This window comes from Podarcis muralis, chromosome Z (assembly GCF_964188315.1).
Source record: "Podarcis muralis chromosome Z, rPodMur119.hap1.1, whole genome shotgun sequence".
Lineage (NCBI taxonomy): Eukaryota > Metazoa > Chordata > Lepidosauria > Squamata > Lacertidae > Podarcis > Podarcis muralis.
In genome coordinates this window covers 28,474,174-28,600,718 of record NC_135673.1, presented here as the reverse complement: position 1 = coordinate 28,600,718, position 126,545 = coordinate 28,474,174, and the positions used below count along the sequence as shown (strand labels likewise).

The window sequence follows — 126,545 nt, the reverse complement described above, 5'->3', positions numbered from 1 at the left end:
AGGTAGCAGCCATTCAAATGTGGCTCTGTTAGGTGCTATGCAGGCTCCAGGTCGCACCAAAATCTCTTGGGGGGGGGGGAGGAACAAACAAGGGTTCATCCTCTGGGAGACCAAAGGGGAACTGAAGTTCAATTTCTGTTGGGCTCCAGGGAGAGTCTTAGAAGCCTTCTCAAGCTACTGAAAATTAAGGCTGCATGCCACTGTACTTATTAAAGCAACCCACATTTTCACCCAGAAAAATAACAACAACAACAACAAATTATGTGACTGAAATTAATAATTAAATATATGGATCTATTGGATTCCCTTGCCCTCCCTGGCTATGAGTTAGGCAGTGGCTACACTGCAGGGGTGGAAGGTGGTAGTATGAAGGCGGTAGGATTAAACTCTCAAGGAGGCAAGCTCTGTTTTGCAGTATGCTTGCAATAGTACAGGAAAGTGCCTTTGATTTGAAAAAAAAAGTAAGTAATTTTAGAGGAGAAACATAGATGCCCAAGTGTCATGGGAGTGGCCAGGCACATTTTTGGTGGGTGTTGTGGATATCTTTTGTGCTGGGTCTTTTTGTGCTTGCCCCTTCCTTCTTTATTACTTTTTTTAAAAGGAAAGTTGTTATTATATTTAACTCTGCTTGCAATTATCCATATGTCCCACCCGAGGGAGGTACAGATGATGGTAACATGAGAACGGCCTTTTCACCAGTGATCTCCTGTCTGTGAAATGATCAACCCAGGGAAACATACCGGGTGCCATTTTGTAAGCTTTTAGGCACCAAGCTAACAGCTTTTTGTTCACCCAGGCCTTTGTAATTAATAGGGTTGCACATGCACTGTGGCTCCAATTAAGTGGGGACATCTGGTTGACAGTGACTCATCCTGGGTTGACTTGGGGACCACTTTCTACCCTGGATCTGGTCCTGAGTAAGTTTAAGGTTGGAACAAATGTTTAATTAGCATTTTAAAATGCAATTAAACAGATAGCTAGGAGAGGTGTGTGGGAAGGAGATCTGGTGTTTTAAGGTTTTCTAGTTTAAAATTGATGAGATGGGACGGCAGAGGATGAGATGGTTGGACAGTGTTCTCGAAGCTACCAGCATGAGTTTGACCAAACTGCGGGAGGCAGTGGAAGACAGGAGTGCCTGGCGTGCTCTGGTCCATGGGGTCACGAAGAGTCAGACACGACTAAACGACTAAACAACAACAACAAAATTTAAAATTTGTTGGAAGTTTGGGTGCAACTCACCTTGCAGAAGAGGAGTCAGCATATGGTTAAGGCCGATAGAGTGAAGGACATTCACATTCCCAGACTAGCCTTGTACCTTTAACATATCAGTTTACTTCTCTATCTCTTTGTTGTTTAGGCTGATATATACTGCATTAGATTACATCCTGTTTACAGCTTCCTCCTCACGCTTCTCTCTCAGATCTCAAGATGAGAGTTTACCTTGGAATTAACTTCAGAGAACAAAGGAGAAAGCATGGCTGCCTTGTTCTTCTCTAGGCTAGTTACTTAGGCTAGAAATGAAAACTTTTCTATGCAAGTGTTTTTTTTTAAAAGTGCCTCAAACGACTTTATTATTTTCTTACCTACAAGCATCTCTCTCTGTGTGTGACTGCAACAAGTAAATTCTACTGTCTAACCAAGACTCAAAAGCTTAAAGGCTGCTCATTCTACATACCAAAAGGATTTCAATAGGTAATTAACCCTGCTACCCCATTAAAATTGCTCTTATTTGTTGTATTTTACCTTGGCAAGTCACTTTGAGACCTCTTCTTTTGTATAAATTATCATATTAGTAGTAGTTGTAAAGGTTGACTGAGCAAGTTACAAAGTGCAATGTTGGTGGGACCTTAGCCACTAGCACTGTAGTTTTCACATATGCAGTTGTTTATGTTTTACTAGGCATTAAACAGCAATTCTCACCAATAGATTGCAGTTTGAAAGGTGGGGGGAGCGAATCTTGCTGGACACAGAAAACCCTTTTGGCACTCCTGAACTCAGATAAAGCCCTAACAGCCACAATTCATTTCCTCATCCGCTTCCCATGTCAGTCTAAATGTGCATTTCTTCCTCTCTGTAAATTTACCTATACACATTTGAGTCATGGGCCTGTCCTCATTATGACTTAAGAAGCGGCATTGCTAGGAGAGAGCTTTGGGGCAGAAGTCCAGGGCCCCACTCAGCAGAATGAACAGGAGGCTGCCCCAAACATAGCAACCTGGCTATATTTGAAGTTAATAATGTAATAGGACAGTGATGGCTGGTGCCCAATGAAACTGGCAGGGCAGAAGGAAGGGAGGCTAACAGTAGGTGGAGGCAGAGTCAATGAAGACCGGTCCAGCTACTGTAATTCCAGTTTTGTCCACATCCTTCTCCCTGCTGAGTTCTACAAGGGCAGCATTGATAAGGAGGAGAAGGAAGTTGAGAGGCAATGCTTCTACCCCCTGAACTAGATGTAAGCAAGAAGGCAGGCACTTAGGGGCTGGCTGGGGATAGATAGCCTGTGTTGGTGGGATAGTGCCCCATTCACCCTAATGGATTAGCCTCCACTGATAATAGATTTCACTGAGCTCCCCAGCCGTACCACATAAGACCATTAAGTCACAGTCTAAATTTACTTAACTGCACTACCTGGGAATGATAAGGAGTGCTGGAGCCCTTCACACAATGAAATTCCTGTTCAAACCTCCTCTGCCTCCTGAGATTTACTGGTGTGCTTTCAAATGTATCAATTTAATCCATAAGGACTAGCAACTTGACTTTGAAAAGAAGTACCACCAAGATTCTCAGGATGCCAAGCAGTGTTGCCAAATTCTGTGATACAATCACAGATGGAATTTGCATCACTCTGCCATAAGGTTTTTGTTTTGATTGTTTTGTTTCCAGGTCTATGTGTTTTAGTTTTAAAATGTAGGAAATGTGGTCATAGGGATTTTTTTGGAGTTGGGTTTTTTTGTGTGGTTTTTTTGTGTGATGATGGAGTATTACAATTCAAGGATGAAATGTGGGTTTTTAAAGAGTGTACACACTTGTTTTTCCCCTTTGTTCTCTTATCGACTTTAATTGGAGCCAGCTGAGAGTATTATGAAGAAACTGTTATCTCTGCTGAGATGACATGTTATTTAAAAAAACTATTTCAAGTAATCTTTTATTTCCTTCACACTGCAACACATTTGAAAAAAAAGGAAAAGAAAACCAAAGAAACTTGGCCAGGGATCAACCAAACTTTTTAAATTTCCTATGGTGAAGAATTAAAGAAAAGCAAAACATGATTGAGGATGATATAATCAGGAATGGTTTGGAAGCTTAGGTCATATTAATGCAGTATTATCCTTTTTTTTCTAAAGAAAAGAAATGCAACGAATATGGAAAGCCTTAATCTTCACAGACAGATGCTGAGCCCCTTTCTGTGATCTATTGTCATTTGCAAATTATTTGACCTCACGCCCTGCTCTCCTGTCATCAAGAAATAGAGAAATCATCTCATGGTGATGTTTCGAAGATTCTCTTTCTTTGACTTCTTGTCCAAAGGTTCAATTTCTGAATTACCTAGACTTTCCCCCCCCAAAAAGTGAAACCAATGTATTAAGGGATTGTCTAGCATTCATTCGAGAACAAGTGCTGTTCTTTATATACTCAAAACAGCACCATCCACACACACAAGAGGGAGCTATCAGAAGACTCCAGGAAACTCCAAGGTTTGCAGAATTGTTCAAAAATCATTAGGAGCCCCCTCCCCTCCAAGAAGTGTAGGAACACAAGAGCAGCCTGCTGGATCAAGCCAATGGTCAGTAAAGCATCCTCTTCTCACAGGTGGCCAACAAGATGCCTGGGAAAGCCTGAAAGCAGGACACCCTACCCACCTGCAATTCCTAGCAAGTGGTATTCAGAGGTGCATTGCCTCTGACAGTGGAGGTGGAGCATAGCCATCCTAGCTAGTAGCCATTGATTGCCTTGTCCAAAATAGTCTAGTCCTGTTTTGAAGACATTCATTTTTGTGGCCATCGTCACCACCTACAACATACAGGTTCCCTTAATATTTCCAGGTTCTAGCATTATGGGAGAAGGAGGAAAACTTACCTCTATCATTATCAGGTCTTGCTTTCCTTTTCTCTAAACTAAAAGGCATCAAATGCTGTAACCTTTCCTCGTAGGGGAGTGGCTTCTCCACTCCTTGAACATTTTTGTTGCCCCTTTCTGAACTTTCCCCAAGCCTACAATATCCTTTTTGAGTTGAGGCAACCAGAACTGTACACACCAATCCGAATGCAGCTGCACCATAAAAACTCCTCAAACAACCCAATGAGGACTGTGCATGCATCTGTAAGAGGCTGGTATTGGACAACTGGGTGGGTGGGTGGGGGCAGAATGGAGTGTCTTGCAGGTGGGCTTTGTCTGCTTGAAACACTGAAAATGAACACTCCATGCTGCAATATTTTGTTGCAGGTCATGCTTCTTGTTTCATTCCTGGACTCTGCACAAAACACTTGTGCATGCAAGTTTGCTGCAGTCACTTCCCCTTCCTCTACATCCCACATGCACACATATACATTGAGAAGAGGCAGTGCAGTATACTTCAGTAATTTGCACATTCAGCAACAGTTAATTGGAGTACTTGGCTCAGGGCCAATGCACCTGTAGTAGTAGTAGTAGTAGTAGTAGTAGTAGTAGTAGTAGTAGTAAAAAAAGAATAATTTTATTATTTATTTATCATTTATACCTTGCCCATTTGGCTGGGTTTTCCCAGCCACTCTGGGTGGCTTACAGCACATGTCTAAGGTTCAAGGACATTGGGAGCTGAGGCAATTTGCTCTCACTTTGTAGCAGGCAGTTGCATTTTGCACTCTGAAGTGAGACGTACAGGCATTTGAGATTCCAGGACGAGCTTGCAATCTGCAGTGAGAGAACGGCAAGGTGGTGAGAAGAACAAAGCGAAAGGATTCTGCTTTTGTAAATAGTTTGCCTATCTTTCAATAAACGCTATCAGTATTCAACCGCAGGTGCTTCTGTTACTGTGCGCGACCTGCTCAACAGTCAGCAGTATAGTGGTTACAGTGTTGGATTAGGATCTGGGAGACCATGGGTTCAAACTCCCACTCAGCCATTAAGCCCACTGAGTGACCTTGGGCCGCTCATTGTCTTTCAACCTAACCTACCTCACAAGGGTATTGTGGGGATGAAATGAGGAGAGGGAGAGCAATGGAAGCCATTGTAAGCTCCTTAGAGGAAACACAGGATGTAAAGGTAACAAACAAACAAAACAGCACAATGGACCAACACTTTAAAACATTTATTTTTTGTGGTTGCATCAGGACTACATTAACAACACCCACACCCCACACCTTTATGCATAACAATTGTGTTGCCAATGCATAGAAGGAAATATGTAAAGGTTTTAGCAAAAGGCAAGCTGAATTGATTTTAGAAATTCTGCCAGCTGAACAAAAAATTTGGGAAGAGGGGCAGATCAAGCCAAAGAAATAGCAACGGAAAGAAATTCAGTGGGTGGGCTGGAAGAGAACCCAATGTTTCTTATGGGATGTTCTCAAAATTCTTCCCATCTGAATTCCTTAGTTTTGGAGTTCCAAATTAGCTTCTAAAGCTGGTCTAGCTTCTAAAGTAGAACCAATGCACCACACATTCAGTTCCATCCCACATGCCCACCTCACAACCTCCACTTCATGGGGCATGCTCCCATTGGCCGGAAATCCTGTGGTTTAGAGGTGTCCACATTCCCTTCTGGGCATTCATGAAACTCTGCAATAAAAAGCAATACTGATGCATTTGTACTTTCCATGATTGTATCATGAGTCAGGGAGGCCACAGGGGAATGCCGTTGATTGCTTAGAATGGAACTACCTATAAGCAGTACTAACCAACATGAAGTTTGGCCCTAACTTCCTACAAACCCTCTGACACATATATTTCCAAGCCTCCACAAAATGCAGAATTCACAACACGGACTCTAATACCCTAGCACTCCAAAGAGGCACAAAACAAGGACGCTTCCTATTCATCCTGGTCCTGGAACCCCTAGCAATCCTAACCCGGGCAGTCCCTGACATCAAGGGAGTGGAAATATAAGGCAAAACCTATAAATTAGGGCTCTTTTCAGATGACCTGATGGTCATGACACTAGATCCCCCCCCAGCAACTACCTTAACCAAAGAACCCAACACATTTGCAATGGTATCGAGCCTACAAGTAAACTTTGCAAAATCTGAGGCTATGTGCTTCAACACTCCCCTCCCCCATATCCAAAAAGAATTCACCAACATCACAAAGAGAAAACTCTGCCACACCAAGTTCAAATACCTAGGGGTACAAATAACCAGAAACCTCAACAATTATAAACCCCTATGGCGACAAATTAACAAAGACCTGAAGAGATGGAGCAATACAAACTTCACTCTCTCAGATAAAATAGGCATGATCAAAATGACCACCCTTCCAAAATTAACCTACCTATTCCAAACCCTTCCAATCTGGATTCCACCAACGCAACTCCACAAATGGCAGAAAAAACAACACTCATTTATCTTCTCACACGAAAAGCCAAGAATAAGCCCCAAATACCTGCACCTCCCCTATTCAGGATGTGAAATCCCCAACACAGAACTATACTACATTGCCAACCAAGTGTGCTACATAATCCATACTTTCTAGAAGATGAGACAAAACAATGGGTATACTTGGAGAGAGACATAAACGAAAACACTCCCACCCCAGCATACACTTTCCTCCAAAACAAACTAAGGAAAATCCCCACAACACTAAACAGGTTCACACAGATCATGCTTAAAGCATGGAAGGAAGAAGTAGGCAAACTGTCCCCAACCCCATCCCCACTAATCTCTCTGGCTCACCACCCACTATTCCACCATGCAGCACAAAATCTCCAGATAAAAACCTGGCAAACCAAAGGCCTATATCACCTAGCAGACTTCTAAAAATAGCAAACCCATATCAAAACAAGAAATACAAAACAAGCTAGGGGACACCCAAATACCTTGACTAAAACACCACCAACTACATGCCTTCTTAAACATCCCAGTGGTAAAATCAACAGCCACTAGGCCCTTGACCACCTTTGAAAACCTTCTCCTAACAACAACAGGATGTGGCAAGGGGATGGTATCCACAATATATAAAACATGGCTGTGAAACACCCCCACCAAACCCCTTGACGCAATCAAAAAACAATGGGAGGATGACATAGGCTATGAAAATAACCCCACCAATTGAATTAGAATGTGGTCTAAACCTCCCTTAAAATCCATATCAGCGAAAAGAAAAGAACTCATTCTGAAACTCACTTACAGATTATACCTAACACCATGGAAAGTGGTGCTGATACACCCAGGAACCTCACCAAAATGCTGGCAAGGCTGCACCTTCACAGGCTCATACCTCCGCATGTGATGGGAATGCCCCCAAACCCAACTCTTCTGGACAACAGTCATATAAGAAATAAGCAAAATAACTAAACAGGTACTAGAAGTCACCCCAGAACTGGCCCTACTGAACATCTTCCAAGATAAAAATGCCCACTCACCCTATAAAGAGCTCATAACCCACTTCTCTCAGCAGCCAGAAACAGCATAGCCAGACACTGGAAGAACTTGTCAGGAATAAACATGGAACACTGGTATCAAGTAGTATGGGAAACAGCCTTACTAACCAGTAGACTGAAACTGACACGGGGAGAAATAGATGAGGATGTCTTCACTCCAGCATGGCTCCCCTTTATCACATACACAGCCCAACAAGACAACAGTGTTATGTACTGAAGTTCTCACCCTGGGCCAGCAGGGGGATACTGTAGATAGTTTTCACTCAGGTCCACATATGCAAATAAGGGATCGAAAGTGACATTCAGTGATTGGATAGTTACAGAAAATGGTTACTGTTGTGTTCTAGTGGAGCTCTATATAAGCAGGCTGGCTGAACCCTTCAGTTCAGTTCTGTTCTGGCTTGTGAATAAACAAGAGCTGTTTGAAGAATCGCTGTGTCGTCTGATATGTTCACCCACAACTTAACAAACAGCATGAACCCACTGACAGCATACAATTCAGTATGGCTAACTTAACCCAACAACCCCCCCCCCCCCACGCACAAACAAATCCCACTGCAGCCAACCAAAGACAATCAACCACACTCCAGGCCACCCCAACCTCTCTTACCACCAAGGAAACATAACTAGTGAATAGAAAGACAACCTACCCAAGTGACACTGACACAAAACCCGCATATATATGCTAAGTAAAAGAACATAAGCTTCACCACCCCACTCCCTCTCTCCCATCCCCCCTCTTTCCTTCCCAACCCTATACTGCATATAATACCAATGTCTCACAACAAATGTAACCGATCCATAGAAAACACAACCTGAAGAAAGAGACAATGCATGTGCTTTTGTAAATGAGGAAAATCTTTAATATACATTATTTAAAAATAAAAATAAAATAACGGAACAGAAGGGGTGGGGAGGGAGATCCATTAATCTTAAATTGCCTACTGCAGAAACCAATTGCACCATACAGACCTGGCAGAACCCAGTGAAGGTTGTTGTATAGCAACTGCATTTGGCAGATTGCACCTTTGATTTTGATGGAGGAACATTTGGCTTGCTAATGCTACTTTTTCCCACTGAACAAGAACAAAAGAGAGAGAGAGAGGCAAGAATTGACATATGACTTTCAGTTTATAGTACAGAGTTACTGGTCACCTGCACTTCATCAGGCGCCTGATACCTTTATCTTCTATATCTCCATCTGACATAATGCCCTGGATGTATACAGCGCTGCAGTTATAAATCTGATACTAACTTGCCTTCAGTTCCAACATGGAGCTTTCATAAATTGTTCCTTCCAGTTTGAGGAACTCTTAGCAGGGAAACATTTCAGATCTGTTTTTACCATTTGGGGGCGGGAATGGTGGTTGGTTTCATTGCGGCACAATTCATTGTCACATGTAATTACTGTTGTTTATGGGAGATTTGAGCCTTAGCTCGTTGCCCACGGATGAGGTAGCAAACCCCACTGAAATCAACAGGACTTGCTTCTGAGCAGAGGCATATGCCTGAGCTGTAAGCAATATTAGCTTCATTGATTAGGAAAAATGTAAACTGAATTTCAGGCTATGAGTCAAAATACAAACTGATATATGTCTAATGATCTCTTGTGTGTGTCTCTCCCATCATGTGGTTCTCTGAATTCTGGGCTCGCTTTAATTTCTTTTTAAAGGTAGTAAAAACTTGGCAGTAACCATCCCTAGTAGTCCAGTCTCAGTCATGCCCAAGTTATTTTTCCTTTATGTGCTCAAATGTCAAGTCCCACAGGATAGCTATAATTTCATCCTCCAATTTAACTGGCTCATAATGAACTTTAATAAGCCCCTGCTCCATAAATTCACGAGCACTGTAATTAAGGTTATGCCATAACTATTTAGTATTTTGGGGAAAACATTTGGGCAGTGTTGAAAAAAACACCCCCTTGTCCCCACTTCCTATTCATCTACATTGCCCTCATTTCTTTCTCCCTTCCCTTAATCTGGCCTCAGTGATACGGACACATAGCCAAACCTGGCTAAATAGTATAATGAAAACATCCCATTCATTGCAATGATCCTTGACTCATTGGGGCTCTGTGTGTGACTATTCCAGGAAGCAATACATTCACTCTCAGTTAATGTTGTTTGTCCTCACTGATGGTTTTATGTTGCATAGCCAAACACGGTTGGCTGAAGACCTGCACGATGTCATCCACTTCATTCTGTGATCCCCAGTTGGTTAGAATTTCCTATGTGGCAAACCAAGGAAGAGGAAAGGAAAAGGGTGGGAGGTGGGGTGGATGTTGCAGAAGCAACAGCATGTAGGGGTAACAGAACAAAAAGGGGAGTAATTTTCACTGATAGGTTCTCAGGAAATGTTTCTTCTGACCATGCACCCCTCACCAGTATATTATACCCATGAATAAAAATGGAAATCCTAATTATAATCTGTTATTTGGTGCTATTCAGAAAAGTAAGCAAATAATGAGCACTGGATGAAACCATGAGCAGGATTATTAAGCATTCGTCCAACCATTGATGGATCTAATGCTGCAATCCTATGCACCTGGAAGTAAGTCCTACTGAACTACCACTGAGTAGACTGCAATAGGATGCACTTTAAATTTAGCCATTCATGTTAAAATTCCAGGATTTCCTCTTCCATCCCTAAAACTGTTTTTAGATACGAGCTCTTTCCAGATAAAGAGGAATTAGTAGCTGGGTGGGTACATTTTTCAGTTTGTTTTTATCACAACACAACATAGCATTGGTCCCACGGCTAGATCTGATAGGTATTGGGTCCCCATGCAAGAGCTTGAGCCCAGAAGCCATGCCAACTGTTGATTCCAGGTCCGTATGAATATGGACTGATTTTAACCAAAGGGATCTCAAGCAGATGTTTCAGTGTTTCCTTAACTCCTAACAGGAGCACTCTAACCAGCCAGATGTGTTGGTCATGGGTTCCATCCCCCGTGTCACAATTATTAATTTTTTGCTTTTGGCTCCAGTCCCACCAATATTTTGCACTTGGCTTCTCCATGTGACAAACTACAAAGTAGATGCCACAAACCTGAAATTTGCCCACAGCTGCTCTAAAGTGGCAGACCACATAATGTAAATTTTACCAGCTGTTTTGAGTATCCATTTTGGGGATGAAAAAGCAAGAAAGAAATATGTTTTTTTTTTTATTATTATTATTATTATTATTATTATTATTATTATTAATGCTAATACTAATACTAATAATACTCCACCATCTGGTTGGGTTTCCTAAATGCAAAATAAGTATTAATGGTGGAGCAGGGATCCTCAAAATTATTACTGCTTTAGGGCCTCAACTAACTTTAATCAAATAATGGAAAAGAATGGGACATACTTTTAAAAACAGCATGTTTGGTGGAGTATGCAATTTTATTTTGCTTTTTAAACAAAAGTTGCAAGCATTTCTGGACTCTTTCTTGATGTACCACTTCAGAGAGCAAACACAAATCATTTTCCTGTTACCCTGCTGACCTTTGCCATGAGATGTTTTGCAATCCCCAATGAAAGACCCTTTCTCTTGAACCCCTCCCTCTGAAACATTGCAAAAAGAGACCTAACAGCCTCCCTTTCTCCCATTAATTGAAGGTGGAAATCCTCAACATGTGTTGAATCTCCTCATAATACTTAAAAAAATACTTAAAGAATGTGTAATAATAGGGGAATTAGAGAGAGGGTAAAATTAACCCATATGGTTAAAACTGAGTGGAAAAAAGAGGGGGGTTTGAGTGACATTTAAATGTACTCTGTCCAATTTTACCCTGGGGAGGAGTACTGGAATGGAGAATGATAGAATGTGCTCTTGCTTCCAGGACAGAGTGTGTGTGTGTAAGTGAACTTAGGCTCTCTCTTGTGCAAATGAAAAAATATTCTGAAGGCCACTTGATTGGGGTGGGGTGGGGGGTTACCTGTCACATGTAATGAGGGAAAATCTATCAGCTGTCTAGGTTAGCGTCCAGGAAAATCAAATGGTATTTTTTGTATTTAAAAGGGGGAAAAACACAGAGAGATTTAAGGGAAACCACCTCAAAGAAATTTGCCTAGGCATTTAACAAAGAGAGAGAGAGGGGGGGGAGAGGGAGAGAGAAAATGATTTTGACTCATTTCCTTTGCTCAAATATAAATCCATGCTTCCTTCACCAACCAAAATTGGGTCATTATAGATTGACACCATTGCATATCAGGTTAGGGCTTTGTCCTTTAGGCATAATTTCACCTGGGGTGTCCCTTCACCTTCATGTAATGGGTGAAAATGAACTTCTACATGCACAGCAATCAAACCTGGTAGGAAAAGGCTATGTTTAGATAGGAAATTTATACCTTTCCCTGGCTTGTGCATTGATTTGGTCCATTTTAATCAATAGCTAGAAGGGATGGGTGAACTTGTCAATTTTTGTTTCTCTTAAGTTTCTCATTTTTCAGTTCTTTTGTTCTCAACAATTCCACATTTTTATTTATTTAAAGAATCCTCCTGAAAGGGAAAGAGCTTGACCACCAACAAGATGGTGGCGTAGGCTGATAGCTCCGTTGTCTATGAAAATCATCCCCGAATCTTGTCTATAGAACGGGGTATGCTGTAGGGACCAAGCAAATCTAAGAAGCATAACATTTGAGTCCATTTTGCGATGATATACAAAGAACGTCACTCGGGGCCTGAGGGTGATGCCGCAGCATCTAAAATGGCGTCAGAAAAACCCAGCTGGATCAGCCACAAGAAATGAATGAGGACACGCCAGTAACCTCAGTGGCCTTGAAATCAGCTATGAAGGAGGAGATGGCACAGAAGTTTAAGACTTTCAAACAAGAATTAATAGACTGCTGTGCCACCTTATCAAAAATGAAGCTGGGGGGAGGGGGTAAAACCAAAATAGGGAAAAACCTGAAACTGCCCCAGACATAGCCCCAGAAACATTACAGGTGTCTATTACTTTAAAGCTCCAGGAAGTGGGGTACTGATATTGCTAGGGATTTCTCTTTCATTTAGTGGTGCCCCACAAAGGTGCCACTCACACAGCAACCAAGTATAGATTCTGCACTCGGAACTACCTGAAGGAATAAGGGCTGGGGGCCTAGGCAAAGAAGACAATGATGGTGATTTGGAGGAGGAAGAAGGCTGATAAGTAGTAAGCCCTCCAACAGCTAGGATTAGGGGGGAAATGGAATTTCGAGTCTCAGAGCTCTTCCAAATAGATATGACTGGCATCGAAAAACATTGGATGCTTAGAGTTTAAACATTCCACAGATACAGTACAGACATGCAGCAAGGCTTAAAGTGATAAAGACTCGGAAATAGACCAAATAGTTAGAGATGTTTATTAAAGAATGAACATCTTAAATAACATCTTTACTAACAAAAGAATTGGTAAATATTGTCCTTGCCTCAAATACAATATGGGTGTGGCAATACTAATAGGTGCAGATTTAGACTTGGGGGGCGGGGGGGGGGGATTATTGAGATAAAAATGGCCAACGCCTATTTGTTGAAGAAGTCCTGGAAAAACACACAATGGTCACGTTACTGTCGCTATAGGCACCGAGTGAAGAGACAGCTCAATTTTCTTCATAAAGGGCTTAAGAAATAGGGGAAGTTTACTTAAGCAGAGATTATACTTGGGGGAGATGTAAATTGGAATTGAATTTAATGGAAAATTAAAATCAGCAAGGCAGCAAATTTCACATATGGCCCGTTTTATGCAGCTATTACAAAAATATGACCTTCATTAAATATGGGCAGAAGGAAATTCAGGATGTTTTGTTTCTCAGATAATTTCAGAAAGTGTGAAGTAGGTACATTTGCCAGTCAGTGCAAATTTAACTGAATTTATCTCCCATTCCTAGCAGCTAGATAATCTGGTAAATCTACAAGAAACTGTTTTAAACATCCATTTATCATTAGGTTTACCAGTCTTGCTCAACCTGGAATCCTCCAGATCTTTGGGACTTCAACTCCCATCAGCCCAGCTAGCATGTTCTTTTACTTCTGACTTTGCTGCCTGCCACACCACTGGTAATACCATCAGCTGATGTAGCCATGATGTCTGGCCACCATTGGCTCAGCTGTTGTGACATCACAGAAGGCCTGGGTAGCAGAGACTCAGGAAGCTAAGTGCTTAAGTTAGCCTTCTTCATGGAAACAACTGAATATAAATTTATTCCAATAGGCTTTTCCAGCTAGATAAATGAATATTTACAACAAATGTCTAGTTTGCATGGTTTTAAAAGTGTTTGCTTGCTTGCTTTTGGTTATTGTATATCAACCTGAGACAAAAAAAATCATATAAAAAGCAATACAGTGGTACCTCGGGTTACATACGCTTCAGGTTACATACGCTTCAGGTTACTTACGCTTCAGGTTACAGACTCCGCTAACCCAGAAATATTACCTTGGGTTAAGAACTTTGCTTCAGGATGAGAACAGAAATCATGCAGCAGCGGCGCAGCGGCAGCAGGAGGCCCCATTAGCTAAAGTAGTACCTCAGGTTAAGAACCGTTTCAAGTTAAGAACAGACCTCCAGAACAAATTAAGTTCTTAAACCAAGGTACCACTGTAAATGATAATAATTAGTGCTTTTTTTCAGGGGGGTACTTTAATTGTTAAAAAGTGTGGCACTTACTGTAACAACTTCACGGCGAGGGTACCTATTTTTTTCTAGAAAAAAAGCACTGATAATAATACTGCAGTAATTTTATGGAGCCTTTTACCAGAAAGAGACCAGCAACAATTGTAGATCATGTTGCAGAGTTGAGCCTCAGCTATTTCATAAAAAATGATGTATGCAGTCATCATTGCTAAGAAATTAATAATGGTGTTTCTTGAGGCCATAAGGGGCTGCTAGTTGCTTTAATTGTTTGGTAGCCCTGGAGATATAATGGTGTTACATTGTTTAAGTGATGGCTTACTTTTTTTCCTAAGGGACTATTCTGAGGGTTGCTGGAAATATTCAAACGATATGAGCATCATTTAACTATGATATTGACTTTTTTCTTTTTACACAGTCAGTACACCCATTATTCCTCCTCCTTGATGCTGAAGCAAAAGAAAAACATATAGTTCCGAAGCATCCTTAGCAAAAACAGCAACAGCTAAACGACCAAAGTCAATGTGGTGCCCTCCAGATGTTGTGGACTACAACTCCCACAATCCCTGACTACTGGCCATTCTGGCTGGGGCTGATGGGGGATGTAGTCTGTAGCGAATCCAAATTGGCTAGTCCTAAAGTCTGCAATGTAGCTACTTGGACATAGCTGATGCTCATAAATTGATTGTCTGATTTAATGAATTCCATAGGAATATATTCCCTCTCCACTCAGGCCCCTGACTGGATCATTCCCCCCCTCTGGGACAGTGGTGATGATGACTCTACTATGCACGCCATTCTTTCTTACCTATGAAGCCAGATGTAGAAGGTAGAGAACAGCTGCAGAAAGTGCTGGAGTTACGATATATCTCCTAATACCCACAGGGACAATCAATTGTGTTTTATAGAGGGGCTGTTTGTGTCTTTCATTTTGTGTGTGTGTATTAAGATCTTGATGAAACCTTTTCTTTCCAAAGGCCCAACATTTCTCTTTTGCTCAACAGCTCAAACAAGTTGCAGCTGGGTCCATCTCCCTGGAGGAATCTTGTAACTTTCATATGGTGAAAGAATTACCATTGGTCCAAGTGAGGAAGACTTTCAGGTCCCCTCCACTGCTGACCATTATAGCTGGCAACACATTGAAGCATTCCAAATCCATCTGATTCAGCTGTGTATTGGAGAAGTACAAAAGCCCATGTAAATATATCATGCTATTACTGGTTGGCACAATTCATCTGCCATGGATAGACTCCACACGCCTGGATATTAAGACTCCCTATTAATTTTCATTACTCAACTTTATTTTGTTATTGGATCCTGGCTTGTTCCAATGAATGAAAAGTGGGAAAAGTAACATTATGAGGAGAGGGGAAAGCAAAAAATAGGGAAGGTCATAGCCTCTTACTTAAAGAACAATAGAATCTGTAGTTAATGAAGCTTTTCCATTGTACTCAGAACCTCCATCTTCATTTTCATGTTAATTTGCTAAGCATTTTATTCAAAGCAACTTTTTGGAAATGCAGCCAGAATGATCATTTGCACTGCATGAGATCTGCCAATGCAAACATCTGACAACAGGATAAAATAATAATATCTTATTGAAACAAAGGGGGGGGGGGGAGAGAACCACCAAGCAACTTTCTGTGGAAAGTGATGTCAACCATGAAGCGAGCTATATATTCTTTGTATTGGAAATTAGAACCGCATGAACCCTCTGTATGAAAACATGAGTGAAAGCATGCTTTTTAAGATAATCCCCTGAGGGGTTCTGGTTATTATTTCCTGGTTTTAATTTTAAAGTAATAAATAAGTGCAAGTGATGGACCAGACACCTAGAAACACCAGCTTATTTAGACAAACGTAGATCAGCGTAGTTTTTTAATACAAATGAGGATGTTGGTAGTTTTAAAATGTATTTCTTCTTTTTATAACATGGATTAATAGAGATGTTATCCTGAAACAGAAAAACCAACTAGAGCTTCAGTGATCAGCAAGCTGTACATTTTCATGAGTCAGTTTGATCACTGGACAGAAAAATCTGTCCCTAAAGTATTATCTCAGTTGCCTCCGGCTGTGCAGATGATCAGACAATGGGCTGTAAATTATCCTGCAAATAATCTTTTGCAATAAGGCAAACACACAATGATTTAATATACGAGCCCCTTAAACTTATGGCCCTTTCAGCTTGCAAAATGGGACAGTTTTGCTCAGATTCAAAAAACATTCCAAATAACCCCCAAATTAGTAAGTAACCATCTGTTCTGGTGGCTCAACACCTTCCATGACCATAAATTTCAATCTCAGCAACATTAACAAGGGATTTACTTGGCAGAAAGAAGCTCCACCTTTGGATCACGGGGAGTCAAGGTCAGTACAAAAAGGTCCTTAGGTGGTTTTTATTACTAGATGTAGCTGATTTTGACAGGCAAACTCAAGAGGCCAAGTTTAACTAGTGCCTGAATTTTAAATCCCCTCTCTACTGTATTGCAAATTCAGCTCCCCCCAACCCTGCAACTTTACTGATTACAAATGAGATCCTATATTTGTCAGCTTAGGAGAAGTGTAAATAAGGGTCCCACTTCTGATGGTGCTCTGCACTACTGCAGAACACAATGTTTTACACGTTGCTATAAGATGGCAGAGTGAAGGCTGAAAGTTTAAACAAATCAAAGCAGTGATGGGGGAACTGTGATCCTCTGTATATTTTATTGGTCTGCAACTCACATCAGCCCCAGGCAGCAGGGCCAATTATCAGGGACTCATAGTCCAACAATCTGGAGGACCACAAGTTTCCTATCCCTGAATTAAACACCACACATACATCCATAAACAGAGGAACATAGAAAACTGCCTTATACTGAGTCAGACCAATTGGTCCATCTAGTTCAGTTTTGTCTATTCCGAGTGGCAGAGGCTCTCCAGGGTTTTGAGCAGGAGCTTTTCCCATCCCAACCCGGAGACAACAGGGAATGAACCTGGGGTCTTCTGTGCCTTTTTTTCACCTCTCCATAGTCATTTTTAAAAAGCCTAAAACTAAAATGTCCCAAACATTTTAGCCTTATCCCATGGGAAATGTGTACTCTATCATTTGGGTTGACATAAGAATGCAAGAAGAGCCTGCTGGGTCAGGCCAATGGTCCAGCCAGTCCCCCATCCTGTTTTCACAGTGGCCAACCATATGCCTGTTGGGAATCTGCTAGCAGGGGCCAAGCACCAGAGCACTCTCTCCTCCTGTGGTTTCCAGCAACTCGTATTCAGAAAGCGTTGCTGCCGCCGACTGTGGCGGCAGAGCATAGCCATCATGGCTAGTAGCCATAGATGCGGTCAGAGGCAGTGGTGATTCCTGCTGGGTCAGTGATGATTCCTGCATTGTGGGAGGGAAGAGTTAGGTCCCTTACAACTCTACAGTTCTGGATTCTATGAATACCAGTTGCTTATGTTCTTATAGAAGGTGCACTCTTATCATTTGGGTTGGCATTTTCCTTCATCTTCCCCATCTCTGCAATGTCCCTTTTTGAGATGGGGAGTGGCTGAAATTGTACACACCGTTGCTTATTTAAAAGGCTTCTAGAAATCTTTTCAGGCGGGTCACCCCTTAAACCATAAAACTGAACAATAAACAACGAAAACACAGGGAAATCTAATTATGTTCAAAAAGTACACAAACCAGCACAATGATAAAAGCAAAGTAGTGCAATCTAACTCCAAATGAGGCCGTGCCACAAATTCATACAAAGGCCCAATGCTAGTGGCTCAGTCTCTTTTCTGACAATCCTGAATATGATTAATCATCATTTATATAAAAAGGAATAACTGAGTCTACAGGTGTTGTTGGGCTCCAACTCCCATCAGTTCCAGACAGCAAGGCCAGGGGACAGGGATGGTGGGAGCTGGAGTTTAGAGGGCCGCAGGGTCCCTGTCTTGGATTTATATGAATGCTTTTTAAAGGCATAATTTCATCAAGACTCTGTTACAAACAGGAAACTGTCTGTAAACAAATTTCTCTACATGGATGGCCAGTTGCCATCACCATCATCATTATTTAACTCTCATTACCCTTTACTACGCTGTTCCTACAAAACAGCATCTACACAAATACTCATTTTGAGCTTCAAACTACCTTGTGAAGTAGGTCAAGCTTAGAAATGGGGGATAAATTTGATTCAGTTAGTATTTAAAGGTGAACCTAACAAGTTTTCCAAAACAATATACGGACTGAAACACAGACACGTTTTGAAATCAGCACCATTCTAGATTTTGCAATGTTGTTTTCCAAAGAAGTAATGCGTACCAAAAATGCATATATCAGTTAAAAATAACATACAAAAATTCATTAGGGATAATTGCTGAGCATAAAAGTACAAAATTCCATTAAAATGCTGATTAAAAAATGTGATGTGGAAATTTGGAAAACTGAATTTAAGATTGTAAAAATGAGAGAAACTGACACTAACAGATGTACCCATTTCTATTAAGGCTAGATTGGCCCAAGGTCATTCATTGAGCTTCAGGGATAACTGAGGATCAGAACTCTGCTTCAACTACTATACTATGCAACAGTAGTTCCTCCTTCTCTCTGTCACCTGATGGCATTTCTCTGTCTTCTTCATAAAGAGGACTTCCTACTTGGTTGTTCTTCCTTTTGCTTCTAATATAGTCAAAGAAACCTTAAAAACATATTTTTAACCTCTCTTGCAAGCCTGGGCTTGTTCTGAGCTTTGGCCTGCCTAACCTTGGCTTCTCATGTATTCCCTTTCTTCATGATTTCCCCTTTATTCCATTTGTTATACATGCCCTTCTTAAATCTCAGCCCATCTGTAAGTTGCTTAGGTAGCCATGCCAGTTTTTTTAGAGGCCCCCCTTTCCTTTCTTGTTGGAATTGCCTGCATTTGTGCCTTCAGTATTTCACCTATAAGAAACATCCATCCATCTTGGCCTGCCTTCTGTTTGAGTAGTTCTGACCATGGAATCTTACCCAGTAGTTCCTTAAGTTTTTTGACATCAGTCCAGTGTGCATGTCTGACTATACTCAGATTTCCCTTGCCTGCTTATAACAAAATCCAAAAGGGCATGAGCACTTCCTCCCAAGGTTCCCAGTACTTCCACTTCATCAATCAGTTCTTCCTTGTTGGTTTGGATTTGGATTTGATATCCCGCTTTATCACTACCCTAAGGTCTCAAAGCAGCTAACATTCTCCTTTCCCTTCCTCCCCCACAACAAACACTCTGTGAGGTGAATGAGGCTGAGCGACTTCAGAGAAGTGTGACTAGCCCAAGGTCACCCAGCAGCTGCATGTGGAGGAGCGGGGAATCGAACCCAGTTCACCAGATTATGAGTCCACCGCTCTTAACCACTACACCACGCTGTTGGTGAGAACCAGGTCCAAGAGAGATGACCCCCTTGCCGCTTCTTCCACCTTCTGGGAAATGAATTTGTCAGTGAAGCAATGAAGGAATTTGTTGAACTTTACATTCTTGGCAGAGTTTGAGTTCCAACAGATATTGGGGAAATTGAAGTCTCCCATGACTATTCTATCTCTCCTTTTTGAATGTTTGACAATCTGCTCTAGGAAGGCATCGCCCAAGTATTCAGTCTGGCTTAGAGGTCTACAGCAGACACCCACAGTAAGGTCACTGTTGTTTCTGTCTCCTACATGTTTTACCCATATACTCTCAATCTACCTTCCATACTCCATACTCATCTCTTCATGAGTGTGCACTTGTGAACTCACCACTCAGTTCTGCCTCTGGTTTTCTCCTCAGTCCCCGACGACTGACTTGCACCATGGATTCTGATTCAAAATGCAAAAATGCTCAAAGAGGGTATGAAGCAAAGCTGGTAAAGGGTGTGGCTGGTGAGAGAGTTTGGTCGAGTGCTAAGGGCCAGATGGACAGGTATGGAGGGCTGTATTTGGCTCCTGGGCTTGAGCTTCCTCACTTGTGGGCTTTGAGATTGAAGGTCACGATAACTCTTGTGCTTTGGAGAAAACCCAAAAGCCAGTGTCTAAAAAGTTCTTGTTCATTTAACAACAACAACACTTTACATCCACCCCAAGGCTGGAGGGAATGGCTATTCTTAAATCAACAACATCTTAATTATGGAACTGTTAATTTTATTTTATTTGCATTTATATCCAGCCAATGGGTCCTCTATGTCGCAGCAGAGTCAAAGTTAAGAAAGCAAACCATCCAAAATTCAAGCAATTTAAGATAAGCGTTCTGCTTTTGTGTGAGAGGCTGTGTGATCCTGCCAAGGTTCAAGGAGATACAAAGGGGCACACAGTCAATCTGCCAAAACCTCTGGCAACTGCATGCAAAACGGTTGCAAGGTCTCTGCATTTGAGAACTGATCTAAGCCTGATATGAATGGATGTGAATGGGAAAATTTCTCAATTGATTTTTGTTTGCTTTGGCTAAAGCTTTTGGGCATTCATCCAGCAAAACAGTAACAAGGGCCTTTTCAAAGTGTTTCAACGAAACAATCTATGCTGAGTGGAAGGGTGATTTGAGGATCAAATTCCCACTTATATTCTACTTCATTCATGTATTGCCCTAGTTAGTAGTAGCAGCAGCAGCAGCAGCAGCAGCAGCAGCAGCAGCAGCAAATTATAAATGGAATCATACCAGCATGGAGTGCTCATGGTAGCCCATATAATCTCAGTCATGTTTACTATACTTACCAAGTAGTTTAGTAGTTTTATTCCCATATTCAGGGAAGGGACAAAGCTTAGTGACAAAGCAACGGCACTGTGTGTGGAAAGTTCCAAGTTCATTCCCCAACATCTCCAGGTTGCACTGCCAGAGAACCCTGCCTGAAACACAGGACAGCCACTGTCAGTCAGTATAGACAACACTGAACTGCATGGACTGATGAGTCTGACTCGGTATGAAGCAACCTTCTATGTTCATATCCTGGTGAGATGCTACTAGCCAGTGTACCCTAGAAGTAGGGAACATTTTCTGGCCAGAGAGCCAGATCTTCATCTCCTCCACCCCATAGGCCATCATAGTGACATCAGGTGCTTTCCTTTGTTTGAGGTCTTGGTACTTCAAAGCAAGCGAACTGTGGGACTGCTTACAAAGGGCTTTAAAGCTACCCCACTCCAACTTCTCCTTCAAACCTCTGTAGCTTGAATGAAAAGTGTGTGTTTGTGTGTGTGTGTGTGTGTGTGTGTGTGTGTGTGAGAGAGAGAGAGAGAGAGAGAGAAGGTGTGCTTTAATCCACCTATCATCTTTACCCTAATAAATGCATTTTTGTACACATGACTTGGATGGAGAACTGCATTTCAAAATTCAGAGAAATGTGAATTTAGGGTGGCTGCATTTTTTATTGCATAGTGTTTTGGAAAATCAAAATTAGGTAGGTTTGCCTTTAGAAAGGAAAATAATAATAAAAATTATCCCCAGTATCCAGGCAGATCTTGGTGCAGTCATTCCTGCTTGCATGTTACTTTTGCATGCAAGCAGAGTGCCTGAAGAGGGCCACGGTTTTAGCCCAAACAGAACGTCCCTTTTATCTCTTCCTTCCTTCAAGGGCTGCAGAGGCTAAACATGGTAGGTGAAGCCAATCAAGAACCTAAGAATATTTTACTGCCCAAGAGGATGTCATAGTCTGATGCTCTGCTGAAGCACCACACAGAATAGCTGCTAGTCCCAGTGGGAACATCCCTGTGTCAGGAGACAGGAACCCCTGGAGCTAGAAATGATATATTATCCTGGCTTGGGCCTGACTTGAGGCATGATGTATTATGTTACCTGGTGCTAAGCTGTTTAGGGCTTGAAAGGCTCAAACCAGCCCTTTTAATTGAGGCAGATGCAAATATGAAGCCAGCTGAGCTGGTGTAAAAATAGAGATGTATGTCTGGCCCTATGACCACCAGAAAAGTTGGCAGCTGCCTTCTGCACTATTGAAGCTTTCAGACTGGCTTCAAAAGGCACTTCCATGTAAAACTGCACTACAACAATCCAGCATGGAAGTACCCAAAGCATGGGTGGCTGAAGCCAAGTCTTCTCTAGGAAAGACCCTGGCTGCCTTATGAGCCAAATGTGATAGAAGGCACTCCTAGCAACCACTGCCAATTGGGCATCCAGGGATGGCAAAGGTTTAGGGAATACCACCAAACCAAGGAACCACTGAAGACCAGTATCATATTTCTCCATCCTTATCATTTAGCTCAGAAGGATGTCATGCCTGGTGGTCTCAAAAGCTGCTAAGAGTTCCAGGAGAACCAACAAGGCAGAGAACTCCCCCAATCTATCCTTCACTGCAGGTGACCCATCGAAGAAATCAAAGCAGTTTCTTTTCAAATACCAGTCTTAAAGCCAGATAGGAATGGATCTAAGCAACTGGTTTAATTCAGAAAACCTTGAAACAGAGGCAAATGGGAAGGCAGATTTTCTCCACTGTTTCAGATGTGTACTTCTCTCCCATACCATCAGGCTATTCTTGTTATTTTTTTCATTCTTTAGACTTCAGAGCCTTTCCACATATGGGGTAATGGATTTACTCTAATTTCCCTGGAAAACAAAAAAACAGAAATATCAAATCCCTGATTTTATGAATAGTGAATACATATGGCCCAGGGCTGTGTTTCAAACTTTTCCTTTAAACTGTGGCCTTTGGGATATGCCTGCTGGAAATTAAACAAATAACTCAAAATGCTGACGAGGTTTGCAGTTGTACAATGCTATCCCGGAACTGGGGACAGAGAACAATTTAGTGGTTATGCATGTATAAATTCATAGACGTAATCACTTGACCCTGCATGTTTATTCTGCAGAATTCAGGGTCACGAAGGAAGCAGTCCAGTGTCTATCAAATCTGAAAATAATCACAAGATTTACAGACTTCAGGTTAGTCATCCTAGAATCAATGTTTTTATAGGGAAAGTTTTGTATCCCCCCCTCCTCTACCCCCTTAATGCTTAAATTATTACTCCAGTTTTATTCCAGTTTCCTAGAACCCAGAAGAATGTTTGCAAATGGAAAACCATTGAGCGTTTGCAAAATCAAAAGAAGGTGTAGTTCTCCATCTAGAGGCACTATGTCATATTCCCAGCCTGCAGGGATTCCAAGTTTTTGTGCACCCATAAGCAAAATACCTGGCTGGAGGCATCCTAGGTGTCATGCAAAAAGATGGCATCCATCTCCAGAAGAGAGGAGAAAAGAGGCCACTAATTTGGATAAACTGTGTATGTGCTCACTTATATGTATAGACAAACATTTAGAAATTGTTACTGTTACAACATGAACCAGCCTACAGCCTGCAGTCTTCATCAGAGGGTCCACTCTACGTGCCTCATCCAAGGGTGGTACATGAGAATGGGCTTTTGCAGCGGTGGCCCCAATTTTGTGGAATACTCTCCCCAGGGAATGTAAGAAAAAAGCCATGGTTTCAAGGGCACTTCCCAGCCAATAAAGCACAAAGCAAAGCAGTAACTCTTTACTTCTGCAGCTCTGGAGGCCTATGCACACCAATCTAGCATATAGGCAGCTATTCCCAGGTCTGGTCTCTATGGAGCAGTTGCAGCAACTGGAGACCACTCCTAGTTTATGTACCTTCTCCTGATGAGCTGTGCATATGTAGTCAGAGACTACATCTGCATGAAAGCTGCTTCAGCTCCTCTCACTTCAATTCTCTATTGGTTCTGGAAGACAGTGGTGCAGAAGAGGCTGGGGAAGAACCTGGCCCTGCACTTACTTGGCATGCCTCTTCCTCCAGTTGTGAAGCTTTGTCTGCCTCTGATTCTTGCTTCCTGGCTGGGACAGGTCCCCACAGACCACTGCCCCCCTCTTCCGTGTCAGACGCCAGCCTCCCTTCCCTTGGTGCAGAAACCAAGGGGGATGTATGAGGCCCCCACAGTGCCCATGGGCTCCACATTGGGGATCCAAGCTCAGAAGAGTCAGAAGGGAAGCTGGGGTAGAGCCAGTGTATGGATCCTTTTCATCCTGAAGGCCACATTCTCTTCTGTGCAACCTTTTGGAGGTTACATGTCAGGGCAGGGCAATATAAATTTCAGCTTTGTACAAATGGCTTGTTTCTACACACTTACACACCCTTCTCTGTCCTTCATCCAGGTAAGCAAGACTCATTCGGAGAGTTCAAGGGCACATTCAAGCTGGGCAAGGTCACTAAAGCAATATCTGAAACAATGCCAGCAAGGTGTGGCCTGGGGAAAGATGGTGTGGCTCAAGAGTATGTGTGAACTGCGGAGAGTCCCACAAGGGCCACACAGAGATACTTTGAAGGTTGCATTTGGCCCCTGGACCTGATGGTCCTGACCCCACTGTGTGGCAAGCAGCGCAAGTTGGTCTGTTAAAGAAAACAGGGCACTGCCACACCAACCTCAGTCTGCCACCACCTGCTCACCTTCTTACTTAAAACGAATCCAGGAGGTGGCATTGGTTGTCAGCTTCCTCCTCCTCCTCCTGCTTAGTCTCAGTGTTGCCCTTGTAGATTTCAGTAGGGAGAAGGGGGCCTATAATTAGTCCCCATCTCCACTATACGTTGTGATGAACCAACAGAGATGCAGATAGGAATACCTTCCTACAAATTAAGTAATTTCAGGCTCTGAACTGATACCCACAGGGCTCCGTTGGACCAGAAGGTCTCTAAAGGCCTTCCTCTTTGGGCTGAGCAGGAGTGATCTTCTTGGCTCCGACTTCCTGATTCATTTCTGAAAGCTGTCTATCACTCAGCCTTGACAAAGAGAAGGTGATCCTTCAGATATGTCAGCCTTCTCCAATTTGATGCTATCCAGTCATGCTGGCTGGGACTCATGGGAGTTGTAGTCCAAAACACGTTGACAACCCCATGTGCCTATCTTTTGGTTTCTTCAAAACAGCTGAGTGAATACACAAAGTAAATAAGTGTAAGGAGAAAACAGCTTGAAATGAAGTAGCCCCAAATAGTTGCACAATTCCTTGTCAATGTCCTGTGACAGTGCCCTGGACGTTGACCTTGGAAAACTGTTCTCTTGTTGCCTATGGATTGAGCTGCAAACTTTATTATGTACATCTCATTTGTTTTTCTTTCTAAAAAGGAAAGCACACAGATGAGTAAACTCAATTTAGAAGGAATACTGGTAAGCCGTCCAATGTAATTTGATTTAAAAGTACTGGATTATACTAGCATTGTAAGAGTAACCTGATCCCTTTAATTTTTTTTTTTTAAAGTGAACTTGGTCATTCTTTCTCAAAACCTTTGTATGAAACAACTTTTATCAACTTGTGACCAAAAAAAAAGTTGGGTTTTTTGCTCATAGCTTGGAAGTAGTTAAATAAATTAAATGGCTTATTATTCAGTTGCTTAATTTTTTCATACACAAAGGCCTGGTTGTTTTGCTCATGTGGGATGGATTCCATCAATAACCTTTCTGTCAAAGCCCCATGGAATTGAATGGGAATTAAATGCTTCCCACTGACAAATACTTTATACTGTATACAGTGGTACCCCGGGTTACAGACACTTCAGGTTACAGACGCTTCAGGTTACAGACTCCGCTAACCCAGAAATAGTACTTCAGGTTAAGAACTTTGCTTCAGGATGAGAACAGAAATCGTGCAGTGGCAGCGGGAGGCCCTATTAGCTAAAGTGGTACCTCAGGTTAAGAACAGTTTCAGGTTAAGAACAGACCTCCAGAACAAATTAAGTTCTTAACCTGAGGTACCACTGTACTTTTTTTCTGCTCCACTGCCAATATCTTAGCAATGACAGGAGATGGAAGCTCTTACAGCAGTGATGGCTAATGCCCATGAATCTACTAAATCTCATTTTAAAGTGGGGATGGGGAACCTGTGGTCCTTGGGTTCCAGCTCCTACTAGCCCCACCCAGCATGGCCAGTGGTCAGGGATGATTGGAGTTGGGCATCCAGTAACATCTGGAGGGCCACAGGTTACTGACTCCTATTTTAATTTAAGCAAAAGGCTATCCCTCCATCTTGTGGCAGTGAACTCCATGAATTAAGTATGCATTGTGCAAAGAAGGAAGTGCATTGGTTTGCCTTTTCTGAATCTACTGCTCATCAATCTGACTGGGTGACCCCCAAGTTCACAGGGCATTTCTGCACTAGGCTTATGTTCACATCTGTGAATTGAAATGCTGGAAGGTCATTTCCCCCTGCTGTGTTTCCAAGTCGCTTTCTCCCATTGCTGTTAGCATCAGAGTAAGGGCAAGGATACCTTCACCTGATGACTTCTTTTTGCATGCCAAGCAAAGCTTTCATGTGCACATGTGCAAAAGTCTCCTCTTTGCAGCACAATTCCTTGTGGTTTTCGAATCACAAGGAAGCTGGGCTGAGGGAAGGCACATCAAAGAGTATTCTTCTAAAAGCAACAGGATACAGATGGCTTATCATCACTATCATTATAGAATTTATTGCTCACCAGTCACCTGAAGATCCCAGGGCAGGTTACAACAATCAAAGCACAAGATTATACAATAATAAAAACAGTTTAAAACAACTTAAAATTACAAGAATGGGGAAGCAGGTGCTTCAGTAGGTGCTGAAAAGACAGCAGAGATGGTGCCTGTCTATGCTTTAATGGGAAGGGATTCCAGAAGGCAGATGCCACAACACTGACAGCCCAATTCCTATATTGTGCATCCAATCATTGGTGCTGCCCAAAAGCCCAGGAAAATGCAAACACTAAAAATGAAGGCTAGGATCAGGATCATTCCATAGATCAGGAGCAGAAAAATCCAATTCTCTTGTTGCCAGCCTTCAGGCTTCCCTTGCATGTGGCACACAGAGGATGGCCTCAGGTGATGATCTAAGGGTCCAGGCGGGTCAATACAGAGAGAGGTGGTCCTTAAGTATCCTGATACCTGTTCCTTTTAAACTGGAAATGACAAGGGTTGGACCTGGGGCCTTCTGCATGCACTCTGGTACTCAGCTATGGAGGCCACACTCTCTTCAGGCCCAGCAACAGCATTCCTACTTTGGGGAAGAGGCTGTCCTGTCCCTGTCACATAATCAGACCACAGCGAAAGGTAATGCAGATGCAGCCTCCCTCATATTGTTCCTCCACTAGTATAATTATCTCTTCTCCTACCAAACTCTCACATTATCCTGTGTGGGATATGGGGGACAGCAAAGGGACCATAGGGAAGAGGAGGGCAGAGGAGTCCACAGCTGCATCCTCTATCACAGCTGGAGACCTTGTTAAAGAGACACAGTGCTCCTCTGTGTTATGACCTGGCAACTCTGCAAGGAAGAACAGGACATGTATAAGGTTAGAAAGAAGTGTGTGTATTTCTCTGTCCTGGAGCTTAGACAGTTGCTTCCTTTCATGAGTGCAGATGGAACACTTAATCTGGTTCGGCAAGTTTCAGCGGCATTGCTAGATGATGTGGCAAAATGTCATCTTCGATTATGGTAGAGATCTAGAAGGGGCTAGTTTATGCAGCTCCTAAATCTCTGCCATCATCAAAAGACATCCTTGACCTGTGTCATCTGGCAATTCTAGGGAACTCTGCTGAACCAGATTAAGCGTTCCATCTGCCCCAGCACTGTCAGTCATGAATGGAAGCAACTCTCCAAGGTATAGATGAATCTGTCTATCCTTGGTCTGTGTTGCATATGCAGGTGTTCACTCATAAGTCCTTTTCAATCTGTTTATGAGATAGCCTGCAATGAAAGAAACAACAGATCCACATTAAAGCACACATTTGAATGAACATCTAGTCACATATTTTTAAAGACCTTTCTTTGCAAAATACACATTTCTACAAGTATTTTTGTTAATATCTGGTTATTGGAGATATAAGGAAAAGTATCTATACACAGTGTACCACCCAATTGCTTAGTAGGAAGTAAACCTGCTCTTGCCTTCCAGTGACCTGACCAATGAGTGCAAAAGCATTGGGATGACTGACAAATGTTGAACTTTTCTTTATTTCTTATTTTATATGGCCAAGGCTGGATTAAGACATGCTGAATCCCAAAGCTATGCCAAGTTTAAGAAATCCCATAGCATTATAAAAAATGTCTAGTATTCTAACAGAAATGACAATGAAAATAGAAATGGATACTTGAACTAATTATTTTTGTAATATAAATTATAGTCATTTCTGCACATACTAATAAGCAAAATATGAGAAAAGAAATCACTTAGCCATTGAGTATATTTTTGCCATGTCTGAATGATACTGTTTGCTTCTGACTCTGTTTTCGCTGTTGAGTTTTTTAACCATTTAGGTAAAAGTTGCAATTCGGTGATTTTTTGCCAGTTAGATGTGCCTCATAAGGCTCATCCACATTTCAAGAGGTTTTTCTTTCAGCCCGCCACTTTCTCGAGGAAAATCCGTCTTTTACTGCTGAATCAGAACAAATGCCAATCTACAGAAAACCCGATTGATATTTGCTCTAAATCAATAATAAACCATGGGTATTCTGAGTGGTATCTGGTTAGGGGGGGGGGACCCCTTTTGAATTCATGCCTAGAAATCACTGCACAGATGGAAGTGTGGACAAGCCCATAATCTGAGGCTCTAAACTGTGTGTAAATGTGGCACCATATACAGTGGTACCTCAGGTTAAGAACTTATTTCATTCTGGAGGTCTGTTCTTAACCTGAAACTGTTCTTAACCTGAAGCACCACTTTAGCTAATGAGGCCTCCTGCTGCCGCTGCGCCTCCGCTGCACAATTTCTGTTCTCATGCTGAAGCAAAGTTCTTAACCCGAGGTAATATTTCTGGGTTAGTGGAGTCTGTAACCTGAAGCATATGTAACCTGAAGCATATGTAACCCGAGGTACCACTGTACAGAGCTCTCTCTCATTATTGCCTCATGACCAAGTATTTGTAGCTCAGAGGAATACTGCTCTTGAACATGGAGCTTTCATTTAACTGTGTGACAAATAGCTATTGGGAGGCTCCATCGCCTCAATGAATTTGTCTAATCTCCCTTTAAAGCAGGAGATGCAGTTTTGTCCCATCACTGCATCTTGTGACAGCAAGTTCCATATGAATTGCATGTTGCCTAAATAATTTCCCTCTCTCCTGGATCAACTGCCTGTCAACTTCATGAAGTGGTCGTGACTTCTAATATTATGGGAGAAGGAAGGTTACATAGAAACTGTCTCACAACCACTTTATCTACACCATTTAAAACTCTATAGGTCCACCATAAAGGAATACTGAGAAGGATGTGCACAAGAAAGCCCATTGGAGATTTTTGTTGTTATTGGGGTTTTTTAACTGGAAAACTTTAAGTTTTATATGAATGCATGAAATGGACGTAGGCAGAGATGGAGGAGAAATTTGATTCTATTTGCATTAATTATTATTGTTGTTGTTGTTTAGTCATGTCCGACTCTTCATGACCCCATGGACCAGAGCACGCCAGGCACTCCTGTCTTCCACTGCCTCCCGCAGTTTGGTCAAACTCATGTTGGTAGCTTCGAGAACACTGTCCAACCATATCATCCTCTGTCATCCCGTTCTCCTTGTGCCCTCAATCTTTCCCAACATCAGGGTCTTTTCCAGGGAGTCTTCTCTTCTCATGAGGTGGCCAAAGTATTGGAGCCTAAGCTTCAGGATCTGTCCTTCCAGTGAGCACTCGGAGCTGATTTCCTTAAGAATAGATAGGTTTAATCTTCTTGCAGTCCATGGAACTCTCAAGAGTCTTCTCCAGCACCATAATTCAAAAGCATCAATTCTTCAGCGATCAGCCTTCTTTATGGTCCAGCTCTCACTTCCATACATCACTACTGGGAAAACCATAGCTTTAACTATACGGACCTTTGTTGGCAAGGTGATCCCTCTGCTTTTTAAGATGCTGTCTAGGTTTGTCATTGCTTTTCTCCCAAGAAGCAGGCGTCTTTTAATTTCGTGGCTGCTCTCACCATCTGCAGTGATCATGGAGCCCAAGAAAGTAAAATCTCTCACTGCCTCCATTTCTTCCCCTTCTATTTGACAGGAGGTGATGGGACCAGTGGCCATGATCTTCGTTTTTTTGATGTTGAGCTTCAAACCATATTTTGCGCTCTCCTCTTTCACCTTCATTAAAAGGTTCTTTAATTCCTCCTCACTTTCTGCCATTAATGTTGTGTCATCTGCATATCTGAGGTTGTTGATATTTCTTCCAGCAATCTTAATTCTGGTTTGGGATTCATCCAGTCCATCATTGCTTGATGAATTCTGCATGTAAGTTAAATAAGCAGGGAGACAATATACAGCCTTGTCATATTCCTTTCCCAATTTTGAACCAATCAGTTGTTCCATATCCAGTTCTAACTGTAGCTTCTTGTCCCACATAGCGATTTCTCAGGAGACAGATGAGGTGATCAGGCACTCCCATTTCTTTAAGAACTTGCCATAGTTTGCTGTGGTCGACACAGTCAAAGGCTTTTGCTTCGTCAATGAATTATTATTATTATTATTATTATTATTATTATTATTATTATTACTATTATTATTATTAATATAAAGGTGAACCTATCTAATTTGCATTTTCCAAAGAAATGTGTGAACCAAAACACAACCATCCTTCTAAAAACTGCACTTCACTGAATTTTGCAGTGCAGTTTTTCAGTCAAGTAATCTGCACAAAAATGCATATAGTGTGCATAAAATGCACATATTCGTGAAAATAACATAGAAATGCATCATATTAGGAGAACTGCTTTGCAAAAAATTGTGGATAGTAAGCAAGAGGTGATGTGGAAATGTGGAGAACTGAATTTAAGATTGGAAGAATGAGAAACTGAGAGAACGAAAAAAATGACAGATTTACCCACCCGTAAGAGTAGCACCAGTTGCACTAAAGATCAGACTATGTTAATGACACATTGGATAGACCTACATCACAACAGGATTAGCTTGAAGTCCTTCTCAGAGGAGAAACTCCTAACGCCTCCTCCCCAAATTTGAGTGTGCTCCTGTCTCCAGCTGTGCGAAATGTTAAGCGGCATGAAAACCCATCCAAGCAAATTAGCAGAACTTTGGAACGGCTAAACAGGCCCCCAAAGGTCGCCTACAGTATAGTGCAGCTGAAAAGAGGAAGAGGCTGACAGCGGTGTGCAAACTGCCACTGAAATTCGTTTTGGAACTTGAGGGTTATGATCCTCTTAATGAAAATTTGACAAGATCCCATCAAGACAGACAGCTGTCACTGCTTTTAATTTTCTTTTTCTTTTCTTTTTTTTAAAAAAGTTAACAATATATCAGTTATAACATTCATTCCCCCAGCTAGAAAGGTTATGCATCTGGGCCTGGAAAAAAAATGTTTAAAAAGAAATGGTCACCCCTAGAGACTCCACGGCCTGGAAATGATTTCACTGAACTGCTATGCAGATGGATTAATTCCAGTACTGTAAAGTCAACATGGCCGAACACTAGCTATATCACAGTCTTCATTACTGTGGTCTGGATCAGGTTTGATGAAGTAATTTCCCTTGGGTTTAGCACTTAGGAAGCATATAGGGCGTCCTTCTCGAATTTGATTTGAGAGTTGTCCTCCCCCCACTCTCCTCCCCACCTTTCCAGCTAAATTGGGCTTTATCAGTTGCACATGGACCTCTATGGTTTGGAGGAGTTTCAAACGAGGGCCATATGTTTTGTGGCATACAATGCCCAAACAATTGGATGCATGAAATGAGATTCATTTCTTGCTTTTCTCCCTCTCCCTCTCCCTCTCCCCCTCCCGTCTCAGTCATAGATGATAGAATTAATAACAAATGATACAACACTCCACTGAAGCATGTTCATATAGAGAGAGCCAGCTCTGTGGGGTCCTTGCTTCTTTGAGGTGGATCCTACCTCCACAAAGAAAAGGGAGCACTTCGTTGCTAAAAACTCACAATCACCTAGGGCTTTGAATTCTGATCCACCTGTTCTTTATAGTAATGATCAATGGCAGTAGTGCCTCTGGGGCAGGACTTTGGGACAGGAGCTCAGGGCCCCATTCAGCAGACTGAGCAGGAGTGCTGCCGAACACAGCACATTTTGAAGTGTGTAAAGTAATACACAAGATCATTTTAAGAGATCTCCACCACCAACACCCGCCACACCATTAAGTTCAGAGTCTAGGGTTACTTAACTGCACTGCTTTGTCAAAGCAACACAAAACAGAGTGAAATTGTATCTATATATTTTTATTGGGTCAGTAAGGGCAAATGCATGACACAGAAGTGAATGTCCTTTAAAACCTAAATCTACGGTCCAGATCAGTGATGTAGAACAGCTCCACAGAAGGCAGAAGAACAGACTATTTGCACTCAGCTAAGAAAGTAAAACTGTCTGAAAAATTACTCTTGTGGTCATCAGTATCAGGCCTCAAGCCATAGACAGACAGACAGATAATGATGATAGATGATAGATGATAGATGATAGATAGATGATAGATAGATAGATAGATGATAGATAGATAGATAGATTGATAGATGATAGATGATAGATGATAGATGATAGATAGATGATAGATGATAGATGATAGATAGATGATAGATAGATAGATAGATAGATGATAGATAGATAGATAGATATAGATGATAGATAGATAGATAGATAGATATAGAGACAGATAGATATAGATGCATAGATATGTGTCCCCTGCTTCATCCCCCATCCAACCATTTAAGGTGAGGAACCTCCAACCCTTGGACTTAATTAGGGCCACCAGGCCTCTCCATTTTGCCAAACCAAGCCCATCTGCTCTACACCTGATGTCTCATGTGGATGTGGATCAGATGTGGATCAGGTAAAAGCAGAACTGGGCCAAAGGCATTTTGCAAGCACCTGCAAAGTGCTTCTGCACGGTGCTTTGCAAGCACTGATAATCAGCTGGCTGCTGGAGCTAGCAGCCACAGAGCCTGCAACCATGAGCAGAATAGACTTTTCACCTCTTGTTGTTTCCTCACTCAGCATTGCCCCCTCCAGCTGACTTTCCATCCACAGGGAGCAAATATAGTTGCCTACCTCTTTTCTCTTTCAGGGCATGTTGTGCTGATTCTGAGCAGGAAACAGTCTTGGGGTGGGGGTGGGTTTAGCAGCGTTTTCACCCTCCAGTTTGCTGTCTGGTTGCTAAAACTTGAAGTCTCCTATGACTGCTTTGTAAGAAAGAGGGAAATGAGGCCAGGAGAAGGGAATTCATGTCATTTGAGGGTCACAATCAGTTTGGCCCTGAATCTCTTCTATTTAGTGAGATCATACAAATGAGACTTCAAGTAAAGCAAAGTGCTAGCAGGGAGAATAGTGTCAGATGACCATGCTACTGTCTCCTGCACTGTCTATGAGCTTGAGGGTAAACTTCTTCTTTTTTTTTTAAAGCGTTTACTAATTTTCCAATAAGAACATCCAATTAACATATCAAATCAAATCCAATAAAAATAAATAAATAAAATAAAAAGTCCAATTGTCTTCCAAAGAGAGTAAACTTCTAAAGTGGGGAGTTTCCTGTCCCTGTAGAAGCTCCCCACATTGTTTAGGCTGTGCCTAGATCATATGGGGGAGCCTCCCACATGACACAATTTTAAGAAATTGCATGGATCAAAGAATTGTGAGAACTGTGGTTTATTTCCTGAGAGCTGTTGGAGGATGCCATAATAATAATAATAATAATAATAATAATAATAATAATAATAATAATATAATTTTATTTATACCCCGCCCTCCCCAGCCAAGACCGGGCTCAGGGCGACTAACACCAGGTACAAAAACAATTGATTGAAATACAACTTTAAAAACAAGATTAAAAAACAAGATTAAAATACAGCCTCCTTTCAGTAGAAACTCAAATCAAAAACTTTTGGGGGGATGAAAATAGTTTTTTACATAAATGTGTCACAGGATGGAAATAATAAGAAACATTAAAATAGAAGAACAATAACCTAAAATGCTCACCCACAGATTTAAAAAACAAACAAAAAACAGGTCCACCCTGCCCCATTAAAAGGATGACTACAGAATGGGCTATAGGCACACTCGATTGTTCTCCAAAGCAAGGACCAAAAGCCTGGGTAGATAAGCATGTTTTTGTCCGTGCCAAAAAACAGACTATGATGGCACAAGGCATGCCTCCCTGAGGAACCACCATTGATAAGGCCTGTTCAATGTGTAGCCATCCTCTGTACCTCCCTTGGAGTGGCACATAAAGAAGGGTCTCAGATGGCCAACACATGGTCCGTGTTGGTACATGTGGAGATAGGTGGTCCCTGAGGGATTGGAGTCTTGAGTCACATTTTAAGGCCAGCGATGCCATGTGACACTGTGAAAAATATGCATGCTTGAGGAGCACTGATCCCTCAATGAACACCAGTGGTGGTGCCTATAGGGGATGGTAGACCAGAAAGCAGAGAGGCCAATGGCCAATGGAGCCAGAGTCAGTGGTGGGCAGAGGCAACTAATTCTAGTTTTGCCCCCATCTTCTTCTCTGCTGTGTTGTACAAAGGAAATGCTGAAACAGAGGAAGAGGAAGCTGACAGCCAGGGCCACCCCATGGACTAGATGTAAGTAGGAAGACAGGCAGCTGGGGGCTGGCTGAGAGCAGACTGTGCCCTACAAACTCCAATGGGTCAGCCTCCCCCTGAAAACTCCATTCTTGGAAGCAAGCTACTTACTCTCCACTGGAGCATATCCTAGTAACCTACAAATCCTTCAGCAAGCAGGTATGTGCATATAAGTGTTGGAGCCTTCCCCTACTAGTCATGATTTAAGGATGCCTTAGTGTTACTTTATTATATTTGCTTTGGTTTTATTTTTATAGCCACTCCTGCTTCTTCTAACTGAGAAAAGCATTTCTCCATTTTTATATTGTTCCTCTTTTCAAACCTCTGGGAGGTAATCAGTCAGTTCAGGAGTACTGAGTCAGGCTGAGAGATAGGGCTGTTTCCCCAAGGGCCCATCTGAGAAGACACAGAAGTTCCTGGTGAACAAGGAACAAAACAGATCTCTTGCAAACAGAAATAACCGTCCAGCGGGTGAGCTGGGAAGGTGTAATGGGAACATATGATGGAGCATCTGTGATTTATTAGCTGCACAGAAAATGCATCTTTCCTGCACCAATTATTTTGCTTTCATCACTAATGAGAAAGAGGCTCAGGGGTCTGTTGCTCATGGCAAATTCAAACAGCCTCCCACGCATACTATGCATGCACATTTCTCATGCGCTATTGCGCATTACATTAAACAACAAATAATACATACAAGGACAATTCATTAGGACAGCAGCAAAATGCTCAAAAATAGGGCTGGAACTAATTTGAAGGGAAGGAGGCAGAAACAATCTCAAAGCAAAACTTCCTTACTCAAATTTGCCTGTAAGAATTCAAACTTATATTGTCCCAATATATGTCTCTCTGTGTGCATATATAGGCTTACTTTTCTTCTTCAACAGCATCAGCAGCTTATTTTCCCAGAACACCTCCCAACACAGGTATAAGCTGTCTTGACACACGTGCAACGTGTGTGAAAGAATGTACATTTGCACAGCTCATTGATCTGTGCACACAGGTGCACAGGTGCAGTAAGTGCTCATAAGGGTCTCTGTATTTCCTTTTCTACAAATGCACTAGAGTCTAACTGTAGATCACCATTTTAGATTTAGCAGCCTATAACGTAGGGCTGCCATATTTCAAAAGGTGAAAATCCAGACACAAAAGCTGTTGAGCAAAATCTCAAAACCAAAATACCTTTTAAGGAAATTCGCCAAAATTGACATTACCGACATGGGTTGTCTTATGTCCAGATTTCCCTGGACATTTCAGGGATTTCGGCCCGGATACAGTTTCTGACGGCCCAATTCTGGCTATGCCCTGGAAATTCCAGCTGTATGGCAACTCTAAGATAATGATGCAAAATCTAGGGCCACCATGAGGATTGATGATGGTATCAAACCAAAATGAAATGAAGAAATGAGTGTAGCAACATCAAAACACAAACTCCACCAGTGATAAACATCCCTTATTTTGATAAAAGATAAACACACTTCATCAAATCACTGTAATTAATGTGATCTACAAGCAGTACTGTTATACATTTCCCCCCTTCTGGTGCAAATATGAATGAAACCATATAATCATTATATAATGACACACATATTTGATTTCCCAAATTCCAGAATGCTATAAACAGGTAGTTTCCAAAATTTGCCTTTTGATGGGCTTGAAACTTTTATGCCAAAAAAGGGCATCTTTCAGAGATGTCAACTCATAAAGATAACTTTCTAAGACATGGTTGGGTTTTGATGAAATAGAAATCTAGTGAAAATGTTGCCTCAGATGCACCATATCTAAGCTGACAAGATGAAACTAAAACAGTTCTTTGGATCCCACAGTCCCCTTAAACTCAGTGAGACTTACTTCTAAGCAGGCATGTCTAGGATGGCACTTAACATTTTTTGAAAGTTCCTTTCAAATTCTAATCTCAAAATCAGCATTTGAACATATTCAGAGTTCAAACAGTTGTAAGCAGATTGCCTAATATACACATTTTTGCAAATCAATTTAATTTTTATAATGCATTTGTATACACAATTTTCACTAATATGTCCATTTCCATACATTATTTGGCTAGAAAACTGCATGGCAAAATTCAGAGAAGCGTGGTTTTGAATGAGGGCTCTGTTTCAGTTTGCATATGAAACAGTGAGAACTGAACTGAATCTCTCTCTCACCCCTAAATCTAAACGAGCACTATCCCTCCTATCAAGCAGAAACTCTCCTAAATTTCAGACACCATTGTCCATCATTCACTGGCTGCTCTAAATTTAAGTAGGAACTGGAGAAATACTTAATACATCATCCATACTTCTTCAGAAGAACAGATTTTTTACTCTATAAGACACACCAGACCACAAGACACACCTGGTTTTTGGAGGAGGAAAACAAGAAAAAAAATATTCTGAAGCCCAGAAGCCAGAACAGCAAGAGGGATCGCTGCGCAGCGAAAGCAGCGATCCCTCTTGCTGTTCTGGCTTTCTGGGATAGCTGTGCAGCCTGCATTCGCTCCCTAAGATGCACACACATTTCCCCTTACTTTTTAGGAGGGAAAAAGTGAGTCTTGTAGAGCAAAAAATACGGTAATCCCATATCTGAATACCTCTTTCAATACTAAAATTTATTTATCCAATTTTGTGGGATTCTGCAAGATGGATAACCCAGAAGAAACCAGAATTAGACTTTACAAACACCCATATAAATTCACTGACGAGAGTGTTTTCAAGTGTTAGATTGATTGTTATCTTCTCTGCTATTTTATACCACTTTAATTTTTGTACATTCTGGCATACATCACTCTCAAACTTGATAATAAATAGAGCATTGGATATGAAATACTTATTACAACAATCTTATTTTTAATTTTTTTAAAAGCAGTTTTTGTTCATGTTCGTGAATTTAAGATGCTTCATCAGATCTTCTGCTGTTTTATGCATTCTGTTTTAGTTTGGGTTGCTTATTTGTAGGTTGATCATGGTTGCTGTTTTTGTTTTGGATATGGCTAAACAAAATCACATTCATTTTTCTCTCACTTGTAGAGTGTAGCAAAGTTCCAGAGCACTTTCACAACACCTAATGTCAGAACAAGCACAATTGACTGTATCCAAGGCTGTCCTTTTGCTCACAAAAGAATCTTCGGCTCACAAAATCTGATTTTGTTCCTTGCCATAGAACACCAATATGAGAAAAGTGAAACTAAATCCACAAATGTCGTTCTGCTAGTGTAATACGCTTCATGGAGTTGCTTAAATATGCCAATGTATGAGAATTGTTATTGAATCATATCTACCATGGTACTTTATTTTTTAGCATTTATGCAATGAACTACACTGAGATCTATGGTTGAACGACAGTATACAAATTTAATAAATAACAATTTGTAGAACAGCAATCATGTCTATTTTCTCTCCATTTATAATTCGTTGGTTCCAACCCCATAATCTGGATCCAATGCAATATCTACTCAATGGGAAGTTCACACATTTGGGTAAGTGTTCTCAGTTAGGGGTATGAGTTTTTCCCTGCATTGCTTTATTTCATCACTACAAACTTATTTCATCCCACCATTCATTTGTTTAAGGAAGGAGGGGAAACATAGGACTCTGGTGGCAGCCATCATTTCCACTACCATCCAGGACCAACTCAGAAAAATGCAACTTGCATTTTGAATGGGAAATGGCAGCTGCTAGAAGCAATGAATGAAGTCAGTTCTGCTGCTGCTGCCACCAACCGCCCCCCCCCAAAAAACCCCACATCCCCAAAAGATAGCAAACACAGGTAACGAAAACTGTGCCCATTGTCCTGCTTTTCACCCAACACACACAATGAGGCTCTTAAATGTAAGAAAGAGTTCTTTATTCAAGCAAGTAACAGCACAGGATTAGCAGCAGACAGAGTTCAAGAGGCACGATTCTGGAGTTTAGGGATCAGGCAAGATGTACACAACTGGACAGAAGCAACAAAGATGTCCCAACAGTTCCCATGCCCTACCACCAAGCTTTTAAAGATACAGTGTGACGTCCTCACTCGAAGTACTTGCTCGCTTTGCAGCAAATGTGTACTTCTCTGGGCGATAAAAACACTTTAATTGTACTCTGGTGTGCATTTGAATCCCTCCTGGGGGGGAAGCAACAGTGTGGATGCATCCCAAGTGTCTTAAGAGATAAAAAATGAATGAACGGGTAAGCATGCTGATCAATCCTTAGTTTTCAGAAAACAGAGATGCATGAAATGGCACGTGGCAACTCCTTGCAACAGCAATTCAAGTTAGTTCATCTAACAACTGCTATCTTTATTTATTATTTATTTTTAAAAGTGCCTTTTCTTTGCTGTCAGAAGCAATACGACTTTCAGGTGCTGAACATATGCAAACGCTTGGCAGGCACTTAGCCTCTTGTTAGAACAATAGCGACTGAACACATGCACTGGACAGCCTGTCATTCCCACGGTCCTAAATTTAAATGAGACTGTTGTGCTTTATATTGCTCATGGGGATATTCCTTTAAGATTGTAAAGTTTTAATGTTTCTGCTGGCTCACTTCTCCCCATCGCAGTTGGTTGACTTATACACTGGGATGAGGAGACAATTGAGGATGCTGCTTTCTGTTCCGAGAACTTGTGGTTGTCATCAGTTTATATACCTCCAGGGGCACAGTTTGTGGTCAATAGAAAATTTCATTGCCTCCAAAAAGACTCAGTGGAGGTCCAGCTTCCTGTCCATTCCAGTTGGGGGATTTCATCAACAATTTCATTTGCAGAATTCCTTGATACTGATAATTCAAGATCAATTTAATTTAACTGTCCCAGGAAGAGTAACATAAGGAGTTCTTTACAATTTCCTGAACCGAAATGGTTTATATTACTAACCAGAATGTAGGTATTTTTTGTGTTTTTTTAGTAGGGGTGTGTGTGGATTCTAGAGCACATTTTCCTAACTTGAGAGTGCTTACAACATCCCCCGCCCCAAATGTATATGTTCTTTAATTCGAGTCCATTTATTTATTTAGTAAGAGATCTCCTTATGAACATAGTACATAATAAACAAAAGCATTCAAAAAATTATAATAAATTGTATAAACAGCATGGTTAAGTACTCCATAAAAGTGACTTAAACATGTCAGACACTAAAATTGCAGCGAAAAGGTTGAGTTTTTACCTGGCATCTTAAATTATGCAGAATTGGGATGAGACACAACACAGTGAGAAGGTCATTCCAAAGGAATGGTGCCATCACTGAAAAGACTCTTCTGCTTTCACTTGAACTACAAATGAACTACAAATGAAGATACTTGTAAGGAAGAGGCTTGGACCCCAAGACAATTTAAGGAAATGAATGGAAGCAAATTAATCCGTGAAAAATTTCCCAACTTGCCCTCTTTTGCCCACCCTCAGTGGCCACAACTACCACTAGAGATGGGTACACACTTTCTGAGATAATATACAAACTGAAACACAGCCACCTTGCAGAATTTGCACCTCTCTAAAAATTGCAATGCAATTCTCCAGCCAAGTAATGTGTACAAAATTGCATATGAGCATGCATAAAAATGCTTGTATTTGTGAAAATAACATATTGAAATGCATTACATTATGGAAAATTTCTTTGTGAAAATGTGTATATTAGGGGGCATTGCATACAAAAATGTGTAAGTGAGAGGAGAAATTAATACGTACTAAAATGCTGGTCTTTCTTCAAGAAAATGCCAAAATGATGCAGAAATGTGGAGAACGGAACCTAAGACAGGAAAAAAATGAGAAACAGAGAGACTCAGAAATGAATATATTCACCCTTCCCTTTCCTGTTTCCTGAACACTGTGGAATAAGACACAATAAATGTTCTTTCTGTGAACTTTCTTAAGGTATCATATCTTAGAATCAAAGACCAATTTTCAGTGATTCCCTCTTGCTCAGTAGCTCCCATACCCCAGCCCACATTTTTCAGGGCAACCACACAGGGGACCCCCCCAGGGGCTAATCGGGGTAGGGGGCTAGAATGTTTGCAGTGGGGAGAAGGGAATGGGGAAAATTATTCTAGGAACTTCCTTATCTTATTTTAGGATCCAAGTCAGGTTTGGGGGGGGGGGTGGAAAGTGTAAAAGTATTGCATTTGTCGATTTAAGAGTATCTCTGAAAGTCAAATTTTAGCAGTGAAATTTCAAATGTTTTAATTCTTTTTTTAAAATGCTGAATTTCAAAGTATCATTACATTTACCTCTGATCCCCCACATGCCATTGGACTCCAAATCCAACTGGAATTGGATATTTAAAGAAATTAATACAGCGACAAGTCAGGTGGTTCTTCTTATTCCACATCAGAACAATTGGGATTGGGGAATTACTGCTTCATTTATTGGTTCCTTTTGGTTTAGGCAATCCAGGACTCTCAAATGTGGGGTTTAATGTTACTCCTTGAAATTGCACTGCAGTTATCATGTATTGGCAAGAAGTCACAATGAGAAGATGGTACATAAAACTTTCATATTACTGACTGCTCGACTAGAAATTGCAAAAACCTGGAAGCCGACGGTTAGCTTAACCTTTGAGCAATGGCTCCATGAATTTTGGCACATTGAAGGAAAATTAACATTCCGTATAAAATTAGCCAAAGGAAAAGCAAAACCTTTTGACCTTTTTTTCTACCTGGATTCCACTCATGAAATATGCTAAGGGAGACATACACATACAAGGCTCTTTTATCTGCTTTCCTGGGACTGTTGAACACCAGCTGAAATGGCTTTTGTCCTCTGCCATTTGGACGCTGTAATTTCTTTTGCTTTGGATATCCTCAGGAAGCTTTACAACTGCTTGTTCTACTGTGAGGGTGGGGTGGGACTTACCTGTTTCTATATTGTTATTTTCTCATGAAAACCAATATACTACACAGTATATACAGTACAGCTTTTGGGCAGGGGCACTCAAGGGTAAGCAGTATCGGCACCCAGTTTTCCCTAGAAGAAAAGTACCGGCACCTTTTTTTCTAGAAGAAAAGCACTGTATATATCTCTCTCTTATAATCCTGACCATTGGCCCTGGTGGTGGGGCTGTTGGGAGCAGGGCCGTCTTAAGCATATCCGGCGCCATGGTGCAAAGCTCCCTCTGGCAGCCCACCCCACCCATCGTTTCCCAGAGTTGTCGACGTTTTTTAGGGAGGACGGCACTGCCAGCGGGGCTGGAGGAGGCGGGCAGTGGCTGGAGGGCAGCTCCTCTGGTGGGAAAGAGGCGGAGGCTGGACGTGGTGCCTCCCAGCTCAGCTGACTGCTTCATGCCATGGAGGCTCCGGGCACGGTGCTGCTTTGGCACAGGTGGCATGGCGGAGGCAGGCAAGGGCGGTCCAGCCCCTGCCTCTTCCCCGGCGCCCTCCAGAACTTGGCGCCCTGGTGCCCAACACCACTAGCCTCTAGGGTAAGATGCCCCTAGTTGGGAGTCAAATGCATACAATATCTGGGGGACCTCAGGCCCCACATCCCACATTACTCTAGTTCTCTCTGCCCAAAGAGTCACTTGTTTAGGTTGGCTTTAATGGGGATTGAAAAACAAAGCAATTTTGATGCTGTGTGGTATCTATTTATATTCCTAAAAAGAAAAAGAAAAGCATACTGCATAGCCCCACAAACACCATATGCCTCTATGGGGCGAGGCCACCATATCAGTGTGTGGTTCTTACTGCCAAAAGTGTCCTTTAGGAATCTGTTTCATTACTTCTGCAAACGTTTGTTGAATCTTCTGCTTATTTTAACTGCGATAACGTGCTTCACACAGCTGTTGTTGTTCTTTGTTTCTTTGTTGTTCGTCTTGTTTTTATGTTGCTGTTTTTGAAAATTTAATAAACACATCTTTGAAAGAAGGAATTCTGGTTTAGATTGATGAATTTCACTCCAATTAACTCCAGAACTGAAGCAAGCAGAATACGTCATAGATCTCGGTTCCTCAAGTTCCTTGACATATTTCGGCAAAACTGTTTCCCTTACACTTATGCCTACTGAGAAAACACTGCCAAAAAGAAGAAGCAATTCTGATACAATCATAGGTATAATTGCATGAGGCATTTCATTTTGTTTTATTGGTGCACACACGGACAGGCACCCCTGCCAATTAGTAAAACATAGCACAAAAGAATCTGGATGCAACTGGATGCACAATCACAACAAAGTTGTTCTCTTGCTGAGTTGTATTCATGCATATCTGCACATTGGTAATGAACTGAAGATTTGATAATTGGTGCTGAAGTGTGCATGTGGTGCCTTATATACATTCAGAAATAAACATCAGAGCAATTGGGATTGGGGATTACTATTCCATTTATTGGTCCATTTTGGTTTAGGCAATCCAGGACTCCCAAATGTGGGGTTTGATGTTACCTCTTGAAATTGCACTGCAGTTATCAAGAAGTTGCACTATACAGACAAAACTGCATAGATTGAGAACAGGCCTTGTGGTTTGATCAGTGCAAATTTACTTCCTTTGCTTTTCAATTTTCCTTTTTTGGCCTATTAATCCTAAATTTCTGGAGAACTGCACTAGCTGTGATAAACAATTTTTTGATACCTGAAAATCCCAAAATAATATTGTTTTATCACCTTATAGACCTTTGTCAATTAAATGTATTCGTCTGCCACCTAGTGGGCATTACTAAGAAATGTGTGCAGAGAATGAGGATAAATGAAGGCATAGAGTCAATGAATGTTTCTGCACCATGAGTAAAGTGGTTGTGCAATGAAGACATAGTTATAGAAAGAGAGAGATAACTTGTGAGCATTTTGTTACTGATAGTGGTTTTTATTTGAGGGTGGTAGAGTTAAAAAGAGCTGTGATTAACAGTGTATAGCAGAAGACGATGAGACTGTCCCAAGTATTCTCCAAAAGTTGATACCTACTGTTTGCTTTCTGGGGAAAAAGACTGGGGGTTCTTCTGAGGCTTAGAAACAATTTGTTAGAACCAAAAAAGAAACTACTGGTCTTGTTTGGTGGTTTCTGGAATCAATGCAAGAGTATTTGCCCTTTGCCCCAGGAAGTTTGGCTTGCCTTATCTCCCCATGGATATTTAAGGAAATCTGGCAAGTCATTCAGGTGACTGAGATTGGCTACCATTTGAAGCATTGTCTCTCAGTGGTAGAGCATCTGATTTGCATGTATAAGGTCTCAGGCTCATTCCTTGACATCTCCAGGTAGGCTTGGGAATGCCCCTGCCTGAAACGCTGGAGAGTCTTTTCTAGTCAGTGTAGCTAGATGGATCAATGGTTTGACTTGGTATAAACCACCTTCTTTTGTACTCATTAAGACTGATGTTTAAAGACACTATACTGCGTGTCTCTCAATAAACTTTCCGTTAAGTGAGCTACCTTTGTCAAGGTGTGTGAGTTGGTACTTTTTACTCCAAGTACTGCCAGCTGTCTTGTTTGAAAACAGTGAGAAAGTGACCACTGTAAGCAGATGAAAACATTAGCAGAATTTTAATAATACTCATAATAAATGCTATGGACCGTATGGAGTAATACTATGGATTATGAAATAATATGCAGTTGAAAATGTTGACAATAGGACCCATGGAGGGGATGGTGGGAAGTCAGGAGATTCAGAGAACTATCTAAATATGGATATACATTTGGTATTGTTATAACTTTACACTTGTAAAATCAAATTAAAAAATATTTCAAACAGAAAAAAGAAAACAGTGAGAAAGCATACTCTTGTAATTCCTTTATGATATATTTTTTTGCTTGTTTGTACACCCCCACCCACATAAAAGAAAGAAAAAGAAATGTCACTATTGCAAAGGATCTAAACATGCATCCTGCTCTAGCTATGTGAAAAGAAGTTGCAATATTACCAGGAGCAGCTATGGGATGCAAACAACCATTTCTCTGCTCTCAATATCTCCCTCTCTCTCTGAGCACCCTTGACTGGACTGTCTTTGCCAACCTGGTGCTCTCTGTGTATTTTAGGCTGCAATTTTCATCAGCCCCAGCCAGCACTGGCAAAGGTTGTCCTAGCTAATTAATAGTGTGAGAGCTGCTGTAATAACCAGAGAGCTAATATTATTGAACTGCAGTTTTCTATAATATTCTCCTGTGGTTTTACAGATTCATTGCACACACACTTGCTATTTTTGTAAACCACTTAGAGACTATTTTTTGTATTTTATGTCTTCGTATTTAGTATTTATCATCTTAGTATCTGGTGTCTTGTTATTTTATATTTAGAATTTAGTGTTTTGGACTGCAACTTTTTGGGGTTTTTTGTTATTTCTGGGATGGGTTTTTTATGTTTAATATTTAATGTTTTGGACAGTGACCTCCATCAACCCCAGCCATTATGTACTGACTGGGGCTAATGGAAGCTGAAATTCAAAAACCATTTGAGAGTGCCAAGCTGGCAGAGTCTGGACTAGAGCTAAGAAGCATGTCTGAACCTTCATTTCCACTATAAGAGAACAATTGATTGCAAATACCTGCAGATAAAATGCAAAGAGGGGCAATAAAGAACCCAATGGCATTAATTTTGAGCAACTAAAGCTGCAAACCCTATACAAGCTTAGTATTCTATTGAACATGGATGTCTCTATTTTCATTGGAGAAATGCTGGAGGATGTGGCATGATGGAACATAGTTGGAGGGTATGACACAATGAAACCTATGTATACTGGGCAGATTTACCATTTCTTAGACAAGGTAGCAGGAGGAGAAAATGACAATTTCCCCCTGAAAGCTGTTTTTATTCCTCTAGATTTTGCCATTGTTGTTGTTTAGTCATTTAGTCGTGTCCGACTCTTTGTGACCCCATGGACCAGAGCACTCCAGGCACTCCAGTCTTCCACTGCCTCCCGCAGTTTGGTCAAACTCATGTTGGTAGCTTTGAGAACACTGTCCAACCATCTCGTCCTCTGTCGTCCCCTTCTCCTTGTGCCCTCCATCTTTCCCAACATCAGGGTCTTTTCCAGGGAGTCTTCTCTTCTCATGAGGTGACCAAAGTACTGGAGTCTCAGCTTCGTGATCTGTCCTTCCAGTGAGCACTCAGGGCTGATTTCCTTAAGAATGCGTAGGTTTGATCTTCTTGCAGTTCATGGGACTCTCAAGAGGCTCCTCCAGCACCATAATTCAAAAGCATCAATACTTCGGCGATCGGCCTTCTTTATGGTCCAGCTCTCACTTCCATACATCACTACAGTGGTACCTCAGGTTAAGTACTTAATTCGTTGAGGAGATCCGCACTTAACCTGAAACTGTTCTTAACCTGAAGCACCACTTTAGCTAATGGGGCCTCCTGCTGCTGCTGCGCCGCTGGAGCCCGATTTCTGTTCTCATCCTGAAGCAAAGTTCTTAACCTGAAGCACTATTTCTGGGTTAGTGGAGTCTGTAACCTGAAGCGTATGTAACCTGAGGTACCACTGTACTGGGAAAACCATAGCTTTAACTATACAGACCTTTGTTGGCAAGGTGATGTCTCTGCTTTTTAAGATGCTGTCTAGGTTTGTCATTGCTTTTCTCCCAAGAAGCAGGCATCTTTTAATTTTGTGGCTGCTGTCACCATCTGCAGTGATCATGGAGTCCAAGAAAGTAAAATCTCTCACTGCCTCCATTTCTTCCCCTTCTATTTGCCAGGAGGTGATGGGACCAGTGGCCATGATCTTTGTTGTTTTTTTTTTTTGATGTTGAGCTTCAGACCATATTTTGCAATAGCATTATGTTTAAACCAAAATGAAATCAGTTGCATCTTAAACAGTTGCAACCACCCCTGAGACCTAATGGTGAAGGGCAGGTAATGATACTTATAATGTTGATATGACTATTACTGAATATCTTTAGTACAGGAGAGATGAAACTGTGTCTCTCCAGGTCTTACCGTACTCCAACTCCCATCAGCCCCAGCCAGCATAGCCAACAGTCAGGGCTGATGTGAGTCGTGATCTGTCAACATCTGGTGGGCACCAGGTTCCATCTGCCTGCTTTAGAGTAAAAGCAGTGATGCTTGACAGCTGTTTACAACTGCAAGTTGCCTTTGTTTCACAATGATTTCAAAAATAATAATAGTATATAGCAATAACATATGCAATTACTTTATACAAATTGAGCAATTGGCTTTAGAAATCCAGTCCTAGTCAGGAGCAATCTATCCTCTTTAATTTCTTCCCTGTTATGCCAAACATCAGAGTGCATTGTCAGAAAAGTTTAGATAAAATGAAGAGACATTGCGATGAGCATGCTGGATGTCAGCATGGTTCATAACATGTTTGCAAGTGATCAAAAATTATCGGCTTTTCTCTAATGCCTCAAGATAAAAACAAATGATTTCCCCGTGTCTGCTATGCAATTTATCCTGCTGTCTGCCAAAATATATTTTTTGGCAATGGCTGGAAGCAGGAAAATTGAAAACTGTTTTGGAAAATATGAATAGAGCAGGAAGGACAAAATCTCAAACACGGCATTGTTGATAGATTTTGTTTCTCCAAACTGGAAAAAGGCGACCCTGTTCTGACTGAAGGCAAATGCGTTAGGAAGCTTAATACAGTTCTACAAACTGTGTTCCTGGACACATGAAAGATACCCATCTTCAGCTGAGAGCACAGGGACAAATGGCAGTTTCTAGAATGCACAGGAAATCAATACAAGGACAATGATACACAATTTTTGATATATCAGTATAGATATAACAACAGGTGAGGACATTCTCTTTACTGCAGGCAGTCTGTGACCTCCCATCAGTCTGAACCTGGTCAACAGGGATGATGGAAGTTGCACTCCCAGCAGCACCTGGAAGGCTGCAGATTCTCCCACCCTTGTTTTACTGCATTGCCCAAGTAAGGAACATAGAAAACTGCTTTGTACAAAGTGAAACTATTGGTAAATCAGGATTAGTATTGTCTACACATTGACTGATAGTGGCAATCCAGGGTTTCCAATAGGAGACTTTGTTAATTGACACAGAAATTGAAAATGTATATGAATTAATGAAGGTTTAAAATCGATAATGGCTAAATGTGTGTTGCTCACATTGGGGTTTATCCACAGTTGTTTTCTAAAGGACTCTGAGCTCCTTAATGAATAACTGTTGGTTGTTTTCTGCTACTATAAACTGTTATAACCTTAGATCAGGTAACTAAGGTATTGAGTTGCAAATCCGTCATCTTGGAAGGGTGGTGGCTGTAGAAGGATGTAAATGAAGTTCTCCAGAAGGGAGAGTAAAAAGCCTAAGGCCAATGGAGGCTGGAATGCAGGCTGTGGAGAAAGAGAGAGAGACCTTTGCTTATATGTCTGTTCAGATTATTTCATATTTTGTAAGATGCCGCACCTGTACCGGACAGCACAATACATTATATGGATATTTCGGCTGTGTCTATGATGCTTATGTTTTGTTTTGAAGAATTCTGCCAGTAAAAGTTTGAATACTATATTTAAGGGCCTGGACAATGAGTCATTTCCAAAAGGAGGCAGTTCTTATGCTTCCATTTGCTTCGAACTGTGCAATATTAATTTCTGCAAAAGACTTGCCAAGTCTAACTTAGAGATGGTGGTACTTGAACCTGAACCTAGAGCTTTTGATGTGCAAATCATGTGCTCTATCATGGAGATATGATTCTACCTCACCTGTTGACTATGCCAATGCCAGGTGGGGTTTTTTTGTGGGTGAGGGCAGTTGGTATGTTCATTCTTGGATAAGGCAAGAGCTAGTGAGCAAAAAGCCAGAAGCTCCTCCTCCTCCTCCTCCTAGGGTTATCATATTTCTAAAAGTAAAAACCAGGACACCCCAAAAGTTACTGAGCTTATGGCAGCCCTACCTCCTCCTCTTTTTGCATGGTTTTGTTTTCCAGAAAAAACCCAGAATACATATAAATACATCAAAACTAATGGTCCCTTTCTGAAATCCAAATCTTGATTGCTCAGCCAAGGCCATCACCATTCAATAGCACAATGAAAAAAGGAGATAAAACACAGTCCGCTATAAATATCCAATATACATCCAGTATCTTTACAATTACCCCCCCCCCATAATACTCATTACAGAAGTGTCTAAAACAGCATCTCACACCTATGTTCTACCCGCACGACCAGTGGCAGTGAATATTGCTTGCTGTAAATCACAAGTGCAGAGAGCACTGCTGTGGCACTTAGGTCGTACCTATGGGATTCCCACAGGCATCTGATTGGCCACTGTGTGAACAGCACACTGAACTATATAGACCTTTGGCCACATAGCCAGCTCAAGACATTTTGCTGCCTGAGGTGTGAGGTGAAGGACAAAACTGCACTGGAGGCCTTCCACTGCACTGGAGGGCAGCAAGCTAGCACAGAGGGTACAGCGCACACCACATGGCACTCACAACTGCATTCCCTCCCCGCACCTCACCATCTGCCACCTGAGGCAGCTGCCTCACTCTGCCTCATCACAAGGCCAGCCCTATTGGGTCTGACAAAGCAAGGCTGTGTGTGTGTGTGTGTGTGTGTGTGTGTGTGTGTTATTCAACCCTGCTATTGGGGATTCTCCAGCCTCTTTCATTTTTCTAAATTGTTCTGGCAATCAATCAAAAGGGAATCAGCCCATTCTTCTTCTTTTGACAGAAAAAGTAACACCAAAAAAACTATCTGGGTCAAATATGGTTGTCTGGGCCTGATTTTTCAGAAATAGACCTGTGCACCCTCTCCTATCCAATGCCTGTTGTCCCACAATCCTTTTCCAAACTGCCTTCTACACTGCAAAAAAGAGTTTCTGCCTTCACAACACTTCTTCCATTGTTGAATTATTGGCTTGGAGACCTCCATGGAAGTGGCACCCCCAGCATTTTAATCTAACTCCCCCCCCCCTTTTTTTTTGCCAGCACAAATACCTCTCTGGACAGACATCTTCCTTTTCAGAATACCTCCTCCACCCACCCAATAAAGAGATTAATTTTAGCCAGGGGGTAAAGACTTAATACCCCCCTTCCCCGATTTCCACAACACACTGTTGTTAAGTGCTTATTACCTGTTTTGCATACCACGAACCCTTTCAACAAATTGCTTCCACACTACACTCTTAACTTTTGGAGGGAAATTTTCAAAGTCCAAGGGTTAAGAAATTTAAACGTTTAAAGAGTCATGAAATGGACCGTTTCCGCTTCCCATCTGGCTTTTATCAATTTTAAGTCAGTTTCAGAAGTACTGCTACACAATCAAAACATACAATCTCCCTTAGTCGGATAATTCAATTTTATAAATGAATTACTTATGTGCCTATAAGTAAATGCATTCCTATGCAGGGAGATATTGACTGCTGTCAATGAAATAATCAAGTCCAGGGAGGGGTGGGGGAGCCATCCCTGGAAGCGGTCTGAGCTCCAGAGGGCTCATAGTATGCTAGCCTTGGGTCCAAAGGAGGGTAGAGGGAGAATTCACATCTGTATTTAAAACAAAACAAAACAAAACAAAAACCCACGTCTTTACAAGCAAGAAACCCTGGCAGGCCTCATATTACTACTGCTTATTGACGGAACCAAATGCCTTCCCTACAGGGCTGAGTTATGGGCGATGGAAATCTTGCTTGCTAATAGGTTCAAAATTGTTTCAAATTTGGGCATGACCCAGTCAAAGTTAAGCACGTTCAAGGTGCTTATTAAGAACTCATGTGGATCTTTTCTGCAGGAACCTCCCTGCCTATGATGGTGGCTGTGTGTCCTACTTTGTAGAGCGCGGATGTTTATTGGAAGAGCTGTCATTGGACTGTCTTCTCTTTGGAAGGCTATTCAGTCAAAGTCTGGGTTAAAGATATAGAGTCATAAGGAGGGCGAGTATGAAGTTGCCCATCAACCATGGTTTCTTGGATGGCACACTAAGAAGGCACGCAGACCATAGTCTCCTCTGCTAGGATGAAATGTACTGTACATACTTCTGTTCAAATGACGGTAATTGTTTTGGAAATTTGCATCCATAAATGATGTATTATACTTCTATTTAAATTACAGTAATTATTTCTAAATTTGCAACCCTACAGACTATTTATTTATTTATACATACCCCGACTTTTCCCCTGATGGGACGCAAGGCAACATACAGATAAAAAATAAGGACTGCTAAAAACAGAAGAATCAGTCATTAAAATGCTATTAAACATTGATAGAATTCAAATTACAAACATATAAAATCTGCTTTAAACATACCAGTAATTACAATAAAAACAGCACGACACCAGCCCTTTAATGAAAAGGAGTCAGTCCCTCAAAGCCTGTTGGAACAAGAGCTTCACCTGCTGGCAGAAGGACAGCAAGGAGGAAGCCAGCCTAGCTTCCCTAGGGAGCAAGTTCTAAAATCTGGGAGCAGCTACTGAGAAGTCACTTGGGAAATTTAGTGAAAAGCAGCATCCTGTTCATTGGCAGTGTGTTCCCAATGCCAATGTTGTTTCGCAATGCCTAGCCTAATACAGCTGAAAGGGTCAGGTGCTCTTGTCCATGCCACTGCCAGTCCAACCAACACAGCTGCTAGGGTCAACCCTATCATTAGGCGGAATGAGGCAGCTATCTCAGGTGGCTGGTGCTGGGGAATGGGAGTGGTGGCAAGGTGTTGGAGGACAAAGGTGTCTGTGCCACCTCATCTGCCTGGCATCTCCTCAGATAGCAGGCTGCCCTTAGGTGCAGTGGGCAATGCCATCCCTGCATCAGGGTGGAAGTGAGATTAAATTGCCGCCCTTTTAAAAGTTTTTGCTTACATATCAAACCTGAATTGCAACTGCACCCGGTGGGATAGATCAGATCCACAGAAAGGTGTGCTCGATACAGAAAAGAGACTGAACTACATAATGGGAAGTCTCTGAGTCTAAGGAACTGAGGCGGATAGTGGAGATGAGAGATGAACTTCTAGGCCTAATGGACAAATTAAAGGTAAAGGTAAAGGGACCCCTAACCATTAGGTCCAGTCGTGACTGACTCTGGGGTTGTGGCGCTCATCTTGCTTTATTGGCCGAGGGAGCCGGCGTACAGCTTCCGGGTCATGTGGCCAGCATGACTAAGCCGCTTCTGGGGAACCAGAGCAGTGCACGGAAACACTGTTTACCTTCCCCCAGGAGTGCTACCTATTTATCTACTTGCACTTTGACGTGCTTTCAAACTGCTCGGTTGGCAGGAGCAGGGACTGAGCAACGGGAGCTCACCCCGTTGCGGGGATTCGAACCACCGACTTTCTGATTGGCAAGTCCTAGGCTCTGTGGTTTAACCCACAGTGCCACCCTTGTCCCTAATGGAAAAAATAAAGGCTGACAAATATCTGAACCCAGATGGTGTCCACCTGAGAGTTCTCAAGGAACTCAAATGAGAAATTGCTTGTCTTCTATGTAACTTGTTCCTCGGATCAGCCTCCAGGATTGGAAGATTGGAAAGTAGCCAAGATGAACGTGTCCTGGGAAAAGTGGAGGAAAGTTGGTAACTTTGGGCCAATCAGGATTCCTAAATGTGAGGAAAACCTCTATTGCAATTATTAATATTGTGCATATGGAAGCAATAGGATGCATAAAAACTACTCTTCTTGAAATAAACATTGTCCAGTCAAAAAATATGGTTCCAAAGTTTTACTTACAGAACTTGTTCCAAAACAGACACTCAAAACATTGAAGTTGCATCCAAATAGTTGCATAATATCACGTGCTTCTCCAAGCACAGGTACAGCATCTTAGATATATGAAATTACTTCATGCAGAGCTGAAAACAAAGCTCTGCCTCTGCCGCAGCCTCCATTACAGCCTAAGAATGTATTCTTAGAGAAAATCATTTGCATACCTTTCTACCCAACTGCTTCAGAGAGAGAACAATGATGAAATCACACAAAATGGAGATTTGCAACTGAATACCCTATGTGATCTAAGTTAAATACAGTGGTGCCTCTGGTTGCAAATGGGATCCGTTCTGGAGTCCTGTTCGCAACCTGAAAAGAATGCAACTTGCATCTGTGCACGCGCGGATTGCAATTCGCTGCTTCTGCGCATGCGCGTGATGTCATTTTGCGCATCTGCACATGCGTGAGCAGCGAAACCTGGAAGTAACCATTTCCGGTACTTCCGGGTCACCGCGGGACCCAACCTGAAAACGTGCAACCTGTAGCAAACGTAACATGAGGTATGACTGTACATCACGAGAGCTGGCAGAGATACATTCTAAGTTAATTATCAACTGTTAAGCACTCAGCTAGTCTTGCTTAGCTTCAGTGGAATTATCCAATGTTAAACCTTTAGCAATACGCATACAGAGTTACTTTCCATTTCAATATACAATTAAACAATATACAATTAAACAATTATATTTAACAAGCCCTACGTGTATGTAGTCTGGCCAGTCAGGGTTTCTCATCACAAGGAAGACTCCTATGTGCATACAGTTTGGCCATCAGGATTCACAGTCCTACACATGTACAGCCACCCTCAGTACCTGTTCATTCAGACCAACCATGCAGCAGAGGGTGTGGTGATCTGTGGGGACATGTCCCTTATACTTTTGGTGTTATGGAAGCGGAATTGGGCGATTCCTCCCTATGCATTCTTCTAAGCATAGGGGAAGTAGTTTGAACCTAGGTTCCCTGCTCCGAAAACAAAAGCCTCATAATTAAATTTATTATTTTATTTATTTTATTTCTTTACTTCTCTTCATCCAAGGATCACAGGGTGGTTTACAATATAAAAACACAGAAATTCATAGCATAGTAACAAATGAAAACAATACCCCACCCTCCCAACCATTTTGAAAAACCATGCCTTGCATTTTTGTTTTTCCACCATCCTGTAGAACAACTTTCACCAAACATCACCCCAGATGATTTGGGCAACAAGTCTCATCAAACCCACCCAACAGGATCAATGTAGTCCAAACCATCTGGAGAGGGCATCTGTACAATATCTGCATTCACCCTAAATATGATTAGAGCACAAATAATAGAATTGTAGAATTGAGGTGCTGGAAGGGACCCTGAGGGTCATCTAGTCCAACCCCCTGCAATGAAGGAATCTCAGCTGAAGCATTCATGCCAGAGGGCCATCCCACAATCTGTGTTGATGCAGAGACCTAGGTTCACATATTCAGAGACAGAATATCACCATATAGGTGAGGGGGAAAGGGAGATCTTACATTTCCATTTGTTGCTCCACCCACTTCTGCCTCTGGCCCTGACCATCATTGGCATGTAGCCCTGGGAGGGACCCAGGGCCACATGCTCAGAAGGGAATGTGGCCCTTGTGCCAAAAAAGTTTCCCATCCCCAATCTACAGGATTTTCTTTGCCATCTTCCCAACAAATTGTGGTCCTGAGGTCACATCTATCTTCCACACCTCAAAGATAACAGCCAGTAATGGCCAACCCAACTTTCAGTTTCATAGTAGGGTTGCTTCTGTGTGAGTTGGGCCTATGTACACACTAAGGGCCCCATCAAATCTAGAACCAGCCCTACTGTGACTGGTGGTAATAGTTTTTGCCAGCATGTCTGCACAAATTTCCCTGTTCAAAAAAGCCTTTTGGTGTTTGAGAAACACCCACCCTGTAAGAGCTAATAGACCATCTTGGAAATTTCCACTCATGGGACCACGAAATAGAGAATATTGTTATGAATTCAAGTGTTAAAATTTAACCATGTCTTCTAATTCTTGGAATCGCTAGGCTGGCCTCCTGGTGAGGTGATAGCCTGGGTGGAGAGCCATTATGGGAAAAAAAAAGAGGCTCTGTACGAGATGGAAAGTGTGTGAGGGCTACTTCCCTCAACAGATGAAGCCAGAGTTTAGGATCAAAAGCTGCATTGAAGTGAGATAGAGGAGAAAGCAGCAAGCTGGAGAGAAAGAGCAATGTTTGATTTCAGTTTGAATCCAGGGTTGCTGCTGTGGAAGAAACGAGACCCTTTTGGGGTGTCGATGCTTGTGAGCCCCTTCATCATAGACTCAGGTTGTACATATGTGTAAATAAAGCACATATCATAAAGATGCCACAGTCTCTGATATCCCTCATTCTAAAAAGGAAACATGAACCCTGGGTAAGTGCTTGGAACTCTTGGAATCTTGTACCGCTCCAAGATTGGGGTGATGTACAACAAATCATAGGGCAGCGACCTGGAAATGGATATTTTCTGCTATTGCCTCTGGACTGGGGAATGCTATTCTCTCTGCCATTTAACAACTCTCAGTTGCTTCAGACATCTTGTGAAGACTTACTATTTGCCTAGGCTTTTCCTGACCCGGGGTTACATGTTTACATCCCTTTATGTGTTTTTATACTGCTGTTTTACTGGTTTGAGGTTATCTTTTTGTTTTAATGCTTTGATGACACATTGTATGGTTTTTATACTACACCATACACAACTTGGAGGTTTTTGAAATATCAAGCGGTTCATAAAAAGCCTTTAAATAAGTAATAAATGTTCTAGAAAGAAAACAATATAAATCCTATTCAGCAACTTTGACAGGTTTTGAGGTGCTTTTGTGAGGTGCTTACATTTCAGGACTACTGGGACAGGGTTGGTTGTGGGCAGGGGAAACAACATCTAGAATAATAAATCTGTACCATTATTCAGGCCCTAAAATGGGTGGGGGTTGATAAGCTTCTCTGCAGTCAGCTCTCCGCAAAGTTCAGGAGGTCCCTCTTTCCATGGGGGAAGTGCTTTAATCAAGATTACACCCCCCCCCCTTGAAGTAATTGGAGCTCTTCCTGAGTTTTCCTCCACTTTCCTTTAGGATGAAATTATCAAATTTCCATGGCAATTAAATGGAAAAGTTTGAACATATGGATCCCTTCGTACAATAGATGGCATGAAGCAAGTGAAATTAAGTAGAAAGAATATGGAGGGGATCCCCAGGAAGGATTTCCACCACTGAAACATCAACCTGTTCTAAATCTGCGATTATCAAAGCCACTTCAAATGCATTTCCATCTATCAGTTCTAATCTTTTGTCACTAGCTAAACAAACTCCAACTGAAATGTTGGACGATGATCTAAAGCACAAACTTGCAGAGGGGAATGAATTAATTAGGCAATTAAGAGGAAAGCAAATAGCCTGCACATTAATGTTAGCCAGACTGAAATAATTTTCTGCCCTTCCAGGATGGCTATATTTCTAGGTGGGACAGATTAGGGGCCCTGAAGCAATTGCAATTTTGGGGAGTCCCTGGGGTGTGACAATCTCCCTGCCTTTCTGTAATATAGGCATATTTTATGCAAAACTCACAACCATTAAAGGAATCTTATTGAAGCTCCTTTCACTTGCCAGCCAGGTAATAATGTGAAATGTGAAATGAAATAATGTCTGCACAGCTTCCTTTAATCTGTGCTTAACACGTCAAATGCATCTCTGTGGCTTCCCTTGAGGTCTGCTGGACTTGGCTGATCAACGCTGAAGTACACTGTGCGGTGATTTAATAAGAGCTAAGTAAGAGTCCTGCTGGATCACACGAAAGACCTATCTGGTCCAGCAGCCTGTCCTCACAGTGGCTGATCAGATGACTACTAGGGGAATCCCATAGCAGAACCTGAGCACAGCAGCCCTCTTTCAACTTGTGACGCAGAACATTAGCAGCCATTGATGGCCATATCCTTCATGAAGTACACTGAGTAGTCCTGGATCAGTCACCATCCTTTGGCTTAACATATTTCCCAGGGTTTTTGTGAGGATAAAATGGGGGAAGGGGAGGAGACTTTGAACGTCTTCTTGGCCTGCTTTGAGGAAAGGTGGGATAGACATGTAATAAATTAATAACAATGCAACTCAATGCATGCTTACTTGGAAGAAAGCCATAATGTTCAATGTGGCTTTCTTCCCAGTGAGGTCTGTGTAGGATTGAAGCCTAACATCCCATCTCCTTGAAACCCAGTATCCCTGTATCTGCAGGAGTAGGAGAGTTCAGTCTGCATTGACCACAGAACTTCACACTAGTAACCTTGCAACAAAAAGAAGAGAAATAATGGCAAATCTCAAACTAATATATTTTTATACATCGCAAGATACATTTATGTGGAGTAGAGCTCCTGGCTGTGACCATGTAACACCACCACCACCATTATTATTATTAAAATTTGTATAGCTCTCTATACCCATAGATGTCAGGGTGGTTCACAACATAAAATTACTGTATTTTTCGCTCCATAGGGCACACCGGACCATAGGGCACACCTAGTTTTTAGCGGGGGAATAAAGAAAAGAAAAAACCCAGCCGCAAGGCTGGGGCGGAGGAAGCCCGAGCTTCCCCCGACCCCAGCCCCCAGAACAGGTCCAGGAGTGGTGGAAAGATTGTGCTCAACCTCGTTGCCGCTCCCAGAGCTTGCAGGGCTGGGGACGGGGGAAGTCCGAGCTTCCCCCGACCCCAGCCCAAAGAACAGACTGCTATCCACAAGCCTTCGGAGCCCAAAGGCTTGCGGATAGCTGCCTGCAGCCTGAAGCCCGGGGAGCGCAGTGCCAACTCCCGCCTCGCTCAGAAGGTTTGCGGATAGCTGCCTGAAGCCTGGAGAGTGAGAGGGGTCGGTGCGCACCAACCCCTCTCGCTCTCCAGGCTTCAGCGAAAGCCTGCATTCGCTCCATAGGACGCACACACATTTCCCCTTCATTTTTGGAGGGGAAAAAGTGTGCCCTATAGAGCGAAAAATACGGTATAATATAGAAAACACAAAATGCATAATAAAATAGTTAAATAACTGCACTGCTTGCATCTGACAATCCATTTAAAAGGAACAAGTTCTGCCCACCCCACTTAAAGGTTGAGCAGAATAGGGGCTACTGACACATCTAACTACCCTCCCAATTAAAAACCATAAGCCTGAGTAAATAAGAATGCTTTTGTCTGGCACCTAAAAACAGACAGTGATGGTACCAAGCAGAGTATTTCTGGGCAGAATACTCCCAAATGGAGAGCCACCACTGAAAAGTCATGGGACTCAGCTATATTAGTAAAAATAAAACATTGTAAATGTGTTATAACACGGTGACACCAGATGGCACTGTAGAGCTGAAACCAGAACTCTATAAAATTTTCCACTGTGAGCTTTAAAACTGTTTTTCCCCAGAGCGTTTCCAGAGCCTTTTTTAAAATAGCTGTGTAGATACAGCCCTGTTCTCTGCCACCATCCTCCACACTTCACTACTAGGGGGATAAATGCAGGGATGCAATGCAAAGCGGTGAATCCAGAATTTTAAGAATGAAATTCAAAGTGACCTTGGTAGAATAGAAAACTATGCTGAAACTAAAATGAATGAAATTCAAGGGAGAGAAATGTAAAGTCCTGCATTTAGACAACAACAACAACAACAACAACAACAACAACAACAACAACAACCAAACATACAAGTTTAGTGCTTGGATATTAGGATTGTAGTGGTCCACGAGCACAACATGAGCTAACAGTGTGATGCAGCTGCAAGCTAAAGCAATTTTAGATTGCATCCTTAGAGCTACTGCTTCCAAGTCACGGAAGTAATGATTACAGTTTAATCTGCATCTGAAGTACTGTGGGTATTTTTGGTTGCCACATTTTAAGAAGGACATAGACAAATTGGAATGTGTTCAGATGAGAACACCAAAGATATTTGGGGTATGGAAAACAAGTTCCATGATGAAAGTTTGAAAGAACTGGGTATGTTTAGCCTGCAGAAGAGAAAACTGAGAGGGAACACGATCACATTCTTCAAGTACCTGAAGGGCTGGCACATAGGAGAGGGCAACAGGCTTGGTTCCTTCTGCCTCAAAGGGCAGAACTAGATCAAATGGGTTTAAGCTGAAAGAGGGCAGATTTAGGCTGAACACTCGGAGAAATTATTAGAGCCGCTCAGCAATGGAACCAATAACCTGGTGGCAGAGTGTCCCTCATTTGAGGCCTTCCTTTAGGAGCTGAACCACCCTGTATTGAGGATTCGCTAGCTCAAGATTTTTGGAATCAAGCAGGGGGATGGAATAGATGGCCTTAGAAGACCCCTTCCAACTCTGTGATCCTATGACTCCAAGTGCATGAGATCATTTCACTCGACTCTGAACATAAATCTGGCCCAGATGTGTAAAGAAGAGAAAAAGAAAGGCAGCATTTCTCTGGCAGCTGTAGCGTGAGTGTCCTTGTGGCTGAAGAACCCTTGGAATCCCTTAGTAATTAGTTGGAACAAGATGACCTGGGAAGTTCCAGTAATGAAGTGCATCCTGATACATCTCAGTCAACAATTTAAATGCAGCAGCTGGATTATGATGTTGAGAACTTGCTGTTACAGGTAAGCCAACTCAAAAATGTTTTTGTTTTTTTTTAAGTTGATTAAAGTAATTGTCTCACTGCCATCAGCCTTGCAGCTGAGAGCTGGCTAATTAACTATCTCAGTAATCAGATGGGAAGACAAACCAACACAAGCTTCAAATCTTGCTGGAACCGTGGGAACAAAGCAATGGCTAAACTACAGCATCTGGAGATTCTCTTTGGTAAAGTTTTCTTGTTGAAGAAGTTAAGTTTCACTGCCTGCACAAGACTGTGCGCTTGAATTTAGGGTGTGGCTGCCTCACTTGGGACATCTAAATTTACACACTAGGTCCTGTGGCCTCCATAAGTCTGAAATTTTGGCAGTGATATCAGTAACTGCCATGCTTTTTAAAAAAATGCATCTGTTGTCTGCTCGTTGTGGGTCAGAAAACATTTATTGTCTCATATGCTTCTGTCAACAAGCACTACCTGGACTTGTGATAGCTGCACTATTACGATGCTAGAATGTATGTTCCTTGGGGCATGGCCCACCCAGTCTTTTTAAAATGTGTGCATACGTTACTTTGTAAAGGTGCTATAGAAATAGAGGAAATGGTCCTCCAATATAGGGATGGGAGAGAAATTCGATACTGTGCACACTTAAAGGCAAACCTTCCTAATTCTCACTCTCTGAAACAATGTGCAAAACGAAACATAGCCATCCCTCAATGTTTGCACCTCTCTGAATTTTGCAATTTTCCAGCCAAGTAATGCAATTTTCCAGCCAAGCTTTATTCAAATAATACTTGTCATACAAGAATAATCCCAGGGGACAAGGTGTCAGACCCTGTTGTTATAGATAGAGGTGTGAAACAGGGCTGTGTTCTTGCTCCCTCTCTTTTTAATTTTGCTCTAGCTCTCCTAATACTGCAGTACCTTCCACCCAGTGGCAGAAGAAGGTAGTGCGGGTGGTGCCGGTCGCCCCGGGTGTCATCACTGAAGGAGGGGATGACAAAATTACAAAAAATTGGGCTCACAAAACTTTTTAGTTCACTCGACAAACGGAACGTGGCTGACACTGGGCGCCACGCCATGGGGGCCAGCACTTACCACGGGGTCTGCAGCATGTCTGAGCCACGTGGCTCTCCTGGAAGTGATGTGGCGGCTTGGGTGCCTGTAGGCTCTGTGCTGCCTGAAACGGCAGCGTGGGGCTTGCATCTGCCCACCACCCTCCCTCAGCCACCCCATAGCTGAGGGGGAGGCGGCGGAGAGGCTCCATGCAGTGCATCCTGTCCCCATGGGCAGCTCACCTCACCCCCATGGGTGGCTCACCCCGCCCCCGGCTGCAGGACACGCGTGTCGCACCGGGCACCTGAGTGGCTAGCTACGCCACTGTTTCCCCATGCTTTACTCTCTAGGCCCCCAAGTCTTTCTCAATGAAAACACAAACTTGACATGCCACTATTGCACTGAAAACATTTTCCCAATCCTGGAGTCTTAAGGTTAGTTTCCGTGTTCACACAGATTCAAAAGTCTCAAAACACTGTCCTTGGATGCCTTTGCAGCAGACATCAAAGGCTCAGAGCTGCAACTTTGGCTCAGGCAGAAAGGCCTGAAATGCTCCAGGCTCCAGGAACTTTGCCCAGGAGAGAAATCACTGTTATATCATGCCATTTTCTGTGGCAGATGGTGGTAGGATCAACAAACAACAAGAACAACAGAATTAGAAAATATTTAGCAGCTAAGTCCTTGATGCAGTTGTTTCTATATTTGCATCCCTGAAAAGCAAGCTCTTTTGGTACAGGTTTAAAAATGGAATTAAGTCAATAATCTTAGGTTGCAGTCCTATGCTTACCCTTTCCCAGGTCCTATTTAGCTCATTGGGGCCTATATAGGATTGCAGTGCACATATCTGGGAGAAGACACCATTGACTATAGTGCGGTTTACTTTTGTGTACACATGTATAGGATTGAACTGTTAGCCTCTATGCTCCATATCTTCGGTATGGACATTGACTTATTTGCTTTTTTCTGTCACAATTCTATGCATGACTATGCAAGTTGCACTGTGTTCAATGGTACTTACTCCCAGGAGAGCACATGTAGAACTGCTGAATATTAGCTGGTTATGTTAATACTGTACAGTCAAAACTTGGTTCTCGAACTGCTCCATTGCTGAATGTTTCAGCTCCTGAACGTCGAAAACAGTCCGTTTTTTTAATGTTCCTCAGAAGACGAATGTCCGATGCAGCTTCTGATAAGTGCAAGAGCCAATCAGAAGCTGCGCCTCAAAACTCGAACGTTTCAAAGTCGAACGTCCTTCCAGAACGGATTATGTTCAAGTTTTGAGGTTTGACTGTATTTTGATGTTCCTCTGAGCAATCTGGCCACTGTATTCTTTTCTAGTTTTAGCTTCCAGACCAGATACAAGGGCAGCCCTGCATGAAGCATGTTGCAACAATCAAGCCTTGAGGTTACCAAAGCATGGGGTGCTGTGGTCAGGCTGCTGTGGTCCAGGAACAGTTGCAGCTGGTGCTACTGAAAATCACTCCTGACCACAGGGGTCACTTGGGCCTCTAGTGACATATATGGAGTGCCCCTAGACTTGCCAAACCACACTTGTGAAACAACTCCCTTTTCAATTAAATAGCTCACATGGGCTGCCTGCACTCACACTGCTTGCTTGCCTGCCTGCCTGCCTGCCTGCCATTCTGTCATCATGCTGGAGTTGGTGTGTCCTGCTGGTGGTCATGTGAACTGCAGCATGACAACAGCCTTACAATTTTATGTATATAGGAAGATTCTCTCACTCACTCACTCACTCACTCACTCTCTCTCTCACTGACACACACACACACACACACACACACACATTTGAGATGAAATCAGTTCTCCACATTTCTACATCACTTTGTAAAAAAACATTTTTTAAAATCCTTAAAGTCCTCATGAAAATTCATCTACGTTTTTTGTGTGCCTTTCTCTTACTATACACATTTAGCTGCATTTTTGCCTAATATACATTTTTTTCAAAGCCATTTTCCCTGCTAAAATACTTTTCCATATATTGTTTTCATTAATATATGCATTTGTATGCACCCTTTACCGACTTATGTGTGGGTGGGTGGGTAAAGGGCACATATAAATGTATATGTGTATTGCAAAATATGGATAAGTGTGACTATTCAAGAACAGCTGTGTTTCAGTCCACATGTTGTTTCAAAAAATGTTGATTTGGTACATCTGTCTGTAAATGGTGAACTGTATTGAATTTCTCCTCCATCCCTAGTTGTACTTATCCTGGTATCACTAAGGGAAGTGTGAACACACCCATTGTCTCTGCCATTCTTCTTCCTGTCTGCATGATTTCCACTTTCAGCACATGATGGCTATCTTCAGATGCTCCCTGGATGGCTTCCAGCTTCTCAGCCATTTTATTATATCTCACTGACCTCACCATAGTCCCTCTCTTCAGTTCCTTACTAACTTCTAATTAACATGCTCTCAGTTTCCCCCGCACTTCAAATGGAAACTTCTTCCTTAGATAAGAGCCTTACCTACTGGATGGTGTTGCTCATCTTTCCTGGGTCTTAATGTGTTTTGCAGCAGTGACCTTTGAAGAAAAACCTTACCAGATAGACTTCCTTCTCGTTTCCATTTGGAAGAGCTCAAGCAGCACCTTGATTTTCGGGAAATATCTTTTCGTTTATGTCATACCTCAAACCACAAACTGTTTCAATCAGGGTTTTGTATTATTAGCAGAGTTCAGAATAGGCAACAAATGCTTTTTAAGTCCTTGGCTTTTGCCTTTATCATCAGACATCTGAGATGGCTTAGAGTGGAGTCCCCCCCCCCATCTCCACCCCCGCTTCTCCTTCTGTTTATCTCCAAGCTAAGCCTCAGGCTGCATAATTTAACAGTAACATTATCACCCCAGAGTTGATGCAAAAAAAAAATAAATGTTTAAAGGATAGGGTCGGCAAGAAGACGATGACAGTCTCTTTCTTCTGAAGACTTCATTCCCCATTCCTGAAGATGGTCTTTCCTCACCTCCCCAGTGGTAAACTGTGGGAGAAGCATTCAAAGTTCTCTTTGTGTATACCAGGGTGTTGTCAATATGCACATGCACCCGTAGAGGCCTTCCCTACCTGTAGGTTTCTCTCCTGCTGATATTAAGTTTGAAAGAAGCCTTCTGTTGGAGCCAATAAACTAGGGGTGTGTGTGTGTGGTTTTGCAGATGTCCTCTGAAGACCTCAAGTGAGGGAGAGCTCATAGTGGTCCTTGGTAACTGATTCTGTTGTCAAACTGCTCTTACTGTCGGGAGCCAGTATTCAGCTAAATAAAACTCAATTATTAGTGCTAGCATGATAGCATTTTCCCCCACTCCTCTGCCCATGGGCACACCACCCCCAAATCTGCTCCAGGGGGCTGAGGGGACCCCCAGAAGAAATTTAGAGATGAGTGCAGCGGAGGAGGAGAGGGGAGGATGAGAAATCATTGCACTGTTGTTGAACATAATCCAATATATTTCTCCCAATATTCTATCAAAATCTATCCTCCTATAAATTAAGCCTATTCTAGTACTGCTTTCTGGAGATGCAGAGAAGGAGGACTGCATCCAACTAAGTTATACTGAGAGAAGACCTGTTGAAATTTATGGGCTTGCTAATGATGCTCATTAATTTCAGTAGATCTCTTTTGAGCATCACTAACATAGGATACAACCCCAAGTCTTTGCCCCTTATTATGTGACAGCCCTTCAGGTATATCTTCCCCCACTCAGTCTACCTGCTAGAAATTCTGAATCCTCCTCAACAACATCACCACCTGAGCTTCAGAAATTGCCTGCATACTTTCTAGACCACATATTTTCAAACCTTTCAGACCCAGGACCCATGTTTCACCCAAGCATGTGTTTGGGGACCCATTTCTTTATCCTTTACCATATATCTGCATGGTGGTAGTGCTTCTGTTGCAACCTGCTTAGGATCACAGCATGACCCAATAGTGGGTCCTGACCGACCAGCTGAAGGTAATGTTCTAGATCTAGTCTATTGTTAAGGCTCCTTACTGTTAGGCAGGTTTCTGGTTAGCTGTTCAAGATAATAGGATGGTGCTTCATCAAGTGGAAGCTTGTAGGAACTTGTGGCGCTCCAGATATTGTTGGATGCAAATTCCCCTTAGGCACAGCCAGAATGGTCTCTGGTCAGGGGATCATGGGAGTTGTAGTCCCAACAACTTCTAGAAGGCTATCCCTGGGTTATGATGTGGCCTTTGGGGACCTCTTTGTGTTTGTTTTTATTTGAGAAGGTTCTCTTAATCAAAAGAAGAAAAATAATGAATGTGCACATATAGCTATGGTGATAAAAGTCACCATAATAAATAAATTAAGTATATTCTTGCCAGAAAACTAACATCAGAAAAGGATAAGTGAAGGCCACAATAGCAAATGTAGCATTTCTGCCTGCACATTTTTTTTTATAAGTTGTCTCTCTGTGTAAGTGTGTTCCAAAATTAAATAAATAGATGCAATTATTCATACAATTGTGAGACAGGGTTATAGTTACCTTTCCATGAGTTTTGATAGGACACAAAATTATTCAAAAGCACTGTTAGCTGGACTCTGTACACCTAAAAATGGAAACTGGGTTTGTTCCCAATATTTCAGTTAGGATCTGCCTGCCATAATACAATCCTTTATAAAACCTAAAAAGAATAATAAAGGTGTAGATGATATGTGACATCTCACTAAGGCTGTAAGCCTATGTACATGTACTTGCAAGTAAGCCTTGCAGTGAGGCTTGTTGTTGTTGTTTAGTCGTTTAGTCGTGTCCGACTCTTCGTGACCCCATGGACCAGAGCACGCCAGGCACCTCTGTCCTCCACTACCTCCCGCAGTTTGGTCAAACTCATGCTGGTAACCTCGAAAACACTATCCAACCATCTCGTCCTCTGTCGCCCCCTTCTCCTTGTGCCCTCCATCTTTCCCAGCATCAGTGTCTTCTCCAGGGAGTCTTCTCTTCTCATGAGGTGGCCAAAGTACTGGAGCCTCAGCTTCACGATCTGTCCTTCCAGTGAGCACTCAGGTTTGATTTCCTTAAGAATGGATGCATTTGATCTTCTTGCCGTCCATGGGACTCTCAAGAGTCTTCTCCAGCACCATAATTCAAAAGCATCAATTCTTCGGCGATCAGCCTTCTTTATGGTCCAGCTCTCACTTCCATACATCACTACTGGGAAGACCATGGCTTTAACTATACGGACCTTTGTTGGCAAGGTGACATCTCTACTTCTCAAGATGCTGTGCAGTGAGGCTTACCTCTCAGCAATTACACATAGAAATACACTGAGAAAATTCCCAGATACTTGTGTATAGAGTTTCAGCTTAGTTTAATTTTTGTAGGGTGAATTATACATCTTTCCAAAAGGCTTGGACACAAGGTAATACCACTCCATATATAAATAAATGGCCCTTCAGGTGACCTGTGTATTCAGCATTGGTCTTGATTTGCTTGCACAAAGCTTACTTGGTGTTCAGACGATGTTTAGTCTTTACTGATTTGTTTACAGCGTGGTTACATGACAAAAACATTCCTCCTAATTTACTTTCAGAGTGTTTACAAGTCTTCCCATTATTCATGCAACCCACACTTTTCAGTGCATTTCACTAGCACTTTCCTAAGCATAAAAAGTCATGCAAACACACAAACATATACACACACACATATTAAAAGTAGATTTATTGTGCTAAGATGACAAAGCTTGTGAATCTACTTTAATTGCACAAACCTATATTCCTTGTATGCACTTGACTCCCTCCTGCAAAATAGCAAAAGTCTGGAGGCACCCTACAATCCACCCTTATAATTTACCCAAGTCCCATTGGTGTATGGGACCACTGGTACATTATCTTATAACAAGGTTCCTTTAGAGAGGTTCAAGGAAGCTCCTGATTATAAGATCTTCCTTTGGACATTTCCCATGCCTTAGAAGGAGATACCCATTGTGCCTTAGAGAAAATGACTCCTCCAACTGAGGGAGGGGCCAGATGTGTGTATGTGTGCATGAAACAGCTGTTGACAGTTTTGGATAAGGCAGAGGGGCAGTGTGAGGGGGGGGGGGTTGCTGACAGTTCCCAGCTGGAGAGAGCTGCCCAGTTGGTTCACTGCAGGCATGCTTGCCTATACCTAAACCCTGCTTGCATGTTTGGAAATAAAACTTAAAGTTACAGAGATACATTAAAGTCTGAGACAGACATATCAGAAAAGTTTTCCAGCAGAAGGGAAATGCTTCTGCCTCCACAGTCAGAAGTAATTATGCCTCTGAATTCCAGCTGCTGGAAACTACAGAAGGGAAGAATGCTCTTCTGCTTGGGTCCTGTTCTCAGTTTTTCAACAGGCATCTGTTTGGCCACTGTGGGAACAGGATGCTGGACTAGATGAGCCACTGGCCTGATCTAGCAGGGTTCTTATGCCCTTAAGTGGCAGGGGAGGAAGAGGATTATGCATGGGCAGCAGCTATTAAGACATATGGTAAAGTTCTCCTGAGGAAGCTTTGGAGGGTCACAGAAGCCCACCTCAAGTGAGAGGCAAACTTTTAAAGTCCATTTCCCCCCTCTCCAGTTGGATTAAAATCCAAGCCTGTTCAGCTAAACTGGCATCCATAAATGGTGTGCAAATCAGAAATGGCCATTGTTGAGTATCTGATGAGTCCCAAGCCCCTGCAAGATGACTACTGTCAACTAGATTAAATTGTATTTTAATCAAGTTGTTTTTATTATTGGTTGTTAGCCGCCCTGAGCCCGGTCTTGGTTGGGGAGGGCGGGGTATAAATAAAATATTATTATTATTATTATTATTATTATTATTATTATTATTATTATTACTATTACAGTGGTGCCTCGGGTTAAGTACTTAATTCGTTCCGGAGGTCTGTACTTAACCTGAAACTGTGCTTAACCTGAAGCACCACTTTAGCTAATGGGGCCTCCTGCTGGTGCCGTGCCGCCGGAGCACGATTTCTGTTCTCATCCTGAAGCAAAGTTCTTAACCTGAAGCACTATTTCTAGGTTAGCGGAGTCTGTAACCTGAAGCGTATGTAACCTGAAGCGTATGTAACCCGAGGTACTACTGTATACATACCATTACAGGAATGAGAAAGAAATTTGATTCCGTTCACATAAATAGATGAACACATCTAATTCACAGTTTCCCAAACCAAAACACAGCCATCCTTCAAAATTTCCAAATTTAGCAGTGCAATTCTCCAGCCAGGCAACGTGTACAAAAATTATGCATATGAATGCAAATATTAGCAGAAAAAAGTATATGAAAATGTGTGTGTGTAGTATATATTAGGCAAAAATTAATTCCAAGGTGGGTATATTTGGAGAACTTTGCAGTAAAATGCTACTTGTGTTGTTTTTTAATGGCAGATTGCTGTGGAAATGCGGAGAACTGAATTTAAGAGTGGAAGAATGCGAAACTGAAAGAAACCATTATTGACAGATTCACTCATCCCAATCCACAGCCCACCTGATAATCTCTCAGCAATGCTGGATCCAGCAGTTGTCCTCAAGCTGCAAGCCTGCTTCTTAGAACAGATAATGAGCCCATCTCAAAACTTGAAGTCAGTGGGATTTAGGAATGCTTAACCTTGGCTGGATCACGCTATTGTTCCTTAGAACTGTCAGTCAACAGAATACTCTTCTTAACAAAGAGCAAAGAGATCCGAGGAATACATCCTCTCTCCTCTCCACTTTCCTTTCAGCTGCCAAACTTCTATATACATGAATGTTTTTCCCCACATTACTTTCAGCCTTATTAAATGTGTCATGTTGTTATGGCCTCCGGTCCTTTTTTTAAAAACGGAAAACAAATAAACAGCAAGAATTTGTCAATCTCCGTCCTAAGCGAGAGTGGCAGCAAACTTAATCTGGTGCTAATTAGGCTTGTGGAAAACTAAATCAAGCATCAGAAACCACAGATTATTTTAAGCTTCCTCCAGCATAAACAGAAAGGGCCGAGGATCGGTAACATTTTATTTTTGTTGACAGTTTCCCACTTTCCCCCCATTTCATTCCCTGCATCTGATAGGCCAGCCCTTGATTGCCTCTAGCTCTGTCTTCTTTTGGCCTCTGCACAGCAGTTTGTTAATCCTTCCTATTTATGTGTATTTAAGCAGGATTACAAACTTCAAATACACTGTAAAAGGAACCTGTATACAAGCCTTCAAAAGCACTTAAATGGGCTGCTGATAGATAGAACAGCCTCTCAAGGAAATGCCCAACCTTCTGGAAAAAAACAATCCCGGGTGTTTATTTGCAAGCCATTTGCAATTACTACGCAGCGAGGGACAAAAGGACTGGAAAATGTAAGATGACGGAGGGTTTAGCATCACATTTCAACTTGTACAGGACAAGGCAGGGATCAGTGTGCTTTCAAGTCAACGGAAATGTCATTGGGTAGATGCAATTTGTTGGCTTATTGGCAGGCTAATACAAAAAATGGGGAGGGAGACATTAGAAGGTGCCTTACACTGAGACTGATCATTGGTCCATTGAGAACAGTATGATCTGCAATGACTGGCAGTGCCTATCCAGGCTTTCCAATTAGGGTCTTTCCCAGGCCTACCTGAAGATGCTAGGGATTGAACCTGAGGTTTTCTGCATGTAAAACACAAGCGCTGCTACTATTACAACCCTTCCCCAACCAGTAGGGACACAGGAAGCCACTTTATACCTAATCAGACCATTGATCCATCTAACACACGCTGCATTTTCCTGATGTTTCCCTGTTAATTTTTGCGTTATATTTGAGCTTCTGCATGTTGTAAAAGCCACTTCTAGAAGACAGGTGGAATATAGCACATGTTTAGAGATAATTTCTGTGCTGATTCCAGAAAAAAAATCCAACTGCAGCCTCCTTAACCCTGAAAATTATGGGAGTAAAGTGAGGAAATTTGGGGTGGCATACTGGCATACAGTTCTTTCTGCTGTTTGCATGGATAAAAGAGTGGGGGAGTAACAGCGTTGTCCAAAGATGTCGCACCATGCTCACTGGTGCGAATGAAATTTAGCATGGCATGCTGGTATAAAGGTAATGAAGTCATAGTTACATAACACAGCATGTCTGCAGAAACATTAGAAAATGGGACAGAGGCACTAGGATTATAATCTGGAAAACTAAAGCAATATTCTCCACCTCCGAATGCACCCTCAGTACTGAGTACAGATGCCGATGGACTACAGCTCCCATCATCCCTCACCACAGGCGTTTCTGCCTAGAGCTGATGGGAGCTGGAATCCAACAGCATCTGGTGAGGCACAAGGTTTCCTATCCATGTTCTGCTTACAAAGAGCTCTGGATATGGGATATAGGATAGGGATTCTTTTAAAGATGGATAAAGACAGGAAAAGGAACCATAGGCACCAACAAGCAACTGATTGATGATCTTCAGAAGCACTGCTCAAGACACTTTGCAAGCCCTGTGCATGGTGTTTTGGAAGCATTGTACCATCATTGTTGAGTGTTTGGAAAGCACTGCACAACAGCACAACAGCAGAGACTTCAAAGGAGCTCCCCTTGACCAATGGACAGGTAGGCTCTTTGAAGGTGTGTCCCCCAGCACCAATAAACTGAAAGTGCATCTTCAAAGGCAGTTGCTCTAACCCACGAATCAGCTGATTGGCAGTTACAGCAACCCCAAAACTTTGATAGGTGTCCAACACCTGACATCATTATGATGTCAGGTGTTTCAGGAGCTTGTCCTCTCAAGTAGGACCCTGGCAGAGATACATGCCTGACTGTCATGTTCTCTCCCTCTTGGTCAATCGTTCGGGAGCTTCAAAAGCTTTCTTCTGCCCAAACATCACAGTGACCGATGCCAACAGATAGCGGCACACTTAGGGATCTGCAGAGTCTGCGCAGTTCACGTAACAGACCTCAGCAACTCAGCATTTTGGCTAATCTACTTTGTTTACATATAAACACACACAGAGCACTGCAACATGGCTCCCTCTCTCTCTAGCATCAGACAGCATAGAGAAAAAGAACAAAGGGCAATAGTCCCACTTCATGGAACACAGTAACACAAACATCCTGTCTCCATCACTTCCTACTCAGTGGAGTCAAAACATACACCATCATGTGAAAGACAACAATCCCATGACTGTAATCACAGAGCAGGAATTCTAACAAGGTGATTTGAAGATGGGGAGACCTGTTCATGGTGGTATCTGTTCTATTGCCAATCAGTTACACTGGGTCATCCCAAGTTCCTGGGTTAGGGGATAGGGAGAAAAAGTTATCTCTATTCCCTTTCTGTACATCACACATAATTTGTCATCTCCCCCAACCCACTCACAAACTAAAAATTCTCAAATGTTCTTGCTCTATCTTCCTATGCTAGATGCCCCACCCCACTTGATCATTTTGGTCACCCTATTCTGTTCCAAAACCTGCCTGTTGACCAAGCTCTTCTTAGCACACCTCACCTGCCCCTTAATCTTCTGACCATACAGGAGCTGAGTAGGACATATATTATGTGAGGAACTACAAAAAGCCAGTTTCCTATTTGCCAAGTTTCCTATTTGATGATTTGATTTGGGTTTGTTCACACCATTGCACTGAACGGAGTAAGAAGGTGTCTCTCCACATGTACAAGCTTTTATGTGAGTGTATTTTTTTTATTTGTGTAGCTCAGCCATTGTGTACCCAGACTGTACCTTCATTGAATGTTACACATGAATAACTGAATGAATGTTCAGCTCATCCATTTCTGCATAGCTTGAACACTCTTTGAATGTAACATGTCAACAGCTCTTTTAGTTAAAAGCCAGGTGAAACCCTCAAGGTTAGCACTCCTTATAGTGATCTTTAACAATGCAACTTAAAGAATACCATAGAAAAACGATTGCCTCCAATCCAGTACAGTGCCATGCCACATTAATTAGTAACTCAATATTGCATGAGAGGGCAATGAAAAGGCAAACAGAGGGAATGATATTTCAATGCGATAATTGTTTCCTAGCCGTAATATTTCTCTCCGCACTAAGTAAATAAAGCTGCCATGGCTTCCTGGGGTTGTCAGTGCTCCAGTCGCCAGCTCTCAGGAGCCATCAAACAAGGATGTCTCAAATATTATTTTTTGGGGTGGGAGATAAGGGCTGATCAGTGCACCCTAGTACTCCAATAACAGTGTTTCTTGTGGGGGGTGGCGGCTTCTGGGTATGCATATGGGGTTGTCCTGTTTTAAAGTGGCTTGGATGCGGGTGGGGCTGTGGGTTAAACCACAGAGCCTAGGACTCGCTGATCAGAAGGCCGGTGGTTCGAATCCCCTCGATGGGGTGAGCTCCCATTGCTTGGTCCCTGCTCCTGCCAACCTAGCAGTTTGAAAGCACGTCAAAGTGCAAGTAGATAAATAGGTACCGCACCGGCAGGAAGGTAAACGGCATTTCCATGTGCTGCTCTGGTTCGCCAGAAGCGGCTTAGTCATGCTGGCCACATGACCCGGAAGCTGAACACCGGCTCCCTCGGCCAATAAAGCGAGATGAGCACCGCAACCCCAGAGTCGGTCACGACTGGACCTAATGGTCAGGGGTCCCTTTACCTTTACCTCAGTTCACTTAGAGCAATTGGGTTCATTGAAGTAAATGGGGAAGGCATTCAGAGCATGGGCAGACTTTTGTTGGGGAGGGGGGGCAGAACCAACGTGATTGGTCAGTTAGTTAAGTATTTCTATTGTTTTGCTTGAGGGGGGGAGCCGCCCCTCCACACACACCCCTTGGCTATGCCCATGACCCAGGGATGGACGAACTGCATCACAACATTTGGATAAGTTCAAATTTTGATAGATAGCTGCATTTTGGTTTGCAGCTATCTATCAGTGAGTGTGAATTAGGTAGGTTCTCATTCAAATGCAAATTGAATTGAATTTCTCTCTCACCCTTTGAACTATGAAGGGTGGTGGCACTGCCAACAGGGTTTGTCCTGATGATCTTAATACCTGGGCAGGTTTATGTGTTGTAAGAAGATCCTCAATCTCTCGTACATTGATTTCATTGGATGAAATATTTCTTATAGCTACTTTATGCAGGCAATGTTCATACCTCAGCAACACACATTTGAATAAGAAATTCAAAACTCTATATTTATATAGAAAAGCAAGTCTTGGGTTCAGGGTTGCCAACTTGAATAAAATATTGAGGGGCAGATAAGCCCTGCCCCACATAATCGATCACAAGATGTGGTGCACACACCCCATTTGAATGGCAATGCCCATCAACTCTGCAGGGACCCAGCCCCCTCAAATATTTTATTGGAGGGGCCAAAGGAACCTCAGCCCCCAGGAATTGGCTCCTATGCTTGGGCTACACAGACTTGAATTCATACAAGTCTCAGAATTGATGAATGGAGTATAGTTGCACTTGTTCCAAACTGCCACAAGGTGGAGCATTCAAATACATTGGGATGCAGACAATATTACTGTATAATATTCTCCCCCCCCCCCGCCCCAAGAAAAAGGAAGGTAGTTAGAAAGGGGTTGTGCGTTATAATGTGTGGTATACAATTCCCACCTTTTTATTCCAGTAAACAGGTTCATTGTTTTCCCTCTAAAGCTTCAAAAAATCTGAAAATATATTTGACCAAAATCCAATATTGGGGGAAAAGAAATATATGTGTGTAACTGCTTTTAACCCTGTCTAGCTCCAGCTTTACTTAACAAAGCATATGAATGTATTGTTTTAGGGGGAGAAAATTAATTGACTTAAGTAAAGGTCTGTAATTGTGCATAAACCATAGATTCACTTGATATAAACAAAAACAACAGCAGCAGGTTCTTAAAGCCTGTAATGGCACTGAGAAACAATCCAAGCCTATTTATTTACGTCACTGATAAACACCTAAAATCACTGTATGGACAGCCACTTTTAGAATTTTTTTATTAACCCTCAAAGGGACTGTGGTATTAATATCAGCTTGAGAAAAAAATCCCAACTCCACTGTTGGGCAAATAATTTTTATTAGGACAGACCAAAAGGTCACAAAATTTTGACAGGCTTTCAAATTCAGCAGAACTTTTCCGCAGGTGAGCTGTCACACAGAGAAAGGGGAGCTGGGGCTCAGAGGCTTTCTGAGCAGCGAGACGTAACTCAGGGGCACCCTTGCACTCACAGGTGGCACATCAGTGAACCTGCTTGCAATAATAAATGCTCTAATCAGAAAAGGAATTGAAAGGGTGGCTAGATCCAGCAGCCTGAGGATGCTTAGCATGGCAGCCTGGGTGTTAAATGGGACCTGTGAGACCTCACCAACCCTGCCCACAACTAGGGTTAACTAAGGACTAAGCAGAAATAATAATAATAATAATAATAATAATAATAATAATAATAATAATAATTTATTATTTATATCCCGCCCATCTGGCTGAGTTTCCCAGCCACTCTGGGCGGCTCCCAATCAGTGTTAAAAACAGTACAGCGTTACATATTAAAAACTTCCCTGAACAGGGCTGCCTTAAGATGTCTTCTGAATATCAAGTAATTATTTATCTCTTTGACATCTAATGGGAGGGCGTTCCACAGGGCGGGCGCCACTACCGAGAAGGCCCTCTGTCTGGTTCCCTGTAGCCTCACTTCTCGCAATGAGGGAACCGCCAGAAGGCCCTTGGCGCTGGACCTCAGTGTCCGGGCTGAATGATGGGGGTGGAGACGCTCCTTCAGGTATACAGGACCGAGGCCGTTTAGGGCTTTAAAGGTCAGCACCAACACTTTGAATCGTGCTCGGAAACGTACTGGGAGCCAATGCAGGTCTCTCAGAACCGGTGTTATATGGTCCCGGCGGCCACTCCCAGTCACCAGTCTAGCTGCCGCGTTCTGGATTAATTGCAGTTTCCGGGTCACCTTCAAAGGTAGCCCCACGTAGAGCGCGTTGCAGTAGTCCAAGCGTGAGATAACTAGAGCATGCACCACTCTGGCGAGACAGTTTGCGGGCAGGTAGGGTCTTAGCCTGCGTACCAGGTGGAGCTGGTAGACAGCTGCCCTGGACACAGAGTTAACCTGCGCCTCCATGGACAGCTGTGAGTCCAAAATGACTCCCAGGCTACGCACCTGGTCCTTTAGGGGCACAGTTACCCCATTCAAGACCAGGGAATCCCCCACACCAACCCGCTCCCTGTCCCCCCAAAACAGTACTTCTGTCTTGTCAGGATTCAACCTCAGTCTGTTAGCCGCCATCCATCCTCCAACCGCCTCCAGGCACTCACACAGGACCTTCACCGCCTTCACTGGTTCTGATTTAAAGGAGAGGTAGAGCTGGGTGTCATCTGCGTACTGATGAACACCCAGTCCAAACCCCCTGATGATCTCTCCCAGCGGCTTCATATAGATATTAAAAAGCATGGGGGAGAGGACAGAACCCTGAGGCACCCCACAAGTGAGAGCCCAGGGGTCTGAACACTCATCCCCCACCACCACTTTCTGGACACGGCCCAGGAGGAAGGAGCGGAACCACTGTATAACAGTGCCCCCAGCTCCCAGCCCCTCTAGACGGTCCAGAAGGATGTTATGGTCGATGGTGTCAAAGGCCGCTGAGAGATCCAGCAGAACTAGGAAACAGCTCTCACCTTTGTCCCTAGCCCGCCGGAAAGAACTAGAGGCCTATATTTGGCTCCTGGGCTTGGGATTCCATCCTTGGTTATTATTTTTTTAGTCCTCGCTTTCTACTGCTTATTAGATCCTGCCTCTGGTTTGCTCCTCAGTCCCTGACCACTGGCTTGCCCATTATGACTCCCAATGCCTGCCTCATCTTAGGCACTACTCATGGTCCCTCCCTGACACCAGGGGACCTCTCAAAACTGATGCCAACCCTGGCTGGAGTAATTTTAAACCTTCATATAAGGGTGCTCCAAAGTTCAGTTTCAGTATGTGATCATGCAATTGTGTTAAGGGACCTGGAACTCTGCCAGTAAAAAGAGAGAGAAAGTTAACTCTAAATAAGGCGCCTGCATCATCATCAGTGTTTCCTGAGTCTCCTTTGGTGCAATATTTTACAGCAACACTTCCTGAATTCAACACTACGGTTACCATTGTACTGAAGATATAGCTCTCTGGTCCAGAAAGATACATAAACAAACAAACAAACAATGAGGAAAGAGGCATTTAAGTTGGCTCTGCTAGGAACCTTTTGCTCACATAGCCAATTTCTCTGTCTAAAAAGAAATTTTCTTTATGGAACATTCACTCAGCACGGGGGGCGGGTGAGGTTGCTTTTTATATTTGCCTTCCTCATTGCTATCAAATGCTTTAAAAAATGCTACATCCGATTATGAATTTAGTTGCCAGAAGACAGCCTCTGTGATGTAGTTGTTAGAGTGATACAGGAGGGGGGAAGATGAGGGGCAACACTGCACCAGAATGCCTCCCTCTCACTGGAAGAAGGGGGGGGGGGGTTCTGGCACTGGTGGGAGCAGTGGGGCAGGTGGGAAAACGTCCTTTGTTTTTCCACCAACTGAGGTAGGTGCTTCAACCCACTTTATTGGTGGGCCTGCCCCAGTTTCAGTGAAGGCAAAGTGGAGTGTAGGATGGCAGAGAAAAGCTGAAAGAGTAAGGGAGAGAGAAGGACAGATAGTGACACCCCCCCACACACACTGACTTCTGCCCTGCCCACTATCAGCATGGCCCCTGACAGATAATTTGTGAAGAATGCAGTCCTTGACAGGAAAAAAATATCCCTGTCCCTGAGGGGATATATTGCAATATTCTGTGGCAGCTTCCACTTGTCAGTGGCTATTAGCCATGATAGCCGACCACAAAGGCAGTATGACACGTGGCAGTTACTGAAGATCAGAAATGTTGCTGCATGAGGTGAAGGACAAGATGGTGCCCCTTCAGAGCCAACTGGGCTGGCAGTTGAATCTTATTTTGGTGGGACAGCATTGTCCACCACACCTGAGGCATCAGGCCAGATTAGTGAGCCCTGGAGAGGCCATGTAGCAACAGCTGGGGGCTCAGGAGGAATAACCGCGACTACCACCTGAGGCAGTTGCCTAATGGTAGGGCCAGCAATGGAAGAGGGGCTGTTGAGAGCCAGTGTGGTGTAATGGTTAGAGTATCAGACTAGGTACCTGGGTGATGAGGGTTCAAATCCCTATTCAGCTGTTAAGCTCACTCGGTGATCTTGGGCCCAGTCACTGTGTTTCAGCCTAACTGACCTCACAGGGTTGTTGTTGTGGTTTAAATGAGGAGGGGGGAGAACCATTTATGTTTCCTTGAGCTCCTTGGGGGAAATGATGGGACATAAATGCAACAAACAAACAAACAAACAAACAAACAAACAAACAAACAAACAAACAAACAAACAAACTGCCTTCTTCCCCTACTTAAGGGATTTGTCCAATTGACCACTTTAGGAAACAAAATACTGCCTTAGATTGGTCCCTAATATGATCCAGCAGGACTCTCTTCATTTGTGTCATGCTTAGGAAGCTGATTATTCATGTGCCCCTTGCACTCTTTTCAGCAGACCTTGTGAGGGCGAAACAGCCGGTGAAGTGTGCCCTTTGTATTTGACATAATTTTCAGGAAGGAGACAGAAGGCCAGAGGCTTTGCAGGTGTACCTGTGATTTTTTCCCCCTTTCTATTTTTGACATAACAGCCTTATTTTGGGTTTACCACAAAGCAACAAAATTTACCCTTCAATGTACAAAAGGTTCTTACTTATAACAGTGCAGGGATAACATCCAAATATAAGCCATTTGTGTGGGTTTCACATGGCCTGTTTAAGAATTAACTGGAGCAGGTGCAAGTAGCACCTGCACTTTGGAACACACCAACACCCAAAATCAGAATGGTATCAACATTTTGTTCTTTCAAGTGCCATATATATGTATAGTCAGACTTTTTAGGGGTAGCATTTTTGGATATTTTTCATGCTGATTTTGCAGAGGGATTTAATGTATTCTTGTTGTTGTAACAGCATTTAGTTTTTTATTTCTTTTTTGTACAATATTTTCAAATTGGTTGGTTTATAAATACAATAAGTAAATAAACGAATCATTTAAGAAAGTTTCAGTGTGGCATGGTGATCTGCAATAGGGCGGTCCTATAGTGAAATGGGTACGTTCAATTTTGTAAATTTACAAAAGATTGTAAAATAACAACAAGGCTGTCCTAATTAAAATAAAAATTGGCTGCAATTCTTTTCTGATTTCTTTCTTACATTTTTAAAAATTGGGACCACACAAAGCAATAAAACAACAAAGTGATAACAAAATACATCAAAACACTAATATATTGCATATTCAGAATATCACTGGGATATACAATTTATTCCTGTATTGTGGGGGGTTGGACAAGGTGTCCCTTCCAACTCTACAACTTTCTTATTCTAAGACACAGAGGATTATGCTAGCAAATGCAGAGGCAATAAATCAGTTTTGGGTTTTTTTTACTTTGGGTGCCAGCTTTGACAGGCAGGTGAGGCAACCTATTTCTCAATCATATTGTGTCAATATGATATCACAGGATTGACAGCTGGGTTGTCCTCCCCACCTGTTAAAATCCCTTGCATGGGATCCCCAAACTCGGAAACCACAGTGCAAGGGGCTTTGTCAGCCTAATTTCAGGGGTTGAAAGGAGCAGCGGGAAATGGCTCACAAAGCCCTTTGCAAGCCTCAAAAACTGGAGGTTGAAATGAGCAGCACACTGTGGTTTCAAAGAGCAGTTTAAGAAGGAGAAGCAGTTTATATTTATTCTAAACCGCTTTCCACTCCTTGAGCAAGGCAAGCTCCTAGGGCCCATTGGGAGCACACCTTGTGCCAGCAAAGCAGCAATCAGCAGCCCACTCTAAGTGGCTAGTTGTTCTTTTGAAGCCCTGCCCTTACCTGCTGCACATCTGACATCCAGTCATCGCATATCCTGTAACTTCCTGCCAAAATCCATAACTGGTTTATTTATGTCCTGCTTTTGTTTTGCCGTAGCCCCCCTGGACAGGCAGCAATAATGTGTTAACAATAGGGAAACATTGCAGAACCAACAAAAACAGAAAAAACTCACCACCCGTGCACTAATATTATGTCAACCATATGTTGCAGAATTCTCCTGCAATAAAACACCAGTCTTTTCTGGATTAGAAAGGTCCTTGGATGGCAATTTGTGTTACTTCACTTACTGCAAAATTGCTGAGTGGGGCCTTGGACATCTGCCCCAAAGTCTTGTTCTGACAGCACCACTGAATGCTTTGCAGCAGAGGTGGGGACCTGTGGGCACTCCAGATGTTGCTGAGCTCCAGCTCCAGTCTTCCTTGGCTATCAGTCATGCTGGGTGAGGCTGATGGGAGATGAAGACCAACAATTAGCCAGTCAATTTAACCATTGTTTTGTACTGCTTTTCATTGTGTTTTATCATTGTACACTGTCCTGATTCATCATATGGTAGCATACAGGGTGGCCCCAAGGTAGGTATACTGCTTTAGAATCCACTTTCTTTGTTCTTGACTCATGTTCACTGTCATCAGTCACAGTGTCAGTAAAGAAAAATACCGGTAATCCTTTTATCTGACTCCACTATTCTTTCCGACTACCAACCTGAAATTTAACTGCCACTTTGTTGTGTGCCAGTAATGTGTACCCATATAACCTGTTGTGATGAATTTCATTTATTCAACTGTATACCTACTTTGGGGCCACCCTGTATAATGCCTTTATAAGCAAACAAACAAACAAACATATGGCAGGCCACAAACATATGCCTTGCCGTGGCGAAGGGGCTTGAAGAACTCAGAGAAGCTATGAACTATGCCGAGCAGGGCACCCAAGATGAACAGGTCATAGTGGAGAGTTTTGACCAAACGTGATTCACCTGGAGGAGGAACCGGCAAGCCACTCCAGTATCCTTGCCAAGAAAACTCTATGGACAAAGACAACAGGCATATAAAAGTTATGACGCTGGAAGATGAGCCCCTCAGGTTGGAAGGCGTCCAACATGCTACTGGGGAAGAGTGGAGGACAAGTACAAGTAGATCCAGAGCTGATGAAGCGGCTGGGCTAAAGCCGAAAGGACCTTCAGTTGCGGATATGCCTGGAAGCGAAAGGAAAGTCCAATGCTGTAAAGAAAAATATTGCATAGGAACCTGGAATGTAAGAACCATGAACCTGGGTAAGTTGGATGTGGTCAAAAATGAGATGGCAAGAATAAATATTGACATCCTGGGCATCAGTGAACTAAAATGGACGGGAATGGGCGAATTCAGTTCGGATGACCATCATATCTGACATCAATAACAGGGAAGATTCTGGAGCAGATCATTAAGCAAGCAGTCTGTGAGCACCTAGAAAGGAATGCTGTGATCACCAATAGTCAGCATGGATTTCTGAAAAATAAGTCATGTCAGACTAACCTGATCTCGTTTTTTGACAGAATTACAAGCCTGGTAGATGAAGGGAATGCAGTGGATGTAGCCTACCTTGATTTCAGCAAGGCATTCGACAAGGTGCCCCATGATATTCTTGTAAAGAAGCTGGTAAAATGCGGTCTTGACTATGCTACCACTCAGTGGATTTGTAACTGGCTGACTGACCGAACCCAAAGGGTGCTCATCAATGGTTCCTCTTCATCCTGGAGAAGAGTGACTAGTGGGGTGCCACAGGGTTCTGTCTTGGGCCCGGTCTTATTCAACATCTTTATCAACGACTTGGATAATGGACTCAAGGGCATCCTGACCAAATTTGCAGATGACACCAAACTGGGAGGGGTGGCTAACACCCCAGAGGACAGGATCACACTTCAAAACGACCTTGACAGATTAGAGAACTGGGCCAAAACAAAGAAGATGAACTTTAACAGGGAGAAATATAAAGTATTGCACTTGGGCAAAAAAATGAGAGGCACAAATACAAGATGGGTGACACCTGGCTTGAGAGCAGTACATGTGAAAAGGATCTAGGAGTCTTGGTTGACCACAAACTTGACATGAGCCAACAGTGTGACGCGGCAGCTAAAAAAGCCAATGCAATTCTGGGCTGCATCAATAGGAGTATAGCATCTAGATCAAGGGAAGTAATAGTGCCACTGTATTCTGCTCTGGTCAGACCTCACCTGGAGTACTGTGTCCAGTTCTGGGCACCACAGTTCAAGAAGGACACTGACAAACTGGAACGTGTCCAGAGGAGGGCAACCAAAATTTTCAAAGGCCTGGAAACGATGCCTTATGAGGAACGGCTAAGGGAGCTGGGCATGTTTAGCCTGGAGAAGAGGAGGTTAAGGGCTGATATGATAGCCATGTTCAAATATATAAAAGGATGTCATATAGAGGAGGGAGAAAGGTTGTTTTCTGCTGCTCCAGAGAAGCGGACACGGAGCAATGGATCCAAACTACAAGAAAGAAGATTCCACCTAAACATTAGGAAGAACTTCCTGACAGTAAGAGCTGTTTGACAGTGGAATTTGCTGCCAAGGAGTGTGGTGGAGTCTCCTTCTTTGGAGGTCTTTAAGCAGAGGCTTGACAACCATATGTCAGGAGTGCCCTGATGGTGTTTCCTGCTTGGCAGGGGGTTGGACTCGATGGCCCTTGTGGTCTATTCCAACTCTATGATTCTATGATTCTATATCTACTACTGTGGGCAAGAAACCCGCAAAAGAAATGGAGTGGCCCTCATAGTCAACAAAAGAGTGGCGAAAGCAGTACTGGGATGCAATCTCAAAAATGATAGAATGATCTCGATACGAATCCAAGGCAGACCTTTTAACATAACAGTGATCCAAGTTTATGCACCAACTACTGGTGCTGAAGAAACTGAAAATGACCAATTCTATGAAGACTAACAACACCTTATAGAAGTGACACCAAAGAAGGATGTTCTTCTCATTATAGGGGATTGGAATGCTAAAGTAGGGAATCAAGAGATAAAAGGAACAACTGGCAAGTTTGGCCTTGGAGAGCAAAATGAAGCAGAGCAAAGGCTAATAAAGTTCTGTCAAGAGAACAAGCTGGTCATCACAAACACGCCTTTCACAAACACACAAGAGACGACTCTACACGTGGACATCACCAGATGGGCAGCATTGAAATCAGATTGATTATATTCTCTGCAGCCAAAGATGGAGAAGCTCAATACAGTCAGCAAAAACAAGACCTGGAGCTGACTGTGGCTCAGATCAGCTGCTTATAGCAAAATTCAAGCTTAAACTGAAGAAAGTAGGAAAAACCACTGGGCTGGTAAGATACAATCTAAATCAAATCCCTCACAGTGGAAGTGAGGAACAGGTTTAAGGATTTAGATTTGCTAGACAGAGTGCCTGAAGAACTATGGATGGAGGCTCGCAACATTATACAGGAGGCAGCAACGAAAACCATCCCAATGAAAAGGAAATGCAAGAAAGCAAAGTGGCTGTCCAATGAGGCCTTACAAATAGCGGGGGAGAGAAGGCAAGCAAAATGCGAGGGAGATAGAGAAAGATACAGGAAATTGAATGCAGATTTCCAAAAAATAGCAAGGAGAGATAAGAAGGCCTTCTTAAACGAGCAATGCAAAGAAATAGAGGAAAACAACAGAATGGGAAGAACCAGAGATCTGTTCAAGAAAATTGGAGATATGAAAGGAACATTTCGTTCAAAGATTGCCATAATAAAGGACAAAAGTGGTAAGGACCTAACAGAAGCAGAAGACATCAAGAAGAGGTGGCAAGAATACACAGAGGAATTATACCAGAAATATATGGATGTCTCGTACACCCCAGGTAGTGGGGTTGCTGACCTTGAGCCAGACATCCTGGAGAGTGAAGTCAAATGGGCCTTAGAAAGCACTGCAAATAACAAGGTCAGTAGAAGTGATGGTATTCCAGCTGAACTATTTAAAATTTTAAAAGATGATGCTGTTAAGGTGCTACACTCAATATGCCAGCAAGTTTGGAAAACTCAGCAGTGGCCAGAGGATTGGAGAAGATCAGTCTACATCCCAATCCCAAAGAAGGACAGAGCTAAAGAATACTCCAACTACCGCACAATTGCACTCATTTCACACGCTAGCAAGGTTATGCTTAAAATTCTACAAGGAAGGCTCAAGCAGTATGTGGACCGAGAACTCCCAGAAGTGCAAGCTGGATTTAGAAGAGGCAGAGGAACCAGAGACCAAATTGCAAACATGCGCTGGATTATGGAGAAAGCTAGAGAGTTCCAGAAAGACATCTACTTCTGCTTCATGGGCTATGCAAAAGCCTTTAACTGTGTCAACCACAGCAAATTATGGCAAGTTCTTAAAGAAATGGGAGTGCCTGATCACCTCATCTGCCTCCTGAGAAATCTCTATGTGGGACAAGAAGCTACAGTTAGAACTGGATATGGAACAACTGATTGGTTCAAAATTGGGAAAGGAGTACGACAAGGCTGTATATTGTCTCCCTGGTTATTTAACTTATATGCAGAATTCATCATGCGAAAGGCTGGGCTGGATGAATCCCTAGCCAGAATTAAGATTGCTGGAAGAAATATCAACAACCTCAGATATGCAGATGACACAACCGTGATGGCAGAAAGTAAGGAGGAATTAAAGAACCTTTTATTGAGGGTGAAAGAGGAGTGCGCAAAATATGGTCTGAAGCTCAACATCAAAAAAACGAAGATCATGGCCACTGGTCCCATCACCTCCTGGCAAATAGAAGGAGAAGAAATGGAGGCAGTGAGAGATTTTACTTTCTTGGGCTCCATGATCACTGCAGATGGTGATAGCAGCCACGAAATTAAGAGACGCCTGCTTCTTGGGAGGAAAGCAATGACCAACCTAGACAGCATCTTAAAAAGTAGAGACATCACCTTGCCAACAAAGGTCCGTATAGTAAAAGCTATGGTTTTCCCAGTAGTGATGTATGGAAGTGAGAGCTGGACCATAAAAAAGGCTGATCGCCAAAGAATTGATGCTTTTGAATTATGGTGCTGGAGGAGACTCTTGAGAGTCCCATGGACTGCAAGAAGATCAAACCTATCCATTCTGAAGGAAATCAGCCCTGAGTGCTCACTGGAAGGACAGATCGTGAAGCTGAGGCTCCAATACTTTGGCCACCTCATGAGAAGAGAAGACTCCCTGGAAAAGACCCTGATGTTGGGAAAGATGGAGGGCACAAGGAGAAGGGGATGACAGAGGATGAGATGATTGGATAGTGTTTTCGAGGTTACCAGCATGAGTTTGACCAAACTGCGGGAAGTAGTGGAGGACAGAGGTGCCTGGCGTGCTCTGGTCCATGGGGTCACGAAGAGTCGGACACGATTAAACGACTAAACAACAACAACATGGCAGGCCACAAGTTCTCAATATCTGCTTCATAGTTTTGTTCTCCTTCCAAACCTGTAAACTACCATTTCCCCTGTTTTACAAATTGAGACTAGGGAACAGCATTATCTTTGGGGAAACCCCAGTGAATTCACATCTTCCATATCTGAATCCAATTCTCTGTCCACACTGTCTCTCCCATAGGGATGAGGGAGAAACTCAATTTAGTTTGCATTTAAAGATGAATTTATACCTAATCTTCACTTTCCAAAACAATACATGAAACAAGAAAACAGACATTGTTCACAATTCACACCTTCCTTCCTTCCTTCCTTCCTTCCTTCCTTCCTTCCTTCCTTCCTTCCTTCCTTCCTTCCTTCCTTCCTTCCTTCCTTCCTTTTTAGCAATTCAGTACTCCATTATGCACATTTTGGGGGAGAGTGAGCATAAAAATGAATGTACTCATGAAAACAATATACACAAATGGATTATATGAAGGAACACCACTTTCCAAAATGTGTATATTAGACAAAGTGCATACAAGCATATGCATATTATGAAAAATTTGCACTAAAATGATGCTGAATTTAACAAGGATTATTTTTCCCCCACTAAGCCACCACTGACTCTTGTAGACATATTTTTTTTTCCTCCTCTGTGGAGGGAAAAGCAACCGATGACTAGTTTGCAGGGAAAAATTTTTGCTTGTGCCATTTCAGCTGCTGCCCTCATCAACAGGCACCCTCGTCATCAAGGTACTTTCCCTGGTGTGGACAACAAGGAGTGAGATAGAGCAAAAAGTTGCCTATGGCAGGACAGCAACCTTATTCCTCTGCCTCACTACATTCCAGGCAGTTTTGAGCCATAACTAAAACAAACCGACCAAGGAGTTGTCCTTTTACTCCGGGTGAAAGGTGAGACACTGCACTGTTAGAGTCACCAAGCAAGAGGCCATTGGGAAATCAAGCGAGGCCCAAGGATAAAGAAGGTGGGGTGGGGTGGGGTGGAGGCGTTTGACAGGTAAATCTCCGCTCAGCCGCACGAGGGCCAGGAGATTGGACAGGGCCGTCCGCAATCGCTCTCCAGCATAGCTATTCCTCGGGGCCAACAATGCACAGGACCAACAGATTGATGAGAGAAGAAGGAGCAAGCTGGTTCTTCTTGCCCACTTGTGGCAGAAGCAAAAGGGTTGCTGGAACATGGAGCCCCTGAGGGTGGCATCAGTGCCAAAGGTGATTGAGAGGGAGAAAGAAAGGTCTCCAGTGACACCCCTGAAAGCCAAGGTAAAACATGTGGTGTTCTGGGTTTCTTTTGCTTGGTTCAGCCGAAATCTAGTTTCTTGCTGTATTTCTTCATTTCCTTATGAATTTAGCAGAAGTATTGGTTGGCTTTCCCCACACACCATATATATGTTTTTAAATTGCAACAATAGTAGGTTTGTTTTTGGCAATGGAGAGAGGGATTCTGTATTGGATTTCTTTGGGAAGTATTTTCCTGAAGACTTGATTCTTTGGCCAAATTTGTCTCTGGTGCAATAACACCACTGGACTGACAGGTGGAAGACGTTATTGTGCAGTAAACCCAGCTATCTATTCCATAATTGCCTACTTCAACTGTCATCTATCTTTCACAGCCCTGGTACCTTAGATTTTTTAGCTGGAGGTTCTGGGGTTGGAACCTGAGACCAAGACATTTTTAATGTCTTGTGTGAAGGATGAAATGGTATCACAAACACACACACGCTCCATATACAGAAGCTGACTGGCGGCAGAGCATCTGCTTTGCATGCAGAAGGTCCCAGGTTTGGTCCCCGGCATCTCCAGTTTGGGCTGGGAGAGACCCTTGCAAATCTTGCTAATGTAAATTTTTGCAAAGCAACTTCTCCCATTATAATGCATTTCTGCATGCTGTTTTCACTAATGTATGCACTTTGATGCAGACTTTACATTCATAAATGCATTGTTTTACGTGTTACTTGTGGTACTCTACTGAAAAATTTGAGGTAGTGTGCATTTAGAAAAATGGTTGTGTTCTGGTTTGTCAGGAAGAGTGGATTTGGTAGGTTCGCCTTTAAATGCAGACTGAATCCAATTTCCCACCCATCCCTATGCAAGGATGACCTGGCCTGAGTCATGCATATGGGAGGAGAGCATAGGCACTACCATTGAGTTAGTTATCCCAGAGCCAAATGCCCAACACCCCTTCACTGCAGTTCATTAGGCCCAGGGAAGATCTACAGGTTCAGTTGCAGAGCATCTGATTCATAACCAGGAGATCCCAGGTTCCATCCCCTGTATCTCCCGGCAAGACTAGGAATGTCACCTGTCTGAAACAGCAGAAAGCTTCTTGCCAGTGGGCAGTGTGTGGCTTATGAGAGGAACTTTGCCTTTGAAATGGCCCTTAGCTCACAGTCATTTGGCTTATTTCTATAGGGCAGGATTTGTCATGGAAACTTTAAAAGCTATTGATGGAATGTCTTGCGATTCAGTGCTTTTACAATTCTCCACAGTGTTTGGTTAGCAGAATACAGTAATTACATAGGTGTATATGTTGGGGGATTCCCCCCCCCTTTCCTTTTTACTATGTTGCACAATTGGTAATCTCAGTCAGACTCTTCTCCTTTTTCTTCAGCTACACAGTTCTCCAATTGCAAAAGAAGCAATATTTATCATTATATGATTTTCCTGTAAAGGTGAGGATTTTCCTCACTTCTCAAGTCACTTTTCAGTCTTGAAAACAAATTATTTTAATAATAATAATTCCACATCTGTATCAAAAAGATACAAGTGGGAAAAGAACAGGGTGGAGAACATTGATAAAAGAGCTTTCATTATCTGTACAGTGGTACCTCGGGTTAAGAACTTAATTCGTTCTGGAAGTCTGTTCTTAACCTGAAACTGTTCTTAACCTGAAGCACCACTTTAGCTAATGGGGCCTCTTGCTGCTGCGCCGCCGCTGCACGATTTCTGTTCTCATCCTGAAGCAAAGTTCTTAACCCTAGGTACTCTTTCTGGGTTAGCGGAGTCTGTAACCTGAAGTGTATGTAACCTGAAGCGTATGTAACCCAAGGTACCACTGTACTGTATTCCCTTCGCATGCATAAGAACTAATATATGCCTCTCACAACTAGCCATTATAATCAAAATATTGCTGTATTGGATGAGTTCTCCTGTTCCAGACACTCCATTCAATTCCTCCTCCCAGTTTTTCTCCTCTCTCCCCACCCCACTTAAAAAATAAAATAAGCCAATATTATGTGGCTACTCAGCATGTTCAGTCCTTGTTGGACTGTTTCAGGGGTTTCCTTCCCTTTAGGCCCACCCCCAAACATATTTTTGCACTTATGCAAACTTCAGGGCTTCCCCTAGTTGGCTGATTCCTCAATCTTATTCGGCTGCTTTTGACTGCATAGGTGAAAACACTTTAAAAGAGGGAGCATTGTTACTACTCTGGGGCTGAAACTGTCATAGGCCTAGCGAATGCATGGCTATGGCAAGATTTGAACTATGGCATGGGACTTCTGATCTCAAGTTCTTAGCAATAACCACCACATTGCGCCATTTCTGTTGGTTTCCTGTTGCAATATGGGAAAACACCCACAGCATCAGGGTGACCCAGGCTTACAGTCAAAGAGCCTAAGAGAAGTAATCTGGGCTCGCAACAGAGACAATTTCAGGTTCTGGACGGAATGCCCCTACACCCCTATGTAGATCTTAAGAGCTTTCTGATGCTTGAGGTGCTAGGCCAAGCTTCACCAACCAGCCACAAGCTGCCTGGGGCTATTGGGAGTTGGAATCCAAAAGAGCTGAAAGTCACTAGGTTGGTGAAGATGGTGCTAAAATGAGAGCCAAGTGACATGTCCTTCTTTGTGCACTGGTTTGCTGCTTATGTTTGAAGTAGAGAGTAGCCTGGCAGAGTCAATTCCAGGATTAAGGGGGATTCTCAGTCTAGTGTTTTATGATCAATGGCTTAGTGGTTGAGCAAATGCTTTGCAGATAGAAGGTCTCAAGTTCAACCCCCAGCATCTCCCATGTCTAAAACCCTGGAGAGCTTCCAGCAGTCAGTGGATACCAGGGATGTGGACCTTGTGCACCTCCAAAACTTGTTACAGTTGAATTCCCACCAGCCCCAGGCAGAATGTCCAGTGGTCAGGGGTGATGTAGTTTGACGACATACAGAAGGCCACAAGTTTCCTATTCCTGGTGTAGATGATATGGAGCTAGATGGCCCAACAGTCTGAATATGTAAAGCAGTTTCCTGTGTACCTCCTGGTTGAAGAAAGGTGGTACCTCAGTGGTAGAGAAAATGGTAGAATGTCACAGGTTGAGTCCCTGGCATCTCCAGATGGAGCTGGTTAAGACTCCTCTGAAACCCTGGACAGACACTTCCAATCAGTGTAGACAGTACTGACCTGGATGGGCCAGGAGTCTGACTAACCTTAAGGCAGCTTCCTATGTGACCTGATGTTGGGCAGTTGGAGCAGTGATGATCCAAAGGGTGTTTGCAGCAGCTTGAAGTCACCATATCCTACAATCTCCTGCAGTAATTTCCTGTATAAATTTAATAAATATATAAATAAAGACACAGCTCACCCAGACACAGTTTTCCCTGTTATAGTAAGGTGTGTTTTCATATTTAAATTATATCATTTTTAAATTTGCAGGGTGTGTGTGTTTGTGTGTGTGTATTAGGAATGTCATACATCTGGACATATCTGGCATACTGCAACCCCAAGCAGTGTCCAGGCAAAAAAATTATTTGGGAAATTTTGCAAAAAAACAAACAAAACAAAACTCAACTTTGGGCAAAAAGAAAAAAGCTCAACAACTTTCCTGTCCAGATTTTAACTTTATGAAATATGGCAACCCTAATATATGTGTGTCCACACACATGGACATTTTATGCAAAAGAGGTGCAGTGGTACATCGGGTTAAGAACTTCATTCGTTCTGGAGGTCTGTTCTTAACCTGAAACTGTTTTTAACCTGAGGCACCACTTTAGCTAATGGGGCCTCCTGCTGCCACTGTGCTGCCGACACGCAATTTCTGTTCTCATCCTGAAGCAAAGTTCTTAACCCGAGATACTGTTTCTGGGTTAGTGGAGTCTGTAACCTGAAGCGTCTGTGACCCGAAGTGTCTGTAACCCAAGGTACCACTGTATCCTCTTTTTGGGTCATGCACAACTTTCCTTTCATCCTGGTTCACTTCCATTATCAGAGCTTGAAGCAGCAGAAACAGCCAGAGCAATTGCCTGCGGAAAGGTAATGTGCAGGGCAGAGTTATCTATCTATCTATCTATCTATCTATCTATCTATCTATCTATCTATCTATCATCTATCTATCTATCTATCTATCATCTATCTATCTATCTATCTATCTATCTATCTATCTATCTATCATCTATCTATCATGTATCTATTTTCTATACTACCCTTCATCTGAGGATCACAGGGCAGTTTACAATATTAAAAGGCAAAAATACATAGCATAGTAACAAACAAACAAAGCAATAACTCTCCTGCACAGTTTAAGAGATTGTTTAACTTGCCAAAGTCTTAGGAGAAGAGGAAAGATATGTAATGAGAGCGTGATGTGAGCCTCCCTGGGAAGGCCATTCCACAAGCAGGGAGCCACTACAGAAAAGGCCTGTTCTCATGCTGCCACCCTCTGGACCTCTCTTGGAGGAGAGGGCCTCAAAAGATGATCTAAAGGTCTTGAAGCAAGTGGGTACTCGCGAAGAGTTTAAAGTAAGGATCAGCCAGACAGCAATTGGAGAATAAGAAGGTGAGGTTTATTGCCAGGCAATAAGGACCCAGTTGGAATATCTTCCAAAGAACTGGGACCTCGATTGACAGAAATCCAGAGGTCTTTATACCTGAGCAAATCACAGCAAATCATGGATCATAAGACAATCATGAGGGACTCACAATATTGTCAGCGAGAATCAGCCAATCAGCAAGCGGTTGTCACGCTACCCGACCCCTGGTCAAGCCTTGGTCAGCACCGAATTCTAGTTCTGCTTTCCGGTGCTTGCAGTGACGCTCTGTCTAACCTTTCCCCTAGTTATGACAGGACAGAGGGAGCTTGGACATTTTGCGGTTTTGCTCTTCCTGTTCTGTGGATTAATTTAGCCTGTATCTGAGGGGAATTTGTACCAGAATCTCTGATTCATGTCTTTTCCCCTTGTCCGGGGTGCACAGATGTTTAGGGGAAAGGTCGGTTCCTAACTTTGCTGTTTCAAGCAGTTTGCAGTTAGCTAAGGCACAGCTTCCCTTTTGATTCAAAATGGATTAAAAGTACTGTAATCCTTGATTTGTGTAAGCATATTTGGATATATATATATTGAATATATTGGTTACTGATAACTGATTATATGGATAGCATAGGGGTAGCCCTTCTTCCTTGCCTCAGTCTGGGTAGGTCATATGGGGAGAGGCGGTCCTTGAGGTATTGCAATTGGTGTTATATGCTCAAACCATCCTGCCCACAACCTGAATTCTGCACCAGCTGAAGTTTCCGAACAGTCTTCAGAGCCATGCTCTTACTTTTTGTGTCTACTGACATCAGGATTCTGACTTCAGTAGGGCCCAGAACTGGGTGAATATGTACATTTTAGCTTCTCTCAGCTTCTCCTGTTGTTGTTTTTTAAATCTTAAATTCAGTTATTCATATTTCCACATCAGTCTGTGAGATACACACACACACTTCATGAAAATTCATCAGCATTTAGTGAAAATGTATCCTAATATATACATCATGGAAAGCAATTTTACCACTACAATGCATTTTGTATGTTTTTTTCCATGAATCTGCCTTTTTATGTGCACATTACCTCAGCATTTTGGTACACGTGGTACACGACATTTTGTACACATCCACCCGATGCTGTGGAATACACTGCCAATAGTGATTCAACAGGTGCCTCCTAAATCAGTCCTTAATCAATTCTGTTCAACTAACCTTATACATCTTTCAGAAAAGCTTATAATTTTATGTGGTTTTATACTGTATAGATATTATTGTAAACCACTTTGATATTTTTCATGATATAGCAGTGTGTGTGTGTGTGTGTGTGTGTGTGTGTGTGTATGAATGAAAATGAACAAAAGTGATTTGTTGACTGGAGAACTGCATTGCAAAATCTGGAGACGTGAATTTCAAAGGATGGCTGCATTTTGGTTCTTGTATTGATTCAGGAAGTGTGGGTTAGCGAGATTCTCCATTAAAAGTGAACGGAACAGATTTTCTCCAACATCCCTAGTAGCACAAGGGCTGTGGAAGTTTCCAGGGCAGTGGATAGGGGGAGTTCAACATTAGATCATCATACTCCATATGGTGATATACATAACAATGTGTGCATGTGGTATGTCAAAAAAAATCATCCCCTGCTTCCTGCAGAGGGCAGAAAACCACAAGAGCAGGCACTCAAGAAAGCAGCCTACCTGGGAACTTTCCTTAGTAATATAGATACCATGAGCTTCTTGTTTTAAGCACCAGGCACCAGGCTGGTACGATATGAGGGAGATGCCAGTGCAAGATGCCTTCGGTTCTTGCTAGGAACTTCTTTTCCTCTTCCTTGCTCCTCCTTTGGGCTCTCTCTGCAGGGAGAACCATGATAGTTCTGTGGAAAAATAAACTGTAATCTCCATATTGGGGGGGGGGGGGGTACGTAAAGCCACAAATCCCCAGAATGGGGTGGCAGCAAGGTGGAGGGCTGCTTACCTGAATTTAGGAATACAGTGCAAGGGCTCTGGGGCAGTTGTGATCTTGGTATATCGTGATGTTTAGCTGATAACATATCACAATGTTGTACACCAGGCGCCATTTCATTAAGTCCATTTTCTGTTCCTATCACAATCTGTCATAAAATGGTGCTGTTGCATCCCTCAGTGAAGGCAGTGCCCAGGCTCTGGCAAGTCACTGCCAGAGCTCTGACCACATCCGGGAAGCCTCACACTGCCCTTCCAAAGCCGGAAGCTAGGGAAGGAAAGACAGGCTCTAGGACCTGCCAGAGCCCTAGATCTGGAACCTTGTTTTGCTGCAATGCGGGGATCCGGCACAGGGATCTGAGCTGAAGTGCTACAAAATTACGAAGATTCATAATTGAGAAGTTCCATTTAGGCATGACACATATTGGCTTAAAAGATTATTAAAATCTGTCCATCTTATCCCCCTTTGGGGAGGCAGTGTGAGGGAGCTGGGGTGTTACCAGAACCCCGGCAGTGCTTTCCCAAAGCTGTGAAAACCTCATTTGATCCTAGCTTTGGTTTCTTTCTTTAACTGCCCTACACACCTTCACTGGGACCCTTGCCCCACCTCCCCTAAACCCTGCAGGTTGCTGCCCAGCTCTGCCTTTTGAACAGCCACTGCCCTCAGCCGGAACTAACTCAGAAGCTGCTGCTAGTGCCATGGAAAAATAAACTGTGATTATTCCTTTTGGTGCTAGTAAATGGTTTTGTCAGGGCAGGATGCTGGTGACAATATCTGAGTCTCCACTCAGATGAATGTGGGGGGAAATGTGTGGAGGGCTGGTTACCTAACTTTGGTATGCTGTACCCCAGAGGTCTCTGATCTGTCATAACTCAGAAGCTCAGAACTCAGAAGCTAACTCAGAAGCTGCTGCTAGTGCCGTGGAAAAATAAACTGTGATTATTTGCTTCTAAGTTAAAAAAAATTGAATTAAACCTTCCCCTGTTGTTTAATTACTTCGACAGTTTTAATTTAAGAGAAAATGTGCTGATGTAAAAAAACTATCTGTACCATGAAAAATGTAACCATATGTTAAAGTAAAAGTTTGTGATCTCGGTATATTGTGATGTTTAGCTGGTTACATATCACAATGTTGTACACCAGGCGCCATTTCATTTAGTCCATTTTCTGTTCCTATCACGATCTGTCATAAAATGGTGCTGTTGCATCCCTCAGTGAAGGCAGTGCCCGGGCTCTGGCAAGTCACTGCCAGGGCTCTGACCACATCCGGGAAGCCTCACACTGCCCTTCCAAAGCCGGAAGCTAGGGAAGGAAAGATGGGCTCTAGGACCTGCCAGAGCCCTAGAACTGCTTTTCAGAACCTGGCACCTTGTTTTGCTGCAATGCGGAATCCAGCAGTTTTCCTGCACATGGTGCGGAGCTGTCACCTCCTTCTTAGAGCCCCGTGCTCTGGGATGCCAACAGAGCCATGGCCCCACCTTCATATGATTGAGTTTTGCTCAGGTGTGTGTGTGGAAACGGGGGAATAAATAAATGCAGTGTGGGATTCCTTCACTGTCCATTTTTTTATTTACTTTCCCTTGCACCTCCTGCACTGGGACCTTAGGACCCTGGACTCACCAAGAGCCATGACTCGCTTGGAAGCCACCGCTAGTCCCATGGAAGAAAGAACTGGGGTTATTTACTTATGAGGTTAAGAAAATAAAAATAAGCCTTGTATTGTTGTTTAAGCCTATTTCCTCCCTTCTCATGTGTGTGTGTGTGTGTGTGTGTGTGTGTGTGTGTGTGTGTCTGAGTCTCCTGTTTGACTATTAGGGAGCACTCTCTCACCTTATTTTGATATCTATGCTACTAATTGCATCTGTAGTTTTAATGTTGGGAAAAATGTTGCCCTGCCTCTACATAGTCCCACCCTTATTTCAACATCATGTTATATTGGCATATCACAGTGTTTAGCTGTTGACACATTACAATGTTGAAAACCAAACATTGCCCAGCCTTCATTGCAGTGGATTTAGCGTCTGAACTATGTTTATGTAGGATGCTCATTTCAGTTTGTCAATCTTGATGCCTTTTCAATCAGCAGAACCTCATATATGATAGAATACATTGCCTGTAGCGATCTCCTTTTCTTGTAGGGTATAATACTTCTAAGATACTTAGCACTGATTCCAGTCCATTATTCCTGTTCTCATTTCTACATAGTTCTATACTATTTCAGCCAGCCCAAAAATCCCAACTGTGCCCCTAGTGGTGAAACCTGAGATGCGCATAAGTTCTTAATCATACAAAAAGGCACGACTGAACTACTTTGCTTAATTGTCATATTTATAATGACTATTTCAGAGAAATGAGGTCGCCTTGCATCTGGTGGCTTTTAGGAACCGCTATTTTGTTACCTCTGAAGAGCCACCCCCTTATCTCATTTTAACCTACTACTCTCTCTCATGTCGAGGGGGTTTATGAAGACTGATCACTTCAGTGCTGCTAATACCACCGAGCCAACATTAAGGGTGGATCTTTATTGTGCATATCCCTTTGCCTCAGGCTTATTACCCACCAGTTAGTTAGTGTTTCAAGAACAGAAGTAGGTGGCAGAGTGGAGCATATGCTTATGAACTGTGGACCCACTATTTATTTTGCTGCAAGTATATCTTTGTCTGTCACTGTGTCAGGACACTGTGTCAGGACACTGGGAGACAAAATTTGGGGCCCCACTCAGCTGAATGTGTAGAAGGATCCCGTATATGGGGAAAAAATGTGTAAAGCCACAAATTTCCCAGTAGAGACCCCAGAAAGGTGTGGGACAGTTTACCTGACTTTGGGAAGGTGGTGCAAGGGCTCTGGCCATGTCCCAGAGTCCTCCTGCCAAAGCCCAATAAGCACTTGTGCAGCTAGTGGAAGGACTTTAGGACCCTGTTGGAGCCCTGGAACAAGTGCCTTGATCCACTGCAGGGCTGAAGTGGTGCCAGCAGTATTTTTGTACAGGGCACTGAGCTGGTGCAAAATTAAGAAATTCCACTTGGTGGCGCCAAATATTGGTCTTGCTCTGGCCGCCATTTTAAGAAGTATATTTTGTCTAGTCCATTTGTAATCTGTCACAAAGTGTGCCAGTACAGACCAATATTTGGCGCCTCCAAGTGGATTTTGTAAATATTTAACCATCAAAACCCTAGTAATTGTTCACCCGTCCCCCCGCCCCGCTTTGGGAAGGAGATAAGGCTGGCAATGCCTTCCCAAAGCCAGGGACCTCATAAGAGAAGAAAGCCCTTTCCCCCTTGCCTCCCAAATTGCCCCCAAGTTGCTCCCCAGTCTTGTCTGTTGAACAGCTGTTGCCCTCAGCTCCAGCTTTCTTGGAATCTGCCAGTGGTCTGCTTGTGCTGTGGAAGAATAAACGAGGATTATTTACTTTTGAGTTAGAAATATATTTTTGTGTGTGTTTCTGTGCCCCCATCCTGTCTACCAGGGAACAATCTTTCACCTTACTTTTGATATCTATGCTACTAATTACTTCTGCAGTTTTAATATTAGAGAAAATGTGCTGATGTAAGAATTATATGTACCATAAAAAACAATTGCAAAAATATGTTAAAGGTAAGTAAAAAATTATAAATTTAATACCCCATGAGCAGTAACAGGGGCTAACAAGTTTTTGGCCCCATGTAAAGCCTACAGAGGGGGGCTATTGAGGCTCCAGCCTGTGTGTGTGTGTGTGTGTGTGTGTGTGTGTGTGTGTGTGTGTATGTGATCACAGATGTGAGTGGGGTGTGTGCCAAACTGGGTCTTTGACCCAGAAGAAATGAAGCCTAGTTTTGCCCCTGCTCTTCTCCTCCAAATAATTCTGCCCTTATTTCAGATATAGTGTGATATTGGTATATATTGATGTTAAACTGATAACGTATCAGCCAATAAAATATCATGATGTTGAAAACCAGGCATTGTACCAAGCTGAGGTGATGTCAAATTATGAAGATCCACTTGGGGCACCAAACATTGAACCCACACCTGCCGACATTATATGAAGTATATTTTGTCTGTAATCTGCCATTACCTGACACCTTGAGTGAGGCCAATATTTGGCGCCACCAAGTGGATCTTCTAAATGTTACACCACATCAGTAAAGGTGGTGGGAGGGCTCAGGGAAGGGAGGGCTGTGTCAGAGCCCTGGCACCACCTTCTCAGAGCCCTGGCACCACCCTCCTAGTCATAGCTTGCCCAGCTTTGGTAAAGGAAGAAGGGCTCTAGGACCATGCCTGAATCCTGGAGCTGCTTTCTCAGAGTCAGCTGTCGTTCCATTTTATCTGTCTTTGGGAGGGCGGTGCGAGGGTTTACATACGCTTCAGGTTACATACACTTCAAGTTACACACTCAGAAATAGTACTTCAGGTTAAGAACTTTGCTTCAGGATGAGAACAGAAATCGTGCTCCGGCGGCATGACAGCAGCGGGAGTGGTGCTTCAGGTTAAGAACTTTAGCTAAAGTGGTGCTTCAGGTTAAGAACAGTTTCAGGTTAAGTACGGACCTCTGGAATGAATTAAGTACTTAACCTGAGGTACCACTGTACTGGGTAAAACTCATACTATCACAGCTTTGGTTTATTTACTTCCCTACATCCCTGCACTGAGGCGCTTACCTCATCTCCCTAAAGCCCCCCCTAGTTTCTGCCAAGTTTTGCCTTCTGAACAGCTTCTGCCTTCAGCTGGAGCTTCCTTGGAATCTGTTTTAGACCCCTATGGAGTAGAACTTGGTGGGACATTGCCCCGTTCCCCTCAACATAGCTCAATTCTTATTTTAGACCATGTGTTATATCCGATGTTCCGACCCCTTATCTTCTGAACTGTGTTTATGTAGGATGTTCTTTCAGTTTGTGAATCTGCATGCCTCTTCAGTTAGCAGAACTTCATATATGAGAGAATACATTGCCTGTAGGATCTTCTTTTCTTGTAGAGTATAATACTCTTGAGATACTTAATTCTGTTTCCAGTCTATTATTCCTGTTCTCCTGTTCGTGTGTGTGTGTGTGTGTGTGTGTTTATGTCTATCTCACCTTACATTTGATATCTAGGCAACTAATTACTTTGACCTTTTTACTATAAAATATCACTTGTAACAATATTTTAAAGGTAAATAAAAATTGGTAAGCTTTAGACCCCTCAGTAGGAGCCATTGCAAGGATATTACCCTGTTGACATCCACTTGATGTCGTTCTTATTTCAGGCATCATGTTTTCTTGGTATATTGCGATGTTTAGCTAGTAACATATCACGATGTTGAAAAAAATGCATCGCATCGAGCAGCCACCATTTCATTAAGTCTGTTCCCATCATGATTCGTCATAAAATGGTGCTGTTGCATCCCTCCGTGAAGGCAGTGCCCGGGCTCTGGCAAGTCACTGCCAGGGCTCTGACCACATCCGGGAAGCCTCACACTGCCCTTCCAAAGCCGGAAGCTAGGGAAGGAAAGACAGGCTCTAGGACCTGCCAGAGCCCTAGATCTGGCACCCTGTTTTGCTGCAATGCGGGGATCCGGCACAGGGATATGTGCTGAAGTGCTACAAAATTGCAAAGGTTCATAATAGAGAAGTTCCATTTAGGCGTGACACATATTGGCTTAAAAGATTATTAAAATCTGTCCATTTTATCCCCCTTTGGGGAGCCAGTGTGAGGGAGCTGGGGTGTTACCAGAACCCCGGCAGTGCTTTCGCAAAGCTGGGAAAACCTCATTTGATCCTAGCTTTGGTTTCTTTCTTTAACTGCTCTACACACCTTCACTGGGACCCTTGCCCCACCTCCCCTAAACCCTGCAGGTTGCTGCCCAGCTCTGCCTTTTGAACAGCCACTGCCCTCAGCCGGAACTAACTTGGAAGCTGCTGCTAGTGCCTTGGAACAATAAACTCTGATTATTTGCTTCTAAGTTGAAAAAAATAACATCACCCCATCCCCTGTTGTTTAACTTTAATTTTTAATTTAAGAGAAAATGTGCTGATGTTTAAAAAACTATCTGTACTATAAAATATGTAACCATATGTTAAAGTATAAGTTTGTGATCTCAGTATATTGTGATGTTTAGCTGGTTACATATCACAATGTTGTACACCAGGCGCCATTTCATTTAGTCCATTTTCTGTTCCTATCAGGATCTGTCATAAAATGGTGCTGTTGCATCCCTCAGTGAAGGCAGTGCCCGGGCTCTGGCAAGTCACTGCCAGGGCTCTGACCACATCCGGGAAGCCTCACACTGCCCTTCCAAAGCCGGAAGCTAGGGAAGGAAAGACAGGCTCTAGGACCTGCCAGAGCCCTAGATCTGGCACCCTGTTTTGCTGCAATGCGGGGATCCGGCACAGGGATATGTGCTGAAGTGCTACAAAATTGCAAAGGTTCATAATAGAGAAGTTCCATTTAGGCGTGACACATATTGGCTTAAAAGATTATTAAAATCTGTCCATTTTATCCCCCTTTGGGGAGCCAGTGTGAGGGAGCTGGGGTGTTACCAGAACCCCGGCAGTGCTTTCGCAAAGCTGGGAAAACCTCATTTGATCCTAGCTTTGGTTTCTTTCTTTAACTGCTCTACACACCTTCACTGGGACCCTTGCCCCACCTCCCCTAAACCCTGCAGGTTGCTGCCCAGCTCTGCCTTTTGAACAGCCACTGCCCTCAGCCGGAACTAACTTGGAAGCTGCTGCTAGTGCCTTGGAACAATAAACTCTGATTATTTGCTTCTAAGTTGAAAAAAATAACATCACCCCATCCCCTGTTGTTTAACTTTAATTTTTAATTTAAGAGAAAATGTGCTGATGTTTAAAAAACTATCTGTACTATAAAATATGTAACCATATGTTAAAGTATAAGTTTGTGATCTCAGTATATTGTGATGTTTAGCTGGTTACATATCACAATGTTGTACACCAGGCGCCATTTCATTTAGTCCATTTTCTGTTCCTATCACGATCTGTCATAAAATGGTGCTGTTGCATCCCTCATTGAAGGCAGTGCCCGGGCTCTGGCAAGTCACTGCCAGGGCTCTGACAACATCCGGGAAGCCTCACACTGCCCCTTCCAAAGCCAGAAGCTAGGGAAGGAAAGACGGGCTCTAGGACCTGCCAGAGCCCTAGATCTGGCACCCTGTTTTGCTGCAATGCGGGGATCCGGCACAGGGATCTGAGCTGAAGTGCTACAAAATTGCAAAGATTCATAATTGAGAAGTTTCATTTAGGCATGCCACATATTGGCTTAAAAGATTATTAAAATCTGTCCATTTTATCCCCCTTTGGGGAGCCAGTGTGAGGGAGCTGGGGTGTTACCAGAACCCCGGCATTGCTTTCGCAAAGCTGGGAAAATCTCATTTGATCCTAGCGTTGGTTTTTTCTTTAACTGCTCTACACACCTTCACTGGGACCCCTGCCCCACCTCCCCTAAACCCTGCAGGTTGCTGCCCAGCTCTGCCTTTTGAACAGCCACTGCCATCAGCCGGAACTAACTCAGAAGCTGCTGCTAGTTCCGTGGAAAAATAAACTGTGATTATTCCTTTTGGTGCTAGTAAATGGTTTTGTCAGGGCAGGATGCTGGTGACAATATCTGAGTCTCCACTCAGCTGAATGTGGGGGGAAATGTGTGGAGGGCTGGTTACCTAACTTTGGTATGCTGTACCCCAGAGGTCTCCATCTGTCATAACTCAGAAGCTCAGAACTCAGAAGCTAACTCAGAAGCTGCTGCTAGTGCCGTGGAAAAATAAACTGTGATTATTTGCTTCTAAGTTGAAAAAAATAAAAATACCCCTTCCCCTGTTGTTTAATTTTAATTTTTAATTTAAGAGAAAATGTGCTGGTGTTAAAAAACTATCTGTACTATAAAATATGTAACCATATGTTAAAGTATAAGTTTGTGATCTCAGTATATTGTGATGTTTAGCTGGTTACATATCACAATGTTGTACACCAGGCGCCATTTCATTTAGTCCATTTTCTGTTCCTATCAGGATCTGTCATAAAATGGTGCTGTTGCATCCCTCAGTGAAGGCAGTGCCCGGGCTCTGGCAAGTCACTGCCAGGGCTCTGACAACATCCGGGAAGCCTCACACTGCCCTTCCAAAGCCGGAAGCTAGGGAAGGAAAGACGGGCTCTAGGACCTGCCAGAGCCCTAGATCTGGCACCCTGTTTTGCTGCAATGCGGGAATCCGGCACAGGGATCTGTGCTGAAGTGCTACAAAATTGCAAAGATTCATAATTGAGAAGTTCCATTTAGGCGTGACACATATTGGCTTAAAAGATTATTAAAATCTGTCCATCTTATCCCCCTTTGGGGAGGCAGTGTGAGGGAGCTGGGGTGTTACCAGAACCCCGGCAGTGCTTTCGCAAAGCTGGGAAAACCTCATTTGATCCTAGCTTTGGTTTCTTTCTTTAACTGCTCTACACACCTTCACTGGGACCCCTGCCCCAGCTCCCCTAAACCCTGCAGGTTGCTGCCCAGCTCTGCCTTTTGAACAGCCACTGCCCTCAGCCGGAACTAACTGGGAAGCTGCTGCTAGTGCCTTGGAACAATAAACTCTGATTATTTGCTTCTAAGTTGAAAAAAATAACATCACCCCTTCCCCTGTTGTTTAACTTTAATTTTTAATTTAAGAGAAAATGTGCTGATGTTTAAAAAACTATCTGTAGTATAAAATATGTAACCATATGTTAAAGTATAAGTTTGTGATCTCAGTATATCGTGATGTTTAGCTGATTACATATCACAATGTTGTACACCAGGCGCCATTTCATTTAGTCCATTTTCTGTTCCTATCAGGATCTGTCATAAAATGGTGCTGTTGCATCCCTCAGTGAAGGCAGTGCCCGGGCTCTGGCAAGTCACTGCCAGGGCTCTGACCACATCCGGGAAGCCTCACACTGCCCTTCCAAAGCCGGAAGCTAGGGAAGGAAAGACGGGCTCTAGGACCTGCCAGAGCCCTAGATCTGGCACCCTGTTTTGCTGCAATGCGGGGATCCGGCACAGGGATCTGTGCTGAAGTGCTACAAAATTACGAAGATTCATAATTGAGAAGTTTCATTTAGGCATGCCACATATTGGCTTAAAAGATTATTAAAATCTGTCCATCTTATCCCCCTTTGGGGAGGCAGTGTGAGGGAGCTGGGGTGTTACCAGAACCCCGGCAGTGCTTTCGCAAAGCTGGGAAAACCTCATTTTATCCTAGCTTTGGTTTTTTCTTTAACTGCTCTACACACCTTCACTGGGACCCCTGCCCCACCTCCCCTAAACCCTGCAGGTTGCTGCCCAGCTCTGCCTTTTGAACAGCCACTGCCATCAGCCGGAACTCAGAAGCTGCTGCTAGTGCCGTGGAAAAATAAACTCTAATTATTTGCTTCTAAGTTGAAAAAAATAACATCACCCCTTCCCCTGTTGTTTAATTTTAATTTTTAATTTAAGAGAAAATGTGCTGGTGTTAAAAAACTATCTGTACTATAAAATATGTAACCATATGTTAAAGTATAGGTTTGTGATCTCAGTATATCGTGATGTTTAGCTGGTTACATATCACAATGTTGTACACCAGGCGCCATTTCATTTAGTCCATTTTCTGTTCCTATCAGGATCTGTCATAAAATGGTGCTGTTGCATCCCTCAGTGAAGGCAGTGCCCGGGCTCTGGCAAGTCACTGCCAGGGCTCTGACCACATCCGGGAAGCCTCACACTGCCCTTCCAAAGCCGGAAGCTAGGGAAGGAAAGACGGGCTCTAGGACCTGCCAGAGCCCTAGATCTGGAACCTTTTTTTGCTGCAATGCGGGGATCCGGCACAGGGATCTGAGCTGAAGTGCTACAAAATTATGAAGATTCATAATTGAGAAGTTCCATTTAGGCGTGACACATATTGACTTAAAAGATTATTAAAATCTGTCCATTTTATCCCCCTTTGGGGAGGCAGTGTGAGGGAGCTGGGGTGTTACCAGAACCCTGGCAGTGCTTTCCCAATGCTGTGAAAACCTCATTTGATCCTAGCTTTGGTTTCTTTCTTTAACTGCTCTACACACCTTCACTGGGACCCCTGCCCCAGCTCCCCTAAACCCTGCAGGTTGATCCTAGCTTTGGTTTCTTTCTTTAACTGCTCTACACACCTTCACTGGGACCCCTGCCCCAGCTCCCCTAAACCCTGCAGGTTGATCCTAGCTTTGGTTTCTTTCTTTAACTGCTCTACACACCTTCACTGGGACCCCTGCCCCAGCTCCCCTAAACCCTGCAGGTTGCTGCCCAGCTCTGCCTTTTGAACAGCCACTGCCCTCAGCCGGAACTAACTCAGAAGCTGCTGCTAGTGCCGTGGAAAAATAAACTGTGATTATTCCTTTTGGTGCTAGTAAATGGTTTTGTCAGGGCAGGATGCTGGTGACAATATCTGAGTCTCCACTCAGCTGAATGTGGGGGGAAATGTGTGGAGGGCTGGTTATCTAACTTTGGTATGCTGTACCCCAGAGGTCTCCATCTGTCATAACTCAGAAGCTCAGAACTCAGAAGCTAACTCAGAAGCTGCTGCTAGTGCCGTGGAAAAACAAACTCTGATTATTTGCTTCTAAGTTGAAAAAAATAACATCACCCCTTCCCTGTTGTTTAATTTTAATTTTTAATTTAAGAGAAAATGTGCTGATGTTAAAAAACTATCTGTACTATAAAATATGTAACCATATGTTAAAGTATAAGTTTGTGATCTCAGTATATTGTGATGTTTAGCTGGTTACATATCACAATGTTGTACACCAGGCGCCATTTCATTTAGTCCATTTTCTGTTCCTATCAGGATCTGTCATAAAATGGTGCTGTTGCATCCCTCAGTGAAGGCAGTGCCCGGGCTCTGGCAAGTCACTGCCAGGGCTCTGACAACATCCGGGAAGCCTCACACTGCCCTTCCAAAGCCGGAAGCTAGGGAAGGAAAGACGGGCTCTAGGACCTGCCAGAGCCCTAGATCTGGCACCCTGTTTTGCTGCAATGCGGGGATCCGGCACAGGGATCTGAGCTGAAGTGCTACAAAATTATGAAGATTCATAATTGAGAAGTTCCATTTAGGCGTGACACATATTGACTTAAAAGATTATTAAAATCTGTCCATCTTATCCCCCTTTGGGGAGGCAGTGTGAGGGAGCTGGGGTGTTACCAGAACCCCGGCAGTGCTTTCCCAAAGCTGTGAAAACCTCATTTGATCCTAGCTTTGGTTTCTTTCTTTAACTGCTCTACACACCTTCACTGGGACCCTTGCCCCACCTCCCCTAAACCCTGCAGGTTGCTGCCCAGCTCTGCCTTTTGAACAGCCACTGCCCTCAGCCGGAACTAACTGGGAAGCTGCTGCTAGTGCCTTGGAACAATAAACTCTGATTATTTGCTTCTAAGTTGAAAAAAATAACATCACCCCTTCCCCTGTTGTTTAATTTTAATTTTTAATTTAAGAGAAAATGTGCTGATGTTTAAAAAACTATCTGTACTATAAAATATGTAACCATATGTTAAAGTATAAGTTTGTGATCTCAGTATATCGTGATGTTTAGCTGGTTACATATCACAATGTTGTACACCAGGCGCCATTTCATTTAGTCCATTTTCTGTTCCTATCAGGATCTGTCATAAAATGGTGCTGTTGCATCCCTCAGTGAAGGCAGTGCCCGGGCTCTGGCAAGTCACTGCCAGGGCTCTGACCACATCCGGGAAGCCTCACACTGCCCTTCCAAAGCCGGAAGCTAGGGAAGGAAAGACGGGCTCTAGGACCTGCCAGAGCCCTAGATCTGGCACCCTGTTTTGCTGCAATGCGGGGATCCGGCACAGGGATCTGAGCTGAAGTGCTACAAAATTATGAAGATTCATAATTGAGAAGTTCCATTTAGGCGTGACACATATTGACTTAAAAGATTATTAAAATCTGTCCATTTTATCCCCCTTTGGGAAGGCAGTGTGAGGGAGCTGGGGTGTTACTGCAACCCTGGCAGTGCTTTCCCAATGCTGGGAAAACCTCATTTGATCCTAGCGTTGGTTTCTTTATTTAACTGCTCTACACACCTTCACTGGGACCCCTGCCCCAGCTCCCCTAAACCCTGCAGGTTGTTGCCCAGCTCTGCCTTTTGAACAGCCACTAGCTTCTGCTAGTCCCGTGGAACAATAAACTGTGATTATTCCTTTTAGTGCTAGTGTATGGTTTTGTCAGGGCAGGATGCTGGGTGACAAAATCTGAGTCTCCACTCAGCTGAATGTGAGGGGAAATGCGTGGGGGGCTGGTTACCTAACTTTGGGATGCTGTACCCCAGAGGTCTCCCATCTCCTGCCAAAGCCCAGAAACTGCTTGTGTAGCTTTGGGAAGAATGGAAGGGTTCTCAGAGCTTGCCAGAGCCCTGCAGCTTTATTCTGAGAAGCTAGATCTCTGGCACTGCCTTTCCAAAGCCAAGTAGACCCCAGGTTCCTGTCCCCCCCCCCCCCCCGATCCACAAAAATTATTAAAAAGCACTGAAATACTCAACTAACTTTTGAAAATATCAGTAACAAAGAAACCAGAGATATATCTCCTTGGATTGATAGATTAAGAGATAGCACGGGGGCGGCTTCTATACCCAAGTACAGCTGCTAAGATAGTGATTGCTGCTAGGTGGAAGTCACAAACTACCCACAAAGGAGGAATGGATTTGTAAACTAAACAAATATTTAATTTTGGCAAAATTAACTGCTATAATAAGAAATCAGTCGAATCAAAAATTTAAAAAAGAGTGGAAATGTTTTTATGAATATATGGCAAAATGTTGCTCAAAAAAAGATCCGGTAATATGCCCAGATTAAAATGTGAAGTACTGGATGAAAGCAAAATTAGTAAGGAATGATAATGATAATATATAGATGATTTGAGAGGATTGTAGAATGCAAAGATTATTGTAAATTGTATAATGTGGAGGAAATTGAGTGGGGGCAGAAGAAAGTGGGAGGAAGGAGAAAAAAATGATTTGATGGTTTGAGGAAGTAGAAATGTAAAGGTATGGGGGAATGGGGAGGAAATGGTGTTGGCTTTGGTACATCTGTATTATAATGCAATATGTGAAAACCAATTTTTAAAAATGGTTCTGCCGCCCCAGCATAAGCTTCCCCCCCAGTAAAGCCAGCCCCCTATAATGTCGTCTTTTGGGGGTTATTTTTTACCTGTGATTTCCCCCAAAAAACTTCAACAACCTTAGGGAGCTATCTCCTAAAAGAGAGCTCAACAACTTTGATTACCCCCTAAAAAACCTAGTCCTGTGAAAGTATAAACTGGGATTATTGGCTTCTGAGATTTAAAAAATAAAATTAAACCTTCCCCTCTTGTTTAAGCCTCTTTCCACCCTTCTCTTCCTTTTTGTGATCGTTTCTGTGTGTCTGTGTCTCCCTCATGTCACTTGGGGATCATTTTCTCACCATATCTTTGATGTCTATGCTACTAATTACTACAGTTTTGATTTTAGAGCAAATAAGCTGATTAAAAATATTATCTGTACTATAAAAGTAACAATGTGTTAAAGGGAAGTAAAAAATAAACAATGCACGTATTTTGGTAAAATAAGAAATCTTTAATGGGAATTATTTTAAATATATAAATAAATAAACAGAAGTAAAAATTGGCAAGTTTTGAAAACAAAACAAAACACTCCAGGGGCTAACCAGGATTTTTGCCCCAGGTAAAGCCTCCAGAGGGGAGCTATTGAGGTTGCCAGGCTGTGTGTAAGTATACACAAATGCATTTGGAAGTTGCCAAACTACATCTTTGACCTGGGTGAAATAAAGCCTAGTTTCGCCCCCGCCATTCGCCTCCAAATAGTTCCATCCTTATTTCAGACATCATGTTATATTGGTAAATCACGATGTTTAGCTGGTAACATATCACGATTGAAAACCAAACATCGGACTAGACCGATGCCGCAAAATTAAGAAGATCCACCTGGGGGCGCCAAATAGTGACCTTGAACTGGGCGCCATTTTCTGGAGTCCATTTTCTCGGGTCCACCTGTAATCTGCCATAACATGGTGCCTTTGGGATATTTGGTGCCACCAAGTGGATCTTCTGAATGTTGCACCACCTCAGCATAGGCGGCGCCAGGGCTCTGGGTAGGCAGTGCTATGGGAGGTGTCAGAGTCCTGGCACCGCCTTCTAAGAGCCCTAGTATCACCCTCCCAAAGCTGGAAGCCTAGCAAGTGCTTCCATGGCTTTGGGGAGGAGAGACGGGCTCTAGGACCCAGCCAGAGCCCGGGAGTTGCATTCCCAGAGCCAGGCACCTTGTTCTGCTGCAATGCGGGATCCGGCACAGAGATCTGAGTTGAGGTGGTGGAAGATTGTGAAGATTCATAATCGAGAAGTTCTATTGAGGCATGCCACATAATTGGCTTGAAATATTATTAAAGCCTGTTCATTTTATCCCCATTGGGAGGACAGGGCAAGGTATCAGAGATGCTACAAGATGCTACTTCCTTCCCAAAGCTGGGAGCACCTCATTTGATCACAGTTTTAGTTTCTTTATTTACTGCCCCATACACCTTCTTTGGGGCCCTGGGGCCCTTGCCTCACCTCTTCGAAACCTCCCCAGGTTGCTGCCCAACTCTGCCTTTTGAGCAGCTCTTGCCATCAATTGTGGCTGGCTTGGAAGCTGCAGCTAGTCCCATGGAAGAAGGAACAGAGGTTATATAATCTCAAGTTTAAAAAATGAAAATAAACCTTGCCTGTTGCTTAAGTATCTTTTCCCCCTCATTTACTTCTCTCTCTCTCTCTCTCTCTCTCTCTGTGTGTGTGTGTGTGTGAGAGAGAGAGAGAGAGAGAGAGAGAGAGAGAGAGAGAGAGACTGTGTCTTCCTGTCTATTGGGGAACATTTTCTCACCATATCTTTGATGTCTATGCTACTAATTGCTTCTGCAGCTTTACTTTGAGAGAAAATGTTGTATTTGTTGTATATAGCAACAATATGTTAAAGGTAAGTAAAAATGTGTAAGTTTTAGACGCCTCAGTAATAGCAGTTGCCAAGATATTATCTCATTCTCCTCTAGAGAGCTCCATCTTTATTTCAGACATCATGTTATATAGGCACATCATGATGTTTAGCTGGTAATATATAATGATGTTGAAAGCCAAACATCGCCCAGCCTTTTCAGTTAGTGGAACCTCATATATGAAAGAATATGTTGCCTGTAGGATCTTCTTTTCTTGAAGGGTACAATACCCCTGAGGCACTTAACACTGTTTCCTGTCCTTTATTCCTGTTCTCATTTATTCATAGGTAAAGGTAAAGGGACCCCTGACCATTAGGTCCAGTCGTGACTGACTCTGGGGTTGCGGCGCTCATCTTGCTTTATTGGCTGAGGGAGCCAGCGTACAGCTTCCGGGTCATGTGGCCAGCATGACTAAGCTGCTTCTGGCGAACCAGAGCAGCACACGGAAACGCTGTTTACCTTCCCGCTGGAGCAGTACCTATTTATCTACTTGCACTTTGACATGCTTTCAAACTGCTAGGTTGGCAGGAGCAGGGACCGAGCAACAGGAGCTCACCTCATCTCAGGGATTCGAACTGCCGACCTTCTGATCAGCAAGTCCTAGGCTCTGTGGTTTAACCCACAGCGCCACCTGCATCATAGTGCTATGCTATTTCAGTCAGCCCAAAAATCCCAACTGCCCCTCTAGTGGTGGAACCCCAGAACTGAATAAGTACTTTATTGTACAAAAAGGTACAATTGAATAACTGAGCTTAATTATGTTACTTCAAATTATTATTTCTGATGAATGAGGTTGCCCTTCAGCTGGTGGCTTTTAAGGGTTGCTGTTTTGTTACTGCAGGAGAGTTACCAACTGATCTCACTTTAACCTACTGCTGTCTCTTATCTCGAGGGTGTTTGTAATGCTGCAACAATCTGAGCAAACCCCACATAAATGCAGAGTGGAGTCCCTAAGGCGGTTAGATGGCACCTTGTACGATTCCTTTGGGCAACTCCTGCAGACAAGCTGATGCCAAATGTATTTCTCTGCTTTCCTTTGCACCACATCAGTGAGGTCAAGGGTGTGTGTGTGTTGCCCTCTTGGTATCCAAGGACCTCCACACACACTGCCCAGGCTTGTGCCCCAAATAAAGCCCCAGAATAGGGCCCCAGCAAGGTGGAGGGCTGCTTACCTGACTTTGGGAAGGTGCTGCAAGGACTCTGGCAGCCCTACTGTCTCCTGTCAAAGCTTGGTAGCGCTTGCACAGTGTTAGTAAGAATGGACGGGCTCTAGGACCCTGCTGGAGCCCTGGCCTTCCTTCCCAGAAGCAGGTGCCTTGCTAAGCTGCAGTGCCAGATTTATTGTACAGTTTCTCTGTACAAATGCCTGAAAAAATAAGAAGATCCACTTGGGGGCACCAAATACTGGTATTGTGCCGGTCGCCATTTTTCTGGTCCATGCCAATACTGTCTTTGGCACCCCACGTGGATCTTCTTAACATTGCACCTGGGAAGAAGAAAAGGGCTCTAGGACCCTGGAGCCACCTTTCCAGAGCCAGGCTTAGCTGCGTGCTGGATCCAGCAGGTTTTCTGCATAAGGAGTCGAACTAAGGTGGCGCAAAATTGAGAACATCCAATAGGGAGTGCAAAATATTGGACTTGAAAGATTGCTAAAGTCCATCTTTGGGTGGACTCTGCAAGGGCTCTGGGATGGCACCACCTTCTCAAAGCCGGGTAAACCTCATGTGATCCCAGCTTTGGGCAGGTGTGTGTGAAAGGGGAAAATAACATACAAACAGGACTCTTCAGGGCCTTTGCAAGAGAAGAAAGCCCTTTCCTGCTCTCCTCCCCAAATCCCCCCATGTTGTAGCCCAGGCTTGTCTTTTGAATGACTGCTGTCCATAGCTGGCGCTGGCTTGGAAACCCCTGCCAGTTATAGAAATATAAACTTTGGTTATATGCTTCTAATTTAAAAATAAAAATAAACCAGGCCTGTTGCATAAATTTATTTTCCCCCTCTCCCCCCCATATGTTTGTGTGTGTGTGCGCGCGCGTGCACGCATACATGCACGCATGTGTGTTTCTGTGTCTTCCTTGTGTCTATTGGGGAACATTCTCCCACTTTCCTTTTGATATCTATGCTACTAATTACTTTGGTGGTTTTAGAGACGATGTGCTGATGTATTAATTATCTGTACCATAAAATAACAGTTGTAACAATATATCTGTGTTTTCCCCCATAGATATTTATTGAGATTTTCAAAATATTACAAAATATAAAAAGAAAAAAGAAAAATACAAAATAAAAATAGTTAAAAACAGTTCCATCTTCATTTACTTAACTTTCATTTGCTTATTTCCCGGACTTCCTCACCCCTCCCTTTTTTGTATTCCAATTCCACTTGTTAATTCAGCAAATCCTTTCCCACTTTATTTATCCTAATCTTTCATTACATTTCCTTAATCTATTATCATCATTATCTTATAAAAAAGAAAAAACCTTATAATTCAAAACTTAAATCTTATTTTTACTAACTTCTCATAACCATTGTATTCTTATCTAATCTTTTAAACATTTTTAGTAAAGCCAAGCAATTTCCTTTCAAACATCCTTCTAACATTCATCAATTATATAAAACACTCCTAATAACAAAATAAAGAAAATAAAACAATCCAATCTTCATCCAGCGTCCCTTCCTCCTGGTCCCGGGTTTTGTCAGTCCATTTTATCTCATTAAACTTGCACATTAATCTGGTAACCTTATATCCGAGGCCCTTAAGTCTATTCCATGTCCCTTCCACAATTTTTCTTCATAATCTCCATTCACTCGTGTGAACTCCAACTTAATAATGTTTTTGTCCCTTTTCAACCAATCAGCCCCTTTTCCACAGTCCTTGTGATATTTAAGAACATGTTTCAAAGACCCTCCAAAATTGGGAGCCCCCATAACTCCAAACCTCTCACGGCCCATTGCCAGACTCGGAAAGGTCCATAGATCCCTGCTCAGGGGGGTCAATCCAACCCCCCATTTCCAAACCAGTCCAAACTTTATCTTTCTAAGTCTGATTTTTTCGAGGATCAATTGACAAGTCCAAAGACTCTTGTTCCTGCAGGACCGCAACTTCCTCCATCTCTGACTCCTTCTCTGGCTCCCAAGATTCAGCAGCGTCCTCTTCTTTCATCTGTTCTGTCAAGGCAGACTCCTGGTTTAATTCCTGGGTAGGCTCCATACCTTTTCCCACTGCCTGTTCCAAATTTCCCACTGCCTGCTTAAGAGTTCCAACCAAGTCAGTCATCAAATTCGTTCTCTCATGTAATTCCTCTAGTAGGGCATTTGTTTTGTAAAAAGCACACCACAGCACTTCTGAGTACATTGTCCTTCAAGGTCACCAGTCAATTCCCACGATTATAATCTGGAAACTCTCTGAAAATAGTTACAATTTCACAGTCTCCCTCTAGGGGGAAAACTTCTATTGCAAATCCAACCACAAAGTTTCTTCTTCTTCTCTCTCTCTCTCTCTCTCTCTCTCTCTCTCTCTCTTTGAGATACTTTGTCAATAATTGTTCCTTTAAAGTGCAAAAGGAAACAGTGGAATCACAATGTTTCTCTTCTTTTAGCTATCTGTCAAAAGACTTCTGTCTCTGGTCAATGAGCTTCAAACGTCAGTCCTGACACCCCACTTCCGGGTCAGGACAGTGGAAAATTGCTTTACTTTAAGCTTAATTCTGCAGGTTTAAAGAGTCCAAAGAAAAGCTCCCCCTTCTCCTCCTGCTACCGAGGGGGGGGGGGGGTTCAACTATTTTAGATGATGAAATCCACTCCTTTAATGGTGATTTTCAAGGCTCTAGTTTACTTTGTCTTTGCTTTGTTCAGTCTACAAAGAAACGGAAGGCTGACTTCCTGTTTAGACCTTCCCGTTTCAGTACCAAATTAAAATGAATTTTTAAAGACCGATTCTTTTCTTCCCAATTCCTTATTTAAAGTCCGATTATTCGAAGTTTGAGTACTCACGGGTGATTATTTTTGAAAGCCAAATTGTCCCAAGAAGAAGGCAGCGCTCTCCGGCAACGGCTATGTGGCTTCACTCCACGGAAAGAGCAGTTAACTCACAGCACCGCGCCACTTCCCCCTCATCGCTTCAGAGCCCGTTAGTGGGTCCCTTTGTGGGTTGGGGGGCGCTAAGGGTGCCCGCCGAGTCCCACGGTCACAGGCTTCATCCGCCTGTGATTTTTTTTAAGGGTTCCCACTTCGCCGTAGCGCAAAGGACCCGTTTCACGCGGAGCTTGTCCCTCCAGTTCAGAGGGAGTCCGCCAATGCCGATGGCGCCACCCGGGAAGTCCAATATATCTGAAGAAGTGTGCATGCACACAAAAGCTTATACCCAGAACAAACTTAGTTGGTCTCTAAGGTGCTACTGGACAATTTTTTAATTTATTTCAACAGCATCAGACCAACACGGCTACCTACCTGAATCTAGAAGTTGTAACAATATATTAAAGGTAAATAAAAATTTGTAAGTTTTAGACACCTAAATAGTAGAAGTCACCAGGAAATTGCCCCATTTGCCTCCCCATAGCTCCATCCTTATTTCAGACATCATGTTATATCAGTATATCTTAATATTTAGATGGTGATATATCACAATGTCATTGCCCAGCCCTCCTTGTGGCCCTTTTCACTTCTGAACTATTTTCTGTAGGATGCTCAGTCTGTGGCTCTTCATGCCTTTGCAAGTAGCAGAAATTTAATATAACACATTGCATAGAAGGCCTGCTTTTTTGTATGGTATGTTCACCCTGAGGTACTTAACACTGTTTCCAGTCCGTTATTCCGGTTATCATTTCTACTTAAAAAGGTAAAGGTACCCCTGCCGGTACAGGCCAGTCTTGACAGACTCTAGGGTTGTGCGCTCATCTCACTCTAGAGGCCGGGAGCCAGCGCTGTCTGAAGACACTTCCGGGTCACGTGGCCAGCGTGACGAAGCTGCTCTGGCGAGCCAGCGCAGCACACGGAAACGCCGTTTACCTTCCCGCTAGTAAGCGGTCCCTATTTATCTACTTGCACCCGGGGGTGCTTTCGGACTGCTAGGTTGGCAGGCGCTGGGACCGAGCAACAGGAGCGTTCTACTTAGAGCTATGCTATTTCAGTAATCCAACTGCACCTCTGGTGGTGGAACTCCAGAATTGCATGTGTACTTTGCACAAAAATGTGCAATTCAAGCACTGTGCTTAATTGTTGTACATACTTTTAATGATTATTTCTGATAAATTATGCTGCCCTTCAGCTGGTGGGCTTTAAGGGCTGCTGTTTCATACCCTCCAACATTTCTCCGATGAAAATAGGGTCGTACCATTCCATAAATGATAATTTTACTATTTACACACACACACACCCCACACACATCTTACTGGGTTGCCCCAGCACTCAGGACAGCTTCTGACATATATAAAAACATAATAAAACATTTTTTTAAAAAACCTTTCTTATACAGGGTTGCCTTCAGACGGTTCAGGGATCAAATTACTCCATACCCTCCAACATTTCTTCAAAGAAAATAGGAACACCCTAAGGAAAAGTGGGACATTACGGGATGGCTTTGGGTTGTGTCTTGTACTCCTCCTTCGGGCAGCAGCCCAGGACCTCCACGCACACTGCCCAGGCTTCTGCAGCAAGATGGTGGACTGCTTACCCAATTTTGAGAAGGTGGCATAAGGGTTCTGACAACGTTCCAGAGCCCTCCTGCCAATGCCAAGTAAGAGGCAGCACAGCTTCAGGTGCCTTGTTTAGGCATGCCACATATTGGCTTCAATGATTATTAAAATCTGTCCATTTTATCTGGCTCTGAGAGTGAAGGACCTGTGATGCTTGCTACAAGAGTTCTGGCACTGCCTTCCAAAAGCTGGGAAAACCTGATTTGAACCCAGCTTTGGTTGCTTTATTTAATTTCCCTCACACCTGCCCTGGGACACTGGCCTCAACTTCCAACCCCTCACCTCTTTCTGAGTGTGTATATTTTTCTGTGTATACCTCCTGTATATTAGGGAACAGTCTCTCACCTTCTGATATCTGTATTGCCAATTACTTCTACACCTTTAATTTTCCAGAAAATGTGCTGAATTAGAAATTATCTGTTCTATAAAATAAGAGTAGTAACAATATGTTATAGGTAAGTTAAAAATTGTGTTTAAACCCCTCAGTAGTAGTCGTTGCCAGGACATTATCCTATTTGCGTCTAGATAGCTCAATTTTTTCAGACATAATGTTATATTGGTAAATCACGATGTTTAGCTGGTAACATATCACAATGTTGAAAACCAAACATCGGACTAGACCGATGCCGCAAAATTAAGAAGATCCACCTGGGGGCGCCAAATAGTGACCTTGAACTGGACGCCATTTTCTGGAGTCCATTTTCTTGGGTCCACCTGTAATCTGCCATAACATGGTGCCTTTGGGATATTTGGTGCCACCAAGTGGATCTTCTAAATGTTGCACCACCTCAGCATAGGCGGCACCAGGGCTCTGGGTAGGCAGTGCTATGGGAGGTGTCAGAGTCCTGGCACCGCCTTCTAAGAGCCCTAGTATCACCCTCCCAAAGCTGGAAGCCTAGCAAGTGCTTCCATGGCTTTGGGGAGGAGAGACGGGCTCTAGGACCCAGCCAGAGCCTGGGAGTTGCATTCCCCGGAGCCAAGGATCTGGGATCCTGCAGTTTTCCTGCAAAGGGTTCTAATCTGATGTGAAGTGGTTCAAAATTATGGAGATTCATAATTGAGACGCTCTGTTTAGGCATGCCACATATTGGCTTCTATGATTATTAAAATCTGTCCATTTTATCTGGCTCTGAGAGTGAAGGACCTGTGATGCTTGCTACAAGAGTTCTGGCACTGCCTTCCAAAAGCTGGGAAAACCTGATTTGAACCCAGCTTTGGTTGCTTTATTTAATTTCCCTCACACCTGCCCTGGGACACTGGCCTCAACTTCCAACCCCTCACCTCTTTCTGAGTGTGTATATTTTTCTGTGTATCCCTCCTGCATATTAGGGAACAGTCTCTCACCTTCTGATATCTGTATTGCCAATTACTTCTACACCTTTAATTTTCCAGAAAATGTGCTGATTTAGAAATTATCTGTTCTATAAAATAAGAGTAGTAACCATATGTTATAGGTAAGTTTAAAAATTGTGCTTAAACCCCTCAGTAGTAGTCGTTGCCAGGACATTATCCTATTTGTGTCTAGATAGCTCAATTTTTTCAGACATCATGTTATATTGGTAAATCACGATGTTTAGCTGGTAACATATCACAATGTTGAAAACCAAACATCGGACTAGACCGATGCCGCAAAATTAAGAAGATCCACCTGGGGGCGCCAAATAGTGACCTTGAACTGGGCGCCATTTTCTGGAGTCCATTTTCTCGGGTCCACCTGTAATCTGCCATAACATGGTGCCTTTGGGATATTTGGTGCCACCAAGTGGATCTTCTGAATGTTGCACCACCTCAGCATAGGCGGCGCCAGGGCTCTGGGTAGGCAGTGCTATGGGAGGTGTCAGAGTCCTGGCACCACCTTCTAAGAGCCCTAGTATCACCCTCCCAAAGCTGGAAGCCTAGCAAGTGCTTCCATGGCTTTGGGGAGGAGAGACGGGCTCTAGGACCCAGCCAGAGCCCGGGAGTTGCATTCCCAGAGCCAGGCACCTTGTTCTGCTGCAATGCGGGATCCGGCACAGAGATCTGAGTTGAGGTGGTGGAAGATTGTGAAGATTCATAATCGAGAAGTTCTATTGAGGCATGCCACATAATTGGCTTGAAATATTATTAAAGCCTGTTCATTTTATCCATGACTTCACTGAGGAGGTGCAACATTAAGAAATTCCACTGGGGGGTGCCAAATACTGGCCTTGCACAGGGTGCTGTTTTATGACAGATCATAAATGGAACAGAAAATTGACTTTGTAAAATGTCGGCTTGTGTAAAAACAATGTTTGTTGCCCTGAAGAGGATCTTCTTAATTTTGCCCCACCTCAGATGAGCTACAGAGAAATTACTAGTAAGGCACTAAACTAAATGCACTGTAAATCTGGTACTGTGGCTGAGCAAGGCACCTGTTTCTGGGACGACAGTGCCAAGGCTGTGCCAGAGACCTAGAACCCTTCTGTCCTTCCCAAAGAAGAACAAGCACTTATGACAGGGGTCAGCAAACTTTTTCAGCAGGGGGCTGGTTCATTGTCCCTCAGACCTTGTGTGGGGCTGGACTATATTTTGGAAGAAAAGAAATGAATGAATTCCTATGCCCCACAAATAACCCAGAGATGCATTTGAAATAAGAGCACACATTCTACTCATGTGAAAACACCAGGCAGACCCCACAAATAACCCAGAGATGCATTTTAAATAAAAGAACACATTCTACTCATGTAAAACACTCTGATTTCCAGACCATCCACAGGCCGGATTTATAATGTGATTGGGAAGAAGATTGTGATTGGTGGAAGATTGTGAAGATTCATAATCGAGAAGTTCTACTGAGGCATGCCACATAATTGGCTTGAAATATTATTAAAGCCTGTTCATTTTATCCATCTTTGAGAGGGTGGCGCAAGGAATATGGGATGTTAGCAGAGCCCTGGCATTGCTTTCCCAAAGCTGGGAAAGCCTCATTTGATTGCAGCTTTGATTTCTTCATTTTCTTCCTCACATGTCTGCCCTGGGGCCATGGTCACATCCCAAAAGTCCCCCAAGTTGCTGCCCAGCCCTGCCTTTTGAACAGCTTCTGCCCTCAGACAAGGCTTGTTTGGAAGCAGCTGCCAGTTTAATAAAGAAGAATAAACTGCTGCTGCTGCTGCTGCTGCTGCCGTTCAAATATATGTTCCTCTGTGGTTTTGTCAGCATAGGACACTGGGGGGGGGGGGAATCTGAGGCCCCACTCAACTGAATGTGTCTGAGTTTCCCATATATGGAAAAAAAAATTTGGAGGGCTGCTTACCCAACTTTGGGAGGATGGCTGAGGTGGTGCAATATTAAGAAGATGACCTCTGGAGCACCAAATATCAGAACCTCACTGGACACAATTTTCCATTACCAGGGCTCTGCATTACCAGACATTGCCCAGAACTTGTTGCAACCACCTTTGCCTTTGTTTGCGTAGGATGCTCTTTCAGTCTGTCAATCTGCATGCCTTTTCATTTAACAGAACCTCATATATGATAGAATACATTGCCTGTAGCATCTGCTTTTCTTGATACTCCTGTGGTACTTAATGCTGTTTCTAGTTTGTTATTTCTGTTATGATTCTTACATAAAAAAGTAAAGGTACCCCTGCCCGTACGGGCCAGTCTTGACAGACTCTAGGGTTGTGCGCCCATCTCACTTAAGAGGCCGGGGGTCAGCGCTGTCCGGATACACTTTCTGGGTCACGTGGCCAGCGTGACATCGCTGCTCTGGCAAGCCAGAGCCGCACACGGAAACGCCGTTTACCTTCCCGCTGGTAAGCGGTCCCTATTTATCTACTTGCACCCGGGAGTGCTTTCGAACTGCTAGGTTGGCAGGCGCTGGGACCGAGCAACGGGAGCGCACCCCGCCGCGGGGATTCGAACCGCCGACCTTTCGATCGGCAAGCCCTAGGCGCTGAGGCTTTTACCCACAGCGCCACCCGTGTCCCATGATTCTTACATGATTCTTACATACTGTTATGCTATTTCAGTAAACCAGATATCCCAACTGGAATTCCAGAATTGAATAAGTGGAAGTCCAGAATTGAATAAGTATATAATAGTACACAAAGGTACAATTGAACCACTTTTCTTAATTGTGGTACCTGTAATCATTATTTCTGAGAAATGTTGTTGCCCTTCAGCTTGTGGCATTTAAGGGTTGCTCTTTTGTTAACTCAGGAGAGTCAAACCCTTATCTCACTTTAATCTCAGCGTTGGGGGATATCTTCCAGAGAAGAAACTGCTCAGGAGTAAACTCTACACAAATCCTGAGTGGAGTCCCTAAGGTGGTTGGATAGTGCCTTGTATTCCACTTTCCCAGACAGGGTCTTGTCTTCTGTGCAGCCCAGAACCTTCTCACAGATTGCCCAGCCTTCTGCTGCAAAGAGTTCACTTCAGTACTGCTATTGCAGCCAAACAAACATTAAAGGGGGGGACACTTTATTGTGCATATCATTTTGCTGCAATTATATGTTCGTCTGTGGGTAGGATGTTGGGGGGGGGGAGAATCTGAGGACCCCCACAGTTGAATATGTAGAAGGATCCCATACATGTAAAAAAAAATCCATAAATACACAAAACCTCAGAACCTGCACCAGCAAGGTGAGGGGCTGCTTGCCCCACTGTGGAAAGGTGGTGCCAGAGCCCTCCTGCCTCTTGTCAAAGCCCATAAGTCATGGGTAGGCAAACTAAGGCCCGGCATGAAATTCACGGCATGTACTGCCCTGAAAGAAAACATTATGAAAATGATATACAGGTGGTACATGACCCCAGTCAAACTTGCAAAGATATATCATCTGTCTGACAATAAATGTTGGAAATGTAAGGAGGCTGAAGGAACATTCTTTCACCTCTGGTGGACATGCCCGAGGGTGAAGGCTTTTTGGGAAATGATTTATAATGAGTTGAAAAAGGTATTTAAGTATACCTTTCACAAGAAACCAGAGGCCTTTCTCCTGGGCATTGTGGGCCAGAGAGTGTTAAAGAAGGACAGAACCTTCTTTCTATATGCAACTACAGCAGCAAGAATCCTCATAGCAAAATATTGGAAGGCACAGGAGTTACCCACGCTGGAAGAGTGGCATACGCAACTGATGGACTATATGGAACTGGCTGAAATGACCGGCAGAATCCGGGACCTGGGAGAAGAGGCAGTGGAAGAGGACTGGAAAAAATTTAAGGACTATTTGCAAAAATATCATAAGTTATATGAATGTTGAGAATTTGCTAAGCTTGGTGAAAACAAACTTCGGCAATTAAGTTTGATTATGGTGGAAATTAAGTTACGAGAGTGAAAGGACTAAATTTTAGAGTAATGTTTATATTTTCAGGATTGAGGGAAAAGTGAATACACAACAAGTACCCTAAATTTAAAATACAAATAGATGAGAGTACAAAAACGCATGAAACAAGGTATTAATTTGCTGTTATTTTTTTTTTTTCATTTATGGTAAAGAATGCAGGGGGTGGAGGATGTGAGGAAGTCCAGTGGATTATGAAAAATTGTCTGCAAAATGTGAATTTTCTCTTCTTTATGATTTTTTTTCCTTCTTTTTTGTTAAGTCGCTTTTGTTGAATTATGGACGATGTATCTGACCTTGGAAAGAAGCAATAAAAAATATTATTATACTAAGGCCCGGGGGCCGGATCCAGCCCAATCACATTATAAATCCGGCCTGTGGATGGTCTGGAAATCAGAGTGTTTTTACATGAGTAGAATGTGTTCTTTTATTTAAAATGCATCTCTGGGTTATTTGTGGGGTCTGCCTGGTGTTTTCACATGAGTAGAATGTGTGCTCTTATTTCAAATGCATCTCTGGGTTATTTGTGGGGCATAGGAATTCATTCATTTCTTTTCTTCCAAAATATAGTCCAGCCCCACACAAGGTCTGAGGGACAATGAACCAGCCCCCTGCTGAAAAAGTTTGCTGACCCCTGTCATAAGTGCTTGTTCTTCTTTGGGAAGGACAGAAGGGTTCTAGGTCTCTGGCACAGCCTTGGCACTGTCGTCCCAGAAACAGGTGCCTTGCTCAGCCACAGTACCAGATTTACAGTGCATTTAGTTTAGTGCCTTACTAGTAATTTCTCTGTAGCTCATCTGAGGTGGGGCAAAATTAAGAAGATCCTCTTCAGGGCAACAAACATTGTTTTTACACAAGCCGACATTTTACAAAGTCAATTTTCTGTTCCATTTATGATCTGTCATAAAACAGCACCCTGTGCAAGGCCAGTATTTGGCACCCCCCAGTGGAATTTCTTAATGTTGCACCTCCTCAGTGAAGTCATGGATAAAATGAACAGGCTTTAATAATATTTCAAGCCAATTATGTGGCATGCCTCAATAGAACTTCTCGATTATGAATCTTCACAATCTTCCACCACCTCAACTCAGATCTCTGTGCCGGATCCCGCATTGCAGCAGAACAAGGTGCCTGGCTCTGGGAATGCAACTCCCGGGCTCTGGCTGGGTCCTAGAGCCCGTCTCTCCTCCCCAAAGCCATGGAAGCACTTGCTAGGCTTCCAGCTTTGGGAGGGTGATACTAGGGCTCTTAGAAGGTGGTGCCAGGACTCTGACACCTCCCATAGCACTGCCTACCCAGAGCCCTGGCGCCGCCTATGCTGAGGTGGTGCAACATTCAGAAGATCCACTTGGTGGCACCAAATATCCCAAAGGCACCATGTTATGGCAGATTACAGGTGGACCCGAGAAAATGGACTCCAGAAAATGGCGCCCAGTTCAAGGTCACTATTTGGCGCCCCCAGGTGGATCTTCTTAATTTTGCGGCATCGGTCTAGTCCGATGTTTGGTTTTCAACATTGTGATATGTTACCAGCTAAACATCGTGATTTACCAATATAACATGATGTCTGAAAAAATTGAGCTATCTAGACACAAATAGGATAATGTCCTGGCAACGACTACTACTGAGGGGTTTAAGCACAATTTTTTAACTTACCTATAACATATTGTTACTACTCTTATTTTATAGAACAGATAATTTCTAAATCAGCACATTTTCTGGAAAATTAAAGGTGTAGAAGTAATTGGCAATACAGATATCAGAAGGTGAGAGACTGTTCCCTAATATGCAGGAGGGATACACAGAAAAATATACACACTCAGAAAGAGGTGAGGGGTTGGAAATTGAGGCCAGTGTCCCAGGGCAGGTGTGAGGGAAATTAAATAAAGCAACCAAAGCTGGGTTCAAATCAGGTTTTCCCAGCTTTTGGAAGGCAGTGCCAGAACTCTTGTAGCAAGCATCACAGGTCCTTCAGTCTCAGAGCCAGATAAAATGGACAGATTTTAATAATCATAGAAGCCAATATGTGGCATGCCTAAACAGAGCGTCTCAATTATGAATCTCCATAATTTTGAACCACTTCACATCAGATTAGAACCCTTTGCAGGAAAACTGCAGGATCCCAGATCCTTGGCTCCGGGGAATGCAACTCCCAGGCTCTGGCTGGGTCCTAGAGCCCGTCTCTCCTCCCCAAAGCCATGGAAGCACTTGCTAGGCTTCCAGCTTTGGGAGGGTGATACTAGGGCTCTTAGAAGGCGGTGCCAGGACTCTGACACCTCCCATAGCACTGCCTACCCAGAGCCCTGGTGCCGCCTATGCTGAGGTGGTGCAACATTCAGAAGATCCACTTGGTGGCACCAAATATCCCAAAGGCACCATGTTATGGCAGATTACAGGTGGACCCGAGAAAATGGACTCCAGAAAATGGCGTCCAGTTCAAGGTCACTATTTGGCGCCCCCAGGTGGATCTTCTTAATTTTGCGGCATCGGTCTAGTCCGATGTTTGGTTTTCAACATTGTGATATGTTACCAGCTAAACATCGTGATTTACCAATATAACATTATGTCTGGAAAAATTGAGCTATCTAGACGCAAATAGGATAATGTCCTGGCAACGACTACTGCTGAGGGGTTTAAGCACAATTTTTTAACTTACCTATAACATATTGTTACTACTCTTATTTTATAGAACAGATAATTTCTAAATCAGCACATTTTCTGGAAAATTAAAGGTGTAGAAGTAATTGGCAATACAGATATCAGAAGGTGAGAGACTGTTCCCTAATATGCAGGAGGGATACACAGAAAAATATACACACTCAGAAAGAGGTGGGGGGTTGGAAGTTGAGGCCAGTGTCCCAGGGCAGGTGTGAGGGAAATTAAATAAAGCAACCAAAGCTGGGTTCAAATCAGGTTTTCCCAGCTTTTGGAAGGCAGTGCCAGAACTCTTGTAGCAAGCATCACAGGTCCTTCACTCTCAGAGCCAGATAAAATGGAGAGATTTTAATAATCATAGAAGCCAATATGTGGCATGCCTAAACAGAGCGTCTCAATTATGAATCTCCATAATTTTGAACCACTTCACATCAGATTAGAACCCTTTGCAGGAAAACTGCAGGATCCCAGATCCTTGGCTCTGGGGAATGCAGCTCCCAGGCTCTGGCTGGGTCCTAGAGCCCGTCTCTCCTCCCCAAAGCCATGGAAGCACTTGCTAGGCTTCCAGCTTTGGGAGGGTGATACTAGGGCTCTTAGAAGGCGGTGCCAGGACTCTGACACCTCCCATAGCACTGCCTACCCAGAGCCCTGGTGCCGCCTATGCTGAGGTGGTGCAACATTCAGAAGATCCACTTGGTGGCACCAAATATCCCAAAGGCACCATGTTATGGCAGATTACAGGTGGACCCGAGAAAATGGACTCCAGAAAATGGCGTCCAGTTCAAGGTCGCTATTTGGCGCCCCCAGGTGGATCTTCATATTTTTGTGCCACCTGAGCTTGGTGCGATGCACGGTTTATTGTAATATGTCACCGGCTAAACATCGTGAAATACCAATATAAGATGAACTGCACGGAAATGAACAGGGTAATGTCCTGGCAACTGCTACTACTGAAGGATCTAAAACTTACAAATTTTTACATACCTTTAATATATTGTTACAAATATTATTTTACCGTACATATAGTTTTTAAATCAGCACATTTCTCCTAAAATTAAAACTGTAGAAGTAATTTGAAGCATAGATGTCATACGTAAGGTGAGAGAATGTTCCATAATAGATATGAGGTGGACAAAGAAACACATATACAAACACAAAAAGAAGAGGAGAAGGGAAGAAAGAGGCTTAAAGAGCAGAGGAAGGTTTCATTATTATTATTATTTAACTCAGAAGTAAATTAACACATTTTATTCTTTCAGAGGACTAGCCTTAGCTCTGACAATATCCCAGAGCTGTGGGATATTTATCCCAAAGAAGGATAAAATGGACAGATTTTAATAATCTTTAAAGCCAAAATGTGACATGCCTAAATGGAACTTCTCAATTATGAATCTTCACAATTTGCACCACTTCAGCTCAGATCCCGCATTGCAGCAAAACAAGGTGCCTGGCTCTGCGAAGGCATCTCCAGGGGTCTGGCTGGGTCCTACTGCCCTTCTCTCCTTCCCGCAGCTGGAGAAGCATTACTAAGCTTCCAGCTTTGGAAGGGCGGCATGAGGGCTCTTCGGATGTCGTCATCTTTGCGGAGGTGCTACAACATTAAGAAGATCCACTTGGGGGTGCTAAGGATTGGCCTCGCCAAGACGCCATAATATGGCAGATTACAGACAAAATAGTGGCTGGTTCTGTTCCAATATTTGGCACCCCCAAGTGCATCTTCTTAGTATGGCACCACCTCAACTGAGCGCGATGTTTCATTGTGATATGTTACCAGCTAAGCATTGTGATATACCAAGATAACATGATGTTTGAAAAAAAGGGAGCTATCTAGAAGGGATCGGGGTAATGCCCTGGCCACTTCTACTACTGAGGGATCTAAGACTAACAAATTTTTACTTACCTTTAACATATGGTTACAAATGTAATTTTACCATACAGATAATTTTTAAGTAAGCACATTTCCCCTAAAATTAAAACTGTTAGAAGATACAGGATGGATAAGGAAACACATAGACATACACACAAAGAGGAGAAGGGAGGAAAGAGGCTTAAAAAGCAGGGGAAGGTTTCAATTTTTTATTTTTTTTACTCAGAAGTAAATAATCCCAGTCTATTCTTCCACCAGACTAGCGGCAGCTTCCAAGCGAGCTCCAGCAGACGCCAATACTATTCAAAAGGCAGGGCTGTGCAGCAACTTGGGGTGCATTTGAGGTGGCAGGGGAAAGCGCATTCTGTTCTTGCAGGCTCCAGGGGTCAGGCAGGGTCCTAGAGCCCGTTGCTCCTTCAAAAAGCCAGGGAAGTATGGCATTGCATTATTATTTGTAATAGCAGGTGTTTTGCTCAGCTGCAGTGCGGATTTAGGGTGTGGAGTGGAAGAGGTGCAACATTAAGAATTTCCACTAGGGGTGCCAAATACTGGCCTCCAAAGGCACCATTTTATGACAGATCATAAATGGAGCAGAAAATGGCGGCCGGCACTAGACCAATGTTTGGCGCTCTGAAGTGGATCTTCTTAATTTTGCAGCACCACAGAGAAATTGCTAGTATCACTACATCCTGAACTACATCCACTGTAAATCTGGTACTGTGGCTGAGCAAGGCACCTGCTTCTGGAAAGGAAGTTCCATGTTTCTGGCTGGCTCCTAGAGCCTTTCCATTCTATCCCAAAGCTGCACAAGCACTTATGGGATTTGGCAGGAGACAGAAAGGCTGCCAGAGTCCTTGTGCCACCTTCCCAAAGTGAGGTGGGGTGAGCACCCCTCCCAATTGGTGGGTCCCATTCTGGGATTTTTTTGGCTGTACACATTTTTTCCTCCTACACATGCAGCTGTAGGGAGCCTCAGATTTTGCTCCGCAGCTTCCCAGAAGCCTAGTAGGTGCACCTCTGGCTTTGGGATGGAGAGAAGGCCTCTAGGACACTGCCTTCCCAGAGCCTGGGTACCACCCTCCCAATTCAGGAAGCCTAGTAAGTGCTTCCCTTGCTTTGGGGAGGAGAGAAGGTTTCTAGAACCCTGCCCTAGAGCTACCTTCTCAGGGCCAGGCAAATTGCTTAGCTGTAGTGTGGAATCCAGCAGCATGCCCAGCTGAAGTGGTGCAAAATTGAGAAGCTCCTTAATTGAAAACAACCATTTGGTGGCCCCAGATTTTGGCTTTACACAGGGCACCATTTTATGAAAGGACACCAAATATGTCAGTTTTCTCTGATTTTGGAAGGGCTTTGCTGAGCCCCGGCACTGCCTACACAAGTGCTTGCCGAGCTTTGGGAATGATGGAAACTCTCTAGCTCCCTGCCGGAGCCTTGTATTCCTGTACAGTGTGCTAAGCCAATGTGGTGCAAAATTGAGAAGATCCATTTGGGGTTGCCAAATATAGACATCCCTCATCTTTGGGAGGGCTGTGTGAGCTTTGGCAGTGCCTTCCTATAGTCTGGTAAACATTATGTGATCACAGTTTTGCACAGGGGTGTGTGTCTGTGTGCGTCAAATTAAATAAATGAAGAATAGGTTTACTTCAAGTGGGGGGGGGGATTGTCTTGTTGTCTGTGCAGTCCAGGACTTCCATGTACATTGCCCAGGATTGTGTGCTGCTGGAGAGATCATTTCAATGCTTTCCATTGCAGCCAAACCAACATTGAGGGTGGGTGGGTGGGGGGTCCTTCTTGTGCATATCCCTTTGCCTCAGCATTATCACCCACCTGCTAGCTAGTGCTACAAGAACAGAAACAGGTGATTGGGGGAAGGATATGAAGAGTGGCTCCACTATTCATTTTGCTGCAGGTAGATGTTCATCTGTGGTATTGTCAGGGCAGGACGCTGGGGGGATGGGAAAATCAGAGGCCCCACTCAACTGAATGTACAGGAGGATCCCGTACATGGGGGGGAAATGTGTAAAGCCACAAAACACCAGAATGGGCTCAGCAAGGTGGAGATCTGTTTACTTGACTTTGGGAGGGTGGCATTAAGTCTGGGAGCATCCCAGACCCCTCCTGTCTCTTGCTTTGGCAATGACAAAAGGGCTCTAGGACCCTGCTGGAACCCTGGAGCTTCCTTCCCAGAAACAGGTGCCTTGCTCAGCCACAGTAACCGAATTTAGAGTGGTGCCAGCAGTTTCTCTGTACAGGGTGCTTCTCTCGATAGTTCCACTTCCATCCATATTTCAGACATCATGTTATATTGGTACATCACGATGTTTAGCTGGTAATTTATGCTGATATTGAAAACTAAACATCGGGTTGAGATGCTGCAAAATTAAGAAGATCCACTTGGGGGCACCAACGGGCCTCACGCCAGGCACTATTTTACATTTTGTCTAGTGCATCTCTTATCTTTGTTAAAATGGCGTCTTGCCAATATTTGGCGCCCCCAGGTGGATCTTCTGAATGTTGCATTATGTCAGCGAAGGCGGGTCCAAAATACACCCTCCCAAGTTGCCGCCCAGCCCTGCTGCCCTCAGCCAGGGCTCCCTTGCTAGTCCCGTGGCAGAATAAACTGGGATTACTTGCTTCTGAGTTAAAAATAAATAAATAAAATCTTCCCCTGTAATTTAAGCCTCTTTCATCCCTTCTCCTCCTATTTCTGTGTGTGGAGTATCTATGATACTAATTACTTTCACAGTATTAACTTTAGAGAAAACATGCTGATGTAAAAATTATCTGTACTATAAAATAAATATGTTGTATCAATATGTTAAAGGCAAGTAAAAATACGTAAGATTTAGACCCCGTCAGTAGTAGCAGTTTTCAGAACATCACCCCCGTTCACCTCCAGATATTTCCATCCTTATTTGAGACAACATGTAATATTAGTATATTGCGATGTTTAGCAAGTAACATATCACAATGTTGGAAAACCAAACATCGTGCAGAGCTGAGGTGCTGCCATTTTATGTAGTCCCATTTTATCTGGTTCATCTCTTATCTGTTAAAATGGCGTGCTGTGCGAGTCCAATGTTTCGCGCCCCCAAGTGGATCTTCTTAATGTTGCCAGGGCTCTGGCCATATCTGGGAGCCCTTGCTGCATTTCCAAAGCCGGAAGCCTAGTGCTACCTTAGGGAGGAAAGAAGAGCTCTAGGACCTTGCCAGAACCCTGGAGGAGCTGCCTTCCCAAAAGCAGGCGCCTTGCTTAGCTGCACTGCAGCATCCTGCAGTTTTCATGCGTAGGTGTTGATCTGGTCAGGTGTAAAATTGCAAAGATTCATAATGGAGAAGATCCATTTTTTGAAGAGGGCAACATATTTGCTTCAAAATATTACTAAGCTTCATCCATTTTATCAGTCTTTGAGAGGGCGGTGCCAGGGCTCTGGGGTACAAGAGCTCTGGCACTGCCTCCCCAAAGCTGGGAAAAATCTCATCGGATCCTAGCTTTGGTTCCTGTATTTACTTCCACACGTACCTCCTGTGCTGGGGTCCTGGAGCCCTTGCCTCACCTCCGCTGTATGCGGAAAAAACCTGTGTGGAGGGCTCCTTGCCGATCTTGGGAAAGTAGAAAAAGGGCTCTGGCAGAGCCCCAGAGCCCTCCATTCCCCTTCCCAAAGCCCAGTAAGCAATCCCACAGCTTTTGGAAGGATAGAAGGGCTCTAGGACCCTGCCAGAGCCCTGGAGCTGCTTTCACAGAAGCAGGTGCCATGCTCAGCCGCAGTGCGGAATTAGAGTGCTGCCACCAGTTTCTCTATGCAGTGTGCTCAGCTGCAAAATTAATAAGTTCCACTTGGGGGCGCCAAGTATTGGTCCACACCAGGCGCAATTTTATGAAGTCCATTTTGTGTGGTCTATTTGTGATCTAACATAAAACGGCGAGCTGTGTGAGGCCGATCTCTGTGAAGGTTGTGCCACCCTTCCGAAGCCAGAAGCCTAGTATGTGCTTTGGGAAGGAGAGAAGGGCTCTAGGGCCCGGCCAGAGCCCTGGAACTGTCTTCCCAGAATCAGACACCTTTATTTGCTGCAATGCGGGACCCAGCATTTTCCTGCACATAGGCAGTGTCAGGGCTCTCCTTCCCACCCCACCCCCACCTTCACAAAGCCAGGTAGACCTCATCTGAGCACAGCTTTGCTCAGGGATGGGGGGTGGGAAGGAGGGGAATAAATAAATGGAGAGTGGGTTTCCCCTTTCTCCTTCTCTGAATTTACTTCTCCACTCACCTGCTGTAATGAGGCACTGTCCCCCGATTTCCCCCTTGCCTCTGAAATGCCCCCCAAATTATTGCCCAGCTGTGTCTGTTAAACAGCTGCTGCCCTCAGCCAGGACTTGCTTGGAAGCTGCCACTGCTGATCCCATGGAAGGATAAACTGGGATTGTTTACTTCTGAGGTTTTTTTTAAAAAAAAAACCTCCCCTGTTCTTTAAGCCTATTTCCTCCCTTCACCTCCTGTTTTTGTGTCTCTCTGTGAGTTTCTCTCTGTGTGTGTTTCTGTGTCACCATCGTGTCTATTAGGGAACAATCTGCCACCTTACTATTGAGGTCTATGATACTAATTACTTCTACTGCTTTAACTTTAGAGAAAATGTGCTGAACTATAAAATAACAGTTGTAACAATATATTAAAGGGAAGTAGAAATTTGTAACTTTAAGACAACCTCAGAAGCAGCAGTTGCCAGGACATTATGCTCTTCACCTCCACGTGGTTCCATCCTAATTTCAAACATCATGTTTTATCGGGATATTGCAATGTTTAGCCACGGTGGATTTAGAGTGGTGCCAACAGTTTCTTTGCACAATCTGCGGTGCTGAGGTGGCTATCTGTCTCTCTGTTTTTGTTTCTCCTTAAATGTGCTTCTCCAGATAGTTCCATCCATATTTCAGACATCATGCAATATGGGTACATCGCTGCTAATGTATCACAATGTTGAGTATCACAATGTTGAAAACCAAACATCGGGTTGAGCTTAGAATCTGCAAAACTAAGAAGATCCACTTGGGGACGCCAATGGGCTTCACGCTGGGCGCCATTTTATGAAGTTTATCTTATCTGGTTCATCTCTTATCTGTGTTAAAATGGCATCTTGTGAGGCCAAATTTGGCTCCCCCAAGTGGATCTTCTTAATATTGCAGCACTTCAGCTCTGAGTCTGAAATTCAGCCCTGTGGCTGAGGAAGGCACCTGCTTCAGCAAATGTAGCACCAGGGCTTTGCCAAGAGCCCTTCCTTCCTTTGCAAAGGTAGGGGAGCACTTGCTAAGATTCCAGCTTTGGACCCCTGGAGCTGCCTTCCCAGAGCCTGGCACCTTGCTTAGCAG

The 126,545-nt window shown here is 43.2% G+C and overlaps 1 long non-coding RNA gene across 2 annotated transcripts; it reads right to left on the bottom strand.

The window, feature by feature from the left end:
* Nucleotides 1–25,490: 25,490 nt before the first annotated feature.
* On the bottom strand, nt 25,491–90,918 carry LOC144326138 (uncharacterized). 2 transcript variants are annotated; one of them, XR_013391293.1, is made up of 6 exons: nt 90,719–90,918; nt 90,439–90,617; nt 87,435–87,547; nt 77,906–78,063; nt 40,277–40,337; nt 25,491–27,794 (listed from the first exon to the last, which is right to left on the bottom strand). It is a non-coding gene; the product is annotated as an uncharacterized LOC144326138 (long non-coding RNA). The 2 variants fall into 2 exon arrangements; XR_013391292.1 differs by lacking the exons at nt 25,491–27,794; nt 40,277–40,337 and having other exon boundaries at nt 76,777–78,063; nt 90,719–90,914.
* Between the last annotated feature and the right edge of the window lie 35,627 nt (nt 90,919–126,545).